Source organism: Ammodytes marinus (assembly GCF_949987685.1).
Source record: "Ammodytes marinus genome assembly, chromosome: 23".
NCBI lineage: Eukaryota > Metazoa > Chordata > Actinopteri > Uranoscopiformes > Ammodytidae > Ammodytes > Ammodytes marinus.
The window spans coordinates 20574012-20677375 of record NC_137227.1 but is presented as its reverse complement, the minus strand read 5'-3'; the positions used below and the strand labels follow the sequence as shown (position 1 = coordinate 20677375).

Below are 103364 nucleotides of genomic sequence, written 5' to 3'. Positions count from 1 at the left end.
TGGTGGACACAATAGTTTGCTGCCCTTGAGGAGTGAGGCAAGGCTGGAGCAGAAACGATTATGCAATGACTGATTCACAATATCAAATTCTAGAAATCCCTCTCTCTCTGAGTTTGGCATTATTAAGAGAATGGAGGAGTGGATGAAAAAGGCTCTAGGAAAAATAAAGGAAAAACAGTTATGGTTGCAAATGAGAACATGAAGAAATCCTTGGAAACCGCTGCTTCCTCAACCAACAATGGAGTGAATGATGTTCAAAAGGATCTAATAAGTATCAGGATGGTGTTTTGGTTGGAGAGAATGGATCAGAAAAATAACAATTTTGCGGATGGTCTGCCTTCTTATATTGTATGTAACTGACAAAATAATGGCCAGTGAGCTAAAACCAGTCCATGTCTTGGTAACTCCAGGTCATTACTACAGATTTCAGTTCATGGCCAAATCAACTCTAACAATAGGAAGCTTTAACATTTCGGAACCAAACAGTTGCTATTTAACTCCCAGAGCTTTCCCGGTTGCCCTTTAGCAAAGCACTTAAAGCTGGGGTATATGATTTCTGATTGGTCAAAGTTAACATGAGCTGTACACTTTGACCAATCAGAGCGAGGCTCCAATTCTCTGTTCTTATTGGCTGTTGGGACTGTCCATTCACTTTGGCACGACTTTGTTGTTGTAGAGCGTGCCAGGGAGGGACCATAGGGGAGGGACTAAAGAGAACAAGTGGAGCGGTTGAGGTATTTGAATTCGAATCTCTATCCCAACTGCCATTTTCTCCCCAAATCCTCCACCCCAGCTTTAACGCTAAACTGGTCCAGCAGTGGAGGACTGTAGTTGCACTGGGGAACTCAGTGAATGTGTAAATATGAAGAAAGGAATTGTTTAAAATTGGCATCCCTAATCAGCCAACATTCCATTGATATACTGTTAAATATTCACTCTTTGATGATCATGAAAAAAACAAACAGTAATTAGACTAAGACATGGGCCACTTTTAGCCTCTTGTCCATTGTTTGTATATCAGGATTGTCTGAATCTGGAATGTTTATTTTGTTTCTTGCTATATGCTAGTATTCTTTACAAGTCTTAGGCGATAGATTCATTGTTAGAAAATATTGCTCGACTCAAATATTGATTGTCTGAATGACTGAATTATTTGGTTGATTGACATGGTAGCTTTGGTGAGCAGCATTGTGTATCTTTGCTTGTTTCGAGTGTTAATATATATTTTTTCCCCTGATGAAAGTGTTGCAAGGAGAAACAAAAATGATAAATCTATCCTATATATTTGTGAGAATACCTTTAATAATATCAAGTGAAAGTCTGTGCAATCAGTTACCATTTAAAAACAACTGTGTCTGACCCATCGTGTCAGTAATGAAAAAAAAAACTAGAATGTAGGATTCATTCTTCAACATTGCCAAGGATTCTAGAATGCTACGAGAGTTTCGAGAAGGGCTGTCATTGGCTCGTACAATTCCGAATGTTCAGTCATCACCCTTAAAATAATGCCTCAGTGTTCTAGAATGCATGCCTCTGTGATTATGTGATTGTCGACATCTAACATTTCGCAAAAAGCATTTCACTTCTTAGCTCAAAACAACACCCAGTCCACCCACACCCAAGAAGACAGTTCAGACACATGTTTCATTGCAAAATAATGTACAAATAAATTTTGGAAAAATGTGCGAAAGTAGCAATAGGAATACAGAGAATTTACATTCAATGAGCAAGAAATGCATTTAAATCACTTAGGTCAGCATTCAGTTGGACAATTTTGAACTGTATCATAAATATTAATATACAGAAAACATCTTTGCAGACTTACAGATGCTTGTGGTGGTGGCCTATCAATTATTTACATGATGTTGTCTAACACTAGTTATTGAAGCAGGAAGAAATACATCAGCAACACACATACACATAATCTGCTAACAAATAATACATACACACAATTTTATACATAAGTTATTAATTGTATTTATTTATTTTTTCATTTTTATCCATCATGCCATTTGATTGTGTTCCACCGTGTGCATTGGAATTCTTAAGTGCCCATTATATTGCTTCTTTTTGTACATTTAGTCTGTTATGTTCACTGAAAATATGATTGTTGGTATTTGATACATTTTATATAGACTGTTGTGAGTGGACAAATCAGTTTTTAAGTTTTATTCCATTTTTCTTTTGTCAATTGAAGGTTTATTGTTGTGGGGGAAATAATCAAACTTGCAAGTCAGCAACAAAACAAAATCATTCACTTTTAGTACTAATATGTTGACTTCAGCTAAGAATACAGTACAGTAAAATGATCAAGATTATAAACCATGAGCTGTCCAGGTCAGGAGGTTAACTATGAAATGCTGTGCATGATCATTAAAAAAAAGAAAACAGATTAAAAATGAATTCAATGATTATAACAATTGTCTGTTCAAGACTATGTTATAAAGTAATTCTCTGGATTCAATTCAAGCTCTCAAATAAACTGCTTAATCTCAATTTGACTCTTCAACAGAGAGTTTGGGGAGGACTCTTAGATTTGTTAGCGCTATTGATTGTATTGTTGAAAATCCGGTTGTGTTTTTTAAAGTAATCAGGGCCATGTTTGCTGGAGATTCAGCCTTGATGTTGGTTATACAGATGACTGTTGTTTCAAAGTCAATATCATGGAATTATCCTCTAAGTAATCCTGATCTGAAAAAATTCAATTACAAGATAGAGTTAGATCTTAATCTAAAAATAAATAAAATAAATTGAAACAAATAGCTCACGTGTAGACCACCATATCCATTTAAAGGAACTTTTGCTCTGTAATGAATTCTTCATAATTGGAAAATTCTTAAAAATTGTTAAAAAATCCTAATTCAACTCAACAGAAAATTGCAGTAATTATACTTACATTAAAACATTTTGTGTGGATGTGTTTCATCATCAGTTTGCATCATCAGAAAAACAACATCATACATCCATTTTGTTTTTTCATTTCCTCAAATGGATATTTAATGTTTTGTACATCTGTCTTAAGGTAGGCCTACGGGTCAGTTTCTTACATTGTCACTTGCCTGCTCTTTCTCTTTCTCTGTTTTTACAATTTGTCTGTGCACTGGTATGGACTGTTTCTCTGATCTTCACTCTAACTCCACACTGAAATAAAGCATTGATTCCTAAATGGCAGCTATTTGATATGAGTTGCTTTTGTGCAAGTTCTGCGTATTGAAAGATCTCAACGTGTTCGAGTGATATTTGTATTTATACATCAGCGGCGGCAAGATGGTAGTTTTCCTGCTCTTTGTAGGAACAGCAGAAGAAGAATCAAATTGCTGGGAAGATTTATCAATCCTGCAGATGCTAACATCACACAGGGGACAATGCTCAGTGTATTCAAGTTCATCAGAACCATTGTGATGAGAACCCCTGCAAACCACAGCACCAGCACTCCCATTATTGCTGTGACAGTGTAGAAAGCCCTCTGCTTTGATTGGTCAACCCGCTCCCTGTGCCCGCCTACTTCCCCTGGCCCTGGACGAATCAGAACACAGAGAACACAAATGCTACAGAAAGATACAATGACTAAAGAAAAGCCCGATACGCAGATCATTTGGATGAAGGTGTATGAAGGTATGAAGACAGGTATTACACAGCTACATCCAATGCTCAGCACCCAAGCACAACCAATGCTGATATTTCTGATCTTGACCCCACGGACATTTTTTAGACGCAAGTATGTGACAGGATGTACAACTGCCAGGTATCGCTCCACACATGTCAGGACGTGAAAGAAGATTTCTCCATAAACAAAGATAGAATTAGCAAAAGTTCCTACGGTTTGAATGTCGTTGTTACTAGCAAATTCTCCCCATAAGTAGCAGAGACACCCCAAAAACAAGATCAGCTGCATGGCCACCATGTTGTAGGTGAAGATGTCGGAGTGGCTGGTTGTATTAAAGGAGCGCTGCTGCCTCCATCGTTGGTAACCCAGGTAGAGGATGACAGAGCCAAGAGCCAAGAGGAGGACAGACTTCATGGTGGTGAAGGCAAAGAAAATCTTAATTGCAACATTGTAGCAGTTGGATGGTAGAGGACTGCTGGAGTTTGAGGCGGAAGAGGAATTAACCGTAGACATATTCAGTGTTTGTAGTCGTGGGCCTGAAGTGAATAAGAAATTAGAGGGACAAGTCAGGAGACAGGAGGTGTAGAGGAAGGGAAAGGGGAAAGAGAGAGATTGACGTTATGTTTCATCTTCGTAAGAAATCCCTGACATGTATCCAAACGGTGCAAAGTGGAAGTAAACGCTGGTTCATGTTCAGTTTTCTAAAAAAGTGTGATATTTAGCCACTACCTGTCTGTCCTGGTAGACATAACAGATTGTTAGGCTCAGTGATTAACTTGAAATAAACTGCACTTCTTATACTTTTGAGTTCCATGTCCAGCCAAGCTTTGGAAATGTATAATAAGGTGTGCTAAAATGTTTTCATCAGTCTAACAACTTTGATGGTGTGTCATAAATGGTTTTCTTGCTTGAAAACTAGAAAACAGTTTGTGGTCAGCTAACTACTGCTCCAGCAACTGCTGTATATTTGTGTTGTGCTCGCTCAAAATATAGCAATCTTCAACTTGTTATGACTAAAGATAACTCTTTTTTAGATGACGTAACTGTAGCAAATGCAGTTTTTCAAGATTTCAACACAGACTTAGACCAACACCCAAATGAGAATGTCTGAATGCAAATTTGAAATTCTAGTCAAATTGCACCAGATTGTATCTGCAATTAAAACTATGTCAACCTTCTGCACACTTACCACACTTCATTGATTGCATTGAGGAAAAGTTCTAACAAAGAGACTTCTGAATCATATGACCTGAAGAAAAATAACCTACTTGAATTTTTTTTCTGGAAAAGAAGGCGTTCTGTTGTTTTATCAAAATCAACAGATACTCATTAAATCATTGGAGAACACCTACCTTGTTTGCAGTGTTTGATTCTGATTGCTCTTAGTCTTGTCCTTAAACCCACTGTCTGCTGACACTACTGCTCTAGAAGTCATGAATGCAATGATGTCAGACAACAGCAGGAGGGTGGGCTTGACGTTTATTACAGAATGCAAATGTTCAGGTCACAGTTTGCACAGGGCACTTCAAAAGTGTCTAATAACTAACATTGATCAAATCTATGTTTCAGCCGTATACATCAGATAACTGGATGAGAGATTATCTAACTGTTTCGAAAATAACAATTTATTTTAGGACACAACGCTCAAGTATTGTATATTTAAGAACGTGGGGATGTACACCAATAAGTTTGTGTATTTAGACTGAGCGATTATTTCTTCCAATATGGCAGCAGTACCCACATATTTCCATAGCCGTAGCTTTGCCTCGGTCGATTAAGATTGACAGGATTCAAATGACCTGCAAACAAACACAGGTGTTCATTCAAATACAGCAGTGTCATGCGGACTGTGTTTTCATAAAAACTTGGTGGCAATTTTGCAAATTTGCTTCATAATAGCTTTCAAAGTCAAAGTCAGCCATTTTAGTTTGTATGACCTCAGCCTACATTGTTAGTGTCCATCCAAGCTGTGAGTCACATGACATGGTTTATGGGAAAAGATTATCGACATTTACTTCAGGAACCAAGTGCCTCCAAAGTAACTCCTTCCATTTTGGTACTCTTGTGGGCTGTAATCAGTTACTTGAAGACAAGAGAATTGGGTTAATTTGTCATTTGAAATTTTATGAGTGTTGTGCCTACAGCATTGCTAAAAAGTACAATAGTAACCTATGAGGAAAAGTGAGGCCTACTTCCCCTTTTTAAAGCCTGATAAGGAACTCTTTGGGCCTATATGGGTAAAATAAAGCCTGGATTTGAGTTTTCTGGAGGCAAAACCCCCCAGAACAAGGGGTCATAAAACGAAGGAAACCAGCCCTAGTTTGAACACTCCTGATAAGGTTTTGTACCCCCATTGGCTGAAATCTTCCAGTCAACCATGTGACCATGCTATGATAAAACCAGTAAGCACCCCAAAATCCAAGCCCTTTCACAGTGGATCCATGCACAAAGCGGGTGTTTGCAAACTTTAACTGAGCTCACAGACTGCTGGCCTGCAGTCTTTACCTTCCTGGATCCGAAGGAAGTTTCACCAAGGAAACTTCATACTACAGCGGCTGCTGAAACTCAGCCGCCTTCCTCCCTGCCAGCTGGAGAAGAAGCCAAGTGTCCTTGAACGCAACGGACAGTAAACTGCCTATCGCCGCCTCCGCAAAAGACGTGCCACTACCGGCGCAAGCCAGCTGACCGCGACGGGCCCCGTCTTTCCCCCAAGAAGCAAGATCGCTCCTCCACCGGCAGAAACAGCAGGACCCTCCTCTAACCTGCCCGTTTGGACCACAGGATCCTATCTTACCCATCGCTTCTCATCACCGTTGGAGACGGTTCACAGTAGGCATTTGTCTGGGCTATAAAGTAGGCTATAGATATCTATTTAGGTATACATTAACTTAAGGTTAAGGTACTGACTGACGAGTCGTTTTTCCCTGTTTTAAATGTGATTCTGACAGCATTATTTTCATAATAATTGCCTAACTGCTCACTGTGTTTTTCCTCCCGCTTTCCGGGAGATGTTTGATTGTTGTGATTGTCACTATGTGCCAGAACAGCTGTTCCCCTCTGATAACACCGAAGCAGCATCAGTTTTGCGAGACCACTCACAGATTGAATGACTGCAGGCTATAAATCAAGGTGAACAACTAACTGCACTTTATGTGGCGATCTCCTCTTTCTTTCTCTCTCTTTATTCAAACTCTGTACATCCGCACACCAACACATATTCTTACATTTGCGTCGCGATTATTAAGCATATGAGAGTTGACTTCTGTGGTTTCCAAAGTTAAATTGTGTGGGTCGCGAGCGCTGACCATGGACATATAAAGAAATGGACACCGTATTGAAACATGGCGCCCATTCATTCCTATGAAAGCTGCTCATTGGCGCAGGGAAGCCACAAGGAAGTGTTAATGCGGAAATTCATACGGCCCAAAAGCATGACGTAGCGGCATTATGGACCTATCGAAAACGAGGGCGGCAAGCGTAGCCATGACGTAGCGTACTGGTAGCGGATGTAGAATCATTCTCGTTCTGTCGCATCCGTAGCATCTAGCATTGTAAGCTAAAGGTTTTAGCCATGGGTTTCACTACGACTCTGTTCAGCTGCCCACGGCTGCCCACTCCCTCCTCCTCCCTCGAAAACCAACTGAAAGCCGTTAAAACCCGTTGGGCTAATAAAACGCTTGACGTGGCGTTTTGAAATGAAAAAACTTCAGTTTCAATAGTATATGGTCTAAAGAGAAGTATGAGCCTATGATTGATATTCAGAAAAATTTTGCGGAGACACAATCTTGTTCGCCGCTTGTACTGTGTGGACAGGGAAATCTGCCTACGGGCCGTATGAAAATAAGCTCCACCCGCCAGCCCCATTCACAGCATGCAGTACCAATGGTTTGGCCACTTGTCCATGCTGGCTGCTCGGAAAAGGCAGTGTCCTGGGGCCCTGGCGCTGACCCCCCTCCCCCTCTTCACGTGAATTTAACGTCACACGTCACAGTTAGGACGTCTCCGCCACGTGATTGCGTCGCCGCCACGTGATTGCGTCGCCATCGGCGACCCCCTTCACGTGACGAACACGTCACGAGTTGTCGGCCATTTTTGGCTTTGGGCGGTGTCCACCCCCCTTTTCTTTTTGACACCCACACACACACACACACACACACACACACACACACACACACACACACACACACACACACACACACACACACACACACACACACACACACACACAATAGTACATACACATGTACTATAGCCTGTGGGTTTGATTCTAAACTGTTCTTATTATTGCTTGTGCTATGTCTGCTTTCTTAAATTAGAATAGTTCATGGTTATTGACTTATGTGTATTGTTTTAATCAACTTGCCTAAGTAAATAAACCCTTACATTTTGATTTTAAGAAGCAGTGTGTGATATTTGTGTCTTGTATTTCACTAATTGCTGGTAAATAAGGTATATGCTCGAATATTCACTCCTTCATTATCTTAAATGTGCATTGTAACCAACTTTGACATTTTAAAAGGTAAACCCCTTTAACATTATGAGACTGTTTTTCTGATTTGATTCAAAGTTCCCTTCTTCAAAGGGTGGTGCTCCGTAGGTATTAATAAATAATTTGATTAGCTTGACTAATTTAATTGATCATTAATTAACAATTTTTCTTAATATTATAATTTCATTGAAATTAATAATATTCTTGACTTTGACCAAATCTACCCCTTATGAATTCCCAACATGAGCAAGTGAAATTGCAGTGTACACAATTAAAATCCATGTTCATATGAATGGTTTTCAAAAGATGAATTGTAGACATTACATAATAAATTGTCAAAAAAGTTTTATTTGCTACATACAGTATGTCAGGATCTTTAACTTTCTTTACAAGTAAACCAGTCAGGATACAAACATTGTCAGAACACACAGATATCTTTCAACAAATGATGCTGTCATTACATTTACACTAACACATGTTGTGAGGATGTGTTTCATTGTCAGTTTGCATCATGAGAAAAACAACATTATACATCCATTTACTCTTTACATTTCCTCAAATGGAAATGTAATGTTTTGTACATCCGTCTTAAGGTACGGGTCAGTTTCTTACATTGTCACTTGCCTGCTCTTTCTCTTTCTCTGTATTTACAATCAGTCTGTTCACTGGTATGGACTGTCTCTCTAATCGTCACACAAACTCCACATTGAAATAAAGCATTGATTCCTAAATGGCAGCTATTTGATATGAGTTGCTTTTGTGCAAGTGCTGCATATTGAACGATCTCAACGTGTTTGAGTGATATTTGTATTTATACATCAGCGGCGGCAACATGGTAGTTTTCCTGCTCTTTGTAGGAACAGCAGAGGTAAAACCAAATTGCTAGGCAGATTTATCAATGATCCAGATGCAAACATCACACAGGGGGCAAGGCTCAGTAGCTGAAAGATGAACAGAGCCATTGTGACAAGAAGCCCTGCAAACCACAACACCAGCACTCCTGTTATCGCTGTGACAGTGTAGAAAGCTCTCTGCTTTGATTGGTCAACCCGCTCCCTGTGGCCGCCCACTTCCCCTGGCCCTGGACGAATCAGAACACAGAGAACACGAAGGCTGCAGAAAGATGAAATGGCTAAAGAGAAGGCCGAAACACAGATCATTTGGATGAAGGCATATAAAGGCATGAACATAAATGAAATACAGCTACATCCAAGGCTCAGCACCCAAGCACAACCAATGCTGATATTTCTGATCTTGTCCCCACGGACATTTTTTAGCTGCAAGTATGTGACAGGATGTACAACTGCCAGGTATCGCTCCACACATGTCAGGATGTGAAAGAAGATTTCTCCAAAAACAAAGATAGAATTAGCAAATTGTCCTACGGTTTGAATGTCGTTGTTACAAGCAAGTTCTCCCCATAAGAAGCAGAAGCACCCCAAAAACAAGATCAGCTGCATGGCCACCATGTTGTAGGTGAAGATGTCGGAGTGGCTGGTTGTTTTAAAGGAGCGCTGCTGCCTCCATCGTTGGTAACCCAGGTAGAGGATGACAGAGCCAAGAGCCAAGAGGAGGACAGATTTCACGGCGGTGAAGCCGTAGAAAATCTTAAATGCAACATTGTAGCAATTGGACGTTAGAGGACTGCTGGAGTTGGAGGCGGAAGAGGAATTAACCGTAGACATATTCAGTGTTTGTAGTCGTGGGCCTGAAGTGAATAAGAAATTAGAGGGACAAGTCAGGAGACAGGAGGTGTAGAGGAAGGGAAAGGGGAAAGAGAGAGATTGACACAGTTAGGATAAGTTATGTCTCATCTTCGTAAGCAATCCCTGACATGTATCCAAACGGTGCAAAGTGGAAGTAAACGCATGGTTCAGGTTCAGTTTTCTAAAAAAGTGTAATATTTAGCCACCACCTGTCTGTCCTGATACACATAACAGATTGTTAGGCTCAGTGATTAACTTGAAATAAACTGCACTTCTTATACTTTTGAGTTCCATGTCCAGCCAAGCTTTGGAAATGTATAATAAGGTGTGTTCAAATGTTTTCATCAGTCTAACAACTTTGTTGGTGTGTCATAATAAATGGTTTTCTTGCTTGAAAACTAGAAAACAGTTGTTGGTCAGCTAACTACTGCTCCAGCAACTGCTGTATATTTGTGTTGTGCTCGCTCAAAATATAGCAATCTTCAACTTGTTATAACTATCCAATCCAATCCAATCCAACTTTATTTATAAAGCGCTTTCATCAAACCAGAGCAGAGACAAAGTGCTGTACAGGCCTAAAATAAGGTACAATAAAAATAGATAAAAATAAGTAAAATAAGGTACAATAAAAATAGATAAAAAAATGAATAAAGCTAAGGTAAAAATAATATCTAAAATAACAAAAATAAGGTACAATAACATAACATCAAAAGTCTCACACTGGGTCGAAAGCCAGCGAGTAAAAATGAGTCTTGAGGTGTTTTTTAAAAGTTATGATTGAAGGGGCCTGTCTGATTTGGAAGGGCAGATTGTTCCACATTTTTGGAGCAGCGATGGAAAACGCTCTGTCCCCTCTCAGCTTCCTCTTTGAGCTGGGTACTGCCAGGAGGAGCTGACTAAAGATAACTCTTTTTTAGATTATGTAACTGTAGAAAATGCAGTTTTTCAAAAAAATTCAACACGGAATTAGATCAACACCCAAATGAGAATGTCTGAATACAAATTTGAAATTCTAGTCAAATTGCACCAAATTGTATCTGCAATTAAAACTATGTCAACCTTCTGCACACTTACCACACTTCATTGATTGCATTGAGGAAAAGTTCTAACAAATTGATTTCTGAATCATATGACCTGAAGAAAAATAACCTACTTGAATTTTTTTTTTAAAAGAAGGCATTCTGTGGTTTTAACAAAATCAACAGATAATCATTAAGTCATTGAAGAACACCTACCTTGTTTGCAGTGTTTGATTCTGATTGCTCTTAGTCTTGTGCTTAAACCCACTTTCTGCTGACACTACTGCTGTGGAAGTCATGAATGCAATGATGTCAGACAACAGCAGGAGGGTGGGCTTGACGTTAATTACAGAATGCAAATGTTCAGGTCACATTTTGCACAGGGCACTTCAAAAGTTTCTAATAACTAACATTGATCAAATCTATGTTTCAGCCGTATACATCAGATAACTGGATGAGAGATTATCTAACTGTTTAGAAAATAACAATTTATTTTAGGACACAACGCTCAAGTATAATATATTTAAGAACGTGGGGATGTTCAACAATAAGTTTGTGTATTTAGACTGAGCGATTATTTCTTCCAATAAGGCAGCAGTACCCACATATTTCCATAGCCATAGCTTTGCTTCAGTCCATTAAGATTGACAGGATTCAAATGACCTGCAAACAAACACAGGTGTTCATTCAAATACAGCAGTGTCATGCGGACTGTGTTTTCATAACAATTTGGTGGTAATTCTGCAAATTTGCTTCATAATAGCTTTCAACGTAAGCCATTTTAGTTTGTATGACCTCAGCCTACACTGTAAACAATTGCTGTAAATTTACAGCAGGATTTCAACAGCATTTACCTGTTATTTATAAAAACAGCATTTAACTGTTAAAATAAAAGGCAGTCTGTTAAATTACAGTCCTTTGCTGTTATTTTACGGAACGGTAATGTTTTTCAAAAATACTGAACTTTCCTGTTAATTTACCATCAAACTTGGAAGGGACAACTTGACATGAGCTGCCTGCACATGTGAAGCTTATACCCACATCTTAACTAATAAGTGTTGTGTACTGTATATCCTCTGGTTAAGTTTACTTAAAGTTGAGTTATATCTACTTGGAAATGGAAATTGCAGTTAACGTAATTAAACCAAGTTAGTCTTACTTAACTGAAGAGTTGTGTTTACTCAGTAGAATTAAGGAAACGGATAAATTAGATAAATCAAGTAAGCACAACAAAGTGTATTGTAGAGACGCCCCCTTTCCCACAATGACTTGCACTGGACTAAACGTTTGTTATGTTGCTATTTGCACCCTCAGTAAAGGGGATGTTTCATTCCATTACATCAGTATGCATTTTGTTTAAATAAAACATTTCTGTGTGAACTAACTGTTATTTTTGGTTATAACAAACGGTTTGTGGAAATCTTAAACAAGATCCCTAGTTCAACTCAGGAGACAATTTACAATAGAAATGAATCATTCCATTGAACCTAATATATTGTAAAAAGTGTGTTGAAGTAACAAACAGAAGCTGCTCTCTGTGTTTAGCATTTGAACAAATAGGGGACGTAGTACATTTACATATGGAATGAAACAGATCTGACCAATGAAATATAACATCCCCTTCGCTCACGGTGCAAACAACATAACAAACATTTAGTCAAGGTTCATCCTTTTTTCATTAACAGTATAATCCTGTCAATTTTATTGACAGTCAAATAATGTTAATTTAACAGTAAGAAAATGGCAACCCTGCTGCCAGTTGATTACTGTTTTTACTGAAAAAACAGGTTCATACTGTTTTCTTCATTAACAGCATAATCCTGTCAATTTTATTGACAGTCATATAATGTTAATTTAACAGTAAGAAAATGGCAACCCTGCTGCCAGTTGATTGATGTTTTTTTTACAGGGACATTTCTTACAGTGTACATTATTAGTGTCCATCCAAGCTGTGAGTCACATGACATGGTTTATGGGAAAAAAATTATCAGCATTTACTTCAGGAACCAAATGCCTCCAAAGTAACTCCTTCCATTTTGGTACTCTTGTGGGCTGTAATCAGTTACTTGCAGATGTAGAACAGATGTCAAGAGAATTGGGTTCATTTGTAATTTGAAATTTTATGAGCAAGTGAAATTGCAGTGTACACAATTGAAATCCATGTTTATATGAATGGTTTTCAAAAAATTAATTGTAGACATTACATAATAAATTGTCAAAAAAGTTTTATTTGCTACATACAGTATGTCAGGATCTTTAACTTTCTTTACAAGTAAATCAGTCAGGATACAAACATTGTCAGAACACACAGATATCTTTCAACAAATGATGCTGTCATTACATTTACACTATCACCTGTTGTGTGGATGTGTTTCATTGTCAGTTTGCATCATGAGAAAAACAACATTATACATCCATTTACTCATTACATTTCCTCAAATGGAAATGTAATGTTTTTTACATCTGTCTTAAGGTACTGGTCAGTTTCTTACATTGTCACTTGCCTGCTCTTTCTCTTTCTCTTTATTTACAATCAGTCTGTTCACTGTCTCTCTAATCTTCACACAAACTCCACACTGAAATAAAGCATTGATTCCTAAATGGCAGCTATTTGATATGAGTTGCTTTTGTGCAAGTTCTAAGTATTGAAAGATCTCAACGTGTTTGAGTGATATTTGGACTCATACATCAGCGGCGGCAAGATGGTAGTTTTCCTGCTCTTTGTAGGAACAGCAGAGGAAGAACCAAATTGCTGGGAAGATTTATCAATCCTGCAGATGCTGATATCACACAGGTTGGTAGGCTCAGTGGCTTTACCTTGAAAAGAGCCATTTTCACAAGGACCCCGGCAAACCACAACACCAGCACTCCCATAATTGCTGTGACAGTGTAGAAAGCCCTCTGCTTTGATTGGTCAACCCGCTCCCTGTCCCCGCCCACTTCCCCTGGCCCTGGACGAATCAGAACACAGAGAACACGAAGGCTACAGAAAGATACGATGACTAAAGAAAAGCCCGATACACAGACCATTTGGATGAAAAATAAGTCCAACATAAAACTAGCTGTTACACAGCTACATCCAATGCTCAGCACCCAAGCACAACCAATGCTGATATTTCTGATCTTGACCCCACGGACATTTTTTAGCCGCAAGTATGTGACAGGATGTACAACTGCCAGGTATCGCTCCACACATGTCAGGACGTGAAAGAAGATTTCTCCATAAACAAAGATAGAATTGCCAAAACGTCCTGCAGTTTTAATGGCAGTATTATTAGCAAAGTCTCCCCATAAGAAGCAGAGGCACCCCAAAAACAAGATCAGCTGCATGGCCACCATGTTGTAGGTGAAGATGTCGGAGTGGCTGGTTGTTTTAAAGGAGCGCTGCTGCCTCCATCGTTGGTAACCCAGGTAGAGGATGACAGAGCCAAGAGCCAAGAGGAAGACAGATTTCACGGTGGTGAAGGCAAAGAGAATCTTAATTGCAACATTGTAGCAGTTGGATGGTAGAGGACTGCTGGAGTTTGAGGCGGAAGAGGAATTAACCGTAGACATATTCAGTGTTTGTAGTCGTGGGCCTGAAGTGAATAAGAAATTAGAGGGACAAGTCAGGAGACAGGAGGTGTAGAGGAAGGGAAAGGGGAAAGAGAGAGATTGACGTTATGTTTCATCTTCGTAAGAAATCCCTGACATGTATCCAAACGGTGCAAAGTGGAAGTAAACGCTGGTTCATGTTCAGTTTTCTAAAAAAGTGTGATATTTAGCCACTACCTGTCTGTCCTGGTAGACATAACAGATTGTTAGGCTCAGTGATTAACTTGAAATGAAGTTCACTTCTTATACTTTTGAGTTCCATGTCCAGCCAAGCTTTGGAAATGTATAATAAGGTGTGCTAAAATGTTTTCATCAGTCTAACAACTTTGATGGTGTGTCATAATAAATGGTTTTCTTGCTTGAAAACTAGAAAACAGTTTGTGGTTAGCTAACTACTGCTCCAGCAACTGCTGTATATTTGTGTTGTGCTCGCTCAAAATATAGCAATCTTCAACTTGTTATGACTAAAGATAACTCTTTTTTAGATTATGTAACTGTAGAAAATGCAGTTTTTCAAGATTTCAACACAGACTTAGACCAACACCCAAATGAGAATGTCTGAATGCAAATTTGAAATTCTAGTCAAATTGCACCAGATTGTTTATGCAATTAAAACTATGTCAACCTTCTGCACACTTACCACACTTCATTGATTGCATTGAGGAAAAGTTCTAACAAAGAGACTTCTGAATCATATGACCTGAAGAAAAATAACCTACTTGAATTATTTATTGAAAAGAAGGCATTCTGTGGTTTGATCAAAATCAACAGATAATCATTAAGTCATTGGAGAACACCTACCTTGTTTGCAGTGTTTGATTCTGATTGCCCTCAGTCTTGTCCTTAAACCCACAGTCTGCTGACACTACTTCTCTAGAAGTCATGAATGCAATGATGTCAGACAACAGCAGGAGGGTGGGCTTGACGTTAATTACAGAATGCAAATGTTCAGGTCACATTTTGCACAGGGCACTTCAAAAGTTTCTAATAACTAACATTGATCAAATCTATGTTTCAGCCATATACATCAGATAACTGGATGAGAGATTATCTAACTGTTTGGAAAATAATAATTTATTTTAGGACACAACGCTCAAGTATAATATATTTAAGAACGTGGGGATGTTCAACAATAAGTTTGTGTATTTAGACTGAGCGATTATTTCTTCCAATAAGGCAGCAGTACCCACATATTTCCATAGCCGTAGCTTTGCTTCAGTCCATTAAGATTGACAGGATTCAAATGACCTGCAAACAAACACAGGTGTTCATTCAAATACAGCAGTGTCATGCGGACTGTGTTTTCATAACAATTTGGTGGTAATTCTGCAAATTTGCTTCATAATAGCTTTCAACGTAAGCCATTTTAGTTTGTATGACCTCAGCCTACATTATTAGTGTCCATCCAAGCTGTGAGTCACATGACATGGTTTATGGGAAAAAAATTATCAGCATTTACTTGAGGAACCAAGTGCCTCCAAAGTAACTCCTTCCGTTTTGGTACTCTTGTGGGCTGTAATCAGTTACTTGCAGATGTAGAACAGATGTCAAGAAAATTGGGTTCATTTGTAATTTGAAATTTTATGAGCAAGTGAAATGGCAGTGTACACAATTAAAATCCATGTTTATATTGTTGGTTTTCAAAAAATTAATTGTAGGCATTACATGATAAAATGTCATAAATAGTTTTATTTGCTACAGACAGTATGTCTAGAACTTTAACTTTCTTTACAAGTAAATCAGTCAGGATACAAACATTGTCAGAACACACACAGATATCTTTGAGAAAATAATGATGTCATTACATTTACACTAACACATGTTGTGAGGATGTGTTTCATTGTCAGTTTACATCATGAGAAAAACAACATTATACATCTATTTACTCTTTACATTTCCTCAAATGGACATTTAGTGTTTTGTTCATCCGTCTTAAGGTACGGGTCAGTTTCTTACATAGTCACTTGCCTGCTCTTTCTCTTTCTCTGTATTTACAATTTGTCTGTTCACTGGTATGGGCTGTCTCTCTAATCGTCACACAAACTCCACATTGAAATAAAGCATTGATTCCTAAATGGCAGCTATTTGATATGAGTTGCTTTTGTGCAAGTTCTGCATATTGAACGATCTCAACGTGTTTGAGTGATATTTGGACTCATGCATTAGCGACGGCATGATGGTAGTTTTCCTGCTCTTTGTAGGAACAGCAGAGGAAGAACCAAATTGCTGGGCAGATTTATCAATGTTCCAGATGCAAACATCACACAGAAGGCAAGGCTCAGTGGCTGCAAGATGATCAGAGCCATTGTGACAAGAACGCCTGCAAACCACAACACCAGCACTCCCATTATTGCCGTGACAGTGTAGAAAGCCCTCTGCTTTGATTGGTCAACCCGCTCCCTGTGCCCGCCTACTTCCCCTGGCCCTGGACGAATCAGAACACAGAGAACACAAATGCTACAGAAAGATACGATGACTAAAGAAAAGCCCGATACGCAGATCATTTGGATGATGGTGTATAAAGGCATGAACACAGGTGTTAGACAGCTACATCCAATGCTCAGCACCCAAGCACAACCAATGCTAATATTTCTGATCTTGACCCCACGGACATTTTTTAGACGCAAGTATGTGACAGGATGTACAACTGCCAGGTATCGCTCCACACATGTGAGGACGTGAAAGAAGATTTCTCCATAAGCAAAGATAGAATTAGCAAAATATGCTACGATTTGAATGTCGGTGTTACTAGCAAATTCTCCCCATAAGTAGCAGAGACACCCCAAAAACAAGATGAGCTGCATGGCCACCATGTTGTAGGTGAAGATGTCGGAGTGGCTGGTTGTTTTAAAGGAGCGCTGCTGCCTCCATCGTTGGTAACCCAGGTAGACGATCAAAGAGCCAAGAGCCAAGAGGAGGACAGATTGTATGGCAGCGAAGGCCAAGAAAATCTTAACTGCAACATTGTAGCAGTTGGATGGTAGAGGACAGCTGGAGTTGGAGGCGGAAGAGGAATTAACCGTAGACATATTCAGTGTTTGTTGTTGTGGGCCTGAAGTGAATAAGAAATTAGAGGGAAAAGTCAGGAGACAGGAGGTGTAGAGGAAGGGAAAGGGGAAAGAGAGAGATTGACACATTTTAGATAAGTTATGTTTTCATCTTCGTAAGCAAGTGGAAATAAAAGCTGGTTCAGGTTCAGTTTTCTAATAAAAAGTAATATTTAGCCACCACCTGTCTGTCATGGTACACATAACAGATTGTTAGACTCAGTGATTAACTTGAAATTAAGTTCTTCAACGTATTTTTCAAGAACCTTACACAGACTTAGATCAACACCCAAATGAGAATGTATTCATACAAATTTGAAATGTTAAGATCCAGTCGAATTGCACCAGATTGTACATGCAATTAATACCATCTAAAAATGTTGCACATTTACCACACTTCATTGATTGCATTGAGGTAAAGTATTTGTAATGACTGTCAAACCAAGAGACTTGTTCAATTAACTGAAGATTTAGAAGGAAAAAAAATCCCTACTTGAATTATTTTTTGGGGAAAAGTAGGCATTAGGGTACTGTTGTTTTATCAAAATCAACAGATACTCGTTAAGTTATTGGAGAACACCTACCTTGTTTGCAGTGTTTGATTCTGATTGCTTTTAGTATTGTCCTTAAACCCACTGTCTGCTGACACTACTGCTGTAGAAGTCATGAATGCAATGATGTCAAACAGCAGCAGGACTGTGGGCTTGACGTTATTAATACATTAATTATTTCTTCCAATATGGCAGCAGTACCATCATATTTCCATAGCCGTAGCTTTGCTTTAGTCCATTAAGATTGACAGGATTAAAATGACCTGCAAACAAACACAGGGGTTCATTCAAATACAGCAGTGTCATGCGGACTGTGTTTTCATAACAACTTGGTGGTAATTCTGCAAATTTCCTTTGTAATAGCTTTAAACGTCAGCCATTTTAGTTTGTATGACCTCAGCCTACATTGTTAGTAGCATGACACTGCTGTATTTGAATGAACACCTGCGTTGGGGTAAGCACTGGGTCAGACAGGACATTATATAGTCACACAATATAATTTGTTATACATGTGCTTATTACTTATAACTTAAATTGCAGCGTGGTTAAAAATGGTTATGTGTGATTCATTACTTTACTCATTAAACATGTCACTTATTACTACTAATAATGCAGGCTGAGGTCTACCAAACTAAAATGGCTGACTTTGAAAGCTATTACAAAGCAAATTTGCAGAATGCCACCAAATTGTTATGAAAACACAGTCCGCATGACACTGCTGTATTTGAATGAGCACCTGTGTTTGTTTTCAGGTCATTTGAATCCTGTCAATCTTAATGGACTGAGGCAAAGCTACGGCTATGGAAATATGTGGGTACTGCTGCCATATTGGAATAAATAATTAATAATTTAATAACGTCAACCCCACAGTCCTGCTGTTGTCTGACATCATTGCATTCATGACTTCTACAGCAGTAGTTTCAGCAGACAGTGGGTACAAGGACAAGACTAAGAGCAATCAGAATCAAACACTGCAAACAAGGTAGGTGTTATCCAATAACTTAACGAGTATCTGTTGATTTTGATAAAACAACAGTACCCTAATGCCTACTTTCCCCAAAAAAATAATTCAAGTAGGGATTTTTTTCCTTCTAAATGTTCAGTTAATTGAACAAGTCTCTTGGTTAGACAGTTGTTACAAACACTTTACCTCAATGCAATCAATGAAGTGTGGTAAGTGTGCAAAAGGTTGAGACAGTATTAATTGCATGTACAATCTTTTGCAATTCGACTGGATCTTAACATTTCAAATTTGTATGAACACATTTTCTTTTTGGGTGTTGATCTTAGTCTGCGTAAGGTTCTTGAAAAACGCGACAAAGAACTTAATTTGAAGTTAATCACTGAGCCTAACAATCTGTTATGTGTACCATGACAGACAGGTGGTGGCTAAATATTACTCTTTTTTTTTAGAAAACTGAACCTGAACCAGCGTTTACTTCCACTTTGCACCGTTTGGATACATGTCAGGGATTGCTTACAAAGATGAAACATAACTTATCTTAACTGCGTCAATCTCTCTCTTTCCCCTTTCCCTTCCTCTACACCTCCTGTCTCCTGACTTGTCCCTCTAATTTCTTATTCACTTCAGGCCCACAGCTACAAACACTGAATATGTCTACGGTTAATTCCTCTTCCGCCTCAAACTCCAGCTGTCCTCTTCCATCCAACTGCTACAATGTTGCATTTAAGATTTTATACGGCTTCACCGGCGTGAAATCTGTTCTCCTCTTGGCTCTTGGCTCCTTCATCCTCTACCTGGGTTACCAACGATGGAGGCAGCAGCGCTCCTTTAAAACAACCAGGCACTCCGACATCTTCACCTACAACATGGTGGCAATGCAGCTGATCTTGTTTTTGGGGTGCTTCTGCTTCTTATGGGGAGAACTTGCTTGTAACACTGACATTCAAACCGTAGGACATTTAGCTAATTATATCTTTGTTTATGGAGAAATTTTCTTTCACGTCCTGACATGTGTGGAGCGATACCTGGCAGTTGTACATCCTGTCACATACTTGCAGCTAAAAAATGTCCGTGGGGTCAAGATCAGAAATATCAGCATTGGTTGTGCTTGGATGCTGAGCATTGGATGTAGCTGTGTAACAGCTAGTTTTATGTTGGACTTATTTTTCATCCAAATGATCTGTGTATCGGGCTTTTCTTTAGTCATTGTATCTTTCTGCAGCCTTCGTGTTCTCTGTGTTCTGATTCGTCCAGGGCCAGGGGAAGTGGGCGGGGACAGGGAGCGGGTTGACCAATCAAGAAAGAGGGCTTTCTACTCTGTCACAGCGATAACAGGAGTGCTGGTGCTGTGGTTTGCAGGGCTTCTTGTCACAATGGCTCTGGTCATCTTGCAGCCACTGAACATTGCCACCTGTGTGATAACGGCATGTGGAGCATTGATAAATCTGCCCAGCAATTTGGTTCTTCCTCTGCTGTTCCTACAAAGAGCAGGAAAACTACCATCTTGCCGCCGCTAATGTATGAGTCCAAATATCACTCAAACACGTTGAGATCTTTCAATACGCAGAACTTGTACAAAAGCAACCCATATCAAATAGCTGCCATTTAGGAATCAATGTGGAGTTTGTGTGAAGATTAGAGAGACAGTGAACAGACGAATTGTAAATACAGAGAAAGAGAAAGAGCAGGCAAGTGACAATGTGGGAAACTGACCCGTACCTTAAGATAGATGTCCAAAACAATACATATCCATTTGAGGAAATGTAAAGAGTAAATGTATATTGTTGTTTTTCTCATGATGCAAACTGACAATGAAACACATCCTCACAACATGTGTTAGTGTAAATGCAATGACAGCATTATTTTCTCAAAGATATCTGTGTGTGTTCTGACAATGTTTGTATCCTGACTGATTTATTTGTAAAACAGTTAAAGATCCTGACATACTGTATGTAGCAAATAAAAATATTTATGACATTTCATTATGTAATGCCTACAATTAATTATTCGAAAACCATTAATAAAAAACTTGGATTTTAATGGTTTGTACCGCAATTTGACTTTCTAATAACATTTAAAATGTCAAATGAACCCAATTCTGTTGACATTTTTTATACATCTGCAAGTAATTTCAGCCCAACAAAGTCCCAAAAAAGAGTTCCTGGAGTAAATGTCGATAACTTTCTCCCATAAACTTCGCTATGTGACTCACAGTTGGATGGACCAATTCTCATAGGTTTTGTAGTATTGAGACATATCCCCCATAATGAAGAAACATGGTTTCTCGTCACTTTGGTTCAAATATTTAAATGTGAAAATTGTTACATTTTCCGGTAAAGTCCAATGTTTTCTATGCTTTAATGAAGAGAGCATATCTCCTTATTGGTACATGCTCTCCCTGGTCAGCCAACTGTGCGCCCCATACTATTTAATAATTTTGACCTTAAATGTATGATATTCCACTCAGTAAAGTTGACCCATCAAATATATATTTTTAAATTAATCATATTAATAACTCTTCATATTTTTTCCCCCTTTTGTAGACAATGAATTTCATAAAGTCTTAACAATGTTGTGTGGGAATTATTTTACATTAAAGTTAACTATTAAACTGAGAGAAGTCTTTGATTCAGCTCACAAACAATATTGTGATTATCGTGTTGAAGAAATTATTAAAGCTTATTCAAACTAAATTAGATGAAAACTTTATGAAATAGTATCATATTTGTCCCCAACTTCAGCCTCTGGCCAGTTGTAAATTATAACAATAAGTGATAATTTTTATAAATGTTGACACAAAATACATTGAAAAATGGATACTTAAAAATGTTAAATGAAAACTATGAAGTAGTTTAAAGGACACACACCTTGTCAGCATGTTGGTTGTTCTGTACGTTCGAAATCACTGACACATACAGTATGTATGAGTATCTAAACCTAACATACAGTATATGAATACCCTTTTGTGTTTACATTAAGGTTGCCCATATGTATGTAAGTGACAGACAGCTGCAGGACTTTCTGCCTATTTGCATGCTGTCAAACTATTGCATTGGCATCACTGTTAATGGTGGCAGGCAAATTTTCTTTACCCATTAACTTCCAAATGCAGCTCAGAGCTCAGGGTCAACTGATGAGAATGACTGCCAGTAATCTTGTGTCTGATTTAAGGATGTTTCAAAAGGAAATACACACCAACAACACACACCTCCTGAACCCAACAGAAAATAATTAAATCAAGAATGTTTGTAGGCCTTGATGTAGTGAGCCCAAGAAGTTCCCGAATGACCAATTTGTGCATTCAAGTTAAATCCTGTGACACCTCAGTTGTAGACACTGAAATATCAATTTATCTTGTGCAGATGAGAGTTTAAAAATAAAAATACTAGATGACACAATAATCTGATGCTTATTTTATATTTATTTCTTGATAGCAAGAGCAACCAGTGTTCACAGACATGACTGAAGAAAGACAGCCTCTTCTCAGTTTTTATAATACCCAGAATTACCACACAAACTGTTGACAACACAGGGTGTACATGTTTTCCCCCAACTTTTTCTTTTTACTGTCCTATCCTTCCTTTCCCATAACATCTCAACCTTTTCCCATCGTTTCTCATGACACTTGCACTGTTTATAGTGTTATAGTGTGTACTGTTCACACACACAGGAGGGAGTTCCAATTCCACTCCAGGCCAAACTCTTTTATAATGAGTTTACTTGTATTTAGTTTCCCAACAACTCAAACACTGTCCAACAAATATATGACCCTACCGATACAAATACATGATGATAACAGTTATGGCCCTCACACCTCAAACCACACACAAACACACACAAAAAGACATAATTAATATTGTTGATTAATTAAAAAAAGTCAGGCCAATTAAAAAAGGTTGGGTAATGTATAGAAATCAAGACTTGAAGTCGATATAGCTCATAGAGGGTTTGACACACTTAACAATGTGCAGTATAACTTTTTTTAAGGGGCAGTCATGATGGAGATTCTTATGAGCAAAATAAAGCATTTTTCTTTATAGCCCATGCTATTTGGGCAACTCAGATCTTTTTTTAGAAGTGTCTGAAAGTCCAAAAATGTTCAAGGTAGAGTGAAAATGTAGTACTGGTTTATGTTATTGAACTTTCAATTGACCAAACAAAGATAAATGACCACATCATAAAAAAATTAATCCAGCCTTGAGGAACATTAGTGGTACACATATTGTTTTGGCGACAGCTCTCCCTAAAGCTGCTGGATAAGTAAAATATATCTGATTATACTTCTGCCTATCAACTTCATTCACCAGCAAACATCCACCATTTTGATCACAACTAAAGTTGCGTGGCTGACAAAGCATCCCAATGACCAACGGTACCAAGAAAAAGCGAAGCAATCACCAAGCAAAAGGGCTACATTTAAGACTCAACAGCTTGTCTCTTTGTTCAAATCTAGCTCACTCATCGTGCACCTCTTTGTTGATGTTAGTAGAAGCCCTGATTGCAGATTTCATAGCTGTCTCGATCCAAGCGTGAGGAAAAGCTGTGTGTTCGCCAGCAAAGTGCACCCTGCCTTCTCTTCTGAAAAGCTCCCTGGAATACTCTAAATGTTGGTAAGGGGTGAAGAGAGCAAAGGCGCCAAAGCTGTGAGGATCCATCATCCACCTCTTCACTATAACCCCTGTGCAAAGTGACTTGACATGTTCACCGTGGATCTTTGCTAAATCTCTCAGAGCCAGCTCTTTCAGGTCTTCGTCACTTGCCCCTAAGAAGAGGAGGGAGTCATCAGACCAGGTGTAAGAAGCCAGGAGGACGCCAATGGTCTTATTCGCTGGGAAACTGTGGCTGGGGTAGTAGATGTATCGAGAGGGTCCGTCTGTAATACTCTTCCCTCCATGTATGCCATCTCGCTCCCAGAACTTTTCTCTAAAGGTGAGCAGGATTTTAGTGGAACTTTCGTAATGGGCCCCCCTCAGGGCGTACATCTTTTTGTGGGAGAGAGGTGGATCAAAATCCATGAAAAGAGCTGCTCTGGTTGTGGTTGTTACCAGGACGACGTCAGCTGTCAGGTCGATCAAAGAAGACTCTTGGCCTGTCTGATACGATACAACTACACCCTTATCTGACTGGCTGATGCGTTTGACCTTGGAGTTGAGCAGAATAGGGTCATGGAGGATATTGCGGAAAGCTTCCGGGAGAAGGTCCGATCCACCAGTCACTTCAAAGTACCTTAATAAGAAAAATAAAAAGACTTTGCAATATGTTTATATGCATTTGTCTGTTGCCAGTTCTGACACTTATGTTTAAAATGATTAAGGTCTCCTTTAGAAATGAACAGCTTATCCCCAGGCATTTCATGATTTCAGTTTGATTTCCATATTTTTCTCTAGTTTTATTTTGCATAAAATTTTTTTTTCAACTTTTTAGAGGTGAATGTGTTGGATGTAGGGTCTCACGTAATGTCGTCATTGAGGTCATTTTGCTGATAGACCATCTCACTCAGCGCTGTGAACATCAGGCTTTGTTCATTCAGCAGGTCTCCAATCATCCTCAATGCCTCTGAACTCAGATTTCCTTTTTCTTTTAGATACTCCTGTTAAATAACAAAGGCTTAAAACTAATTGACACAAATGTACTTATAAATATTTTCCATTTTCACATCTTTTTAACTTCATTAATCATTTGATTGAATTAGATATGGAAATGCACTTTTTGCAATGCACTTGAATATCAATACAGATTCACTTTATACATTTACTCAACAAAATATATAGACATTTTACTACATCCCATGCATAAGTTCACAGGGTTTTACCTTGACAGAGTAATGGTCATATTTTATCAGAGCATCCTTGCAGCCATGAGCCGCAACGTATTGTCTCACCTACAAAAAAGAAAAAGAAACAGTCACTTTCATGTTCGTCAATTGAATCATCTAATGAGCCAATGCTGTTACAATGAATAGTCACAAACTGAGCTTTGATACCTTTATATCATAAATCATGAACACAAAAGACCAACCGCAGGCTGTTGGAGGGTGGGGCCCACAAACAAAGCAATAAAGTCAATTGAAGCTGCCCTACAGCAAAGCTGGTTGCTGTGTTCAATACAACATTTTCGTCCAGAGTGAATTATTTAATTTACATGCAAGTTGATACAGGATCACTGTCACTAGAGGGTGAATCATAATTACTTTGGCGATTGCCTGATAAAGATGTTTAATCTTACATGCTGCCATTTGTACACCTGCTAACTTACTTAAAGTTACTAATATGCAGCCTGGACAATTCTCTCAACTGTGGCTTTGTTTAACGTCTAATCTTCTAATAACCAACTTTTCAAACACATCCTGCTTCAACTTTAAAACCTGTCCTACGTACCTCCTTCAAAGCATGTTCTATCAGTTCGTCAGGTGACTTCCCTTTCTCACTTCTTGACACATTGTATTCCAGGACATCAGGGTTTTCTTGTACCATGTGCGTCTTCTTTTTCAAACCATTAACCAGGTAGAAGGTGTTTGGGTCATCCATGATGAATTTGTTCAGTTTGACATTCAGCTGTTCAGCAAACCAGAGCACGATTCTGTTGACAGGTGAGGTGATTGTGGAATAGTTAGCTTGTGCCTGCAGCGACTCTTTACTGAGTCATGATAGTAATTAAAGATCCCATAGACACGTATGTAAATGCAAGACACTGAATGATGGCACATGTCACATCCCTACATCAGTTTTGAAATTTTAGTGATTTAAATATCCACGTCGTTTACATGTAAGTAATATCGAAAAAAATATATATACTCACTTATGAAAACTTGGGATCCTCATGGCTCCCAGTTCAGCATACCAGCCCTCTTTTTCATTCCTGTAGGTCTCCACTCGTCCTCCAACTCGACCACTGGACTCTAATATGGTCACCTTGTTATAACAGGTAAATATAAAGAGAAAGAAATTGTGTAAAATGCATTTGATTTGCTACAATTAGAACGGCTCTTGCTTTTCCTGCTGGTACTACTTATATAGCTATACTGTATATAGGCCAGCCACTTATTGTTCCTGCATGTACATCTATACTTGCTGCTACTGATACTTATACTTATTATACTACAACTAAAATTAGCATACCTAGAATATAATTTAGTGTCACTATAAAAAGGGACACTTATTCTATACAATTACCTGTGAAAATGTACCTTGTGTCCTGCATCTTGCAGTAACTTTGCAGCTGTGAGTCCAGCCATGCCAGCTCCAACAATAACAACATGATGAGGTGTGTTTATAAGTGGGAGGCCAGACATGGCAGTCTCTAGCAGTACATCGTAGTCTTGGTCCTCAAGACACACAGCCAGATGGTCCTTTACACTGTCAGCAGCAGAATGGCTCAGGTACAGTGTGAACAGCAAAACACTGACAGAGACTGCAACTGGAAACACACAAAGATACATGCAAACTCATAACTTCCCTCAGAATGTTTTCCATCTTTATTGATTCTTCTGAGTATATCTTGTTCAGGACACTTTTTCTGAAACATAGTTGCCAAATTGAAGAAGTGTTTTAGAGTCTTAAAGAGCGAAAGACTAGTTGTGCAACTATCTGTGTCGCTTGCGTAACATTACACAATACTACCCAAAAAATATTGGCATGCGTTTCATTGGCCAAAGCCTTAGTTATTAAATAATAAGCCATTGTGTAAAATGTATATCTTCCATGTACAGCTATCTTCAACATAGAGTGATGCAATCCAAACTGCACCCTTGTATACAACATGCTGTAAAGCAGAACTAGAAAATTGTTTAGTGGGTTTCAATCATCAACCTCTTTTTGGTATACAAATCAAGGAACTAACAACAGGAAATATGCTCTATAAGCACATTTTATACTGTTAGTTGTTTAATTCATACAGACACCCACACTTGCAATGAAATACTCACATAAATTCCATTTAGCCTGACGTAGGTCCATCTTAGCTATTAGGTGTGTCCCCACTAAGGTGTTGCATGTGTCCGTGCACAAGGATGGCACCTGTGCTGTGACAAACAAGACAGCAGGTTGGTTATAAATACTTGTTTTAACGGACATGGGCGTAATTCTTAAGCCTGGTCTTAACTACGCCCATTCTTAAGCCTGGTCATAACTACGCCCTACTTAGCAGTTACAACCAGGCTTAGTTAAGACCAGTTGTCCAAGCTGTCCACACAGGGGCGTAGCACCAAATTCTGGGCCCCTATACAAAAAGTCCTGATGGGCCCCCTGAAAAGCGGTCTTACAATACACATGTCTCTCTGAGCCAGACAACTCCACAATATTTCATCTGATGAATGACCAAATCATTACTTTTACCGGTGTTTCCCCCATAATATGTCTTAGTCAAGGTGGTCACTGGGCAGGGTCACAGGAGGCGCGGCGCAAGGCGCGGCGGCGAAAATTTTGGGGGTATTTTGCTCAAAGATGCCAATGCGCACTATAGAAATAAACAACTGTTTATTTGAATACAGATGTGCAATTTTGTTTGCTATGTGCAAGTATAATTTTACAGACAGTACAAAACACAATTAAAGAAAACTTCTACTGTTTTTGTGCAATACTATGCAGACACACTAAATACAAATAATAGACCATACACTTGTGTAGGCACATCAAGTGCAAATTAAACTTTTTAAAGTTCCTTTATGGATGGGGGGCTGTGATTATTGTGGACAATAGGCCTACTGTGATGCGATAGCCTATAATTAATTAAAAATTAGCCTACTTGCTTGATTTCTTTTTAAATACAGGTTGTTTTGGAACATGTCTTTCCCAATTTAAAACATAAAAATAAAGCAGCATTGAAAATTCAGAAAATCTATCTTGTTGGCCTACACTAGCATGCTGTTCTACAAATAACTCAATAGTTGAAATAATAAATACAATGTGTTTTCCCCTTAAAATGTCGAAATGCATTTCAAAGGCAGTAACAGTGTGGCACTTCTTTAAACTTACTGAAACTTGCAGGGGCCATCACTCTCATGTATTCATCAGACTTTTCTTTGCGCTGTCTGAGCTGATAGATAGGTTGTGTTGCCACAGTGATGTGGAGTCTTAAACTGTCCTAGCTTTGCCAGCACTTATTTCTGTACAGCTAAATATCCCCATAGAAACATCGCTGCGTTTATTTTCGCCACCAGTTCAATTCAATGTTGGCTTGCTCCTGCTTACTCTCCCGCATACATGGCTTAGTCATGCGCAGGCCCCTGATCTCCTTGCAAGGGTCAGGGGCCTATCACGAGCCAGTCAATTATTTCTTTTTTTGGAATGGCATTGTTCAGGGCCTTCAAAGATCGGGGCCACACATTTAGCTTGTTAAAAAAAAAAAAAAAAAAAAAAAAAATTATGGGCCCCCCTCTGCCTTGGGCCCCCCCACGACTGTATCACTTTTCTACCCAGTCCGTCGGCCCTGTGTCCACACATTTTATTTTAACTACGCAAAGTGGGTTGGTGGTACTAAATCAGTCATGAAGCTATATAAGCTAATTATATTATTTTGTCCCAAGGTCCAGAAGGTCCAGGGACCCAAACACAGTCTCCCAAATTCCTTTGAGAAACACTCTATGTGTGGCCGGGTATTAAAAGTCATTAGGCCAGGGGGGGATTTTGTACAAGTACCCTTAAAATGATTTGGTCATTCATTGATAGAATATATTGTTTAAAGAGTCAAGGGCCTGAAAAAAGGATTTGGGGAGAAAGATGGGGAGACATTGGAATAGATATAGGAACTTTGGGAGTAATGTCATTTTAATTGAATTTATTCTGCCTATGAGAGAGAAAGCCAGAGGAGACCACTTCGATAATATTTGCTTCGCCTGATCCAATAATTTGAGGAAGTTCGATTTAAATAGGTTTTTAAAATTTCTGGTGAAACATACCCCAAGGTAACTCACATGTTCTGTAACCACTTTGAGTGGGAGAGCTGTGTAATCAAGTTTAAGAGCTTCTTTATTAATCGGAAAGAGTTCGCTCTTGCTCAAGTCAAGTTTATAGCCAGAAAACTGACTAAAGACCTCCAACACAGAAAGTGCCTCCGGTAAAGAGGTGGCTGGCTTGGCGACAAACAAAAGTAAGTCATCGACGTATAATGATACCTTATGTTCAATTCCTCCTCTCCATATCCCCTGAATCTGTTTGTTACCTCTGATGGCAATCGCAAGTGGTTCGATTGCAATAGCAAAAAGGAGTGGGCTCAAAGGACAACCCTGCCGGGTCCCACGGTGCAGATCAAAACTACTTGAGTAACGGCTGTTTGTTAATACTGAGGCAGAAGGGCATGCATATAATAATTTAACCCAAGAAGTGAAAACAGGACCCAAACCGAATTTCTCAAGGGTGAAAAACAAATAATTCCATTCTACTCTATCAAATGCTTTTTCAGCATCCATAGAAGCGAGGCATTCTGATTCAATATTTCTGGGGGAATATAAAATGTTCATTAGCCGGCGGATATTATAAAATGATTGGCGTCCCTTTATAAACCCAGTTTGGTCGGGGGATATGATAGAGGGGAGAACATCCTCCAATCTGTGGGCGAGAATTTTAGCAAGTATCTTCACATCCGTATTTAATAGTGAAATTGGTCGGTATGATGCACAATCTAGAGGATCTTTATCCTTTTTTAACAACAGGGAAATACAGGCCTGGTAGAACGAAGGCGGGAGTTTACCTGAGTCAAATGAGTCTGAGAATACTGAACATAAAAAAGGCGATAATTCGGCTGAAAATTTCTTAAAAAAGTCAGATGGAAGTCCGTCTGGACCAGGGGATTTGCCTGATTGCATAGATGTTATTGCTGCAATAATTTCCCTCTGAGTAATAGGTGCCTCAAGGCTATGTCTCAGGTCTTGAGAAAGGGAAGGCATGTTTAGGTTACTGAAAAAGGTTTCCATCACCGCTGCGTCTACTGTACAATCAGAACTATACAAATTTGAATAGAATGTTTTGAACTTTTCGTTTATCGATTTCTGATCTGATGTTGTACAACCACTGTCGCGCAGTTGATTGGCCAGGAGTTTGCCAATCTTGTCACCATGCTCGTAAAAAGTACTTCTGCTCCTAAGCAACTGGTCAGCAACCTGACGAGAGGAAAGAAGGTTGAATTCTGTCTGAAGTTTTAAACGTTCTTTGTAAAGTTCAGATGAAGGTGAATTAGCATACTGTCTGTCTATGTTCAGAATCTGATCAGCAATTTCAGTTTGTTTCTGTTTTGTACACTTATTTTTGTATGCTGCAAATGATATAATTTCACCTCTCAAATAGGCTTTCAGGGCTTCCCAAATTGTTGCATTGGACACATCTGGTGTTTTATTTATACTCAAAAAAGTTTTAATATGTGTAGAGATGTGTGAAAGAAAACTCTCATCTGTGAGCAACAATGGATCCAGTCTCCACTGTCTTCTTGTATACTCAACGTCAGAGAAAGCCAGTTGAAGGAGCAGAGGAGCGTGATCAGAGATCACAATACTTTCATAACTGCATGACTTAAGGTCTGACATCAATGAATTATCAACAAAAAAATAATCAATTCGGGTGTAAGTGTGGTGGACATGTGAAAAGAATGAATATTCTCTTCCTGTGGGGTATAAAAACCTGTATGGATCAGAGAGGCTATAATCAGCAAGAAATGATTTGATAAAACCTGCAGATCTGCTAAGAGTGGCAGGTTTGGGGGAAGAGCGATCTAAGACTGGATCTAGATAACAATTAAAATCCCCACCAAGAATAAGAGAATGGGAATTGAGATCGGGGAGTTGAGAAAAAAATCTCTTAAAGAATTCTACATCGTCGACGTTAGGCGCGTAGACGTTGGCCAAGATGACTGACTTATTGTAAAGTTTGCCTGAAACAATAATAAAACGTCCATTTTTGTCTGATATAATGTTTGAGGACTCAAAAGGAATATTACTATCAATAAGGATAGCTGTGCCCCTGGCCTTAGCCCTGAAATTAGAATGAAACAATTGTCCACGCCAGCATTTACTTAGTCGCCCATGGTCAGAGTCATGCAAATGGGTTTCATGAAGAAAAACTATTCCAGCCCTGAGCCGTTTTAGGTGGGTTAAGACCTTACCCCTCTTCACTTCGTGATTAAGCCCCTTGACATTCCAACTAATTAAATTAAGATTTCCCTTCATCTAGCTCAGTTATAGTGAGAGTAAAAAGAGTTGCTCCGATAACAAAAAGAGTAGCAAAATACAGAGGAAAAAAAAAACACACAAAAAAAAGGAAAACACAGATAACTGAAAACACAGCAGGTGCTAACCCATCAGCTGAACCCCCTGTTGACACCACCCCATCCCACCCAGAACCCACCCCATATATTGCTCTCAACAGCAAACCCCGAAAGACCCTTACTAGTCTCACAACAAACATTCCAAGCCTTAACTTTCTAGCCTATGCTAGCTTCCCACACAAGTCTTGTACAATTCACCCCATAACAGCTAGTAACACTATGAACAATCCAGCAAACTGTCAAAATGACAACACACTAAACAAACATACCGTGCTCAACCAACAAATTCGAAATACAAAAAAAAAGAACAAGGCGTGAGTTAGACAATCTGTCCAAATGGCAAAAAAATAAAAAATAAAGAACAGACACGCTTATCTAGCCGTTTTAAAATAGAGATACGAATAAAAAAAAAGCGAGTCCGCACTGATAAAGCACAGCCATGACCCGCTTGTATTCAGCCCGCTGCTTCACGACCTCCGCGCTGTAGTCCTTGTAGAACCGGAGCTTGTGGCCGTGGTACTCCAGCTCGCCCTGTTTACGTGCCTCCTTCATGATCAGGTCTTTAGTCTGGTATCGGTGAAAACGGATAACGACTGATCGCGGCCTCTCATGCGGGCCCGGTTTGGGTGCCAGAGTGCGGTGAGCTCTGTCCAGCTCTAGCCTGGTGCTACCAGACCATCGTACTTCATTTCATTTGTACAGAAGGTCTGGCAGTGCTGTAATTGGCAAACGTTCACTCACTTGGAGGCGGGTGTCTGTTAAAGTTTAAAACTATTGGATCTGCCCAGTGCCACTCTGGATTAGCCAACCAATCGCATAACGTTTGGTCGTCACGTGTGTCATGAGCCGGCTTCTGGCAACTGAAACTGGAGCGCGACTTCGACGTCATCGTTCTCAGCCACTCGCTCGCTCTCTTCGCTGATTGGACACAGAAATTTGTTCGAGCAGAATCCCACTAATACGCCCCGTCACCAGACTGACTACTGAAGGGAAAATTAAATTTGGCCGGAAGCAGGTAGGCGGGCGCAGCCAGGCTAGTCCAGCTCTGGGGGAGAAGGGAGAACTTGATCACCAAACACCTCGATGAGGAGCCCGGAGAAAAAGGCGGTGGGGCGCGCACCCTCAAGTGACTCTGGTAAGCCCACGATACGTACATTCTGTCTCCTGCTCCTCCCTTCCAAATCCGATAGTTTAGTTTTCAACAGCTTGTTATCTTCCTGCAGTGAGGAGCACGTAGCCTCAAGTTGCTCCAGGCGTCCGCAAACAGTTTCTGCATTCTCCTCGAGATCGGTTATACGTTTCCCCTGGCTTGAGACCACGGCCTGGAAGCTGTCCAGCTTAGCGTCCATGCTGGCGAAAGATGATTTAAACTCGGCGGCTATCGCTGCTCTATGCTGTTCAAGCAGACCCGCAATGGAAGCCACTGAGCTAGCACCAACGTCCATGCTAACCACGCTGTCCGAGGACATATTTGACTCTGCCGAATCTCTTCTTGCGTTTTTCTTGCTTCTAGGCATTTCTCCAAAACAGTATCAGTGTTACCGGCAACACAAGCACAAAAAAAATCGACGAGAATAGGGTTTAATCAGTTAGGTCTGAAATATCTTGTGGGAGCTATCGAGCGATCGTGCCTACCCCATGCTCTGTAACCCGGAAGTGCGATCAAACTGTTTTTGAACTATATTGTCTACTGATGGAAGAGAAAGGATGGGATGCTCCAGCAGATCCACTAGCTGCAGCCGATCTATACATCATGTTAAGAGAGGAACTACAGGGAAATACTTGATCAATGAAATCCACTATATGGACGAGTATTGCTGTGCTGCAGCTAACTCAAGAATGTTAAGTTAGACAACTGTTCCAGATTGATGCATTTTGTGTGAAGGCAAGTTCCCAGCAGCTAAGGCTGTAGAAAGAGAATCAAAGCTGAGACTCTTCCTACATACTTAATGAATTAGCGCAGAAAGAACGTATCCAAAAGCCGGTGTTCGTTATTGACTGCTGGAGGGAGATCACCCATCATCATCATCATCATCTCTCCCTCAGTCCAGAGGCACTGACATAACTTGCATACTGTCTATTAGCAGTGCCAAATCTGCACCTGTCTATTGACAGAAACCTAATGCAGTTGGACTAATTCATTCGGACATTTTTTCTACTAAGATCTGAACTAAGTAGAACATTGGCACAATGCTGGCAGTCCTTTTAACACTGTATTTTTGATTTAACAGTAATCTGTACAATGTAACCTATGGTGAAGATAGTTGAGGTGGCCTGAACTTTGTATACTTACCTTGTCCCAACCAAACAATTGAATATGAATATTAATTGCAGGGCTTGATATTCCATGTATTCCTCATAAATGTTTGACACTCAGCAACTTCATGTCCATGTTGTATTTTTCTTTCACACATTTCAAGAATACGTTTTTGTTGCTGCCCAAACTTTGCTAAAAGTGGTCAAAATTACAATGGTGCATTTATTAATAGACATTCAGTAGAACTTTCAGAAATTTCAGAGCCCTATTCTGGTTTCATTTAATGCATTGTGCATTTCACTTGTTTAAATTGTCCACACACTTCTTTCACTACTGTTTTTCATGCTAGCTGACTAATATTTTTCTTAAATTTGTATCCACTATGATTATCAATAAAATGCTTTGTAACATTCTCAAACAGCTGTATTTTAAACCTTATTTTTACCCATCAATTCTTACCCATATGGATAGGGAGCTGGATCAGCATTAGATCAACATTCAACCGAAGACCCTGAATACAAATGTGGTGAAAAAGGTAACATTTTATTAAAATTAAAACTTCATATTAAAAAATAAAACATGTTTTAAGTATTACCAATAGTAACATGGTAAAATCTCATGACAACATAGGCTTGTCAATAAAGAACACTTTTTAAACTAACATTGGGATGTTGAAAGGAGCATTTAACATTTTCACAAGTGGCTTTACTGCATTATTTTCTGAAAGATATCTTTGTGTTCTGACAATGTTTGTATCCTGACTGATTAACTTGTAAAACAGTTAAAGATCCTGATGTAGCAAATAAAAATATTTATGACATTTTAATTTGTAATGCCTACAATTAATTATTCGAAAACCATTAATAAAAAATTGGATTTTAATAGTGTGTACCGCAATTTGACTTTCTAATAACATTAAAAATTACAAATTAACCCAATTCTGTTGACATTTTTTCTACATCTGCAAGTTACTGATTTCAGCCCAAGAGAGTCCCAAAAAAGAGTTCCTGGAGTAAATGTCGATACCTTTTTCCCATAAACTTCGCTATGTGACTCACAGTTGGATGGACCAATTCTCATAGGTATTGTAGTATAGAGATATATCCCCCATAATGAAGAAACATGGTTTATCGTCACTTTGGTTCAGATATTTAAATGTGAAAATTGCTACATTTTCTGGTAAAGTCCAATGTTTCTTTTTTAAGAATTGGACAATTTACCCTCCATGTCTGAATGAGTGTTGCATTTGGATAAACACCAATTTTTGGCTGACCCTGATCTCCGAGCTTACTGAAAAAATGACACCCCACATATATTGGCAAATACCTGGTTTTATTGGTTGAAATACTTGTTATGCTCAGGTCACAGATGGGGTAAGCACTGGGTCAGACAGGAAATTATATAGTCACACAATATAATTTGTTATACATGTGCTTATTTTTTTTTTAAATATATTTATTTTGGCATTTTTATGCTTTATTGATAGAGTAGAGACAGAGGTGAAATGGGGCAGCGAGGGGAGTGACATGCAGAGAACGACCACGGGCTGGAATCGAACCCGGGTCTGCTGCTGGCCGAGGCCCATGGGGGGGACGCCCTACCAACTGAGCCAAGGGCGCCCCCTATACATGTGCTTATTAGTTATAACTTGCGTTGCAGAGTGGTTAAAAAATGGTTATGTGCGATTCATTACTTTACTCATTAAACATGTCACTTATTACTACTAATAATGTAGGCTGAGGTCATGCAAACTAAAATGGCTGACTTTGAAAGCTATTACGAAGCACATTTGCAGAATGCCACCAAATTGTTATGAAAACACAGTCCGCATGACACTGCTGTATTTGAATGAACACCTGTGTTTGTTTGCAGGTCATTTGAATCTGGTCAATCTTAATGGACTAAAGCAAAGCTACGGCTATGGAAATATGTGGGTACTGCTCTCATATTGGAAGAAATAATTAATGTATTAATAACGTCAAGCCCACAGTCCTGCTGCTGTTTGACATCATTGCATTCATGACTTCTACAGCAGTAGTGTCAGCAGACAGTGGGTTTAAGGACAAGACTAAGAGCAATCAGAATCAAACACTGCAAACAAGGTAGGTGTTCTCCAATAACATAACGAGTATCTGTTGATTTTGATTACAGTTTTTCTCAGTTGCTTTGGTGCTTTTCTCAGATCAGAATGAAAATTCTCATAACTATTAGTTCAACCTCCGCAACATTTAGTCATTTGAGCACATAGTAGCAATTTCTCCTTCCTCTGAACAAATTGCAAATGCTTTTGGACATGTATCAGTTGCTTTCATACAATTCTCTGTTGTTTTATAACATTGTCATTTGCTTATGTCATGTCAGTCAAAATGAACTATACTTATGGATGCTGAATAGTCGTTCCCAATAAAACTAACAGCCTTCATTTCATTGCTTGAGTCATTACATACAAAATTGTTGAACTAGTTATCAAATTCTGTCAAGCAAATTTTATGCCTTTCTTTATAAATTTTTCCTGGAAATGTCTCCTAAATTGAACAATTGCTCTCAGGTGGACTTCAGCTTTCACTCACGAGGAGGTGTGTGAAGTATTAGTTGTAACCAATGACTTTCCTCGCTGCATTGCAAGGGATAATATCCGTTGTGATGTAGATGAAAATATGTGGCCAGACAGACAGGAACGTCTGGATGTGCCAGAATGATTTACCTATATAGGTCCAGTTACAATATTTCCTGTTATATTGGTCACATTTGTGCACAGCTCTACCAAAAGGGTGTTTTTTTATGTTTGTTCTAAATAAGTGACTGAAGTGTATTTTTCTTTTGCACAATGCTGTAGAATTGCAAAGAGCATATACAGTAAAAATGTGAAACATACGTATTCAGTGTCTTGCACACACTAACTACAGCAATGTGTAACTTTACTGTAGTTTTCAAATGGCTGTACAAGTAGTGTACAGTGCTGTCTTGAGCATTTTCAGGTAGCGTCACCGAGTTCTGACCTTTTTTTTGCATTGGAAAACACTGAGAGAATAAACTGTCATAATGAAAACATGACAAAGCCATTTGAATATCTTGTTCATAAACGATGGTGTCAAGACTTCTCATTTTGATGACACTGGCAGTTTCATTGACATGAATACTTGCTTTTGAGGAATAGACTATCCATTTTGAGCAAGTGACGTACTTTTGCAGGTCATCCACTAGGTTTTGCAGTTTACACTAATTGTTTTGAGAAATGCACTAACTGCTGTGCAAATGTTAATAGTGATGTGAGAAAAGCACCAAAGCGACTGAGAAAAACTGTAAACAACAGTTCCCTAATGCTTACTTTTCCCCCATAAATTATTCAAGTAGGGATGTTTTTCCTTCTAAATGTTCAGTTAATTGAACAAGTCTCTTGGTTAGACAGTTGTTACAAACACTTTACCTCAATGCACTCAATGAAGTGTGGTAAGTGTGCAAAAGGTTGAGACAGTATTAATTGCATGTACAATCTGGTGCAATTCGACTGGATCTTAACATTTCAAATTGGTATTCACAAATTCTCATTTGGGTGTTGATCTAAGTCTGTGTTGGCCTCTTGAAAAACGGCAGTACCTAGAGTTAGGTAATTTAAAGACAACCATTTTATGACACACCAAAAAAAGTTGTTTGATTGAGGAAACAATTTTAAGACACCTTATTATACATTTCCAAAGCTTGCTTGGACATGGAACTCAAAAGCAGAAGAAGTGAAGTTAATTTCAAGTTAATCACTTAGCTTAACAATCTGTTATGTGTACCAGAACAGACAGGTAGTGGCTAAATATTATGCTATTTTAGAAAACCAGCGTTTACTTCTGAAGATGAAACATAACTTATCTTAACTGTGTCAATCTCTCTCTTTCCCCTTTCCCTTCCTCTACACCTCCTGTCTCCTGACTTTCCCCTCTAATTTCTAATTCACTTCAGGCCCACGACTACAAACACTGAATATGTCTACGGTTAATTCCTCTTCCGCCTCAAACTCCAGTAGTCCTCTACCATCTGATTGCTACAGTGTTGCTTTTAAGATTGCCAACGCCTTAACTGCCATAAAATCTATCCTCCTCTTGGCTCTTGGCTCTGTCATCCTCTACCTGGGTTACCAACGATGGAGGCAGCAGCGCTCCTTTAAAACAACCAGCCACTCTGACATCTTCACCTACAACATGGTGGCCATGCAGCTGATCATGTTTTTGGGGTGCTTCTGCTACTTTTGGGGAGAATTTGCTAATAACACGGACATTCGAACCGTAGGAAATGTTGCCACTTCTATCTTTGTTTATGGAGAAATCTTCTTTCACGTTCTGACATGTGTGGAGCGATACCTGGCAGTTGTACATCCTGTCACATACTTGCAGCTAAAAAATGTCCGTGGGGTCAAGATCAGAAATATCAGCATTGGTTGTGCTTGGGTGCTGAGCATTGGATGTAGCTATGTAATAACTGTCTTGATGCCTTTATACTACATCATCCTAATGATCAGCGTATCGGCCTTCTCTTTAGTCATCGCATCTTTCTGCAGCCTTCGTGTTCTCTGTGTTCTAATTCGTCCAGGGCCAGGGGAAGTGGGCGGGGACAGGGAGCGTGTTGACCAATCAAAGCAGAGGGCTTTCTACACTGTCACAGCGATAACAGGAGTGCTGGTGCTGTGGTTTGCAGGGCTTATTGTCACAATGGCTCTGGTCATCTTGCCGCCACTGAGCCTTGCCCCCTGTGTGATGTTTGCATCTGGATCATTGATAAATCTGCCCAGCAATTTGGTTCTTCCTCTGCTGTTCCTACAAAGAGCAGGAAAACTACCATCTTGCCGCCGCTAATGTATAAATACAAATATCACTCAAACACGTTGAGATCTTTCAATACGCAGAACTTGCACAAAAGCAACTCATATCAAATAGCTGCCATTTAGGAATCAATGCTTTATTTCAGTGTGGAGTTTGTGTGAAGATTAGAGAGACAGTGAACAGACAAATTGTAAATACAGAGAAAGAGAAAGAGCAGGCAAGTGACAATGTGGGAAACTGACCCGTACCTTAAGATGGATGTCCAAAACAATAAATATCTATTTAAGGAAATGTAAAGAGTAAATGGATGGATATTGTTGTTTTTCTCATGATGCTTACTGACAATGAAAAACATCCTCACAACATGTGTTAGTGTAAATGCAATGACAGCATTATTTTCTCAAAGATATCTGTGTGTGTTCTGACAATGTTTGTATCCTGACTGATTTATTTGTAAAACAGTTAAAGATCCTGACATACTGTATGTCGCAAATAAAAATATTCATGACATTTCATTATGTAATGCCTACAATTAATTATTCGAAAAGCATTAATAAAAAACTTGGATTTTAATGGTGTGTACCGCAATTTGACTTTCTAATAACATTGAAAATGACAAATGAACCCAATTCTCTTGACATTTTTTCTACATCTGCAAGTAATTTCAGCCCAACAGAGTCCCAAAAAAGAGTTCCTGGAGTAAATGTCGATAACTTTCTCCCATAAACTTCGCTATGTGACTCACAGTTGGATGGACCAATTCTCATAGGTTTTGTAGTATTGAGACATATCCCCCATAATGAAGAAACATGGTTTCTCATCACTTTGGTTCAAATATTTAAATGTGAAAATTGTTAAATTTTCTGGTAAAGTCCAATGTTTCTTTATTAAGAATTGAACAATTTACCCTCCATGTCTGAATGAATGTTGCATTTGCATAAACACCAATTTTTGGCTGACCCTGATCTCCGAGCTTACTGAAAAAATGACACCCCACATATATTGGCAAATACCTGGTTTTATTGGTTGAAATACTTGTTATGCTCAGGTCACAGATGGGGTAAGCACTGGGTCAGACAGGAAATTATATAGTCACACAATATAATTTGTTATACATGTGCTTATTTTTTTTTTAAATATATTTATTTTGGCATTTTTATGCTTTATTGATAGAGTAGAGACAGAGGTGAAATGGGGCAGCGAGGGGAGTGACATGCAGAGAACGACCACGGGCTGGAATCGAACCCGGGTCTGCTGCTGGCCGAGGCCCATGGGGGGGACGCCCTACCAACTGAGCCAAGGGCGCCCCCTATACATGTGCTTATTAGTTATAACTTGCGTTGCAGAGTGGTTAAAAAATGGTTATGTGTGATTCATTACTTTACTCATTAAACATGTCACTTATTACTACTAATAATGTAGGCTGAGGTCATGCAAACTAAAATGGCTGACTTTGAAAGCTATTACGAAGCACATTTGCAGAATGCCACCAAATTGTTATGAAAACACAGTCCGCATGACACTGCTGTATTTGAATGAACACCTGTGTTTGTTTGCAGGTCATTTGAATCCTGTCAATCTTAATGGACTAAAGCAAAGCTACGGCTATGGAAATATGTGGGTACTGCTGCCATATTGGAAGAAATAATGAATGTATTAATAACGTCAAGCCCACAGTCCTGCTGCTCTTTGACATCATTGCATTCATGACTTCTACAGCAGTAGTGTCAGCAGACAGTGGGTTTAAGGACAAGACTAAGAGCAATCAGAATCAAACACTCTAAACAAGGTAGGTGTTCTCCAATAACATAACAAGTATCTGTTGATTTTGATTACAGTTTTTCTCAGTTGCTTTGGTGCTTTTCTCAGATCAGAATGAAAATTCTCATAACTATTAGTTCAACCTCCGCAACATTTAGTCATTTGAGCACATAGTAGCAATTTCTCCTTCCTCTGAACAAATTGCAAATGCTTTTGGACATGTATCCGTTGCTTTCATACAATTCTCTGTTGTTTTATAACATTGTCATTTGCTTATGTCATGTCAGTCAAAATGAACTATACTTATGGATGCTGAATAGTCGTTCCCAATAAAACTAATAGTCTTCATTTCATTGCTTGAGTCATTACATACAAAATTGTTGAACTAGTTATCAAATTCTGTCAAGCAAATTTTATACCTTTCTTTATAAATTTTTCCTGGAAATGTCTCCTAAATTGAACAATTGCTCTCAGGTGGACTTCAGCTTTCACTCACGAGGAGGTGTGTGAAGTATTAGTTGTAACCAATGACTTTCCTCGCTGCATTGCAAGGGATAATATCCGTTGTGATGTAGATGAAAATATGTGGCCAGACAGACAGGAACGTCTGGATGTGCCAGAATGATTTACCTATATAGGTTCAATTACAATATTTCCTGTTATATTGGTCACATTTGTGCACAGCTCTACCAAAAGGGTGTTTTTTTATGTTTGTTCTAAATAAGTGACTGAAGTGTATTTTTCTTTTGCACAATGCTGTAGAATTGCAAAGAGCATATACAGTAAAAATGTGAAACATACGTATTCAGTGTCTTGTACTCACTTACTCCCCTAACTACAGCAATGTGTAACTTTACAGTACTTTTCAAATGGCTGTACAAGTAGTGTACAGTGCTGTCTTGAGCATTTTCAGGTAGCGTCACCGAGTTCTGACCTTTTTTTTTGCATTGGAAAACACTTAGAGAATAAACTGTCATAATGAAAACATGACAAAGCCATTTGACTATCTTGTTCATAAACGATGGTGTCAAGACTTCTCATTTTGATGACACTGGCAGTTTCATTGACATGAATACTTGCTTTTGAGGAATAGACTATCCATTTTGAGCAAGTGACGTACTTTTGCAGGTCATCCACTAGGTTTTGCAGTTTACACTAATTGTTTTGAGAAATGCACTAACTGCTGTGCAAATGTTAATAGTGATGTGAGAAAAGCACCAAAGCGACTGAGAAAAACTGTAAATAACAGTTCCCTAATGCCTACTTTTCCCCCAAAAATAATTCAAGTAGGGATGTTTTTCCTTCTAAATGTTCAGTTAATTGAACAAGTCTCTTGGTTAGACAGTTGTTACAAACACTTCGCCTCAATGCAATCAATGAAGTGTGGTAAGTGTGCAAAAGGTTGAGACAGTATTAATTGCATGTACAATCTGGTGCAATTCGACTGGATCTTAACATTTCAAATTGGTATTCACAAATTCTCATTTGGGTGTTGATCTAAGTCTGTGTTGGCCTCTTGAAAAACTGCAGTACCTAGAGTTAGGTAATTTAAAGACAACCATTTTATGACACACCAAAAAAAGTTGTTTGATTGAGGAAACAATTTTAAGACACCTTATTATACATTTCCAAAGCTTGCTTGGACATGGAACTCAAAAGCAGAAGAAGTGAAGTTCATTTCAAGTTAATCACTTAGCTTAACAATCTGTTATGTGTACCAGAACAGACAGGTAGTGGCTAAATATTATGCTATTTTAGAAAACCAGCGTTTACTTCTGAAGATGAAACATAACTTATCTTAACTGTGTCAATCTCTCTCTTTCCCCTTTCCCTTCCTCTACACCTCCTGTCTCCTGACTTTTCCCTCTAATTTCTAATTCACTTCAGGCCCACAACAACAAACACTGAATATGTCTACGGTTAATTCCTCTTCCGCCTCAAACTCCAGCAGTCCTCTACCATCTGATTGCTACAGTGTTGCTTTTAAGATTGCCAACGCCTTAACTGCCATAAAATCTATCCTCCTCTTGGCTCTTGGCTCTGTCATCCTCTACCTGGGTTACCAACGATGGAGGCAGCAGCGCTCCTTTAAAACAACCAGCCACTCTGACATCTTCACCTACAACATGGTGGCCTTGCAGCTGATCTTGTTTTTGGGGTGCTTCTGCTACTTTTGGGGAGAATTTGCTAATAACACGGACATTCGAACCGTAGGAAATGTTGCCGATTCTATCTTTGTTTATGGAGAAATCTTCTTTCACGTTCTGACATGTGTGGAGCGATACCTGGCAGTTGTGCATCCTGTCATATACTTGCAGCTAAAAAATGTCCGTGGGGTCAAGATCAGAAATATCAGCATTGGTTGTGCTTGGGTGCTGAGCATTGGCTGTAGCTGTCTAACACCTGTGTTCATGCCTTTGTTCATCTTCATCCAAATGATCTGCGTATCGGGCTTTTCTTTAGTCATCGTATCTTTCTGTAGCATTCGTGTTCTCTGTGTTCTGATTCGTCCAGGGCCAGCGGAAGTGGGCGGGGACAGGGAGCGGGTTGACCAATCAAAGCAGAGGGCTTTCTACACTGTCACAGCGATAATGGGAGTGCTGGTGTTGTGGTTTGCAGGGCTTCTTGTCACAATGTTTCTGTTAAGCTTTAATCCACTGAGCATTGCCACCTGTGTGATATTTGCATCTGCACGATTGTTAAATCTGCCCAGCAATTTGGTTCTTCCTCTGCTGTTCCTACAAAGAGCAGGAAAACTACCATATTGCCGCCGCTGATGTATAAATACAAATATCACTCAAACACGTTGAGATCTTCCAATATGCAGAACTTGCACAAAAGCAACTCATATCAAATAGCTGCCATTTAGGAATCAATGCTTTATTTCAGTGTGGAGTTTGAGTGAAGATTAGAGAGACAGTCCATACCAGTGAACAGACAAATTGTAAATACAGAGAAAGAGAAAGAGCAGGCAAGTGACTATGTAAGAAACTGACCCGTACCTTAAGATGGATGTCCAAAACAATACATATCAATTTGAGGAAATGTAAAGAGTAAATATATATTGTTGTTTTTCTCATGATGCAAACTGACAATGAAACACATCCTCACAACATGTGTTAGTGTAAATGCAATGACAGCATTATTTTCTCAAAGATATCTGTGTGTGTTCTGACAATGTTTGTATCCTGACTGATTTATCTGTAAAACAGTTAAAGATCCTGACATATGTAGCAAATGAAAATATTTATGACATTTTAATTTGTAATGCCTACAATTAATTATTCGAAAAGCATTAATAAAAAACTTGGATTTTAATGGTGTGTACCGCAATTTGACTTTCTAATAACATTTAAAATGACAAATGAACCCAATTCTGTTGACATTTTTTCTGCATCTGCAAGTAACTGATTTCAGCCCAAGAGAGTCCCAAAAAAGAGTTCCTGGAGTAAATGTCGATAACTTTCTCCCATAAACTTCACTATGTGACTCACAGTTGGATGGACCAATTCTCATAGGTTTTGTAGTATAGAGACATATCCCCCATAATGAAGGAACATGGTTTCTCATCACTTTGGTTCAAATATTTAAATGTGAAAATTGTTAAATTTTCTGGTAAAGTCCAATGTTTCTTGCAACCCCGCATGACTTAGCTCTGGCATTTCAGTTATTAGGCCACAAAAGTAGAATATGCTCCCTAAAGTAGAGATGAGCTCCATAACAGCCATGTTGTAGGTGATGATGTCGGTGTGGCTGGTTGTTGAGAAGGATCGCTGCTGCCTCCATCGTTGGTAACCCAGGTAGAGGACGAAGGAGCAGAGAGGGACGAGGAGGAAAGACCGGGTGGCGTTGAATATAATGCCGCTAAAAGACCCCGTTTTAGAGTCTGAGCAGTGGTAAATAGCATTAATGGAGGATGAAGAGGAGTTGATGGACACATTGGTTTGTCTGGTATTTTTTCATGGAGTAAAAGAGAAAAGAGTAACAAAATAAATGAACAGACAATGAGACAAACGTATTTAATTACTGAAAAATCTGACCCCTGCAGTCATTATATGCTTAAGTATGACAGCCCATTGTTGCCAACATACCAAAATAAAGATGTGCTTAGTTTCTCTTTAAATGAGAAAATTGAAATTAAAGAAATATAGGCTACATTGATTGAAAGTCATTATTTTATTTTATTATTCTATTTATTTTCCTTTATTTAACCAAGCAGGTTATTAAAAACAGATTCTTATTTACAAAGACCATCTGGCAAAATACACAATTATTATAAACACATCTTGCTATAACAATATTTTGTAATATATCATTATTATATTATTGTTTAACCAGATGCATTGGATCTTAAACAAAATAAATGATTTGTTGTCATAGCATGAGGAGTTTCTGGCTATATGGGCACATTTCGTAGGCAGTTGTCGACATACTTATTTTTTTTTTGTATGGCAGTTTTTTATGCTTGATTTTAGAGAGTATATAGCCTAACTGATACATGCTCTCTCTGGTGAGCCAACTGAGAGCCCCATGCTATTTAATAATTTTGACCTAAAATGTAAAATATTTCACTCAGTAAAGTTGACCCATCAAATATGTATTTTTAAATTAATCATTAATAACTCTTCATATTTTTTTCCCTCTTCTGGTAGACAATGCATTTCATAAAGTCTTAATAATGTCGTGTGGGAATTTGATTTTACATTAAAGTTAACTATTAAACTGGGAGAAGTCTTTGATTCACTTGACAAACAATATCTTGAGAGTTGAAGAAATTATTAAAGCTTGTTCAAACAAAATTAGATGAAAAGTTGATGAAATAGTATCTTATTTGTCCCCAACTTGAGTCCCTGGCCAGTTGAAAATTATAACAATAAGTGATCATTTTTTTATAAATGTTGACACAATATTTGGTGAAAATCCATTGAAAAATGGATACTTAAAAATATTAACTGAAGACTATGAAGTAGTTAAATGACACCCACCTTGTCAGCATGTTGGTTGTTCTGTAAATTCACAATCACTGACACATATGTATGAGTATCTAATCCTAACATACAGTATGTGAATACCTGTTTGTGTTTGCATTAAGGTTGCCCATATGTAAATGACAGACAGCTGCAGGACTTTCTGCCTATTTGCATACTGTCAAACTATTGCATTGGTGTCACTCTATACTGTTAATGGTGGCAGGCAAATTTTCTTTACCCATTAACTTCCAAATGCAGCTCAGAGCTCAGGGTCAGCTGACGAGAATGACTGCCAGGAATCTAGGGTCTTACTGAACAATGTTTCAAAAGAAAATACACACCAATAACACACACCTCCTGAACCCAACAGAAATTAATTAAATCAAGAATGTTTGTAGGCCTTGAAGGAGTGAGCCCCAGAAGTTCCTGAATGACCAATTTGTGCATTCCAAGAATTTAAATTAAATCCTGTGACACCTCAGTTGTAGACACTGAAATATCAATTTCTCTAGATGAGAGTTAAAAAAAAATAAAAATACTAGATGACACAATAATCTGATTCTTATTTGATCTTTATTTCTTGATAGCAAGAGCAACCAGCGTTCACAGACATGACTGAAGAAAATACAGCCTCTTCTCAGTTTTTATAATACCCAGAATTAACAAACAAACTGTTGACAACACAGGGTGGGTGTAAATGTTTTCCCCCAACTTTTTCTTTTTACTGTCCTATCCTTCCTTCCCCATAACATCTCAACCTTTTCCAGTTGTTTCTCATAACACTTGCACTGTTCATTGTCGGTGCTGTTAACACACACAGGAGGGAGTTCCAATCCCACTCCAGGCCAAACTCTTTTATAATGAGTTTACTTGTATTTAGTTTCCCAACAACTCAAACACTGTCCAACAAATATATGACCCTACCGATACAAATACATGATGATAACAGTTATTGCCCTCACACCTGAAACTACACTCACAAGTAAAAAATACATAAGTTTTATTGTTAAGTTATTGAAAAGGTCAGGTCAATTAAAAAAGGTTGGGTACTGTAATGCATATAAATCAAGACTTGAAGTCGATATAGCTCATAGAGGGTTTGACACACTTAACAATGTGCAGTATTACTTTTTTAAGGGGCAGTCATGATGGAGATTCTTATACCAGCACAATAAAGCATTTTTCTTTACAACTAAAGTTGCGTGGCTGACAAAGCATCCCAATGACCAACAGTACCAAGAAAAAGCGAAGCAATCACCAAGCAAAAGTGCTAAATTTAAGACTCTAAAGCTCGTCTCTTTGTTCAGATCTAGCTGACTCATCGTGCACCTCTTTGTTGATGTTAGTAGAAGCCCTGATTGCAGATTTCATAGATGTCTCGATCCAAGCGTGAGGAAAGGCTGCGTGTTCACCAGCAAAGTGCACCCTGCCTTCTCTTCTGAAGAGCTCCCTAGAATACTCTAAATGTTGGTAAGGGGTGAAGAGAGCAAAGGCGCCAAAGCTGTGAGGATCCATCATCCACCTCTTCACTATAACCCCTGTGCAAAGTGATTTGACATGTTCCCCGTGGATTTTTGCCAAATCCTTCAGAGCCAGCTCTTTCAGGTCTTCGTCACTTGCCCCTAAGAAGAGGAGGGAGTCATCAGACCAGGTGTAAGAAGCCAGGAGGACGCCAATGGTCTTATTTGCTGGGAAACTGTGGCTGGGGTAGTAGATGTATCGAGAGGGTCCGTCTGTAATACTCTTCCCTCCTTGTATGCCGTCCCTCTCCCAGAACTTTTCTCTAAAGGTGAGGATGATTTTAGTGGAACTTTCATAGTGGACCCCCCTCAGGGCGTACATCTTTTTGTGGGAGAGAGGTGGATCAAAATCCATGAAAAGAGCTGCTCTGGTTGTGGTTGTTACCAGGACGACGTCAGCTGTCAGGTCGATCAAAGAAGACTGTTGGCCTGTCTGATACGATACAACTACACCCTTATCTGACTGGCTGATGCGTTTGACCTTGGAGTTGAGCAGAATAGGGTCATGGAGGATATTGCGGAAAGCTTCCGGGAGAAGGTCCGATCCACCAGTCACTTCAAAGTACCTTAATAAGAAAAAGAAAAAGAAATATCCCTATTACAGGGTGACTTTGCAATATGTTTATATGCATTTGTCTGTTGCCAGTTCTGACACTTATGATTAAAATGATTAAGGTCTCCTTTAGAAATGAACAGCTTATCCCCAGGCATTTCATGATTTCAGTTTGATTTCCATATTTTTTTCTGGTTTTATTTTGCATAAAACATTTTTTTTCAACTTTTTAGAGGTGAATGTGTTGGATGTAGGATCTCACGTAATGTCGTCATTGATGTCATTTTGCTGATAGACCATCTCACTCAGCGCTGTGAACATCAGGCTTTGTTCATTCAGCAGGTCTCCAATCATCCTCAATGCCTCTGAACTCAGATTTCCTTTTTCTTTTAGATACTCCTGTTAAATAACAAAGGCTTAAAATGAATTGACACAAATTCACTTATAAATATTTTCCATTTTCACATCTTTTTAACTTCATTAATCATTTGATTGAATTAGATATGGAAATGCACTTTTTGCAATGCACTTGAATATCAATACAGATTCACTTTATACATTTACTCAAGAAAATATATAGCCATTTTACTACATCCCATGCATAAGTTCACAGGGTTTTACCTTGACAGAGAAATGGTCATATTTTATCAGAGCATCCTTGCAGCCATGAGCCGCAACGTATTGTCTCACCTACAAAAAAGAAAAAGAAACAGTCACTTTCATGTTCGTCAATTGAATCATCTAATGAGCCAATGCTGTTACCATGAATAGTCACAAACTGAGCTTTGATACCTTTACAGTATATCATAAATCATGAACACAAAAGACCAACCGCAGGCTGTTGGAGGGTGGGGCCCACAAACAAAGCAATAAAGTCAATTGAAGCTGCCCTACAGCAAAGCTGGTTGCTGTGTTCAATACAACATTTTCGTCCAGAGTGAATTATTTAATTTACATGCAAGTTGATACAGGATCTCTGTCACTAGAGGGTGAATCATAATTACTTTGGCGATTGTCTGATAAAGATGTTTAATCTTACATGCTGCCATTTGTACACCTGCTAACTTACTTAAAGTTACTAATATGCAGCCTGGACAATTCTCTCAACTGTGGCTTTGTTTAACGTCTAATCTTCTAATAACCAACTTTTCAAACACATCCTGCTTCAACTTTAAAACCTGTCCTACGTACCTCCTTCAAAGCATGTTCTATCAGTTCGTCAGGTGACTTCCCTTTCTCACTTCTTGACACATTGTATTCCAGGACATCAGGGTTTTCTTGTACCATGTGCGTCTTCTTTTTCAAACCATTAACCAGGTAGAAGGTGTTTGGGTCATCCATGATGAATTTGTTCAGTTTGACATTAAGCTGTTCAGCAAACCAGAGCACGATTCTGTTGACAGGTGAGGTGATTGTGGAATAGTTAGCTTGTGCCTGCAGCGACTCATGATAGTAATTAAAGATCCCATAGACACTTATGTACATGCAAGACATTGAATGATGGCACATGTCACATCCCTACATCAGTTTTGAAATTTTAGTGATTTAAATATCCACGTTGTTTACATGTAAGTAATATCGAAAAAATATATATACTCACTTGTGAAAACTTGGGATCCTCATGGCTCCCAGTTCAGCATACCAGCCCTCTTTGTCATTCCTGTAGGTCTCCACTCGTCCTCCAACTCGACCACTGGACTCTAATATGGTCACCTTGTTATAACAGGTAAATATAAAGAGAAAGAAATTGTGTAAAATGCATTTGATTTGCTACAATTAGAACGGCTCTTGCTTTTCCTGCTGGTACTACTTATATAGCTATACTGTATATAGGCCAGCTACTTATTGTTCCTGCATGTACATCTATACTTGCTGCTACTGATACTTATACTTATTATACTACAACTAAAATTAGTATACCTATAATATAATTCAGTGTCACTATAAAAAGGGACACTTATTCTATACAATTACCCGTGAAAATGTACCTTGTGTCCTGCATCTTGCAGTAACTTTGCAGCTGTGAGTCCAGCCATGCCAGCTCCAACAATAACAACATGATGAGGTGTGTTTATAAGTGGGAGGCCAGACTTGGCAGTCTCTAGCAGTACATCGTAGTCTTGGTCCTCAAGACACACAGCCAGATGGTCCTTTACACTGTCAGCAGCAGAATGGCTCAGGTACATTGTGAACAGCAATACACTGACAGAGACACAGACTGCAACTGGAAACACACACAGATACATGCAAATTCTTAACTTTTCTCAGAATACTTTCCATCTTTATTGATTCTGAGTATATCTGGTTCAGGAAACTTTTCCTGAAACATAGTTGCCAAATTGAAGAAGTGTTTTAGAGTCTTAAAGAGCGAAAGGCTAGTTGTGCAACTGGCTGTGTCGCTTGCGTAACATTCAGAGACACTATACTATCCAAAAAATATTGGCAGGTGTTTCTTTGGTCAAGGCCAAATGATTAACTAATAAGCCATTGTGTAAAATGTATATCTGCCATGTCCAGCTAACTTCAACATAGAGTGATGCAATCCAAACTGCACACTTGAATACGGCATGCTGTAAAGCAGAACTAGAAAATTGTTTAGTGGGTTTCAATCATCAACCTTTTTTTGGTATACAAATCAAGGAACTAACAACAGGAAATATGCTCTATGTGCAAACATTATACTGTCAGACTTTGCTTAATTCATAAAGATACCCAAACTTGCAATGAAATACTCACATAAATTCCATTTTGCCTGACGTAGATCCATCTTAGCTATTAGGTGTGTCCTTCTCTCTAAGGTGTTGCATGTATCCGTGCACAAGGATGGCACCTGTGCTGTGTCAAACAAGACAGCAGGTTGGTTATAAATACTTGTTTTAACGGACATGGGCGTAATGCCAGGTACAGTTATAGATGAACGTGCAAGCAGGCACGAGTCAACATGTCATGCCAGGTTTTTTGTGACCTTGTAAAGCAATTAAACTTAAAGGCCTACTTCACCGGTTTGAATATGAAGGTGTATTGAATTCTGAGATCCTATGTAGTATAAATGTGCAAAAAAAAATTAAATTGGTTCATCCTAGCCTGAGAAAAGACAGAAAGAGTGTTTTTTTAACCCTATATTAATCTTACTGTGACATCACAGTAAGATAAATATAGGGTTAAAAAAAAAACCTTACTTTGTAAATATTACTGTGATTTCTCCTACTGTGACATCACAGTAATATTTACAAAGTAATTTTTTTTTAACCCTATATTTATCTTACTGTGATGTCACAGTAAGATTAATATAGGGTTAAAAAAAACACTCTTTCTGCCTTTTCTCAGGCTAGGATGAACCAATTTAATTTTTTTTGCACATTTATACTACATGGGATCTCAGAATTCAATGCACCTTCATATTCAAACCGGTGAAGTAGGCCTTTAAAATGTGACTGAATTCAGATTTAAACACTTTATATATAAATGCTATTCTATATTCAAACACTATAATACTGCACAATAATTGCAATTAGGTCTACCACTTTCCCATAATGAAGGATTAGTAGGAATTAATTTAGCTTCTGTGTTACATAAATGTGAAAAAAAATTAACGATGAATATTATCTATGATAAATACCAATAGAAATATTGATGTCAAAGACTGTGCTGTTTTTGATCGTGTCTGAAACATATGACTCTACTATGCAACAGCTTCAATGCACCTGCAGAAATGTCCTTATGCGACACCTTTCACCCAACCTGGAATGAGTCTCAACTGGTTTACCTTATCATTGATCTCACCGCCATCATGTCCCCTGAGGCTCCTGTGATGATTTATAGAGAATCTGAACAAAAGTCTATTGTGAACTAATGTTGCAACCTGTGATTTTATCGAAGGCTTCTTTAATAACCGGTCTGTGTACATGGCATGGGTACTTTGCAAACACATTCAGTAGTTTGCTGAAAAGAATAGCAATGCAGAGAGTTTGTTTTATATTTTCTGCACCATTAACTGAATGCATGTAGCAAAAAGCTTATATACGAATCAACACATTTGCCAATATAACTAGTTTCCTCTGTGATAATGCATATCGCTTATAGGAAATATTGTCAGTTGCACGAGATTCCATTCATGCATTTTAGATGATTGTTATAAAACTAATTTTTGTGAGCTATATAACAGGGTTGGCTGGCCCTCTCTCTATGCAAGGTCTGATAGACACTGTTTGATTGATAACTTATTACTTTTACCTGCTTATATAACATCATTGCTGTCTGTTAATATGCGCCCTTATTGTACTTGCTCTTACGAGTGGATAACATCCCATGTGCTTAACTGAACTTGGAAAGTCCAATTTCTTCGCACTGTGCACCTGTAACTTTTTCTCATTTTCTTCTCACTTGGCTATTTTAAATTAGGTTCCTTCCTCAACATAGTAAAGAGTTAAAATAAACGTTATGAATGAATCTCTTTACCGAGCGCAATATGCTTTTAACAGTAGAACCTAGCATTGCTTTCTTCTTTTAAGATTTTTATTTTGCATGTACTGTATACATTGTACAGTATTGGATGGGACAGAGAGATATTTGGAAACAGGGAAGAGAGTGGGAAGACATGCAGGCTGGAATTGAACCCCGGCCACTGCGACAAGGACTAGGCCTTGATGGTTTGCACTGTACCAGTTCAGCTCCCAGGTTGCCCTCTAAAGCCGACAATATACCTGCTGTTTAACAATGTGTTTGTGTAGACGTTGTTAAGGTATTTAATTACATACTGCTGTCTGTACACACACAGCCTCGGTGTCTGCATGACAATTTGAATGAACACCTGTCTTTGTTTGCAGGTCATTTGAATGCTGTTAGACAGGGCAACAGATCAAATAAATCATATCTATGGGAATGGAAATGTCTCAACACCAGTGATTTGAATTCCTCATGTCTTGATTCTAATCCAAATTGAAAATAAACTATTTTAAATTGATGAATTACTGTTGGGTGACAGATTTTTAAACAAGAAAAAACACGAATCATACCAATTATCAAATTTAAATTTTTTTCTTCTAATATGTCCTCTAGTAAGACACTTCTACTATATTAAATCCAATGATTCTCATCAGTAGCTGAATATATGCTCTGAGATCCCTTAAAAACTTAGTTTAGGAAAGTGCCTTCCACAATGTACATCATGAATTGGCACAATATAATTTGTTTGTCAGCATGCAAATACAACCCACAGTCCTTTTGCCGTCTGTCACTTTGACACGTCAGTGCCATCAATAAAACAAATACAGAGGCAGTCGTACGTGATAGGGTCATATACTTGTGAAAAGTCGGCAGTGAGTTTGGATGTACGAGCGAACGATAAGAAATAAACATGCTGACAAGGTATGGTGAACTTTTTTAACATTTAATCAGCAACCTTACGAACATTATACATATCAACGATTGATCTTTGACTCAAAACAATTCAAATACAAAATATACATATTAAAATTTTTTAATAGTTATAATTCTAATCAAAGATGTCTTCATTTATTTTCTCACAAGACAAAATGTACATTTCTGATATCAACAATTGTACCTAAATTGGTGATCTCATAAATACAATTCTAGATATATAAAATGTAATTCTTCTTAGTAGTAAAAAGTAAATTACTGATTTGTCAGCTTTACATTGTAACTAGTAGGCTGCGATTTGGAAAGCTCTTTAATTCATTAATTTATTTTATAATTTTCTAAACATTTAAAATTTAATCAGCAGTGGTAACTTATTAGAATTCCAACCGAATTATCCATTTCAAATTAAAGATATCTATAATTAATTTTTGCAGGTAAACATGACATTATGGAATGCTTGCTCCTCCATTGTCTCCAATAATTTACTTTATACTTCTTTTCTCCTGTTTCTCCATAAAAGCAATTCTACACAAACCGATGAGTCAGTCAACTCTACTTTGAAGGACTGCACAGAGTACGGAGCTGCAGCAATAATCTTCATTGGCTTCTTCATCACAAGGGACTTCCTCCTCGTCCCTCTCTGCTCCTTCGTCCTCTACCTGGGTCACCAACGATGGAGGCAGCAGCGCTCCTTTGCATCAACCAGCCACACCGACATCTTCACCTACAACCTGGCTGTTATGGAGCAGATCTGCTCTTTCGGGGGCACAATCTACATTTGTGGTACATACACTAGACTCCGAGAGCTCTCACTTATGGGGTTGTATTGGGTTTTATGGGGTATTTATGGACAGATGTTTATTCATATTCTGACTTGTGTAGAGCGATACCTGGCTGTTGTTCACCCCGTCACCTACCTGGGGCTTAGGCAATCAGGTGGGGTCAAGATACGAAATATCAGCATTGCATGTGCTTGGCTGCTGTGCTTTGGATTTGGTCTAACAATTCTGGATACATCCAGTGAATCTTTTATCATTTTTGTATGCTCATTGGTCTTTGCCTTAATCATTGTATCTTTCTGCAGCCTTCGTGTTCTCTGTGTTTTGATTGGTCCAGGGCCAGGAGAAGTGGGCGGTGAAAGGGAGAGGGTTGACCAATCAAAGCAGAGGGCTTTCCACACTGTCATGGCCATAATGGGAGTGCTGTGGTTGTGGCTTGTAGGCTTCTGTGTTTGTATTGCTCTGTACAAATCACACCTGTTCACTGACAATGTCGGGTGTGCATTGCTTGTATCTGGATACTGGTTTAGTCTTCCCAGTAGTTTGGTTTTACCTCTGATCTTTCTCCATAGAGCAGGAAAACTATCATGTTGGCATTAAAGCTGGGGTATATGATTTGGGGAGAAAATAGAAGTTGGGATAGAGATTCGAATTCATCAGAGAATCAGATTTATATATATATATATATATATATATATATATATATATATATATATTTAATCAGAGCCTCGCTCTGATTGGTCAAAGTGTACCGCTCATGTTCACTTTGACCAATCAGAAATCATAGGCCTACCCCAGTTTAAACATGATAAGTAGATCGCTTGTTACAAATTTGAAGAGCTATTAGATGAAAGTTTTCCACATTGCTCTTTCCTGCTCTTTCTTACACTTCATGTACCATTTCCAACATTGTACATTGTGCCTATTGCTTTATATAATCACTGAAATAAAATGTTTTACTTTGGAGGCGCTGTTGTGGTTTCATGTTTGAGAAGATTTGTTATTGGAAGATATCTTTGTATTTGAGTGATTGAGATCCTGACATATACAGCACATGCAACTATTAAAGGAATACTTTACCCATACGGAACCAGCGTTATATCATTATAAAATCACTATTATTATATAATAAATTAGGTTGTTCTTCCCTCAGTCTTCCCTTGGCCCAGCTGTCCTGTTAATCCTAACACTGAGAATCCTAACGGTTAGACAGTGAGACCATAAAACACTATTTCTGCCTTTTCTAAGGCTAGGATGAACCGATTTCTAAAATCTTTGCACATTCATACTACATAGGATCTCAGAGTTCAATGGAACTTAATATTTACACCGGTGAAATAGGTCTTTAATGACCGAAATCATGACCCTTTTCACCAGTTTACACCAAAGTAAAAGGACAAATACAGCTTAAATAGTAAAGCTCCAGTATTTCTCCAGAATCAAATCCTGTTTCCAAAAGCGCTAAAGGTACTACCAGCACTGTTTCCATGCTTTCCCTGTGCCTGAGGTGAAGTGAGATGTTAAAAAAATTATTAGTATGGTTACAAGGCCTAAAGGATATACACCACCATGCATTGGTGAGAAACCCTAAATATGAACATAACTGCCTGATAAAACCTATTCCCTGACATCAGTTTTAGCAATGCAAATAAGTCATTGGAACGTTTGTACACCAGTGTGCATGACTCTGTTTAATTTGAATGAACACCTGATTCTGTTTGCAGGTCATTTGAATCCTGTTAAAGTTAATGGCTGGATGAAATGATTAATAGACACATGAATGGAAATACCTCAGCCCCACTAGTGATTCATGTTTTTTTAAGGTTTTTTTTGGGCATTTTTATGCATTATTAGACAGGTTGGAGAGACAGAGATGAAATGGGGTAGAGAGGGGAATGACATGCAGAGAACGGCCCAGGCTGGATTCTAACTCGTCTGCTAGTGAGGAATGAGCTTCTAAGGTGGGATGGGGGGTCCTAACCACTTAACCACGAGCCTCCCCCCCTGTTTTTTTTACTGTCTTAAGAACATGAGTTTAATCTAAAAGGATAATAGAGTAACTGTAAATTGTGTCCTGTTAACACAAACACAAATTAACACAAACACACACATATAATTATTTAATTTCACATTCTCTTACTGAAACATCCTCGAGTAAGACACTTAAATGTTAAATGGACTCGACTTACATTCTGCTTTTCCATGGTTTTTCACAGACCCAAAGCGCTTTACATTGTTATGTACACATTCACCCAATCGAACACACTTTCATACACCGATAGCAGCAGCAGCTACCACTCAGGGTGCAAGCTAACTAGTAGGAGCAATTTGGGGTTCAGTGTCTCTTTGCCCAAGCCAAGGACACTTTGACATGTGGCGGGGAGACGGGGGATCGAACCACCGACCCTGTAACCCAGTGGACAACCGCCCTACACGTCACCACAGCACTAGATCACTACCAGTGATTCCTATCAGCAGCTGAGCCTGAGCTCTGCATGCAGCTGCATGTGGAAGATTAATGTGGAAAGAAAATTTGCCTGCCCCGATTTACAGTATAGAGTGACACCAATTAAATTATTTGACAGCATGCAAAAAGGGTGTGGGTTTTTTTTAAACACACACACACAGAGGGGTTCTTAGGATCAGATACTAGTCAATAGGAGTCAGTGAGTTTGGACGTACAGGAGAGCAAACATGCTGACAAGGTGGGTGTCCTTTAACTATGTTTTTAGTTAGTATTTTGAAATCTCTGCTTTTCCATGGAAATCATCACACTGCGTCCAGGTTTATACACAATATAATTTACTATAATAATGTTCTACTGGAGGAACTGAGCTAATAACATTTTGCATAGAAAAGAAAACCATCCAAATATACCAAGAATACCATAGGCAAATGTATTATGTCAAATATATCGGCTGCAAACTGTTTAATAGAGAGTTAAGTTTATCTGAAAAAAATGTGCTGCTGTTTTGAATCTGTTTGATCATCTTATAAAATGTAATGTTTTATTAATTTGCTTTCTAATGTGTATTGTGTATTCTAATCTTGCCCCTGTAAAGCACTTTGAATGGCCTTGTGTCTGAATTGTGCTATTTACTGTAAATAAACATGCCTTGCCGTGCCTTATGAAGGGAAAAAACAATTGTTGAATAAACTGAATGTACATTTAATTTATTTTTGTTCTTCTCTTCCTTTTCTTAATTAAAGCAATACCGCACAGACCAACGTTTCTGCCAACTCCTCTGCATCCTTCAACAATACTTATAACCACTGCGCTGAGACAATCACAGGATCTGTCATCTCCATTGGCTTCATCGTCACAAGGTCTTTACTTATTGTCCCTCTCTGCTCCTTCGTCCTCTACCTGGGTCACCAACGATGGAGGCAGCAGCGCTCCTTTGCAAAAACCAGCCACTCCGACATCATCACCTACAACCTGGCTGTTATCGAGCTGATTGCTACTTTGGGGACCATATTCTACTTTTGTGGCATATACATGGGACAGTCTGAGGTGATGAAGTTGGGGAATTTTGTTTCTTCTATGGTTTTCCCTGCAGAGATATCCTTTCACATTCTGACCTGTGTGGAGCGATACCTGGCTGTTGTTCACCCGCTCACCTACCTGGGGCTGAAACAGTCAGGTGGGGTCAAGATACGAAATATCAGCATTGTATGTGTTTGGCTGCTGTGCTTCGGGTGGGGTGGTGTAGCAGTTCTGTACTCACCTAATGTTCCCTATATCCCATCTTCCTGCTCATTGGTCTTCTCTTTAATCGTGGTATCTTTCTGTAGCGTTCGTGTTCTCTGTGTTCTGATTCGTCCAGGGCCAGGGGAAGTGGGCGGGGACAGGGAGCGGGTTGACCAATCAAAGCAGAGGGCTTTCCACACGGTCATGGCCATAATGGGAGTGCTGTGGTTGTGGTTTGTAGGCTTCCTTGTTGGTCTTGTTCTAATAAACTCAGATCTGCTGAGTACCGACGTCGGGTGTGCGTTGCTTCTCTCTTCAACCTGGTTTAATCTGCCCTGCACTTTGGTTCTGCCTCTGCTGTTTCTACACAGAGCAGGAAAACTATCGTGTTGCCATGTTAGCCATGAGTAAACTCAATCGCTGAATAGGATCTGAGGAAAATTAGTCAAATAGTCTGTTAAGAGAATGTTTCAGTATAATGAAAACTTTAGCATGCAGGTTGGACTCAATATCATAGGATAGATTGAATACAATATAGAATACCAGAAAGGAATACTATTTAATCTTCACATAGGGGTCCATAAGTTTGTTTGTGATAATTGTGACCCAAAATGTCTGGGGCAGCAATTTCATTTGAGAGCTCAAAAACAAATCAAGAAGATGTAAAGCAGACTACTAATATGGGAGTCAAACTTATGTTATTCAAGAGTGTGAATAACGTCATTCAGAGCATCAGCTAAAACATTGGACCTACAAATATCAACACTTTAGTGTACATATAAATTAATATGAGAAATCAAGTCAATATAATAAAAAGCACAAACTGCAAGATTGTATTAAAAATATATGACTATGTGTTGCTTGTAACACTTGCTTTGTTTCTTAATGTTGTAAGACGGCGCTTACATTACCTATCAGTTACTTACACTGTCAATCTTCTGCCCTTTCTCACTCTGTATTTGCCATTTTTTCAAAATTGTTAATTGTATTGACTGCCTATTGCTGTATACAAACACTGAAATAAAAAAAAAATCTATATTGGAGACATTTGTTGTGGTTTATGTTTGTGAAGATGATTTACAGTTTGATATCTGTGTGTTTTTACTAATGTTGTTATTCTGACTGAGAAAAGGTTAAGCATGAATTAAGTCTAATTGTCAAGAGTTCGACAAAGATCATGAAAATGCAGTTTACCCTCTTTATTTATTTATTTGTTTATTTGACAGGGAAAATGCACAGTTCATGAGCACACTGTAAGAAATTTCCCTGTAAAAAAACATTAATCAACTGGCAGCAGGGTTGCCATTTTCTTACTGTTAAATTAACATTATATGACTGTCAATAAAATTGACAGGATTATGCTGTTAATGAAGAAAACTGTATGAACCTGTTTTTTCAGTAAAAACAGTAATCAACTGGCAGCAGGGTTGCCATTTTCTTACTGTTAAATTAACATTATTTGACTGTCACTAAAATTGACAGGATTATACTGTTAATGAAAAAAGGGATGAACCTGGACTAAATGTTTGTTATGTTGTTTGCACCGTGAGCGAAGGGGATGTTATATTTCATTGGGCAGATGTGTTTCATTCCATATGTAAATTTACTATGTCCCCTATTTGTTCAAATGCTAAACACAGAGAGCAGCTTCTGTTTGTTACTTCAAGACACTTTTTACAATATATTAAGTTCAATGGAATGATTAATTTCTATCGTAAATTGTCTCCTGAGTTGAACTAGGGATCTTGTTTAAGATTTCCACAAACCGTTTGTTATAACCAAAAATAACAGTTAGTTCACACAGAAATGTTTTATTTAAACAAAATGCATAGTGAGGTAATGGAATGAAACATCCCCTTTACTGAGGGTGCAAATAGCAACATAACAAATGTTTAGTCCAGTGCAAGTCATTGTGGGAAAGGGGGCGTCTCTACAATACACTTTGTTGTGCTTACTTGATTTATCTAAGGCAATCCGTTTCCTTAATTCTACTGAGTAAACACAACTCTTCAGTTAAGTAAGACTAACTTGGTTAAACTTAACCAGAGGATATAAAATAAACAACACTTATTAGTTAAGATGTGGATGGATGAGGATTAATGAAGAAAACTGTATAAGCTTCACATGTGCAGGCAGCTCATGTCAAGTTGTCCCTTCCAAGTTTGATGGTAAATTAACAGGAAAGTTCAGTATTTTTGAAAAACATTACCGTTCCGTAAAATAACAGCAAAGGACTGTAATTTAACAGACTGCCTTTTATTTTAACAGTTAAATGCTGTTTTTATAAATAACAGGTAAATGCTGTTGAAATCCTGCTGTAAATTTACAGCAATTGTTTACAGTGCAGTACCAGAGTTAGCTATAAGATAATTTTCATCTGTAGTCCTTGGGCAGGAAACAAAGGATAATATCTAAGTCAGAATGGACATTTTCTAACAGCTCAAGAAGCGTTTTTCTACATTGCAAACACTTTCCGGTTTCCTCACAATGTTTGCCTCTCTAAAAGGACCCCCTCTGAGCACCATTATATCAAAATGTTCAAAGTAGATCAAAAAGTAAGAACTTTTTGTTGAGCACATATTTGATCATGCAGACATAAATGTTCACTGAATAAACATCGAGTTTGAGGGAACCTGAGTGGTAGACATAGTAACGGTTGATTATACTTTTGCAAAACAAAATATTTCACTGCCAAAGAAATCGACCACCTTCATCCTGATTGAAGCTTGAAAGTTTTTTTTTTTTAGTTTTTTTTTCTTCGGCTTCCTCTCACTTTTCGAAAAAAGACAACATTTATTTTACAAATATTGTTTATGTAACTTTATAATTATTGTTTTTGTGTTATATTTACTTGTATGATATGTCATACTTGCTTTGTTATTTATTTTTAATTTTTTCGAAATAAAGACGAAATGAAATCAAATTAAATTAAATGAAATAGCGGAAAAATAATCATTAAATGCAATCACCAAGCAGAACTGCTAGATTGTAGACACTACAACTCGTCTCTGTGGCGACATCTAGCTGACTCATCGTGCACCTCTTTGTTAATGTTCGTAGCAGCCCTGATAGCAGATTTCATAGATGTCTCGATCCAAGCATGAGGAAAGGCTGTGTGTTCACCAGCAAAGTGCACCCTGCCTTCTCTTCTGAAGAGCTCCCTAGAATACTCTAAATGTTGGTACGGGGTGAAGAGAGCAAAGGCGCCAAAGCTGTGAGGATCCATCATCCACCTCTTCACTATAACCCCTGTGCAAAGTGACTTGACATGTTCACCGTGGATCTTTGCCAAATCCTTCAGAGCCAGCTCTTTCAGGTCTTCGTCACTTGCACCTAAGAAGAGGAGGGAGTCATCAGACCAGGTGTAAGAAGCCAGGAGGACGCCAATGGTCTTATTTGCTGGGAAACTGTGGCTGGGGTAGTAGATGTATCGAGAGGGTCCGTCTGTAATACTCTTCCCTCCTTGTATGCCGTCCCTCTCCCAGAACTTTTCTCTAAAGGTGAGGATGATTTTAGTGGAACTTTCATAGTGGACCCCCCTCAGGGCGTACATCTTTTTGTGGGAGAGAGGTGGATTAAAGTCAATGAACAGGGCTGCTTTGGCTGTGGTTGTTACCAAGACGACATCGGCATGAAGGTCAATCAAAGAGGACTCGTTATCTGTCTCATACGATACAATTACACCTTCATCTGATTGCCTGATGCATTTGACCTTAGAGTTGAGAAGGATGGGGACATCGAGAACTGTCAGAAAAGCTTTGGTTAGGAGATCTGACCCACCAGTCACCTCATCGTACCTTAAAAACAAAAATATATAGTTTTCAGTATTATTGAATTGAGCACAAATGTGACTAAATGATTGCATTCCTTCACCTACGCCTTTCCAAAGTCCCAAATCCCATTCCTGTATATTTTTTGAAATTGAGCAGGATCTGAACTTATTTCTTCTCTCATATTTGTTCACATAACAACCTCTAAAATGCCTTTGAGGGTTAAATGTCTTGTTAAATGACACATTTTAACAATTGAACAATCTGATGACAACTTTAACCCTAACCGTTACCAACCAAACTATTTTGTTTAAAGCAAACCCCAGCTTTAAAATGCAACATAATACCTTACAAACCTCTTGGGACAAATGTAAATTCACAGATGTGTTAATTCAACTAATCTTACTTAGTGCTGTCACTGACGTCACTCTCGATGTAGATCATCTCAGTCAGAGCCAGGTGCATGAGGCTTTGTTCATTGAGTAAATCTCCAATCATCCTTATTGCTCCTGGACTCAGACCACCTTCTGTTTTAAGATACTCCTGTAAAAACAACACATAGATGCATCTTACATTTGGTATTAAATACCTCCACATGTACCCTTAATCTTACAATTGTAAAAGAAAAAATTATTTAAAAAAATGAAAAAGAAAAATGTATAAAGAAAATGCACTTTTAATAAAAAACTAAAGTTAGAAATGTTCTCTATACTCTAGTGATTTATGTCAGGTCAAATTGGGATCTTTTAATTTTCTTCTCTTGATTGTATTTGCAGTTTTCTATTCCTCTGTTGTTGTTTTTAATCTCTGTAAGGCACTTTGAGCTTCTTTTTATATAAAAAGTGCGATATAAATAAATTGATTGATTGATTGATTGATTGATTGATTGATTGATTGATTGATTGATTGATTGATTGATTGATTGATTGATTGATTGATTGAAATTATGAATTACCTTCACTGAATAGTGGTCATATTTCTGTAGTGCAGCTCTGCATCCATGTGCCTCCACTTCATCTTTCACCTACAGAAAATATTATTTACAACCATTTAGACATTATCGAGTAGATTGAAAGATCAGTTATTTCAGTCAAAAGGGTTTGGGGATAGGGTTAGATTAGAAGAATTATTTTTTCTCAATTGTTATCAGATTCCTATAGAACAGACAATGTACTTTATACCTGCTGCAGAGCTTGCTGTAGCAGCTGATTGGGTGACCTCCCCCTCTCGCTTTTTCTCAGTTTATACTTCAGGATATCAGGGTTTGCTTTCACTGCATATGTCCTCTTCCGCAGCCCATGGACCAGATAAAAGGTGTTGAGATCATCCATGTTGAATTTGTTCAACTTGACCCCCAGTTCTTTAGCAAACCAACGAACAATTCTGTGAAGAGACATGGTGACTCAAAAATCCAGTAAATTTGTAAAAATATGAGCCAAGACAACGAACGTTCTTTTTGTGCCCCTGAGCAAGAAACTTAAGGCAAGGCAAGTTTATTTGTACAGCACATTTAGACACAAGGCAATCGTATAGAACACATAATAAAAAAGTTAATAAAAAAATTTATAGAAATAAAACATATAAATAAAAGCAATAAAACATTTTAAAAAAATAGAATTACAATTACAGGTTAAAGGGGATAGAAAAAGTTTTCAGACCCGATTTAAAAGAGCCGAGTGTTGCAGCAGACCTCAAGTCCCCTGGAAGTTGGTTCCAGAGATTGGGTGCATAAAAACTGAAGGCTGCCTCTCCCTTTCTAGTCTTAACTCTGGGGACTTTCAATAGAGCAGTCCCAGACTTAACAGTTACATGTAGAATTTCCATACTGTTGTGTAGTTTTGGAAAAGTGTTGGTGTTGGTCTTATCAAAATGTCCGTTTGTCAAATTCAGCCATGGCTAACAAAAGCTCACTGAATCACCAGTCCATGATAGTTGGATTTTCTGTAGATGGTGCTGGAGGTTAGAAATTCCTCCTCATACAACCCAACAAGGAAAATGTTTATAATAGCCAAAGGTTCAAACAGTTTTGTATTTTAACATTTTGATTGATTGATTGAATTTATTTCAAAAAATACAAACACAAAATGAAAAGCATGAAAATACAATACACAAAAATTATGTTTAAATTATTTCACAGAAACAGACATTCCTTTATGAGCAAAACTCACTGAATTGAAACACGTTTTTACTCACAGGTGAGATTTTGGGATCCTCATGGCTCCCAGTTCAGCATACCAGCCCTCTTTTTCATTCCTGTAGGTCTCCACTCTTCCTCCAACTCGACCACTGGACTCTAATATGGTCACCTTGACAAAACAGATAAAAGGGAATTACATTATATCGTTAGCCTCATAGCATAATTGCCTAAATCATATTCACTCTACTCTACTCTACCTTTACTCTACATCTACTCTATTCTACATCTACTCTACTCTACATCTACTTTTCGTTAGCCTAATAGCATAATTGCCTAAGTCATATTTTAAGGGTTATAGAGTAAAGTAGAGTAGATGTAGAATAGAGTGGATGTTGTATAGAGTAGATGTAGAGTAAAAGTAGAGTAAATATGATTTAGGCAATTATGCTATGAGGCTAACAATATGTGTCTTGTTTCTTGTCATGGTGGGACATTGTGAAGTCAAATAAATTATATAGTTTGTAGATGCAAAACATAAGAGTTTATAAGAAGGATAAAACTCCTTGAGATGAGTCATCTAATTTTCGAGGGGGTTTCCTCAATTAATTCATTTTAGTGTTCCTTCTGTGATAATTGATTTTCTTTGCTGTTATTCCATAGTTTAATTCCAAATAAACAACCTTTCTCGTTCACAAAAACAGGCATTTGGAAATGAAACACAAATATAATATTTAGGTTTTTTGCAGTATATTTACTATTTTGCAGTAAATGATCTATCCATCTATCTATCTATCTACCTACCTACCTACCTACCTGCCTGCCTGCCTATCTATCTATCTATCTATCTATCTATCTATCTATCTATCTATCCATCTATCCATCTATCTATCTATCTATCTATCTATCTATCTATCTATCTGTTTTTCTTGCCCCCTGGTGGCCAACATAAAAGAAGGTAAGCTTCAAGTAGCTTTGAAGTATCAGCCTGTTGCATGGCCGGAAAAGTGCCTTGGGCCTTTGCTTCCAAAAGTCTTTGTTAGCACAAATAATGTTCTTAATTGTCTTGTGTTTTGTATATGTATGTGTAACCTGTTTTATGTACCTTGTGTCCGGCATCTTGCAATAACTTTGCAGCTGTAAGTCCAGCCATGCCAGCTCCAACAATAACAACATGATGAGATGTGTTTATATGTGGGAGGCCAGACTTGGTAGTGTTTAGCAGCTCAATATAGTCTCGGTCCTCAAGACAATCAGCCAGATGGTCCTTCACACTGACAGCAGCAGAATGGCTCAGGTACAGTGTGAACAGCAAAACACTGACTGCAACTGGAAACACACACACACATGCAAACTCTTAAAGGTTCAGTAAGTGGAATGGTCAGTTTAGCTAACTGTGAGTGACAGAGATCGGGTTTATGAAACACGCACACTATGTAATTGATCACTGTATGAATAAATTCAACACTTATATTAACATAAATAAATCGCTTACTTCACCTTTAAAGGGAACTTTTCTCTGAATATTCTCAATCTTTATTGGTTGAGATATATTGCATCACATTTTAAAGAAACAATGCTGTAAAAAAATGTAGGTAGAAGTTTATCTCCTAAGTTCAATTGGCAGTGATACAATCTAAACTGTATCAGTAAAAAGCAGAAGTGTGTGTAGTCGGTCTGAATCACAGACAGGGAACAAATCAAGGAACTAACAATAGGAAATGTGCACTTTCAGCAGATTTGTACTGCCAGGCAACATTCTGCTTCATTTATACAGACATCGAAACTCACTGTGGGAGTTTTTTGTAAAACAATTTTGCTGCCCTTTGGTATTCACTACTTAACCATTAACCATTTTCTAAATTTGAATTTAAAATTTTAAAATAAAAAGACATTTAATCACAAATAAAAAGTGTTTCAAAAAGAGTTATTGTTGTGAAAAGACAATCTTCAATAATACTTTTGTTTTGAAATACTCACAAAGTTTCCATTTTGCCTCACACAGATCCATCTCAGTCTTTTCTTCTTGTGGTGACATGAACAAAGAGGAATAAAAATACAGTAGGCAAAATGTTGAAATCCTGGAAAGTCTCAATGTTGTTAATTATTTTTTATTTATTTTCTTTCTTGTACTTCTGGACATATTCTCCTGTTGACTTGATTAGATACGTAAGAGTGTATGAATGGTATGACCCCTTGTAACGGATATTGTTTCGAAGTGAAAGTATTTGCTGTAAAAGGAGATCTGAAGAATATTCAAAATAAAAGATAATAAAAAAAAAACTTGAAAGTCCTGACTGTATTGACACCAAAACAACTGCTACATTTTTTGTATATTATTATTATTGTCATTATTAGATATTTATATTCAAGCCAATTTGCTGCATATATAATTATCAATAATAAGACATCAGTAAACTAAATCTAAGGAACCCGTAGGATAACTAATTTTTTGATAAGATGTAAAACATTTTTATGTAATTCGTTATGTCATTTTGACATTTGGATTAATACATCTCACACATATGCTGTTAAAAAACGTTCCTCATTACATCATTTTATTTAATTTTGTATTAAATATTGTACAGTCTACACAGTTTATATAAAGAAAAGACAGATATATAGATATTTTCTTTAACGTATGAATGTAGCTTTGTAAATGTGAAATTGTAATAATATAAATAGATAAAATGATTAAAAGTTCTTACCCTTTGAGGAGCTTAAAAGTCCAAATGTGCTGTAAGATTAACCTGAAGTGAAATCAATGCCTCTTATATACTTTCATTTACAGCTGGAATTTTTCTTTCTCTTCATCTGACCACATTGACCGCAAGTGGCATGACTTCATGTCTTTTCATAACTCTTTGATCCTCATCACGACTTGTCAGGTCTTATGATCAGGACGAGGTCTCTGAATCATCTTGGGATTTCCACATAATTATGATTCATCTTATTTCCAATGTTTCCCAGATGAACATGTTGCACTTCCAACGCTTCTGTATTTCACTTGCATTTTATAGTCAGACAATCAACTAATTTCATAATATTTATTTGAACTCTGAAGTAGGAACCCCATCTACAATATTGCAGAGTGAAAATTAATGTAGACAACATATCACAATCACCAAGCGTTACAAATAAGAACAAATAGACAAAATGGCAATTAAAATGAAGTCACTAAAAGAGCCTTATTGGTAAAACATCCGTAGAAGTGCTAACTTGATGCACAACATGGGTGAATAAGCTTCTTCATTTACATGAACAATACTTAAGACAACTGTGCTTCTTCCCGATGTTCTGCAAGGTACACCCAGTATTCCTTCAGTCAGCTGTAACTCTGTAAGACACATAAGATGCACAGAATAAATATCAATAATATCTTTCAGCCTTTAAAAAGGTGGTAAAAAAACATTCCTCAATACTTGAAGTTTTAATTAAAACAAACCAAAACAAATACAAATTTAATTATTTATTGTGCATGATGGCTAAAGTTTAACATTTCAAGGAATACTGATTTAACTTGATTTGAAATCAGAGCCTTTGCTGTGGCTGTTCCCATTCTATAGAACAGTCCCCTGAGTCTGAGGTCTGCCCAGTCCATTGACCAGTTTAAAAAGTCACTTAAGACTCACTTTTTCGCTTTAGCTTTTAACACTAATTGAGATTTTTTTGTTTTTGTTGTTTATTTTTATTTTGCTGTGTATCTTAGGCCTATTAGTATAGTATTGTATTTTTGAACGGCACGTTGGTCAACTAATGTTGTTTTTTAAATGTGCTATATAAATAAATCTGACTTTGAATCTGACTTTGAAATATCAGTCTCCTCGTTTTGAAAAGCATGACAATTGTTGAAATTGGCAAACGTTTTGATAGAAGTGGTTCACACATGTGAAAACGTGAATGTTTACCTTGGCGGTTTTACTGGATAAGAGAATAGGCCTCATTCCTTATCAAAGGTGGGTTACTTCCTTCTGAGGGAACTGGCATATCTGGAATGCTGGACACTCCTGACAAATAAATAGAATCATGTCAGTGCGTGACTAGTTATCTTTTTAGTTTAACTTTTATTTAACCAGGCAGGTCATTAAGAACATTATGAATTTTTATTTACAAATAAATAACTTGCAACAACAAAGGAAAAATTGGTAGTTTAGCTGATTCTCACCCAGTTGTTGAGTGTCATGGAGGTCCACAATATCGTAAACTGCTCCAGACGAAATTTCATCTGATGGAGAGAGTTAGTGTTAATCAGCTGATATATGGAGATACTAACATCTCTGGTGATGCTCCATATCAACTTAAAGAACTACTTCACTGATAGGAATATGAAGGTGCATTGAACTCTGAGATTCTATGTAGTATGAACGTGTAACAATTTTAGAAATCGGTTCATCCTAGCCTGAGAAAAGGCAGAAAGAGTGTTTTATGGTCACACTGTCTAACCCTACATTTTACCATGTGTGACATCATACATGGTAGAATGTAGGGATATGATTAACTGGACAGCTGGGCCAAGGGAAGACTGAGGGAAGAAAAACCTCACTCATAATATTGTAGTAGTGATTTTAGATTGATAGAACGTCGGTTCCGTATGGGTGAAGTATTCCTTTAAGGTTAACGTTGGATTATTTTGTTGTTCTCTTTAGCGGTATTCATTATACCTATCAGACGCCTCCTGACTCTGCTTCAGAAATAAATGGAATCATGTCAGTGCATGACAACTTTTTTTTTTTTTCTTTTTTTAATTTAATTTTTTTTTTTTTTTAATTGAACCTTTATTTAACAGGCAGGTCATTAAGAACACATTTTTATTTAGAAATAAATAACTTACAACAACAAAGGCAAAATTGGTGGTTTAGCTGATGGACACCATCTTTTAAGTCACAATGATTCTCACCCAGTTGCTGAGTGTCATCAAAGTCCAAAGTATAGTAAACTGCTCCGGGCGAGATTTCAATTTCATCTGATAGAGAGAGATAGTGTTAATCAGTTGATATCAGTTGATATATTAATCCAGTTAATATCCTGTTTTTTTTAATCACCACAGATCATTTTCATTGTACTTTGTGAACACTTATACTGTGTTTTATGTATTGAGGATGTTTTAGCCAATTAAATACAGCTTGTAGTTGTGTTATTAAAAAAGTTGAGTTTTGATTCTGCACATGGTAAAGAACATAAGAGTAAAACAGCAATAGCAATTTCAGGTGAAGTACCTTTCTTCTTCACATCAGCACAGCACGCTTTGTCTACACAGGCTGCACTGGCCTCTACAGAGGATGAACAAAAGGTACATTTAAAATTCACATAACAGATACTGTGGACAAACAAATACATAGACAGAAATAGACAAAATATAATAATTTATTTTCATGTGATGCCATTTTGTCTAACAAATCTTTATGGTTTAGTTTTTTCTTTGAATAGACATAATGGGAACAATCCAAAAGGAAATCTATTTTTTTTTAAATGTGTTGCTTGTTTTAAACGGAAATGAGGAGAAGTTTTTATTTACCATAAATGACTCAAATCACAAGCTTTATGATGACATCAGACAGGAAGATTTTGCGGAGGATTTCCTAACTCGCTTTGCAGTCACTAGGTCACTAATGTAATGATTTGATTATACAGTCTGGATCTTTAAAATAATTCTCTATGTATGTAAACTACAGGTGGGAAACTTGCCAGAGGTTAAAGAAAAGGTTTAGGTTATGAAAAATGTAAAAAAAATAAAAAAATAAAAAAATCTGAGTTCTATCAAAGGCCTTTTTCAGGGAACAAAGAATGGGTTCCCAACTATTAGCTTTATCTGCAGCAATTGAAGTAAATGAAGCCTTGAAAGATGATGCAAAATATTGGTCCAGGTGTCCCTACTTTAGCTGATGACATCCCTGTCTTTATAAAAGCAGTGCAGGAATGTTGCTACACCTTCTGAAGCACTATTTGGACAATATTGACCTGCAGAAAGTGTTAGATTGCTATTATTGTTAGATTAGATTGATAATTGTAGGGCATTAAGACATTACATGGTGTAAATTGCACTTTTGACCAGTAGTGTATAGAACATTATCAAGGGTGGGTAATCATCTTACTTTACATACTGTACATAGATTCCTTGGATGTCAAAATATACCTTTAGAGTCTGATAAATCGTTTGTGTTCTTACCCGTTTGATCCTCAGCTGAGCCTGAGCCAGGTGTAAGTGTGGACAGGTAGAGTAACACTGAAGTGCAACAACATCAAACGAAAACCAGGCAGGAAAAAGATAAAGGTACGTTTGACAGGAGAAAGCAAATATAGCAGAAATATGGTGTTAATTTACCTAAACTGCTCATGCAATATTAATTTAGATGTTATTGGATACAGACAAGTATTCACTTTTTTAGTACCTAGACATGATTCGAATGCTTAACTTCCTGCAGTCTTCTTCAGAAGTTAAAAGTAGTCTGTATACCAGAACATTTAAGTTAATTACATTAGACTAAATTAACCTTTTAAGATTTGTGCACGTGTCATACATAGTACTGTGGATGATTGCACACTATTTCACTGATTGAGATCTGTACCTCTTTGCCAGTAGCATATGCCAAGGTGAAGCAGTCCCACCACCAACAGCAGAATCACCAATAAAACAGTGGTGACAATCCACGGTGTAGGAAGGGAGGAAGGAGGCTCTTTGTCATCTGTTGAAAGGTCTGGAAAGTATTCTGAATGTGCTGAAACAAAAAAAATGTACATGAATAAAAAGTTTTCAAAATCAAATTACTCGATTCCAGAACAGCACTAAACTAAAACATAAATGATTTTAATAAATTTACTTTTTTTGCAGGGGATGCAATGAACAAACCAAGTCTTCAGCAATAGTGACAAGTTGAGTGTTCAGGAATGACTAGAAAGATGCAGCACCCCCTTGAAGCACGTGATACAGTATGGTGAGTGGGTTTTAATGCATTCAAGTGGTTGTGGACAGTTCTTAACTTTCACTTTGCAGTGGATCGCCTTTTGGACTTCCTGGTTCTTCTGCCACTTCACCATTATGCCCTCCGGACGCAGGTACAGGTCCCTGTTGTGCCGGAGGGCTCGCTATGGCAAAAGCCTGGTGCCTGCAGCCATAGCAGCCCTCAACAAAAGGCCAAGATAAATCACCCCAGTCCCACCCTGTTTATATATCCTGTATGTATGTTTACTTTGTGTCTGTCTATTGTCTGTCGGCGTGCAGCCCATAAATGTACATGTGATGTGGAAAAGAATTTCCCCTTGGGGACAATAAAGTCTAAAGTCTAAAGTCTAAAAGTCTTCTTCCATTAATCACAAAGTCTTGGTGTTCATTTGCCTGGATTTATTTTTCATTTTTTCACAGAACATTTAATTTCACACTGTAAGAAATGTCCCTGTAAAAAAACATCAATCAACTGGCAGCAGGGTTGCCATTTTCTTACTGTTAAATTAACATTATATGACTGTCAATAAAATTGACAGGATTATGCTGTTAATGAAGAAAACAGTATGAACCTGTTTTTTCAGTAAAAACAGTAATCAACTGGCAGCAGGGTTGCCATTTTCTTACTGTTAAATTAACATTATTTGACTGTCACTAAAATTGACAGGATTATACTGTTAATGAAAAAAGGATGAACCTTGACTAAATGTTTGTTATGTTGTTTGCACCGTGAGCGAAGGGGATGTTATATTTCATTGGTCAGATCTGTTTCATTCCATATGTAAATGTACTACGTCCCCTATTTGTTCAAATGCTAAACACAGAGAGCAGCTTCTGTTTGTTACTTCAACACACTTTTTACAATATATTAGGTTCAATGGAATGATTCATTTCTATTGTAAATTGTCTCCTGAGTTGAACTAGGGATCTTGTTTAAGATTTCCACAAACCGTTTGTTATAACCAAAAATAACAGTTAGTTCACACAGAAATGTTTTATTTAAACAAAATGCATACTGATGTAATGGAATGAAACATCCCCTTTACTGAGGGTGCAAATAGCAACATAACAAACGTTTAGTCCAGTGCAAGTCATTGTGGGAAAGGGGGCGTCTCTACAATACACTTTGTTGTGCTTACTTGATTTATCTAATTTATCCGTTTCCTTAATTCTACTGAGTAAACACAACTCTTCAGTTAAGTAAGACTAACTTGGTTTAATTACGTTAACTGCAATTTCCATTTCCAAGTAGATATAACTCAACTTTAAGTAAACTTAACCAGAGGATATACAGTACACAACACTTATTAGTTAAGATGTGGGTATAAGCTTCACATGTGCAGGCAGCTCATGTCAAGTTGTCCCTTCCAAGTTTGATGGTAAATTAACAGGAAAGTTCAGTATTTTTGAAAAACATTACCGTTCCGTAAAATAACAGCAAAGGATTGTAATTTAACAGACTGCCTTTTATTTTAACAGTTAAATGCTGTTTTTATAAATAACAGGTAAATGCTGTTGAAATCCTGCTGTAAATTTACAGCAATTGTTTACAGTGCACTTTTAACATGAGCATGAGGTGTAAAACAGTCTCGATTCCCCCTGTTCCACCCTCTCAATGGCTCAGTTCCTCATTCTTAACCTGGCTCAGTGGCCCACCGTCAGGTTAGGACAAATTTTGCTATTTCAATACAAACATACCAGTGACAGTGACGTTGACAGGAGGGACTGGACTCTCCGGGGGCGTTGGACCAACTGAGGAACGGACAAAACAACATGTGACTTACTGTATGTGCATCTTAACACTTTGCAAGTGAAAATCACTTATTCCAGGTACTTCAACCAGCAATATAAGCTTTGTACGGTGGTAATCTGACAATAGTTTTACAGGGTAAATAACAAAAAGATTAAATAGCTTTTCCTTAGGTCTATGGAACTACAGCAGCCATTTAGATCACACGTATTGTGTTTACATATTTATTTCCAGACAGTTCAGTGTCTCACCTCTAACAGTTCTGACAGCCAGCCTGTTCTCTGCTGATTCTCCAGCCCCGGAGATGCTGCACTTGTAGAATCCTTCATCAGATTTAGAAACGCTGTGGATGGTCATTTCTCCTGTAGAACTGTTCCTGATGAGGACGCCATCTTTGTAGAAATCAGCTTTGAGGTTGGAGGAAGTTGTCTTGTTTCTGCAGCTCATTGTCACATTGTTGCCCTCCATTACAGGAAGCACAGGACTCTCCAGGATCACAGAACCAGCTGAAAAAAATTGTTGTAATGCTTGTTGTGGACACAATTTTACAAAATACAATTTGTCCCAAGTTGTCACAGAAGTACGGGAAAAGTTAAATCTATATTTTCAGCTTTCTATCAAAATCTCATATTTCAAGCACTGACTTGTTATATAAACTTAACCCTTTGAAGCCTGACAAATCAAATACTAGGCAGTTCATTGGATAAAAGGTTTTCATTTGACATTTCAACAAATAAAACACTTAAAGATACATACATATGAGTTTTTTAAGTAATTTTTGATACATCGGGCATTTGAGTTAGGACAAATCTTCCTCTTTCAATGCAAACATACCAGTGACAGTGACGTTGACAGAGTTGCTTTTCTGTCCCCCTCCAGCCTCACACCAGTACTCTCCACTGTCCTCTACATACAGATCTCTTAGAGTGCAGGAAGATTCATTTTTCACCCCCCACTTCTGAAAACCAAAAGTGCTATTATCTGTTTCGGTCTTCCTTAAAACGGTCCACTCAGTCGAGCCATCGAAGCCCGTACATTTAAAAGAGACAGACTCATATTCAAAGAGTTGCAGTCTGGTTGGAACGATCAGAAACTCTGCATCTGAGACAGAAAATCACACAGAGAAGAAGAAAGTAAGTTTAACGCTGAACACAAATAACTGAAACACTAATGGGATAAATTGATGCTTCTGTTGTACACTCACCAACTCTCCCAGCATGTGCACCCAGCTGCAGAAATACAGTCATCACTAGAGACAAAAATGAAGAGCAAGACATCACAAGTTGCTTTTCAACATCTATCTATCTATCTATCTATCTATCTATCTATCTATCTATCTATCTATCTATCTATCTATCTATCTATAACAATAATAGCAATATACTACTTCCTGCTGGTCAATAATATATGATAATTGTAGGGAGAAGTCAAAAACACATTAATCATCTGAGACATTCCTTTAAATGAAGCCTGTAAAACATTACTGTCTTATTATTGTTGCCAGAAATTAAAGTTCACTACCGATCGAAAGATTCAGAACTCTTAATTTTTCCAGTTTTTATTGCAATTTGCCGGTATTTTTTTTTACTCTCAGTTTTATCTAATCTTACAATACTAGCGTCATTCTACCTCCTGCAGGTCAATATTGTCCAAATAATGCTTCAGAGGTTCTCGTAGTGACACAGTCTGTTCCAACACTGCTTTTATACAGACAGAGGGTTTGAAAGTCATCAGCTAAAGTTGGCACACCTGGACCAATTGTTTGCATCAACTTTCAAGGCTTCATTTATTTTTTCTGCAGAAAAGCTGCAAGTTAGGAACAGAATCTTTATCACCTGAAAAACGCCTTTTGGAAAACTCTGACGTTTACATTATTTTGGCAATTTTTTAACCTCTGTCAATTGTACCTCTATTTTCCTTTTAAGCTCTTTCACTGGACTTGAACTGCTTCAATTTCAGGAAAACCTTTGACCAATAGTATCTTCATTTCTGTCAATCATGTTTTATCACTTTCCACATCGCTTTACAAAATGGATTCTGTGGATGTTAAAGGAAATGGAGTCAGTACTCACCCAGTGTGACACAGAGAGCTGTTACCTCCATGTTGTCTTGCTACTGACCGTGTGAACGATTAGACTGAAGTGTAATGGAGGTGAAGAGGTGTTCCTGTTTTAGACTGAAACTCTCACTTCGGGGACAGAGCTGCTTTCGTTGTGTAAAAAGCTTCAGTGGTTATAGAAATGTCAGCGGGTGGAGCTAAATACACAGCAGAGATGCATATGAGAAGGACCTGTGGTCAAACTGCAAATAAATATAAACTCAATAAGTAGAAAAATACTTTCTCAAAGTTTCACAGAAACAAAATTAGCCCTGCATTCATAATCGCATACGTGTACCACAATTAGCATGCCAGAGAAATATGAAATATTCTGCAAAACCCTAGTTTTTGGACAGATGTCAACATTTTTGATTAATTAATTTATTGATATCCTTTTCAAAACAGATGTATTTTAGAAGTATCCGTTGTGGTCAATCAGCTGATGACCAGGTATGAGGTCATTCTATAATATCACACTAGATGGCAGCACTAAACTGGTAAGTTCACATGATGTGAGGGTTCACTGGTGATTTAATACATTTCTCAGGCGTCCGGGTCACACAGGTGGATAAGAACTCTGACTTTCAAAATTTTCCCTGTGTTTCAATCTCCAAACTTCACTGCTATTTATCATGACAGGAAAGGATTTAGTATTTCCAAATACATGATGTCAAATGCGAGAGTATAGAGTAGAGCAGGGGTTTCCAAACTACGGCCAACGGCGGCCCGCGAACCAGAAGCTGGAGACGGAGTATTTAAACGAGAATAAACTTGTAGAATTTGTACATTGTTTTCTTTGTCTAAAATGCTTCGTTTGGGAGTTTTGGTTGTAAAGAAGAGGGAAGACATTGTGACCGTGTGTGTTGCTTGTGTCATTTCTTTTTATTCTTCATGTTTTGCCTGTAGATTGTCTGTTTAATGAATTACTTCTCCATTCTGCATCAAAACCCGCTCTCACAAAGTTAAACTTGGTTCTTTGTTTTGTATTTTAAGATATCGCTGAAGAGACTCCTCCTCCCCAAACTCACTCTGCAACCCTGCTCACCACAAGATGGGTTGTTGGCACTATTTACCTGGTGGCCATGTTGTTGGTATTGGGAGTGCTACAATGCAGGGGGCCAAGCTGAGGGAAGTAATGCCAGAGTTAACTGTATGTGATGTTATCTGAATGTATAGATCCACTATTTTTTCTGATCTGATACCAGGATTTTGAAAATCGGCTGATAACAATATTGTAATTATTTGAATTTTTTTTGCTGTTGGTGGTGATACTACGTATGAGGTTATGAAGGCAGATGTGTCCATACAGAAGTGAATGTGTGTCTGACAACTGTGGCAATATATTTAATATATAGCACCACAGGGCATGGCTGTAGTTCACACAATGTTTGAGAGAAAGCATTGAGGTCCACTGGGCTTGTGTTAATAAAATATTTCCCACCAGTCTGTCTGTTGAAGGTTGTATTTACAGACGCAGGAGATAATTTGGTCTTCTCAGTTATGAACCACATGAGAAAACCACAGACAGAAATAAGGGCCCCTCATAGGTTAATACAGCCGTCTATAGACAAGAGGTTTGTCAGTTTGACCAAGAAATGATGAGATGGGAGGTTTCAGAAATCCGCTTGGGTGTGGGAACTCTACATGAACAACATGCAAAGATACGAGACAGTAAACTTTTTCATCATTAATACTGAAGCAAAGAAGTGTACGAAACAGCTAGTAACCCGGTCTGCTAGAAGTTATCTATATGTGAACTTAAAGGGGGAGTCGCCGATTCTGGGGAAAACGTGTTGTCCAAAACACTCTTTGTTAAAAGCAGTTCATATCTTGTTACAATCTGCTTCCTTCTGTGCACAGGTGTTAATATACAGCCATACATGAATTTCCTGTGTGTCTCACAGATTGCTGAGAGCAGAGACGTCCGAATGAAGGGAAGAGAAAGTTATAAAGTCTCACTTTAAGTAATATTACCTTGTTTTCTTTACATCAAGTCTGTGTTCAGTTTATGCCTATTTTAATGAAGAGGCGGCCTTAAAGATCTGGAGGCCTGTTTCAAGACCTCATGCACCCCTTTTGACTCGGACATCGTTTACTTTTCAGTCATTTCAGCAAGATTTCTATGTCATATATTTATATAATTAATAATGCTAATCAGAAACTGCTTTCTCTCTCTCCTCATGCACCTCCACCTGCTTTCACTGGAAGCTGATTATTCTTTATGGATAAATGACTTAGGAGTGAGATTCAATTAGTTATTCTTTTTCTCACCCCTTTTCGAACAAAGCAAGTGTTGGACAGTTTCTTTTCATTTGCTTTTTTCACTGTTAATAAATATAACTTTATTATGTATGTCCACTTGTTTCAGAATTTGATTTAATTGTTTTTCTTTTCCTTTATTTTTTCGTTACTTGTTCAAAATAAAAATATTTTCAATTCTCCTCCTTTCCCCATTACCTGACTGTTCTGCACACATGTTTTCAGCCACACACACTACTTAAGCTGTTAGTTCTTAGAGTTCCCATTGCCACACAATGGAAATAACAACAATATGACCTACATTTAGACATAAACATATAAATGTCGAGAGTTCTTGGTTCAGGTGTATAAAAGTAAAGTTAATATTAATTTGATAGTTTTTATTTACTTTTTTAAATTCATTATCATAACTTTGAGGTTGCAGAACCAACAAATCATGTCAAGTGTTAAAATTACTGAGCACAAATAAGAGCCCCCTTAATCATAGTGGGGCCGCTTTTACAGTGATATGAAGTCTTGTCACACTTTGTCCAGAAGATGGCAGCACAACATCAGAAATAACAATCAAAGGTCGCCCATTAACAGTGGACACTATCAGTAAGACCTTCTTCATGTCCATATGAGCAAAACAAAAGTGTATAAATATAAGAAGTTAAATTGCATCAGCCATATTTTTTGGCCTTACTCTACAAATGTCTACTTACTTGTCTCTATTTACTGTCTACAAATGATCGGATTTTCCAAAGTTCCTCATAAGAAAAAGCAGCAATGGCTTTAGGAGTCTGCACATTAATTGATTAATTAATTGATTAAGACATCATGTGACCCTAACTCATATTTAGTTATTTTAGTTGGTTGGTTTATTTGCTAACGGCCCCCAAAAGTCGACGACTGGCCCCTTGCAGTTACAGCCAATTGTAGATGGCACATGTTCAATTCAACATTGTGCACACATTAAGCCTTGTGCAGCCAGAAGAAGATAAATAGGCAGAATTTATGTGCAGCCCGTTTCAATGCAGATTAAAAATGCTCTACTGCATTAATGAAATACTAAACTCAGGTCTGCGGGCAAGAAAAAACAAGGTCCTAAAGTATTGGCATTAGATGTGTTAAAAGCAAAAAAAGAGCTGACCGCACTGCAGGAAGTGGTGGCCTCCCATCAAAGACTTTTAGCTGAGATGCAACTCCTTCAGTCAGTCAGCAGCAGCCGAGCAGCATGGCCATAACAACACTCTGCGCTGTTGTTGGTGAGTAATAATTCTGTGTTTTCGTAGTTATAATAATAATTATAATTTACACCAGCTAATTTTATATTGTGGGTCTCTTATTGTGGGGGAAATGTGAAATTTTCGTTGTAATTTTAAATTTTAAAGTTGACTTTGTGATTCTTGCAGCCGTTCTGAAAGTCCTTCCCAACAGATCCATGTTCTTTGAGTGGGAATCCGTTTCACTGAGCTGTGGGCTGCAGGGGAACTCTTGAGGAACACATCCAAAAACATTAACCAAGAGTGGTTCACATGTTGTTCTAATGATAAAAATGAATCTCCCTGTTTAATCGACCTTATCCCAGGTGACTCTGGAGAGTACTGGGGCCTGTTTCAGGTAGCTGGTTTTGAGGCAACCCAGAGTTTGTTCGCTCTGAGTGGGTGGAAACTCTGGGTTTTCCGTTTCAGGTAGCAGGTTCAGCGCAACCAAGAGTCAGTTACTGCGGCAACATACGCCATGGGTCTAACCTGCTCGGTAGGTGGTTAGACCTACCCTGAGTTTGTTTTCACTTTACGCTGCAGCTCCGACTGAAGAAGGAGTGTCACTGTCACACGCGTCCCTGTACAGTTTAAAGCAAAGTCACTCCAAAGAAATCTCCATCGGGATGTTTTTATCATTTCCTGATGATTTTACGTTTGACCGATCATTTATCTGATCAGTAGCCTTGTTCTCAGCCCTTGGTCCGTTCATATAGGCGGCCACCTTACACATCGTGACATGCTCTACATTCAGATTAATAAACCTATTTGTATTGTATGTTTTTTAACGTCTGTGCCACTGAACAGATTTATGTCAGGTGGATTCATGTAACGCTGCGGCTGCACGCGATCGTTACTTGTGCGATCCTAAAGTCACAGACGAGCCTCGTTAAATAGCCTAATATGAATATAACAATGATATAATCATTTAAACTGTGATCACTTGAGGAAAATGGATCTGGTAATAAATCAATCAGGCTCTTCAATGGAAACTGTCACCTAATGTGTCTGATGTTAATGTCTTTCACTCCCCATTTAAAAGAAGCAACAGTCTGTTCTGTTTACTGCACAGTAGGCTATTAGGCTATAGCTTGCCAACATATTATACAGTGAATATAAAACACTGTCAGCAATGCTGTGCCGCGCCAGCTTTATTACTTTACAGCTGATATGAGTAACTTTTTAAAATAGACTATGGCTTCTCATACGGAAGCGAAATGATTATCTTGACAAAAAATGTTTACTCTGTTTTTTTTTCTGAATTGCCGAGGAGATTAGATCATAGTTATGAGACAATATCCCGTTAATTCTTCTCCATAGGCTACCATAAGCTCATTCGTTAATATTTCTAACTCAGTGGGAGGAGCGGAGATTTCTTTTTTTCTTTTTTGAGAAGTGGAGAAGTGGGAGGATCAAGCATTTGTTTCTTCTGTTTCCATGGTGAATCATGTTATCAGCGATCCATTGACGATGGCTTTTACGCACATGCTCCACCCAGAGTGAACACGCTCAGAGTTGATTGACCCAACGCTGATCCACTGTTCTGTAACCGAAAACCCAGAGTTACTCATCAACCCTGCGCTCTGAGTTGACCAACTCAGAGCGCAGGATTAAACTCAGAGTATGTAAAACCAGCTACCTGAAACAGGCCCCAGGTGTGAGTCTGAAGCAGGAGAGTGCAGCGAGACCGTACGCATCACTGTGACCGGTGGGTTCAAACAGATATATTTCAATTGTAGTTTTATAGGGGATAAACAACATTTACCTCCATGCATCTTTCTGTGTGAGGGTTTTGTGGTCGCCATGGGTCGATTATATGCACAATTTTGAAGACACAAAAGCAACAGAAGCATCGATTGTTTGTACTAATCTTTCCACCAACCTGTTTGAATCATTTCCAAGCATTTTCGACTTTCCTTTCTAAGTTGTAAAGGAAAACAAAGCATGATGTTGGTTTGAATCCACAAGAAATCTGAAGAGGAAAAAACAAACTGTCCTGTCAAGGAAATTATCATGTGTTTAAGATCAGGAGAGATTTCCGCCCCATAGTCATCTCTTTCCAAGGTGCACAGAGAAAATTAAAATTGTGAAGAGGTCAAAACTCTGAGTTATCTGAGCCACTAAATTTTTTCTTGTCTGTCCCTCAGCTGGTTCTGTGATCCTGGAGAGTCCAGTGCTTCCTGTGATGGAGGGAGATCATGTGACAATGCTCTGCAGGAATCAGAAGAAGTCCTCCTCCGGCCTCACTACTGACTTCTATAAAGATGGCGTCCTCATTGGGAGCAAGAAACCTGACCATCCACAGTGTTTCTAAATCTGATGAAGGATTCTACAAGTGCAACATCTCTGGAACAGGAGAATCACCAGACGTCTGGCTGACAGTCAGAAATGAGAAGAGAGGTGAGAGGAAAACAACTTGTTGAAAACAACACCAAACACAGAGGTAATTAAGCTAAATTAAGTCTGTTTTATTTGATTAATGCTGGTTAAATCATGAATATATAGAAACACTCAACATTTTTCAAAGTTCTCATCAAATCCTTGGTTTTAGCTTATTGATGATGTTGACTATCTTCAAGTCTCTTTGATGAAACTATGCTGTCGATGCAGCTACAACTGCAGTCAGATATTTTCAAACTGACAAAACAATAAAGATTGAAGGCAGATTAACAAGATGGTATGTGTAAATTACTACTCAACCTTAAAAGCTACATATCCTTGTACATGTGGAATTGCATTATTGCATTGAGGACATTTTGTGGTATTTCTGTTCTGAAGCAGGTCATCCCGAGCCGCTTTACTCTGCCCTCACATACATTCTACTTCCTGTGGTAGTCAAGTGCCTCTTGCTGATCTGCACGATGCTGCTCTGTCTATTGAGGAACCACAAAGGTCAGTTTTTCATTTGCACTCCTGTCAACTACAAAAGTCTCATTCACCTCCACTAGAATGGATACCATGTATTTAGATTATATAAGATTCACTTTATTGTCATTGCACAGTAACAGGTTACAACGCAACAAAATGTAGTTAATCATTCATTGCACTTCAGTGTTTTTGTACTTGTTTGAGTTATCATGCTGCTGTACTGATGTTTTACACACGAAAAATACAGTTCCAGTGTTTTTAAGTATCATCTGTTTGTTTTCTGATAATTGGCTTCACTTCATTTTTTTTCATCAGGTGAACCGGGTAAGAAGGAGGAACTCCTTTTTGGCTAAGGGGACCATAAATAAATCATCTGATGGTAAAAACTGCTTTTTGTACATATGAATTTCAACGAAAAATTGTATGGCAAAGTGGTGAAGTAATTAAAATATAAATTATGTAAACCTGGAACATGGATGTCTGTCTCGAATGTTGTCTTTTTTAACAATTTTATCAAAAACCAAATTAAAAACAGTCTCTAAACGATCCATTTTATGCTTAACTACATATATTTTTAAATTACAATATCATTAAAAAGTGCACTCTTTGTCCTTAAAAAGAGATGGGAAGAAAATAAATTACTTTGCTTGAAAGTGTTGTTTCACTTGACGTCCTTTGATTTTAGGAATAACCTAAATAATTCTAAATGTTAGGGGGTTGACAGATACAATTGTATAAATTACACTTTTTACGAATGCTGCATTTTTTAAATGTTATGCTGCATAGTACGTATATGTAGTTTTGCATTCATATAAGAAAAAGAGATACATGGATGTGAAAAATAACAACAAAACTCTATTTGAAGGCTGTTTAATGTCATGAAAGTGTCTTTAAATGTTACAGTGATTTTATAACATCTGTGGGTCTTATTTAGAATATTGTAAATTATATTTCACTAAGTCATACATATCTCCACAGTCTTAAAAAGCAAGGGTCAAAGTATTAATGTTAATAAGTAGCTTGAAAGTAGATAAGAAATATGGAACACCATGGCACATACAGGAGATAAATGCACAAGATGTAACGTAAAGCAGCTCTGAAAATCTGTATACAAAAGTTTAATTCACCACAAACAAAAAAAATCACTGTTGAATAATAGCAACAACAATATAATATAAGACTTTTTAATAGCAACACAACTCAACAGCAACAACACAGACAAGTTTACAATGTAATATGAACAAAAAAATCCATATCCAACTTCCAAGTGTTATGGTGGCATGAAATTGTCGACCACAAACTCCACTTCGTACGCTTATATATCTTGTATATTATCTAATTTAGATATTTAGATATATCAGATCACTGCTCTATCCATTTTAATTAAACTGGCGATTAAGTCACACAAACTGCCTGATGTCAGTCATGTATACAAACTGACTATGATCACCGTTTGAATCACTTTGGTTTCCTGCTTTGTCTTGACTCAGGGTCCAAGACTTTTCGTTTTCCCCCCATCTCATTTAACTTTTTTATTGTTTCCTCCTTTTCATTTGATGCTTTCTTTTTCTCTCTTCTTTCATTAGCCAAGTGGTTCTTTATTCTCTCTAAATCTGGCTCTCTCCTCTCCAGCTTTTTCTGAATGACAAGAAGTTGTTCAGCTTCTACTATCTGTGTTTCAGGAACCATCTTGTCTTTCTGAAGCTTCCTCTCAGTCTCCATCTCTTCTAGCTGCAGTTTGAGATCGTGTATCGTCTTCTCCTCAACCTTCACCTGACCCTCACGTCTAGAAACCTTCTTTTCCCATTTACCTTCTTCTCTCTCCTTTATTTTGAGCATTCGTGTAAGTTTTTCTTTTTCTTTGGAAGAAGGATCTTCTGTTTTACCATTTGTTGGAGACTCTTCTGATTCTGTCTGCATATTATTTAGTTTTATACTTTCTTTTTCTCGTTGCATCAGAATCTCCTGCTCTGAATTCATCTTTTTGTTCTCTGTCACGTTCTGTGATTTTTCATCCTTGTGGTTCTTGTTTTCCCCTGTGATCAGAAACATTGAAAAAAGTTAACACAACATTTGCTGTAGTGCTTTTTCTTTGAATGAGCTGCAAAAGCACAGAAAGCGTCAATGGAATGTCAATTCTTGCCAAGATTGAGCCTTTATATACATTTACAACTAGTTTCACAATTACATATATACTCATAATACAACCCAATAATTATATTACTAAACGCCGGAAAACCTGCACGATTAGAGATGGAACAGTATCAAACTTTCACCACCATTTCAAGATGTTGTTTAGATTATCAAGATATTATCAGGAATTATTTGACCAGGATAATTGTGAAATTTTCATATTTTCCCATGCCTACACATGATAAATAATTAAATATACATATTTTCATAAAGATGATGTTAACTAATGTAAGACTTAAAATCAATAATGTATAGGAACTGTGATAGATCTCTTGGTAACTTAAAAACTTACTGATTTTGTTTTTTCTGCATTTCCACACAACGACAACGGCAGCGGCTATGAGAATAACCATGAGGCCAACAACCACACCAATGACGATCGGAGCAGACGAGCTGGAACCAGGTGGAATTGGGAAGAAATCGTCTGAAATGATAAAATGAAAAACAGAAATGTATTATTATAAGATAAAAACACAGCTGACTAGAAAGTTAGTATATAGTGTTAGTTTATGAACACCTACAGTTTAATGTCTCAATTTGCTCTGAAATACAAATGTAAAAAATCCATCTTATATACAGTATCTATCTAATAATCATAGCAATCTACCTCCCACCTTAGTTCCATTTCAGCTCATTCATTAGACTTGAACTGCCTCAATTTCAATAACACTGGAACAATCGGGCTGTGAATAAAACTTTGGACCACTATTGTATAATAAGTTTAATAAAACCCAAACTATAATTCCCAAGTGGACTTTGAAGAAGCCAGTTGAGGCTGAATTGTTGTTTGGGGCAGGCAGTGACAAACTGAGACTTGATTTGGGGGGTTTTCAATAGTCAAAACAAGTTTGGAAATTTGTGTTTGTGTTCATCATGATTTTGTTGGATGATCAGCAAAGGTGATTGTGTGGGTGGGTCCCAAGTGAAATGTGTCAAATTTGCCATAATTGTAAATGTGCCATCCAGTTGTCAGTAACTGATCAGGCAAACTTTAATTCAAAGTTCTCCAGTGTCTGCTGAAACACAGAATGGCATTTGTATTGCTGTTGCAGAAAGCTAAAGATGAACCATCAAACCTTTCTGCAACTAAGAAAATTGTGATTAATTGAACTAGTCAATTTTCAAGTAACTGTGTATGTCTGAATCTGAAAGTTGTGTTCACTATTACCTACACACATATAGGTTATATACATATTCCTACTTGCCTACAACAAGCTGAACATAAGATTCTTTCTTCAGTCCTGGAATGAAGCATCTGTATTTTCCCTCATCAGATATTTTCACTTTGGAGAGTTTCAGTGAGATGTTTCCGTTCTCAAGTTCGTCAGGGAACATTGACGTTCTCCCTTGGTAGGACGGATGTTTTTTATTCTTCAGCTCCACCCCGTCACGCCACACAAAGACAAATCTGGGGTCCAGGTCGGGTCTTACCCACTCCAGAGTCATGTCAAGAGCATTCAAGGCAGGGTCCAGGCGACAAGGCAAAATGATGCCCTCACCAACTTGTGCCACAATTGGATTAGACGAACCAATCACCTGAGACTCACCTGTTAAAAAGAAACAGGTTTGGAATTTTGTCAGTAAAACTCACAATACTTTTTTTTTAAAGCCATACAGGAATGTTAGTGATGTGTGTACATTACCTCTGCATGAGAGTATCACAGAGTAGAACACCAGAAAAGTGAAGGCACCAAACTTGAAGTTCTGGAACAGACTGTCCTTTACATGAAGCATCCTGGAGTTCTAGATGCAGGAATAAGAAAACAGGAAATGTTCACAAGAATGATGCAGAAAACATACGTTTTTCACACTAACATTCTGTCTGGGGTCTTTCTACTTTGTTTTCTTAAGATGATACTGATGATAGGAAGAACTGCAGATGCAATAATTGTAAAGAGGTGCTCCTGTATTTATTTGCATGATGAAAATTCAACCTGAACTTGATGGCATAACTGCAAATCATCCACCACAGTGAATTTGTATATTATTGTTATTTATTTTGATATTATTATTATTATTATTATTATTATTATTATTATTATTATTATTATTATTATTATTATTATTATTATTATTATTATTATTATTCTTGTTCTTGTTATTATTATATTTGTAAATAGTTTTTGTTATAGTTTTCACATAATATATAATTTAATCATAGGTTTGTCAAACATATATTACTTCAGTTGAAAATTGTGTCTTCAAGAAGAATGGAGTTCATTTTCTTTGCTTGCATAAAGAGGAAAAAACCCTGACAGTTTGCTGTAAATCTTGAACCTGCTCCTGTGCGCTATCTGCTGGTCGTTGGGCTGAACAGCATGCTATTGTTGCAGGCTAATAATTAAACTGTGATCACGGTTACAGTCAGTAAATACAAGTCTGACTTGATTTTGAGGGATGTTTTGACCTTCTTTTAATAAACTAACACAATTATACAAGTCTATACTCTCAAATACAATCATAGTTGTAACTATATATCTCTCCTTCACTGTGCACGTGACGGTGAGTTTAGTTTCACTTTAATTTGGGACAGAAATAGCGTGACAAGTCTAAAAAGAACCTAAACAATTCAACTGAATAACCCGCAGGCAGTGGGGGTTTGAATACAGACTGATGAAAAACAATAAAAACATTTCCTGAAGGCTATTATCTCCTACTAACTACACTGTAAACAATTGCTGTAAATTTACAGCAGGATTTCAACAGCATTTACCTATTATTTATAAAAACAGCATTTAACTGTTAAAATAAAAGGCAGTCTGTTAAATTACAGTCCTTTGCTGTTATTTTACGGAACGGTAATGTTTTTCAAAAATACTGAACTTTCCTGTTAATTTACCATCAAACTTGGAAGGGACAACTTGACATGAGCTGCCTGCACATGTGAAGCTTATACAGTTGTCTTCATTAATCCTCATCCATCCACATCTTAACTAATAAGTGTTGTTTACTGTATATCCTCTGGTTAAGTTTACTTAAAGTTGAGTTATATCTACTTGGAAATGGAAATTGCACTTAACGTAATTAAACCAAGTTAGTCTTACTTAACTGAAGAGTTGTTTTTACTCAGTAGAATTAAGGAAACGGATAAATTAGATAAATCAAGTAAGCACAACAAAGTGTATTGTAGAGACGCCCCCTTTCCCACAATGACTTGCACTGGACTAAACGTTTGTTATGTTGCTATTTGCACCCTCAGTAAAGGGGATGTTTCATTCCATTACATCAGTATGCATTTTGTTTAAATAAAACATTTCTGTGTGAACTAACTGTTATTTTTGGTTATAACAAACGGTTTGTGGAAATCTTAAACAAGATCCCTAGTTCAACTCAGGAGACAATTTACAATAGAAATGAATCATTCCATTGAACTTAATATATTGTAAAAAGTGTGTTGAAGTAACAAACAGAAGCTGCTCTCTGTGTTTAGCATTTGAACAAATAGGGGACGCAGTACATTTACATATGGAATGAAACAGATCTGCCCAATGAAATATAACATCCCCTTCGCTCACGGTGCAAACAACATAACAAACATTTAGTCAAGGTTCATCCTTTTTTCATTAACAGTATAATCCTGTCAATTTTAGTGACAGTCAAATAATGTTAATTTAACAGTAAGAAAATGGCAACCCTGCTGCCAGTTGATTACTGTTTTTACTGAAAAAACAGGTTCATACTGTTTTCTTCATTAACAGCATAATCCTGTCAATTTTATTGACAGTCATATAATGTTAATTTAACAGTAAGAAAATGGCAACCCTGCTGCCAGTTGATTAATGTTTTTTTACAGGGAAATTTCTTACAGTGTATGATCTTATAAAACCTACACTTCTCTCCTCACATATACTGCACTGAAGGCCTACACAGAACGCACTTTATTTAAATAAAAGAACAACATTGTATATGTTAAGTCCCTACCCAGAGTAAGATGCACAATTATACTAAAACACAAGCCTACCTGTTTCTCAAACTGCCGTCGGAAATAAAGGGTCAACGTCTAAGTAGTCGGTTAATAAAAGGGGGCGGGGGGGTGGGGCTTGATTTATCGGCAGCAGGTGACAGAGTTGGACTTACAGCTCTGGAAAAACATTACAGACCTCGCTCAAAAAAAAACGCATTTGTACATTCATAATGGAAATACTTTAAATGACAATCATTTTATTTGGCATTTAGTGAACATTTTTTCAGTGAAATTCATATTCTGTGAATAACTCGATAGGAATGCAAAGTGTTATTCCTGTCGAGATATTGGGTATTATTAGTGGGGCCTCTAGGTATTTTTGGCATGTTGCAATTGACATGCATGTATTGGGACATCCTAAATCTTTTTCTTAAACTTCATAAAACTGTTGTTGTTGTTTATTATATGTAATTTGATATACTATTTTATTATAGATTCTTAATGAATGAACTTGACTCGCATGAATTGATGCATTGAAAGATGGTTTTAGTCTGTCCTGAAGAGATTCAGTTTATTTGCATTTCTTTCCCGCTGCTGATTTTTTTTTATTTTTAAAAAATTAAATTACATTTTATTTAATGTGAAATGAGTCAGACGTCAGTGATCAAAATAAGGAACTTATTGACGTCTTGGGAAATTTGGAGAAGTTTTGAAACTTGTTTGACCAGATAAAATCTTGCTTCACGTGCCAAAGCCAAAGTTATTGCAACACTATTGTTGTTATCATTATTGTCAGCAGTGTGTGAATTGAATTGATTTTGTGTCCTAAAAATGACCTTCTATCTTTATCTAATCAACTACTTTGAAAAGGGACATGTTTAATGGAATTCCAATGTAAAGACACATCACAGATTATTATATTATGAATTAAAGGCGGAGTTAGTGATTATGTAGAATACTTGTTGTCAAAAACATATTTTGACTAAATAAGTCAGTATCTCCTAGTGTAAATACACAGGCTAGGCTCTTTTAAAGGGGCATGTTGCTAGCTACGGAGGGCCCCTTTTTGTTTACATATCCTTTGTTTACATGCATGTTTACAGGGCCTAGGCTGTGTATTAACACTGAATTTTCTCTCAGCGCAAACTAAGTATGGGCAGGTAGCAGATCATGTTTTTTTATCAAGATTTTGAGAGAAATGGGATTCTCCAGAATGTCTGAGTCCACCTTTTTAAAACAGACAAGAACTCTATGGTTGCGTTCCGAATCGCATACTCTTTCTTTTTTTCTATTCTACATACTACATCCGACGATAAAAAGAATCTAGTTAGGATGCAGTAGGCATACTATTGGGACATACTTTTCTCTCTTATTTCATCATTACATTGCGCCTTGATCTTGCCTCTTGCTTTTATATCCGTCGCATCCCCGTTTGTTTTCATATGGAGGCTTCGTCGATGTTACGTCACTTCACGTGCGCACTGGATTGTGGGTCAGAATCGCCCAAATAGGATGCACTTTTCAACACTAACAATCTTGGCCGCATGAAGTAGGACATCCGGGTACTTCTAACCATCCTAAATCTGGCCACAAGAATCAGGACATCCTAAATCTTTTTTCTACATACTATATAGTAGAAAGTATGCGATTCGGAACGCAACCTATGTGTTTCTGCACTGCTACAGTTACTACTATTAGTCTTACTCTCACTTATTGATTCTGTGAGTAAGTTGATGTCTTGACACTTTTCGTACCGCTCCTTCTGCAAGCTGCCTTACCTTACCCCAACACAGACCTGTAATCTCTGCTGCACCTGTCCCAGTTTGTGCATATATTGTATTCAACTTAAGCCTGTATTTCTACAGGCAATGTTTGGAAAAACCCCAAACATGATTAAGCAATACTTTCCGCTGTGTATGCACTTTCTTTCCAACCAAACAAATAAATACAACAAATACAGGAGCAGTTGTTGGCAAGGACATTCTTAAAGGGCCAGTGTTTAATATCAGTGTATTTTGGCATCAAAAAGACATTTGGCATCGGTGACATTCTAGATGTCAATGCTCCCTTGCTTACCCCTCATCAGTAGCCTGTTTGGAATATTAAAAACCCAGCAAGGATGCTATAAAAAAAGAATGGACCCTCCCATTTCTGACTGAACTTTTGACCGTAAGAGATTGTGTATCATATTTTAAATGATTAACGACACGTTCACTCTTGTGAATTCACAGAGAAGAAAGAAAAACAAGGGTTTGGGCGATGTCTGAATAACAGGATCAAATCTAAAGGTGTTGAAGGAGGGGGGGTGTTGTGAAATTAAAGATCAACAGTAGCATGATTCCTTCTGAATATTTGTGTGGGTGTGGCCGCTAAATGTGTTACATTCCTGGCCTGATATGAGCTAACATAAAGTTGAGTTCACATGTCTTTGCGGTGTGATCAGTTCAACTTATAGAGTATTTTATTAAATTATCTTTTGAAAAGACGGGCTTTATCAGACCCGCTCCACCGACATGCTTATGCTTTGTCCCACAAGCCCGGTCTGTCTGAGTTGGGAAAGACAGCTTTTAGCTTTTAGCCTCAGTGACCCTGACTCCTGGAACAACTTACAGCAACAAATTAAAATGAATAACATCATATCCTTTAACCAATTTAAACATCTTGAATCTGCCAAACTCTACCTATAACTGTTTTAATTAGGCTATATTGTACTTACCAATTTCATTCTATTTCTAGCCACTCTACACCTCTGTCTAAAATCTTTCTCTTTACCAGCTTGTTGTGTATTTGTACTGTTTGTATTGTTGTTTTTGTTTCTCGACATCATTGTAAATGAGGGACACCCCTCAATGACATCTTGAGTATAAATAAAGGTTAAATAGATCAAATAAATAATATATATGTCTTTTGTTGTCTTGATAGTTCTTGGAGTATCCTCGCTGCATGCTCCATCCGAGAAGGTCCAAGCCTTTGCAGGTGATCACGTCATCTTGCCCTGCAGTTTCAACTTCACTGCCGGCGATGACTTTCCTACCGTAGAGTGGTCCAAGCGGGGTCTGAAGCCAGAAAACATTGTGTACCTGCAGCGAGATGGCGTTGAGATTCACGCCATGAAGAACCCGGCCTTCGAGTACCGGACCAGCCTCATCCAGAGAGAACTTCAAAAAGGAAACGTCTCTTTGAGGATTTCCAGTGTGCATCTCTCGGACGCTGGTGTCTACCAATGCATGAGGCTCTGGAGCAAGGCCAGGCGTGACATCACAACAGTGGAGCTTGTTGTGGGTGAGTACGTGCGAGTTGATGTGAATGGAGTGTGACAGAAACAAGTGACTGACAAAACCATTCCGCTGGCACCTTTCCAACTTTGTCAAGTGTGGTTACACCTATTGCAATCACACACGTGTTGTTGCAAACTTACGGTTTGTTTCATATTATAAATGAAATACTTCTGTGTTGAAAACCTTTTCAATCAGAGCCAAGATAAAATGGTTAAAGCTATAGTGCGTAATGTTTTCATTTTATTGAATGCAGGTTACGTTGAAGCTATTCCCACACGAGTTGACACAAAGTTGATTAAGCCTATCAGCTCCACAAAACTCTCTCTGTATTTCTCAGTATGGCAGCGTTTACAAACTGGTGTCACCCCCCCCCCCCACCCTGACACTGGTGCAGGAGCTCAGAAAAATGCCCAAAATGGCCCATGAAATGTTTCAGTTGATGTTATTGCTATGAAAGAACCTTGATGTACAGCAGAAAAATGGAATTACTCAGAATTCCCCATGGGTGTGACAGAAGTAACTCTCTTTCAGCTTTAATTTACGTCTTGTCCTCATTAATATTTAATAAGTTATTCCAGGAGTGTTGGATGAAACATTTAAAGGTGTAATTCCTTCAAGGAGCTTAGATGAGTAAATAAAGTATGTAGTGTTACAGCAATAAGCTCGAAATAAGATTCCAAAGTGGTGTTCATTTGTTCTACAAAAAAGAGTTCAGTTCAAAATGTTTGGCTTTTAGTTTGCGTCATCAAAGTCTAAAGGAAGGTGGTGGATTGCATTTGCTCTACAAATTATAAGATTTTACAAAGTTCCTCATAAGAAATAGTATCAATGGATGTAGGAGTCTGCACATGCTGATTAAGACATTATGTGACCTTAAACTCATATTTAGTTATTTTAGTTGGTTAGTTAATTTCCTTACTGCCCCTTGCAGTTACAGCCAATTGTAGATGGCACATGTCCACATCAATTTAACATTTTGCACACATTAACGCTTGTTCAGCCAGAAGAAGATAAATAGGCAGCATTTATACGCAGCCTATAAGGCCCTGTTCTCACGGCAACACGAAACGGTGCAAACGCGGAAAAATTCCTGCGGTTGCACTATATCATGTCCATGAAACCGCAAGTTTTTGAGATCTACTCCCAGGGAGGATTTTTTGGAAAACACAACGGTTTTGGTTTCATGTGAACACCGAAAACATTTCCCCTGGTAACGCTGACGTCACAGCTCCACTTCACGTATGCGTAGTCTATAACATTTGCTGTCATATACCCACACGCGAGTTATAAAGTTAGAAGACAACATAACGTGCAGGGCTTAAATAGGCCTATAACACTCGCCAATTTAGTCTGTAGTCTATTAGTAAGTTAGCAGCCTGCAGATTGAAAATGATCTACCGTAAAAATTAAAAACTAAATTCAGGTCTCCAGGCAAGAAGAAACAAGGCCCTAAAGCGTTGGCATTAGTTAAAAGCAAAAAAAGAGCTGACAGCAGGAAGTGGTGGCCTCCATCACAGACCTTTAACTGAGCTGCATCTCCTTCAGCCAATCAGCAGCAGCCGAGCAGCATGGCCATGACATGACAAGGCTTTGACTCAACGTCATTGAAAATGAGGGTCACCCCTCAATTGGTCTCTCGAGGATAAATAAAAGTTAAATGAAAAAAATGAAATGAAATAACAACACTCGGCGCTGTTGTTGGTGAGTAATAATTCTGTGTTTTCGTAGTTATGATAATAATCATAATTGACACCAGCTAAGTTTATAGTGTGAGTATTTTATTGTGGGGAAAATGTGAAGCTTTCGTTGTAATTTTAAATTTTAAAGTTGTGTTTGTGATTCTTGCAGCCGTTCTGAAAGTCCTTCCCAATAGATCCGTGTTCTTTGAGTGGGAATCCGTTTCACTGAGCTGTGGGCTGCAGGGAAACTCTTCTGGTTGGAAACTAAAGAAGAACATATCCTATAACATAAACCAAGAGTGGTTCACATCCTGTTCTAATAGCACAAATGAATCCCACTGTGGTGATCACAGCTGGCTGCTGTGTGTGTTCCTCCTCCTACTGCCACGCCCCCTGTCTGTCTCCGTTCCACACCTGGGGCCGTATTACAGAAACTTCCTAACTCACAATTCCTATCTTAACTGTTTGGTAACCATGGTAATTAGAGTTAGGACCTGATTTAGGAAAATAGCCATTACAGATGAACAGTTCCTAACGGCCCCCACACACATCCTACCTCTACTGCGCGTCTACCTCGCGTCTGCGTCTGACTTTTTGTCACAGACTGTGAAATCAACGTAGAGCGAGCACACATCCAACCTCAGACGCACTGCTGAGGCGCGTCGGAGGCACGTCTGCAGCGACGCTCCCCTTCACCTCAGGAGGCTCGCCTATTTTTTTTCTGAGAGCAGCGCGTCTGTCTCGCGTCTCTGTGCTTTAACTGATAGAGAACTACTCTGCTGACAGTCATGCCAGCAGCATTCACTTTAGTTACACGTTTACCCGGTGTGTTTATTTCAAAATAAAACATCCCTCAGTCGTATACGCGAATAATCCCTTTATTTCACGATTTAATTGTGCAATCAAAATCCGAGGGATTTAAAACCTAATTTTCAATTTTTTTATTTTTTATTTCTCTTACTTTTGCTTTCAGCATTTCCTTAAGTTTTTTTGTCTCTTTAAAACGAGAATCTTCTGTTTTAACATTTGTTGGAGACTCTTCTGATTCTGTCTGCATATTATTTCCTGTCTGTCTTTCTTCCACTGGCTGCTCTTTGCTGTCATTTCCTAATCTATTCTCATCTCCTTCGTTGTTCAGATCTTTTGTTCTTCCTTCTTCTTCTCGATTCAGAGCGTCACCTTCTTCATCAACTGCTTCAGCCTCTGAGTCTTCAGGACAATTGACCAAAACAGTGTTCATATCTCCTCCTGCCAAGGCCTGGGGCCTCATTTATAAACGTTGCGTACGCCCAGAAGAGGGCGCACGCCAATTTCTAAGCAAATATTGGAATTTATAAAAAACAAACTTGACGGGAGATGTGCGGTCCTCCACGCAAACTCTGACCCATGCGTACGCACAGAAAGTGGAGAAAGGAGAAACGGCGACTCCGTCGGCACATGTATGAAGTGCGAGAACGAATGTGTTTGTGTAAAATGTATCCAGATAGGCCTATTATAAGCCATGTAGGTCTATCATATATTGGGAGTTCCTTTGCAAAACGGATGAAGCCATTCTTACAACTAATGAACAAATGCCTCCACGGATTTTTCCATGGAGTGATACCAACAAAAACAAAACGAATTAGGATCTTAAATAGCCTACAAACGGAGACATATGAGTGCAAATAAAAACAAAATAGCAACGTTCGAATAAGCTCTGCAGTTATTAAAGAATAACCTATCTGCATGTTGTGGAATTAATTCTGATAATATTGAGGTGGAATACAGCCTATTACTTTTACACTGACGCTGTTCTCGATGCCTCAGTCAGGCACACAGGAGTGCACCTTTTCATACACTAATGATAAGCCTACTGTACATCACATAGGCTACTGTGATTTTTTTCACGGCTTTTAGTCCGTTTTATCTATGTGTTTTTCTTTGTGTTTAAGCACGTCGCAATTGTGTTTTGAAAGGGACTGTGAAGTTTATTATTAACCCTCCGCCGCCCGTCACTGCCCCGGGATGAATTCTCCGAATCTGTATCTCATGGGGGGTCTCAGTGCCCCCCGCTCGTGGCACAAACACTGTTGTGTGAGGATATGCACTTGTTTGCGTCCACTTTTATGTCGGATCACTTCTTTTTATTTCGGCCACAGCGTTCACAGAGATCGCCACAGGCTGCACTCTATCGCCTTTACGCTCACACTGCCACCAAACTATATTTTCCCTGTTCGCCACTTCTCCAACGGGTACTTCGGGGTGACCGCAGTGATCCACACCGTGTGGAGTTTATTTTTCCATTTCCCTTTCAGTCGGCGATTGCCACTACCGCCTTCATGCACTCAGTAAATTATATTAATTCGGGCGTGTCGATGACTATGTATGGGTAAATATGGGCGGTACGTGAAGCCCGCAAAGGCTGCGCCACATTTAGAGTAGATTGTGATTTATAAAGGGAAACAGGCGTAGGACGTGAGTGCGCACTGTTTTATAAATCCGAATATTTTTGTTCGCACGTACATCCTACATTTCTTCCGTACGCCAGCTTCCACGTGAATCCCACGCAAAGCTTTATAAATGAGGCCCCTGGTCTATTTGTATTTTACTTTCCAATGTCGACTGAAGCCCTGGTCCATTATTTACAGCCTGATGCTCCACATTTGCTTGTGTCTCGATTGGAACAATGCTTGATTCTATTTGGGGGGGTTTCTGGTCTATTTGTGATTGAAATCCTGTTTCTTCTGTCTTGGTTTCTGCTGTAGTTTCTTTTTCTCTTTTGTTCGGATCATGTTCTGTTTTTTCTTCTTCTTGACTCAGAGAGTCTCTTCCTTCATCGACTGCTTCAGCCTCTGAGTCTTCTGGACAATTGACCAAACCAGTGATTGTCTCTTCTCCTGCTGTGGGCTGCTCTCTCTGTCTTTCTCTAAACTCTGGTCTGTTATTAACAGGCTGATTCTCCGCATTTGCTTGTGTCGCGCTCAGAACATTGCTTGATTCTTTTTCAGGTGTTTCCACATCTATTTTAGATTGTAGTCCTGTTTCTTCTGTCTCGGTTTCGGCTGTAGTTTCGGATCTTTCTTTTTCTCGTTGCATCAGAATCTCCTGCTCTGAATTCTTCTTTTTGTTCTCTGTCACGTTCTGTGATTCTTCATCCTTGTGGTTCTTTTTTCCCCTGTGATCAGAAACATTGAAAAAAGTTAACACAACATTTGCTGTAATGCTTTTTCTTTGAATGAGCTGCAAAAGCACAGAAAGTGTCAATGGAATGTCAATTCTTGCCAAGATTGAGCCTTTATATACATTTACAACTAGTTTCACAATTACATATATACTCTTAATACAACCCAATAATTATATTACTAAACGCCGGAAAACCTGCACAATTAGAGATGGAACAGTATCAAACTTTCACCACCATTTCAAGATGTTGTTTAGATTATCAAGATATAATCAGGAATTATTTGACCAGGATAATTGTGAAATTTTTCATATTTTCCCATGCCTACACATGATAAATCAATTAATATACATATTTTCATAAAGATGATGTTAACTAATGTAAGACTTAAAATCAATAATGTATAGGAACTGTGATAGATCTCTTGGTAACATAGAAACTTACTGATTTTGTTTTTTCTGCATTTCCACACAACGGCAGCGGCTATGAGAATAACCATGAGGCCAACAACCACACCAATGACGATCGGAGCAGACGAGCTGGAACCAGGTGGAATTGGGAAGAAATCGTCTGAAATGATAAAATGAAAAACAGAAATGCATTAATATAAGATAAAAACACAGCTGACTAGAAAGTTAGTATATAGTGTTAGTTTATGAACACCTACAGTTTAATGTCTCAATTTGCTCTGAAATACAAATGTAAAAAATCCATTTTATATATCTATCTAATAATCATAGCAATCTACCTCCCACCTTAGTTCCATTTCAGCTCGTTCATTAGACTTGAACTGCCTCAATTTCAATAACACTGGAACAATCGGGCTGTGAATAAAACTTTGGACCACTATTGTATAATAAGTTTAATTTAATTTCTACCTGGAACATGGATGTGTGTCTCTCTGGTCTGGTTGATGTCCTTCTGTTGGACTCTGCAGGTGAAGCTGTTGCTGTGTCTCTTCTCCACAGTCACTCTGCTGCTGACAGTATAGAGGTCATCAGGACCTCTGACTGTCTCTGGAGGTCCAGCAGAGAGGAGCTTAACCTCACCGTCCAGCCAAAGCACCTCAGGCTCTGGGTACCAGCCTCTAGACTCACACTGTAACACCAGACTACTGGTGGCTTGATCAATCCCTTCTAAAGTACAACAGGTGAGGAGACAGGATCTGATGCTGAGCAAAAGGGAACATTTTAAAACAGTAATCAGCTTAACCATCACCAAGTTGGTCATTTAAAACGATGCATATGTAAATGTGAAACTCTGTAAGCTAATAATAGATTATGTTGAAGCCATTTATTAGCTCTTCCTTTGAACTCCTGTAGACCACTCTCTTACAAATATTTATAATATGGCTTTGAACTGAACTGTTGATGGGGTTTCTGGAAGTTAACCAACTTAGAAAATATTTCTTCCCACAACTGAGTTGTTATAAAAAGGATGTGTGCCTCCTTCATACTGGTGTTTGAGGACAATACTTTTTTTAAATTTTTGTTTGGCATTTTTGCTTTATTAGACAGATTTGTAGATACAGAGGTGAAATGGGTCTGCTGCAGGGCTTGGGCCATGGGGGGGACGCCCTTACCCACTGCGCCACAAGCGCCCCCAAGGAGGACAGTACATTTCATACGGTATGTGTGCACTTACCAACAATAAGCTTGATAGAAGATCTTTCATCCAGTTCTGCAATGTTGCATTCGTATATTCCTTGATCAGAAGGTTTCACTTTGGAAAGTTTCAGTGAAATGTTTCCGTGCTTCAGTTCATTGACAAACAGTGATGTCCGTTTCTTGTAAGATTGATGTGTAACCTGCACAAGGTCCTGACCATTACGCCACACATTGACTAATAAAGAATTCAGGTCAGATCTCATCCACTCCAACGTCATGTCAGCAACATCCTTTGCAGATTTCAGATGACATGGCAAAATTATGTCATTGCCAACTTGTCCCACTATTGGCTGAGGTGGAACAATTAACTGAGACTGACCTGGAAAAGAAGATTTATATTATATTATATTATATTATATTATATTATATTATATTATATTATATTATATTATATTATATTATATTATATTATATTATATTATATTATATTATATTATAGTGGTAACACTTTATATTAAGGCTATGTCTATAATGCATTATAAGAAAATTCATTGGAGATCATGAATAAGCGTAAAGACATTATAGACATGATCTTCATGGAAAGTGTTACCGATTTATATTTATTAATTTCTGTAGTAGGAACAACTTAAATCTACTCATCCATGTTCACCATTACAGTGTTCTAATGGCAGCAAACCATTTACTTGATTTATGTTTTGATATGCCATAATCTAATTTTGGTGTAAATGGTGTCAAAATATTTATAAAAAAAAATTCTCAGTCACATCATCAGCACCACCATCAAATTAACCTTTTAATTGATCCAAATAATGTGGCATATGACAAAATACCTGTAAAACAAATGACAGCCCCATCAGCATCAACTGTAATATTAATTGACTGTCCTTAGCTAAAGTGAAATGCTTACATGCCAATGTAGGGCTGTTCCAGACTAGCAATTTTCTCAGATGAATCGGATCTGCCTATTCACCAAACAGATTCTACTATTAGCGATATTATTTGGCAACCAGAAAAGGGCATTGAAGTTAGATACTCTATATGGCATTCTATCTACGCAAAACAGTGGAAAACTGAGTTTCAGATTACTGAAAATTTAGCTTTTGGTAAACGCTCTCCAGGGAGGAGATCTACAATATTACATAAAAAATGTTTGATTGAAGTCCTGACTATGACCATGAGACTTAATTCATGTGAATTACCTCTACAGATGTGTGTGTGGAGAAGATGGAAGACCAAAACACTGAGAGTTTTAACCAGAGATTGAAGCGACAGTCCTCTCCTCTGAGGAAGCATCTTAAAGTCCTAGAGATACACAGAAACCAGTGACATATTTCATGAGAAATTGGCAATACAATGGTTTAAGAGTTAATAAACTGTCAATATATATGAAATACTATCTATTACTATGTATTGTAGAAAATAAATTAAGTTATAATTTTCTAGCCAGTATGGCAAAGACCGTTCCTCAATCTTTTAGAATGACCAGACTGTAATGACTCATCCAGATATCATACAATTGTCTTGGGTCACGAGGAAGCTTTTTATCTAAATACTCAAGAATATATTCCCTGCCCACAACTCTAAACGCAGTCCAGCTGTTATTGTTTGTAAAGTTAAAATGTATAAACGTGAAATGAAACATGCGGAATAGGAAAAAAAATATGTTTAGAGGACGACGTACCTGCTGCATGATGTTTCAGTCAGTACCATCGACTGCAGTGTAAAGTCTGTAAATCAGTAACAGGCATATGTACATGATAGATAAGCCACAACTTAAAATGCTCTGGCTTATTAGCTTCATCAACAAGGACGTAGTTTGATTAGTTGATTTCATTTTAAATATGCGAGCAAAGAAAGTTATTTTTTAGATTTACTTATGTCAATGTTCCAAACTAAAGGCTAAAGCTAGCAATGTAATGAATTAATAACTTTAAACATGATATGCTCAGTTTCACTTTTAGTGTTTTGTTCAACAGCTGAACTTTGAGCCAATTGTATAAAATTATACAGCTGCAATAAAACCAACCGTTGAACAATATTCTACAATATCAGTCCTTTGTGTATGTCTAAATAGAACTATCTCAAGAGCCTTACATGAGTTACAAGACATTTTTTTTTGTTTCTTTGTCTGCAAAGTACAACATTTAGCATTTGATTCAAAAAAGCAATTGAATACATTTCTAGTGACATTGTTATTGCTTTCAAAAATATCCCCCAATCTCAAGGCATGCTGGATTAATTTTGGATGGTTTGCAGGTTAGACTAGTCTCGTTTTGTAGAGATCTCTGGAAATTGCAGTTGGAAGATAAGATATGATAAGAAAGGAGACACTGTAATGACCACTTTCTAACAGAGGTGTCCTGAAATACACTCCAACAAGTAAGGCTACAAAGTGAAGATTTAAGTTAAAGATGTAAATGCTTCTTGGGAAGGATGACGCTTCATACTTACTGCGGACGACTAGTTGAAGCTACCTTTTCTCCTGTTCTTGATTACGGTGATCTGTTGTACATACATGCATCAGCTCACTGTCTCTACAGATGTTACTGTGCATCATGGAGCCATGAGGTTCATTACAAACAGCAGGGCCTTAAACCATCACTGTACACTGTACTCCAAAGTTAACTGGCCTTCTCGTTTTAGCACTGTGAACTGCTGTCCATCTTGGCCAGGTCTCTCTTGCAGAAGATATTTTACAGACTAACCTGGTTGAATAAAGGATAAATAAAGTGGGGATGAATGTTTAGCAGGTTTTTGGGATCACAAAGTGAGGTTATTGAGTGCAATTATATAGCGATTTTATCCAAGCACAGTTCACAATTTCTTATGTTATACTTTACCACACTCACACACCGATTGCAGCAAGCAACCATGCAGGGCACTGGACTAACCAATGAGAAGCATTTTGACTTTTGTGTCTTGTCTAAGAAGAATATGACATTAATACAGGAAGAGCTGCAGATCGAATCACCAACCATTGGCTTAGTGGAATGCTCTATCTACTAAGCCCCCCCCCCCCAGGTTAAGCTAACTATAGGGATAGTTGAGGCAACTGTAGGGGTGTTCGACCCCCTTTGAGTGCCTGTACGTCAAAGACGGACGACTACAATGAAGCAACTGAGACTGTGGCTCTAGCTTTTGCATCAACATCAAAAATAAACTGCACAGGAAGAGGAAGTTGTCGCGTACATATTTAGGTCGTACTTCAGTCTGATACTCAGACAGTCAGCAGAAAGACATCATGGAGGTTACAGCTCTCTGCTTCATGCTGTGTGAGTACTGAGTCTAAGTCTTTACATACTTAATACATAATATACATAATATTAAGCGTACTTTGACTGATATTCAGTTTTGCTCTTTTGTTTATTCAGCGATGCTTGAATTCCCTCACCTGAGGGCACAAGTTTGGAACAACTCTACTCCGAAAAGTGGTAAGTGATGAATAAAAAACTCCATGTGCTTTTTATCATTATGTTAGTCTTTCTGCATCATTCTCACCGTTTAAAGGGTGAGGGTTGAATATTGACCTAGACCTTCTACACTGGTTGCTCTTTATGATGTTCAGTTTAATTGTAATTAGTGTCCATGTTGTACCAGAATGGATCTTGAAAAAGGTCCCAATTTAATAATTTACAATAAACCTACAATGATTTTTATGAAAATGTTGTTTCATCTGTCATAGACGTAATGTATTCCAAGTTCTGAATGTTTCTTTCGGGGCATTTTGTCTTCCAGATGCAGATTTTCTTAGTATCGATCCAAACAGACTGCAACACTTTCTACGGGACCCTGTTTCTTTTGACTGTGGGGGGTCTCATGGCTCTAATACATTCAGATTGCTCAACAGTACTAATGGAGTTAAATGCAAGAAGATGCAGGGGTCCATCTGCACCGTTTACAGAATCTATCAAGAAGACAATGGAGACTACTGGTGTGAAACTGATGGAGGAGAGAGAAGCAACACTGTCACAATAACTGTCACTGGTAAATATTTTGTATTTCTAAAACCACTACATGTCTTTTATGAACTTTATTTTTTCTTGGATCAATGAGTTACGTGCAATGTTTATATACTGTATATATATTTTTTAAATTTGTTACAGATTATTGTTAAATGCGTAGGGAAAGCTTAATGTGGATGCATATTTTTGTCTTTTGGATCTTGTAGATGAAGACTTAAAAGCACAACCCGGCTATTGACAAAAAACTGTAGTTGGAGTAGTAGTTAGAAACCCCTTGACTATACTGCAGTTCCTGTTCAGTAACTCTACTAACAAGGTTGTGGGGCTCTGAATAGATAATACACGACTAGTTTGGACCAATTTCAAATATCTAATTTTAGGTATACGTAAAGGTATTTATTATTTGCACGTATTCATTTATTTATTTTAGCGTTTGTTGCCACATGTTGTGTACATATTATTTTTCTACATTATTCAGATGGTGCTGTGATCTTGGAGAGTCCTGCTCTTCCATTGAAAGAGGGAGACAGTGTGACTATGCGATGCAGGAACAAGACATCTTCCCTTCCAGCTGATTTCTATAAAGACGACATCATCATACTGGGGAGTCCTGCTGCGGAGATGACCATTAACAGTGTTTCAAAGTCTGATGAAGGAGTCTACAAGTGCAACATATCTGGTGTTGGAGGATCACCAGGAAGCCGGCTGACTGTGAGAGGTGAGACATGACAGCGTTACAAAACAATTATAATATTTTGCTAGGTCTAAGTAAGGAAGGCGTTATTCATATAGCACTTTTTGGAACATATTACAATAACAATGTGCTTCAAATACAAAATGTAAGTGAAAGAGGAATACAGAAAAAAAAATATATATAGAACACAACACACATAAAGTAACACAAAAAAATAACTGCATTGATATAAAAACACAACACATTGGAAATAGAAAAAATAGACCAAAAGTAATCCAGGAAAAGGCTTGCCTGTATCAGTGGGTTTTCAATATGGCCGGGATGGGTGCAGATGACACATATTGGTGGCATATGAAATATTAAGTTGTTTTACGATAGTTTCTCTTTGTAAAAGGGAACAAGTCTGTCAATGTGTTAAATGATTACTAAAAACCTCAGAGCCATCTTGACTTACTTCAAAAAGATTGAAAAGTTCAAGTTAAGTGACAATTTCCTGTGGCATACCTTTAGGTTTTGATATTTTGCTTTGTGGTGTTTGTATATTCATGTTGTGAAACTTGAGCACGTTTAATTAATTAATTTAAACAAATAATTATATTTTTTTATTTCTAATGTTACAGCAAATATCATCTCTCGATCAGCTTATGAAGAGTCCTGTCCATCTTTAGACCGCTCCGTTCTCATCATCCTCCACTTGAGGACGGTTTTCACCATCGTTCTGGTTTCTCTGCAGCTGCTGCTGCTTGGACTGCTTCACCGTGGGAAACTCAGAGTCACATAAAAATATCTGATACTCACATTTACAAATAAAAAGTAGTTCAATCAATCAATCAATCAATCAATCAATCAATCAATCAATCAATCAATCAATCAAACTTCATTTATACTTATACTTTTCATACAATCAAATGTAACACAAAGTGCTTAACACAAAGTGCTTAGCTCTTAGTTGTGAGCTGTTGAGATAAGGAGGCAGAAAACATCCTATAGTCTGGGACCTGTCAGATCAGAAAAGATACTCGTGAAAAGGCACCAATATATTTTACATTTTACTTTTGTCAGTTTTTACTTTTACTTTGTCCAAGTTTGGGTGTTAAGTATTAATCCTCAGTCACATGTTCATGCGGCTGTAAGACATTTTCTCACACAGAGAAACGGTCAGAAACCACAGCAGCGATGACCGATGAAGGAACTATTTATAAAAAGGCCAGATGACAGGTTCTCGGTATATTTTATTTTGTGTTTAATTTCAGACTCTACAGCTATCAGTTATATTGTGAGCTTCTCATACACAGACCACATTCAACATATTCAAGCTCAAGAATTTGAAATGTACAAATTATTCTATTAACACAGAACAATATGTGACCAATTATTTACATAGCTATTTAGGACAATTAGAAAACCAAACATTTATTCTCTCTCTCTTGGCACAGACACATAACAGAGGAAATTGCATATTCGATATCACTTGTTATAGGTCTGATGAGTGTATCTGTTGAGACATGACAACAATCCAAGTGTTGCATTTGTGTTACATCACATTTGTATTGTTGATGGGACTACTTCATCGTTAGAAACTCAGAGCCACATAAAAATACCTAATACTCAAATATACAGTAAAAGTAAAATATAGTTTGGTCATTAAGATTATGACACATGCCCACCATGCTTTTAAGTCTGGGAAACCTGTCAGAACAGAGAAGATACTCTTTAAAATTGACCAATATATTTTTATATTTTATTTGATCCTTTTTTACTTGTGTCCTGGTTCTGGTGTAAAATATCAAACCTCTGAGTCACATACTCATGCTTGCAGCGGCTGTTTGTCTTTTTCTCACACAGAGAAAAGTTTAGAAACCACAGCAGCAATGACGATGAAGGAACTATTTTTAAAAAGGCGATATGATACTTTTCTCAGTATATGTTATTGTGTGTTTAATTGAGATGTATCAGTTATAATTTGAGCTTCTCATACACAGCCCACATCATAAAAGGTATATACAATGCAGAAAAACTGCTATTTAACAACAACACAGAGTTTCTACAGCTGAATAATGTAAACTTTTCTTGATGAATCTTACATGTAATTCAAATAGACAGATATAATGGTAATCAATGTTTCAAATATTTGTCAATAGCTTAATACTTGTTAGATAATTTATACTTCATGAATTAAGTATTTCAATTAAATTCCCTAAATACACAGAAAGTTATTGTAACTTAGTAGTACAAGAAGTTACTGAAAATCATTCAACCACATCCGCTTTAACACAAAGAAAAGTTCCGTCTGAACTTCCTCCCTTTTCAGTTGCTCCTGCTGTAGCTGCCTGATGGTTTTCAGCTTGCTGTTAGAGAAAAGAGACATGGAGAAAGACAAGAGAGATTATACAACACAATCATTCATCAGGTAGAAACCCATTCTATATTTAAAGCTCTGAATCAATCAGCATTTGTGTTTAAGTACAAGAGAGAGAGGACATATCCTGCAGATAATTTCAATTCTGTTTTAATTTTGTGTTTTGGTTTGGAAAAGGGCTTGATTCATTCTGGCCACATGAATGTGACACAATGTAAACATTCATCTTCCTACATTTTTTTTGCTTAAGATATAGTATGTGTCTCACTGTTGTTGTGTAGTTTATCATGGATAATTATTTTTTTCATTTAGTTTTCTCAATATATTTAATATGCAAATGAGCAAATAAATAATTCATATGCTTTGTGAATGAAATAAAAGGTACAGAAATCTTCTTAAAAAATATTTACAGTAAATATTAATTTGTCAAATTTTCTTTAGATGTGTTACACTGTTGGTTGTCGGTAGTTTATTAAGTTAATATATTTTTTCGTAGT

The 103364-nt window shown here is 37.8% G+C and overlaps 3 protein-coding genes across 3 annotated transcripts; all 3 read right to left on the bottom strand.

Annotated features, from left to right (window-relative positions):
- Positions 1 to 23431: 23431 nt before the first annotated feature.
- On the bottom strand, positions 23432 to 32698 carry LOC307269013 (L-amino-acid oxidase-like; the record flags this gene model as incomplete). The annotated part of the gene is made up of 7 exons (XM_080051836.1): positions 23432 to 24203; positions 24431 to 24567; positions 24790 to 24858; positions 25355 to 25556; positions 25776 to 25888; positions 26164 to 26393; positions 32539 to 32698. The coding sequence occupies 7 exons, from the start codon at positions 32696 to 32698 to the stop codon at positions 23432 to 23434; spliced, it is 1683 nt and encodes a 560-aa protein (XP_079907962.1).
- Positions 32699 to 45579: 12881 nt separating this feature from the next.
- On the bottom strand, positions 45580 to 49941 carry LOC307269555 (L-amino-acid oxidase-like). Its single transcript, XM_080052535.1, has 7 exons — positions 49835 to 49941; positions 49087 to 49322; positions 48699 to 48811; positions 48290 to 48491; positions 47720 to 47788; positions 47361 to 47497; positions 45580 to 47111 (listed from the first exon to the last, which is right to left on the bottom strand). The coding sequence occupies exons 1-7, from the start codon at positions 49863 to 49865 to the stop codon at positions 46310 to 46312; spliced, it is 1590 nt and encodes a 529-aa protein (XP_079908661.1). The 5' UTR covers positions 49866 to 49941; the 3' UTR covers positions 45580 to 46309.
- A 10001-nt stretch (positions 49942 to 59942) lies between these two features.
- Positions 59943 to 73644, bottom strand: LOC307269012 (L-amino-acid oxidase-like; the record flags this gene model as incomplete). The annotated part of the gene is made up of 16 exons (XM_080051835.1): positions 59943 to 60744; positions 61124 to 61260; positions 61673 to 61741; positions 61899 to 62100; positions 62911 to 63023; positions 63957 to 64180; positions 67017 to 67076; positions 67749 to 67814; positions 68068 to 68121; positions 69018 to 69074; positions 69418 to 69567; positions 71490 to 71543; positions 71793 to 72047; positions 72376 to 72642; positions 72746 to 72790; positions 73614 to 73644. The coding sequence occupies 16 exons, from the start codon at positions 73642 to 73644 to the stop codon at positions 59943 to 59945; spliced, it is 2586 nt and encodes an 861-aa protein (XP_079907961.1).
- Between the last annotated feature and the right edge of the window lie 29720 nt (positions 73645 to 103364).

Coding starts and splice junctions, on each gene's coding strand:
- LOC307269555 (XM_080052535.1), bottom strand. CDS start 49,865: ATGGATCTACGTCAGGCAAAATGGAATTTAT. Junction 48,492..48,698: donor AGGATCCCAAGTTTTCACAA/GTGAGTATATAT, acceptor ACCTGTCAACAG/AATCGTGCTCTGGTTTGCTG. Junction 47,789..48,289: donor TAGAACATGCTTTGAAGGAG/GTACGTAGGACA, acceptor TCTTTTTTGTAG/GTGAGACAATACGTTGCGGC.